Source organism: Pecten maximus, chromosome 3 (genome assembly GCF_902652985.1).
Source record: "Pecten maximus chromosome 3, xPecMax1.1, whole genome shotgun sequence".
In the NCBI taxonomy this organism is placed as follows: Eukaryota; Metazoa; Mollusca; class Bivalvia; order Pectinida; family Pectinidae; genus Pecten; species Pecten maximus.
Window position 1 is genome coordinate 7,197,143 of NC_047017.1, and position 144,179 is coordinate 7,341,321.

At 35.1% G+C, this 144,179-nt stretch overlaps 8 protein-coding genes and 1 pseudogene across 8 annotated transcripts; 1 reads left to right on the forward strand and 8 right to left on the reverse strand.

Moving 5' to 3' along the window:
• Positions 1-234: 234 nt before the first annotated feature.
• LOC117324661 (neo-calmodulin-like) lies at positions 235-17,292 on the reverse strand. Its single transcript, XM_033880596.1, has 5 exons — positions 17,093-17,292; positions 8,586-8,622; positions 4,493-4,636; positions 2,811-3,050; positions 235-1,629 (listed from the first exon to the last, which is right to left on the reverse strand). The coding sequence occupies exons 1-5, from the start codon at positions 17,093-17,095 to the stop codon at positions 1,601-1,603; spliced, it is 453 nt and encodes a 150-aa protein (XP_033736487.1). The 5' UTR covers positions 17,096-17,292; the 3' UTR covers positions 235-1,600.
• Positions 17,293-24,504: 7,212 nt separating this feature from the next.
• Positions 24,505-32,097, reverse strand: LOC117324644 (calmodulin-like). Its single transcript, XM_033880569.1, has 5 exons — positions 31,918-32,097; positions 31,625-31,655; positions 27,418-27,561; positions 27,063-27,308; positions 24,505-26,475 (listed from the first exon to the last, which is right to left on the reverse strand). Exons 1-5 carry the CDS (start codon positions 32,080-32,082, stop codon positions 26,444-26,446), a joined length of 618 nt encoding a protein of 205 aa, XP_033736460.1. The 5' UTR covers positions 32,083-32,097; the 3' UTR covers positions 24,505-26,443.
• A 170-nt stretch (positions 32,098-32,267) lies between these two features.
• On the reverse strand, positions 32,268-37,014 carry LOC117324670 (calmodulin-like). The gene is made up of 5 exons (XM_033880607.1): positions 36,958-37,014; positions 36,570-36,597; positions 34,871-35,005; positions 34,082-34,306; positions 32,268-33,666 (listed from the first exon to the last, which is right to left on the reverse strand). The coding sequence occupies exons 1-5, from the start codon at positions 36,958-36,960 to the stop codon at positions 33,623-33,625; spliced, it is 435 nt and encodes a 144-aa protein (XP_033736498.1). The 5' UTR covers positions 36,961-37,014; the 3' UTR covers positions 32,268-33,622.
• A 3,428-nt stretch (positions 37,015-40,442) lies between these two features.
• Positions 40,443-62,404, reverse strand: LOC117324588 (calmodulin-like protein 12). Its single transcript, XM_033880508.1, has 12 exons — positions 62,255-62,404; positions 60,333-60,363; positions 59,833-59,976; positions 58,922-59,164; positions 58,261-58,280; positions 52,845-52,986; positions 51,828-52,067; positions 51,269-51,290; positions 47,828-47,868; positions 47,229-47,372; positions 43,926-44,165; positions 40,443-41,565 (listed from the first exon to the last, which is right to left on the reverse strand). The coding sequence occupies exons 1-12, from the start codon at positions 62,255-62,257 to the stop codon at positions 41,537-41,539; spliced, it is 1,299 nt and encodes a 432-aa protein (XP_033736399.1). The 5' UTR covers positions 62,258-62,404; the 3' UTR covers positions 40,443-41,536.
• A 3,618-nt stretch (positions 62,405-66,022) lies between these two features.
• On the reverse strand, positions 66,023-75,772 carry LOC117324649 (neo-calmodulin-like). The gene is made up of 5 exons (XM_033880580.1): positions 75,530-75,772; positions 73,713-73,779; positions 72,700-72,843; positions 71,579-71,830; positions 66,023-69,826 (listed from the first exon to the last, which is right to left on the reverse strand). The coding sequence occupies exons 1-5, from the start codon at positions 75,533-75,535 to the stop codon at positions 69,801-69,803; spliced, it is 495 nt and encodes a 164-aa protein (XP_033736471.1). The 5' UTR covers positions 75,536-75,772; the 3' UTR covers positions 66,023-69,800.
• A 1,380-nt stretch (positions 75,773-77,152) lies between these two features.
• Positions 77,153-93,459, forward strand: LOC117324589 (annotated as a pseudogene).
• Positions 93,460-99,594: 6,135 nt separating this feature from the next.
• Positions 99,595-104,554, reverse strand: LOC117324663 (calmodulin-A-like). Its single transcript, XM_033880598.1, has 5 exons — positions 104,418-104,554; positions 101,422-101,452; positions 101,034-101,177; positions 100,122-100,364; positions 99,595-99,898 (listed from the first exon to the last, which is right to left on the reverse strand). Exons 1-5 carry the CDS (start codon positions 104,418-104,420, stop codon positions 99,870-99,872), a joined length of 450 nt encoding a protein of 149 aa, XP_033736489.1. The 5' UTR covers positions 104,421-104,554; the 3' UTR covers positions 99,595-99,869.
• A 4,775-nt stretch (positions 104,555-109,329) lies between these two features.
• LOC117324668 (calmodulin-alpha-like) lies at positions 109,330-113,708 on the reverse strand. The gene is made up of 5 exons (XM_033880605.1): positions 113,561-113,708; positions 112,515-112,545; positions 111,741-111,884; positions 110,573-110,815; positions 109,330-109,763 (listed from the first exon to the last, which is right to left on the reverse strand). The coding sequence occupies exons 1-5, from the start codon at positions 113,561-113,563 to the stop codon at positions 109,738-109,740; spliced, it is 447 nt and encodes a 148-aa protein (XP_033736496.1). The 5' UTR covers positions 113,564-113,708; the 3' UTR covers positions 109,330-109,737.
• A 14,776-nt stretch (positions 113,709-128,484) lies between these two features.
• On the reverse strand, positions 128,485-143,064 carry LOC117324640 (zinc finger protein 709-like). The gene is given in 6 exon segments (XM_033880565.1): positions 128,485-128,865; positions 128,867-129,064; positions 129,066-129,197; positions 129,199-129,543; positions 129,545-130,374; positions 142,998-143,064. Coding segments are annotated over 5 exon segments (1,584 nt in total). The 5' UTR covers positions 130,319-130,374; positions 142,998-143,064; the 3' UTR covers positions 128,485-128,730.
• Positions 143,065-144,179: the final 1,115 nt, after the last annotated feature.

Sequence of the window (144,179 nt, forward strand, 5' to 3'; positions counted from 1 at the left end):
GCAAATTCCGCCAAAGGTCATATTGATTCCGAGCATAGACGGAACTGACCGAGATGTTGCGAGTGAGTGAGCTATGGAAACGAGGCATGGATTAAGTGTTATGGTCTTGGCTTACCGTAATTGTATAATTATAGATTAGAAAAGTATCCACATCCAATCACGGAGAGATTAAAGTTCAGTTGTATTTGAATATTTGTGAGTTAACCGTTCGGTAAATAGTAAAAACAATATTCATAGTGGACAAATAATTTATTCATGTAAAAAATTGACGTCTGGATCCTTTTGAGATTGGGGAAAGGGTACAGGGTGTAGATTTCCACTTTCTGGATGAAACATTTATGACTTTATAGCAGTCTGTTCTTCGGCTTGCGAGATTGGCATCAAGTCAGTGATCATTGACATTCGGATATCCAAGACTTTACTAGTAAACTACCGTCACTGTACATTTCGAATAATCCTTTGGTGAGGCCACAAACACTTGTAAATACAGAAATTACGAATACAGACATGTATCAGCAGCAGTGTTCGCCATTTTATAATGTCGAAACCATCAGGTGATTGGTTGTGCTTTTGGACTGAAGGATATTAAGAACATGTTTTTGGAGCAAAACTTCTCTTTAAATTTTGACAGTGATCTTGCGAGATTGAGCTTTTTAGAGCGATCTCATTACCAATTAGTGGGGATCTATACAAATAATAAAAAACAGCTGCCTGAAAGGTACACATGGTGTGTTCACATGGATTCACATTCGGAACATCTCGTAAAAAGGACGAAATGAGCCAAATCAACACTTCGGAATCGCTCCAGGATTTCGTAAACAGGCATTTATATGCAATTCTTCAAAACTTCGAAACACAATTGACGAAAATGACGATAAAAACAACAAGGATTCATAAACAGAAAAAAATGTTCAGGAATATTATGGACAGGTAATATATGTATAAGGATGATACAGAAAGAAATGATATGTATGTAACAGAGTAACATAATAATATATATTATTTAGGAATAAATCACAGGTGCTTGAATCTACATTCACCTCCACACAGCCATACAAACTTGTAAAAGACTCGGACGACTCCACCAACATGTACCTTTACACCAGATTCAGGCTATGTGGGAAGGATAATGAAAGTGAGATTCATAGTTTTATAATACACATCACGTGATCTATGAATAAATGCAGCTTCACGTGGTTCACGCTTTAAAAAGGTCACGTTGTTGCACGTGCTAAGCATTCTCAATGAATCTTTTAGAGACGGAATATAACAGAAGTAGAACAGGAATCAGGGCAAATATTTAGTTCAAACGATATCCCTTATTTAAAAGTACCACGTGACGCGCAGAGGCTGTTGATTGGCTGTTTGGTACCATGACCTACCCTCCGGTAAACAGAAAGAAAATAATAGTAGGAAATTATAAAAATACACCTTCGTGGTAACTGAAACGCAAATATTGCCCTATCCACCGTGACAAAAGCAATTTGGGCCAGTTCTCAGAAACTAACGGCGATGTTGACTCTGCCTGGAGGAATTCCTGGTTACGTTTTCCATGAAGGGATGCTTCTAATGAATCTAAATATCCCTTCTCGTTCCGTTGTCATTTTGATACCATCACCATTTTGAATTCTAAAAGAAAGAAAGAATAACATAGTAAGGGAGGTAACTAATCTTTTACTAAATGCTGTGAAGAAGGAAAAACGGACATAGTTTATTTTCCCTTTTTCGAAAATAATTTCTCACTATTAACAAAATTAATCAAGATTTAGTTTGCAACTACAATATGATAAATGTATGGATCTTTCTTTTATCATAAAAATTCCTCAATTTTTTTTCAGAAAGGACTCGTTATGTCGATGATAGTTTCAGTTTCCATACTTTTTAACAGTCATTTCTGTTGTACGTTTCCATTACTGTTTTAATGATAAAATACCAGTTTTTCATTGATTTTGTTAGCATATATATTATTTATCTTTACTCTATGGGTACGAGTTTAAATTTACAAAATGTATATTAACTTCAATAATATTTTATTTAGATACTGGTTTATTTTGTTTAACGTCCTATTTACAGCCAGGGTCATTTAAGGACGTGCCAGGTTTTGGAGGTGGAGGAAAGCCGGAGTACCCGGAGAAAAACCACCAGCCTACGGTCAGTACCTGGCAACTGCCCCATATACATTATGTAGGTTTCGAGCTCGCGACCCAGAGGTGGAGGACTAGTGACAAAGTGTCGGGACACCTTAACCACTCAGGCCACTACGACCCTTTTATTAAGATAAATAGTTTGTGTTTGGTCTTGGTTTATAGAATTTATGAGCATAACAAAAACAGTATCGTTATAAAATAAGGGTTTAAGACAATCATACAGTTGTGGGATCGCACAACGCACCAATAACATAACATACACACATCGTGTAGATATTGTGGACACATCGCCGACACATTATGCGCGAAGTGCAATTGTATTGTAGAACTGTGCGGCTGAATCGTACAATTGAGCAGGTTCGTAAGATCAGGCAATAATATTGCAAAATGTAGGAAGTGTATTCAATTTTACTTGGACATGGCGAGTTCCAGTCCTGGAGTAAAGGGAAGTAACCCTCGTTAAATTTATTATCACATGTGAACTCAGAAAACCTTGCTACTTGTAACTATGGTGGCGTTAAGTTACTTTTGCAAGTCTCAAAAATTTAATGAAAAGCAGCATTATCTAATATCTTCGCCCCATTCTTTCTCCGTCCTTCAATGTGTCATGACAAAAACGTAATGACCCCAGCCCGATAATTTCCCACTCTTTTACATTCTTACCGTGGTAATTAATTAGACCGTCACCATTAAGGTCGGCCTCTATAATCATCTCTTTAATCTGTGTGTCCGTCAGTCTTTCCCCGAGAGCTGTCATCACCTCCCTCAATTCGTGTTCGTCTATCATCCCATCGCTGTTTTTGTCGAACATTCGGAATGCCTCCCGGAACTCCTCTTCCGTGTCCTCCTTTGAACTGTTATGCATCATTGTTATGAATTCGTCAAAATCTATCGTTCCATTTTCTGTAAAAAAATTATGAAAAAAGATAATTAAATGCAATTAATTCAGTAAGTTACTTTCTGATCCCAATTCGCCTTCAGTCGACGTAATTATTTGATAATGAACTACATGTGATATGACGACAACATGCAGCTAAATTATTTTTCTGGCTAAAAGTATAACCGTTTCGTTGTTTGCTAAGCTGCTTTTGATTGGCTAGTGGAACTGTGTTATGATATCTCACAGAACAAAACAAAATCTTTGAAGTAAGTTGGTTTATGTATGGCGAAAAGTTACAGTACATTCTCCTACTGAGAATTGGCTAAAATCAGTGTTACTATTTATAAACATGCCACAATAAAGATAGAGTTATTAATTTGTTTTGCTCATTTAAACGTTCCTTCCCCATACCCGACTAACTTTTTGATGGTTCTTAGGTTAACACACATACGTAGGTAAAATCTGTGTCCAATTAACAAGTTACTTATATATAGTAAGACCACCATTTCATTGATCATCAAAAGAAAAATGAATTTCCTTTAATGAGCAAATGATAATTATGATCTCGGTGAAAGTGACTAAAGAGATATGGCTCTACCACATGTCCGCGAGAAACTCAAAGGGAGATAACCCGTATAGCCATATGCTTTTCATTAGTACATACATCGTAGACGTAGCACCATTAACAAGCGTAAATTCTGTGTAATAGGCTTTGTTAACGAGATACCCATTAGTGCCCAGACGACCATACCAATGGACATGTATTTATCTCACACTAATGTCGAGATAGTTATACCATAACCTGCTTGATTATGTACACTTGTATCAATTCCATACCTCTTGGGAATAATAAAGTAAATTGTATTATGGTTAAAAACAACAGCTAGGACATACCGGTATGAAAACGAAACCATAACTCAAACTCTAAAACCGAATAAACAAGGGGAAAATATAAACAAAAATATTATATTTGCATGGAAACTCCTGATAAAGTACAAGAATAATAGGACCAGGTCGAATCTGGGTTATGTCATAATCTCAAATGAGAGTTAGGATGTTGACAATGAGGTCAACTTGATTAATACATTTAAGGTGAAGGACATTGCTTGGTCATAACTTTCAGGTGTTACTTCCATTTCGGTATTGGAGTAAAATTGTTTATTTGTATTGACTTTTCTGAAACCAAATTCGTAATTTGTAAGAACTGTACTGTTTGCATTCTTTCCTTTTCTATTGTTATCAATATTCATGATGAGTAACAATAATAGAAAGGGGTCATGATTGCAAAAAAGTATGCCCAATCCCTTTGATGAACGTATTGTCCATAAATATGTTTGAATGAACATTTCTTATAAAAATCTAGGATCCTTAGCGGCATTTAAGATTAAACTAGAAGGTATGATGCAGTGTGGGCCCGTAAAACTCTCAATCTTACAAAAAAAAAAAAAAAAAAATCTTTGATTACCGTCTAGGTCAATCTCGTTGATCATATCTCTAATCTCGTCGTCCGTGGGATCTTGACGCAGTTTGGTCATCACATTTTTAAGTTCTTCTCGAGTTATCTTCCCGTCTTTATTCTCGTCAAACAAGTCGAATGTCTCTTTATAGTCTGCGAAGAGAAAGACAACAAATGAAATTACAACAATGAGGTTTCCTTAATATTACAAGTAATCACAAGGATACATATATAGATCTACACACTAATATGATAGAAAGAAAAAAAGAAGAAAGAAAGAAAGAAAGGAAATCTGTTTTCGGTACAAATACTATGGATACACTTAAAGGTAAACTTTAAGAAAGAAAGAAAGAAAGAAAGAAAGAAAGAAAGAAAAGAAAGAAATAAGAGAGAGAAAGAAAGGAAAGAAATAAAGGAACGAAAGAAAGAAAGAGAGAAAGAAAAAAACATACAGCAAGAATTATTTGAAATGTTAAGGACACATATAAAGAGGAAAACTTTTAGAAAGAAAGATAAAAAGAAAGACAGAATGAATGAGCAGTACAACCAGGCTCTTGGTTTATGCTATCATAGCGTGCAATGCATGTTTCATTACGTCATTAAATTGACATGAGGAATTTTAAAGTACACGCGTCGAGTTATTATCAACATAAGTGTATAACGATCGAGTGCGGGGGAAGTACGTGTGGGTCGCTGGTGTTGGATACGGTAGATAAGTTATACGATACGTTTGTATATATATGTTAACCCCGAGGAGTCACCGTATTTACTGTTTATCTGTTTACTCTCGATACCCTAATCCGTGGTTGGATATAAACATCATTGTTTACTATATTAACATGTTGCCGAAATCAAAAGAAGCATTTATTAATCATTGATAATTTTATGGACTTGGAATGAAAATGCCGGATTTTTATTAAAACTCCGTGCTATCTAATTTAAAAATTCCATTTACGTTTTGGAATTTATTATTTACATATATAGTGCTATTTTGTTACTTGATTTTAATCGTAGTTTATAACATTGACAGACAGTCATTTAAATATCCACTAACTTTGTATCCCGCCGATCAGAGAGACATTTATTTTGGTTTAAAAAGCGAGAACCTCTCACCCGGGGTAAAACATGTAATGGTAAGCAGGCTTCTGTATTTCATAGGTACACTTTGACAAAAACGGAATTTCAATTAATGTCCATACAAGAGAAAAATTCTAAAATAACTCAAATCCCGATAAGAAGTGGATTAGCTTTAATTAGATTAAAATGCAACATTATATTAGAATAAAATATAAATGATGTTACGAATGTGAATAAATTGCACATCGTCAACAATAAAACATGAATATATTTTGATACGTTTTAGAAATAGTGTATGTGCTCAATTCTGACAATATTCTAAGCACTAAGATAACTTAATTTAAGATACATTTTTCGAAAGGGTCCCGAAACATCAACTATGCATATTGCAGCATCACTCCCCCCCCCCCCCCCCCCCCCCCCCCACCCAACTCCTCCCTCCCACCCAAACCCCCAACCCCCATCTACTCCCTATTTATCATACATACATGTATGTACATAATTGATATGCGTCTTCACCAATCTAACCTTTCCTGAGGGTAGTAGATTTTTACCTGCTTGCATGTTTCGTAAGAGGCGACTTTATTTACTCTACGCAGCAGGCTAGTCGGCAATTGAAGTATTTGTGTCGGTGATAATTAAGGAAGTAGATAGAGGAGTTTTATCTACCGGCTGCATCATTGCATTATTCGTAAGAGGCGACTAAATTATTGATCTTGTCTTTTCCTCTTCTTTCTCAACAACTTTTCTTTTCTCCCTTACATCTTCCTTAACACTGCCTCTCCTTTGACTTTAGCTTTCGCCCACATGAGAAAGGCTTTTAGTTCTATCCTCTATCAGAGACATGCTGTTCCTGTTTAACGCTCGTGTTTTAAACAATACGCTTCAGTGAGATAGCACTATAAAGTCGTTATTACATGTAGTTCCTCGCTTAGGTACAAACAACCTCAGCCTCCAAAAACACACACTCACCACACACTTGCATCTCGCATACCGAGGAGAATTTCCATCAACTACAATAGCTTTTGATAGGGACGTTAAACAATACTAAGTCTGGCCCTCAGTCTAACTAATACTCTACAGTAAATTCCATCTACATGTATATAATATACATGTGATTACATGTATACCAGTATATAATTATGCATGTATATTAGTATAATAAAAGCGGATTTGTCTCATTTTGAGATATTGTTTTCAGAGGAATGCCGCATTAGATATATTTACATTGCATGTAGTGTGCCAAATGTCACCATATTGCATTTCATAACAAACCGTAAACAATTTCTGATTAACAGTATTGAATGTTATAGCATAGCTGTGTTTGTGGCAGCTATGACCCTGCTATGAACTGGTGCTGTCTGACAGTAAATAACGTTAGTAAGCTTTTACCTCTCAACCGTCACAATATGTATGGTAAACACGTAGAAAAATAAACGTTTTGGTCTTGTGGGGTTTTAGCGAAAAAAAAATAAATTAACACTTAAATGATATCATCGACTTATATATCGACTTAAACTGCAAAGTTGGGTATTCAAAGTTCGCTTATCTATAAAATTACCAAGGCAGTCAAAAGTGAAAACACTTCTTAGAATGCATGCAGTTATCAAGGAAGTATTTTAATGGAAGAAAAAAAGATAGTTATTCAAATTTCACTCTGTTTTTAGATTTCAATTTTAAGAAAATGCTTGTCAAATTTAAAAGCGTCGACGTCACACATCAAGTACTGCCTATGACTCCGTTGACATGATGATGGTGACGATGAGAATTAAAATCTCGCATCCTTTATGCGTGGTCTGTGGTTTTGAAAAGTCAATAATCTTAAGAAAACATCTTTTAAAACCTTTGCTTGAAATGTCAAAAAAAAAAAAAAAAAAAAAAAAAAAAAAACAAACAAACAAAACAACAAGAATTGCCTTCAATGTCAAATTTCTAGGTATTCAAATATCAACAAGGCGGGATACCTTTATTTAAGATAAGTATAATGTCTTTTACTTTCTGGCTAGACACTTTCGTTTTTTTTTCAATTTTATAACGATAAACATATTCAAACCTAGATTCGATGTTCCTTAATATAGGATTTTTCGATATCTAAAATATATGTATACAGATAACAAAAGTATACTTTCAAATAAATTACCACAATGTTTCACTCGAATCGTCATGTATTTCGAAACAGAAATAGAATTCTATGAAATATCAAAACCATTTCAATAAACGTATCTGCACACACATTAAAATGCAATTCATGTTCCTAGCTTGTCATGTGATCGTGTATTGCTGACGAAATTTGTGTTTTTCCTGCAACGCTTCAGCGATGACCTGAATGAGATCTACATGTAAGATTTAAACCAGATTCGGTTTAATACGTTTACAGGGTTGTACTATGCTAGGATGCCGGGAAAAATTGCATTCATACAGCTATACGGCGATTGTATCAGAGATAATGTCACAAAATGACCCCGCCTCTTAAAACATGGCGTTATCGTAGGAAACTGGTCATTTGTAAATGGAGTTAGGATGTTCCTAGACTGGTCACCACTTTATCATTTTTTTGTAAAAAAAAAAAAAAAAAAAAAAAAAAAAAGAAAAACAATGCTCAGCTGAATTTCAATACTGCATTGAATCCTATTACAACAGTATCTCCCCCTGGTTTGAAACTTAAAAATAAGATATATCCCAGAGACCAAATCTATCAAGCACAATTTTAATTTCTATTTTTTTATTCTAAATACAGAGGCCAGTCTAGACAGGATATTTGAGTATTACTAATAATAAAATGAAGATTAATAATTATAATAACTATTCAAGTTGGTAACGACACAAATTAGTCTCATACATATTCAATGGTCCAAAAGATCTGACTCGCATTCCTCTGACACTGAAAAACGTTATATGAAATATCTGCACATATCTGAATATATATTTCCTCACAGTAACGTTAAAGCGATCACCCTATACAGTATATGATACGCATAGCTCTACATTATATACAGATGAAATATAAAAAAAAATTCAATCTTACCTGCCATTCGTTCCGGGGTTATATTGTCTAGACAAGCCTGCAAAATAAAAAAACAAAAATGATTACACAAAAATAATTATGTGCATGATACATATGTATGTGAAAAGAAAAAAAAATGCCGCAATTCCGAAAAGTGATTTATCACAGAACTTCGCAAATGTCTGCATTTCGTTCTATCTCTATTGACAGACATCTTTAGAATGAGCATATCATCGTTAGTGACGATTTTCATGATTGTTGACGCAATATAGGTCCGAATCTAGCTTTACTTTAAAGCATATTAGCCTTGATCATGGTGAAAGTTAGACTTTAGTTTAGGGGATGCACACTGGTCTCGTTCTGCCTGCCATTACAGCCATATTTAGAATGGACACAATCTTTGTTAGTAATTAGTTTTAGGCTTATTTCGGGTGTCAGCTATTTACTATAGTCAGGCTATTCCATCTAATGTGATTACATATGTGTATAAACAACAACCAATCACTGCCGTGCTTCTATAATTGGTGACGCATGCGCAAACAAAGTCTAGTTGCTATAGTCAGACCAAGTGGTTGAGCAAAGTCAACTAGACATGCACTTTGTAACTTCTTGTTTCTCTACACATGCGCATTACATGTTACCAAAGTGAGCCGTTTCTACAACAGTTAGATTACAACCACTGTAGCATACGCTCGAAGTAGGCTTTATTCTAATTCGCCATTTGAGGTCCTAATCAAGCTCAAAACCATCTAAACCGTGAACATTGAATGTTAGACTGTAGTTGAGGGGGTATCACTGGATCTTTTTTCGCCTTGTCTATATGCTGAGTCTGACCTTGCGTTCCTCTATCGGGTTCGTACAAGTTTTACCAAATAGGTACGGTATCATATAATGGAATGCAATTTAACTACAAGTGGGTTTCAAAGATGGCGGCAGTCACTCACTTCCAATATAACAAGAGGCCCATGGGCCTTAACGGTCACCTGAGTTATGATATATTTTAACATATTTGGAATACTTGAATAAAGGTCAAGGTCATCCATTTGAACAAAACTTGGTAGACCTTCATCCCAGCATGCTACAGACCTAATATTGGGTATCTGCGCCTTTTGGTTATCGAGAGGAAAGTATTTAAAGATTTAAGCATATTTGTCCCCTGTGACCTTGAATAAAGGTCAAGGTCATCCATTTGAATTAACTCAATAGCCCTTCATCCAAGCATGCTACAGACCTAATATTGGGTATTTGGGCCTTTCGGTTACCAAGAAGAAGTCATTTAAAGATGTAGGCATATTTGACACATGTGACCTTGAATGAAAGTCAAGGTCATCCATTTGAACAAACTTGGAAGCCCTTTATCCCAGCATGCTACAGACCTAATATTGGGTATTTGGGCCTTTTGGTTATCGAGAAGTAAGTATTTAAAGATTTAACCATATTTGGCCCCTGTGACCTTGAATGAAGGTCAAGGTCATCCACTTGAATCAACTTTGTAGCCATTTATCTAAGCATGCTACATACCTAATATTGGGTCTCTGGGCCTTTTGGTTATCAAGAAGAAGTTGTTTAAAGATTTTAGCATATTTGACCCCTGTGACCTTGAATGTAAGTCAAGGTCATCTATTTGAGGTATTTGGGCCTTTCGGTTACCAAGAAGAAGTCATTTAAAGATGTAGGCATATTTGACACATGTGACCTTGAATGAAAGTCAAGGTCATCCATTTGAACAAACTTGGAAGCCCTTTATCCCAGCATGCTACAGACCTAATATTGGGTATTTGGGCCTTTTGGTTATCGAGAAGTAAGTATTTAAATATTTAAACATATTTGGTCCCTGTGACCTTGAATGAAGGTCAAGGTCATCCACTTGAATCAACTTTGTAGCCATTTATCCCGGCATGCTACATACCTAATATTGGGTCTCTGGGCCTTTTGGTTATCAATAAGAAGTTGCTTTAAGATTTTAGCATATTTGACCCCTGTGACCTTGAATAAAGGCCAAGGTCATTCACTTGAACAAACTTTGTAGCCATTTATCTAAGCATGCTACATACCTAATATTGGGTCTCTGGGCCTTTTGGTTATCAAGAAGAAGTTGTTTAAAGATTTTAGCATATTTGACCCCTGTGACCTTGAATGTAAGTCAAGGTCATCCATTTGAGGTATTTGGGCCTTTCGGTTACCAAGAAGAAGTCATTTAAAGATGTAGGCATATTTGACACATGTGACCTTGAATGAAAGTCAAGGTCATCCATTTGAACAAACTTGGAAGCCCTTTATCCCAGCATGCTACAGACCTAATATTGGGTATTTGGGCCTTTTGGTTATCGAGAAGTAAGTATTTAAATATTTAACCATATTTGGCCCTTGTGACCTTGAATGAAGGTCAAGGTCATCCACTTGAATCAACTTTGTAGCCATTTATCCCGGCATGCTGCATACCTAATATTGGGTCTCTGGGCCTTTTGGTTATCAATAAGAAGTTGCTTTAAGATTTTAGCATATTTGACCCCTGTGACCTTGAATAAAGGCCAAGGTCATTCACTTGAACAAACTTTGTAGCCATTTATCTAAGCATGCTACATACCTAATATTGGGTCTCTGGGCCTTTTGGTTATCAAGAAGAAGTTGTTTAAAGATTTTAGCATATTTGACCCCTGTGACCTTGAATGTAAGTCAAGGTCATCCATTTGAGGTATTTGGGCCTTTCGGTTACCAAGAAGAAGTCATTTAAAGATGTAGGCATATTTGACACATGTGACCTTGAATGAAAGTCAAGGTCATCCATTTGAACAAACTTGGAAGCCCTTTATCCCAGCATGCTACAGACCTAATATTGGGTATTTGGGCCTTTTGGTTATCGAGAAGTAAGTATTTAAATATTTAACCATATTTGGCCCTTGTGACCTTGAATGAAGGTCAAGGTCATCCACTTGAATCAACTTTGTAGCCATTTATCCCGGCATGCTGCATACCTAATATTGGGTCTCTGGGCCTTTTGGTTATCAAGAAGAAGTTGCTTTAAGATTTTAGCATATTTGACCCCTGTGACATTGAATGAAGGCCAAGGTCATTCACTTGAACAAACTTTGTTGCCATTTATCCCAGCATGCTATACGCCCAATATCAGGTCTCTGGGCCTGTTAGTTATTGAGAAGAAGTTGAAAATGTAAATTGTTGTCGACAGACGACGCACGACGCACGACGCCGGACAAAAGGCGATCGCAATAGTCAACTGAGGCTTTGTCTTAAGTGACCTAAAAAGCGAATGTTTTTTAAAAGTTCCTCGCAAAGAGAAATTCCTCGTCTCGTTTTCAACAAGAAATACATTTACATGACAAATGAAGAATGGCAGTTCCACCATTCAGGATCCATGTGGTACGTTTGAAAAACGATCCACTAGTATAGCGCGTTCCATAATGATTATGAGTTTAGCGGATTCATACCGGTACATCATACTAATATATAAAAGAAATATTTGTCTTAATAACAATCGTTATAGAACAATAGAACAGAAGGTATGTCGATTTCTGCTAAGCACTAGATGTCTGGCAATTAGGAAAAACCATATGTCATCATTAAGCAATTAATGTGGAATATGAATGTAAATAGAATGATTGAACAAGAGACAAAGAATATGAATGTATAGAATGATTGAACGATTGAACAAAGGACACAAGGAATATGAACACATTTCAATATAAAATGAGAGGAAGATACAGAAGAGGTAATATTAATTAAATGTGCACCATGCAGCTGTTTCGCCCTTAAAGAACTCGTCACTGATGCCAAGGGCCTTAAGTGTTGATCAATGGAGGCGAACAAAAATGCGAAACATGTCGAAAGAATTGTCAACATCTGAAAAGGGAATGGTGCTAAAGACACTAATGTAATTCAGAAGATGTACTTGGTAAGTGAAGATTTTATTAGCATGCGTCATGTCGCATGTACGACGTGCGGAGAACAAGATGAGCTGTGGTTTGGGTCTGGCAGAAAACAAAAAAAAAACAAAAAAAAAAAAAAAAAAACCCAACCTAAAAAACCCCCAAAATAGAAACAAAAACAAAAAACAAAACAAAAACAAAAAACAAAAACAAACAAACAAACGAACATAAAAAAATGTTCGTCTCCGGACATTGAGGAAGTCATGATATAATATGGATGTATATATTTTGCAACTGTAAACTTATACATGTACAAGTACAGCTCTCTTTAGACATTAGTTGTCTCTTACTCCCAGCTAACGTTACGTCTGAGCACCACACATGCACATACCTACTGACAAGGTTCCAAATATTATGACAGATTGCGGGGGAAATGAATTGTTCAGTTATAAACAATTTGAACAACTGACTGCTCTGTGGTTTACAAAACTGATTTAAACAACCTGTGTTTGTAAACCCTTTGACATTTTGAAGATTTTTTTGATAAACATTAAGTTTCATTTTATTAATCACAGGCATGTTCTGAAATATGTAGATACCTAAGAATGACGTATCTAAAGGGAAAATGGAAAAATGAAATTCAACAGATACAGTCTCTAAATTGGCGTCATATAGTGTATCTTATGCCGTAAAATGACGTTTGACGAGACTTTCTAGACGACATTTTTGTATTAGTGCAAGTTACGTGTTTAGCGAGATTCGTGGCTTAAATGACCCTGGCTGTTAATAGGACGTTAAACAAAAACAAACCAAACCAAATCGTGGCTATAAAAATGGCTTGCATGTATATACTCTTAATGTAAAAAAACAAGGGAGAAATAGAAAAGGTGACAAAAAGTCGATGACATGCTATTACTCTGATAATTGAATCAGATATTCCAGAAGACGTTGTATATAAAGTTGATTATAAATGTCAAACCTTGTTCCAACACTTTCGTTTTGCTATAGTTTTAAGTAAGCACTGCACATTGACCGGGTAAAAGAGAAGCAGATAATTATATATTAAAGTTGGACCTATTAGTTGGTTTGGTTTGGTTTGGTTTATTTTGTTTAACGTCATATTAACAGCTAAGGTCATTTAAGGACGGCCTCCCGTGCGTGCGACATGCATGCGTGTAGTGAATGCGCATGTGTGTTTTGGGAGGCTGCGGTATGTTCGTGTTAAGTCTCCTTGTGATAGGCCGGAACTTTTGCCGATTTATAGTAGTTGAGCTATTAACTCATGGTTTACCGTCAATAGCTATTTTTCAGTTCACTGCGACCACATTATGTATGAATTAAAGCTGTTGTATATTATAATGAACGCTTTATACACAGATGTAACATTCGTTCAATAGTTTATATTAGGACGTGTGAGCACACGCTTAACTCTCCGAAACACCTGGTCCTGCTATCTTTGTACTCTTCAGTGGTTTGCCTGCAAATCTATATATTTTCCCTTCGTTTTATGAAATAGTGAGCATTGCTACATTTGTACATTCACTATACCAAAGGTATATTAACGTTAACTACAACGCCATGGACGAGTTCTAGCGTATCCAATAGACACTCCAAGTTCTTTGTGAGAGTCTAAATCTGACGAAAATAACAACACAAGATTTTGAGAGATGCAGCTTGATGAAAACCAATGTTGATTTTTATGGCTAAAAACCACGATCTCATTTGGTAACATGTTGTTTCCTAAAGCGATATGATATTACGTCAGACATGTCAGATGTTTTGTTGATAAGCCAGTGGTTCTGTTTGTCTCCCCTCTATCTCACATTTGATATTGTAACTTATGAGTCATCTAAATACCAAATCTAGTGATATTTTACATGCCTATATATCACTATAATGGTGGCATTAGAAGTAACTTAATTGATCAATTTCCAGTATGTATTGTGGCTGTATGGGCCATGCTGTTGACATGCAGCTTGTAAATTTAGACAAAGTATGAGAAAAATGCATGTTTCAGGGAGACAGGATTGCCTCATGTGTATACATATATTGCACGAAATCGCCATGCCGTTATGATCACAAGTATTTATAACACACAGAACAGCATTAGTTTAACCGGATTTAATTTTATATATGTCCATCTTCTTAAACATTAATTCTAGTTTGACATTGAACTGAAAACGGCTGTTGTGAATAATATCGATCACACAAACATGGCATATAGCGAGGCATTTCAAACATAAAACAATGCTTTTATTAGATACTATTATCAACTCTTAACACGGCAAGAAGTAGGCTGTTTTTATTTCGGAAAATATTGTTCATCTGCTGAAGTCGAGGTAAAAGATCCAATTTCTGAAAAAAATGCTCCAAACCCCGAAGTTTAACTATACTTGCATTTGTCTAGAAAACATCATTCTTACAATTACTGTGATCAACTGTCTTGAAACTATCCAATAGGGGGTATATTTATCAAGTGAAATGCCTCCCTAAATAACATATTTGTGAAATATTATTCGCAACCGCCATTTGCATTCTCGAAGAATGAGTGTTTATTCACACATTAAGTCAAATCCTCCCGAACAAATGCTAGCCTTGGGTGCTACAGCTATTAGCACTTGTGAACATATATTGTAACATGATGGTTATTTTTCACGTTTGATTATTTGTCTGACTTACAATTTTTCCCTACTTCATCTTACCACAAAGTAACTACAGAAGAAACTGTCAGAATCTACATAAAATTATTGATGATTTAGAGAAGCAACATGTCCATAAACAGTTTTGTATTTTACATGACTTGTTTTTGTGCAAATATGTGGATATCATTCGTTTTGAAATCTATATTGTTTTCCTATAAAGATGACCCAGAAATCGGATTTGACCTAGATTTTCATGGTGGAGGCCGTCGATTTGACCAAGATTTCAATAGAGGGTGTCGTCGATTTGACCTAGATTTCAATAGAGGGTGTCGTCGATTTGACCTATATTTCTATGACAGGTGTCGCCGATTTGACCTATATTTCAATAGCGGGTGTCGCCGATTTCACCTGGATTTATATTGGGTGTCGCCGATTTGACCTATATTTCTATAGCGGGTGTCGCCGATTTGACCTAGATTTAGACATCGGATGTCGCCAATTTGACCGAGATTTAGACATCGGGTGTCACCGATTTGACCCAGATTTAGACATCGGGTGTGGCCGATTTGATCTATATTTCTATGGCAGGTGTCGCCATTTTGACCTATAATTCAATGGCGGGTGTCGCCGTTTTGACCTATATTTCTATGTCGGCTGCCATAATTCTCCCTGATCTTCTACATTTGTATTAAGGGTTTATATACAAACCTACCTTTTTGTTTATATTTTACCTTCGTTATTCGATATTGAGTTAAGGTTCGTCATTATGACGATTGTTGTTTGTTCCCCTTTTCCTGATCTGATCAAATAAGATTTATATTTAGATATAAACCACATGCCCCAGGACTCAGCTTTCTACACTATGACAGCCTACGTATCGACTCGTTACTCCTATGATTTTCACATATGTATTAACCGAGATATGTCAACGCACATTTAGGAATTTAGCAGATTTTATGCATCAGTAGTCACGTTTTACTTCGTCTTTTTATTTATTCATTTTTTTTTTTTTTACTTAAAGTGTATTTCGATACCGAAAGAATGCGGATTTCGTGTACATGTATATTCATATGTTGGGTGATGGGTACATGTGTTTACATGTTCGTCCAGACTTACAAACAAACTCTGTAAATAGATGCAATATTTTGTCACGTAACGTGATGTAAACAAAGATATCTCGTCTGGTACGGCTGTTCCACGGAGTAGATTATGTAAGCCCATCAAGCAACTCCACTGTCATAATGATACACCTCTCAACACATGTTCAGGTTAATACTGTACTGAACGGTTCATACAATATATACGTCTCCCTCATAGGCCGTGCACATATTTTTGTATTGACATATCATTAGATATATACAATGTACAACTTATCGATTTCATGCGTGTATGTACAAGTGCACGTGTAATGCACGAGAGTGATGGTAGTGGGCCTTAATCTCGCCCTACTTTACTTAAAAGCTGAGACCTAGATTACCGAAAACGAGATAGGTTAAAGAGAGGTACCCACGTGAGCAAAACAAACAAACAAACCGTAGTTTAGTGTGAAAGATATCGGCTCAACACGAAAGCAAAGGTGAAAGTGTTATAGATAGGAAGATAACTAGAGATAGTACGGTATACACATCAAGCACATGTTGGCACGCTCAGGCGGATTCCAGGGAAACTCTCTCCCCCGCTCTTGTTTCGTATTAAACTCACATGCTCACAAGCTTAGCGAGTTAGAAGTGCCTAATTTCCTGCACTTGAAAATAATCATTTTATTATAAAGTACACATTTTGTGATAAAATCGTGTCTAAAGTCATTATATATACTACTAAGTAAGCATGGATATGTCCGCCCCCTCCAATACACACCATAACATTACATGTCGACATATTGTCATTAAAACTACAAAATATCTATGGCGAAATGCTCCCAATCTCATCACTCCACATGTACGTCATCAGCATAAAAAATGTGTGTGCGCGTGTTTCATGGGTCATGTGTCATAAGACTTACCATTGCGCGTGCCCCGTTACAGCCTCAGCATCAACTGTGTCCCTTGTCTTGCCTTGGATGTTGACTCCGGTTGCGACGTTTCAGTATATACGCCCGACTGTCCATAAAGTGTATACCGCATTATCGACACACTATACACACATACACACCCTCATACTACACATACTGCTCGCCTGTCCATTGTATGCCCTAATCATTGTCATACAGGCCTAACATTTTGTTTATAATATACACAAATAAAACTTTTGAAAAAACAACAACAAAAAAAAAACAAAAACAAAAAAAAAACATTGTTACATAAACATAATGTCTGGGGTATCATATTTCAGAATTGATTGAAAATATTGACAATGCATATTTTACTTTGTCGGGAGTATCTACCGCCCGTTTGTGTATTGAGGGGTGACGTAATGATACACACAAGATCTGTCATCTGCGCGTGTATTGTCAATGACCCCGTCCTCCTTGTCATTGATCATGACCACCGGTCCATCGGTTTCTCTGAAAACCACATAAAACGGAAGTACACAGAGAAGATACTTATAACTTGTGAAAACGTCTGTACATGTTTAACTCTACTTCTTCTACACGTAGTTTAAATTGCTTTCCCTGAATTCTGTAGATATTTACCTATATATATATATGTGTGTGTGTGACGATGTTTACATTGAACAGCCAGTGACACTACCCCACCTGTACCTTATAGATTTCATTATCGGGCGTTATCGCGAAATGTCTACAACATGTCGTCATTAAATTTAAATGGCAATAATAAATTCGACTCCATATACACACAAATAGTGAAGATATCTGATAAAATCACGTTCTTTCCCTTCTAACTTGAACAGATTTTCCATTAAAGATATCTGATTTTACTTTCTGCATCGCCTACCTTTCAATTTCAAATCGTACACGGCAACAGGTATATATATAGTATATATACGTAGATATGACTTTGTTGTCAAAATAAGGAAAGCATGTCGCTATATTGCAAGCCTTGTTTATTCAACTATTTAAAAGGTTTAATTGATATTACAGTAATAAATATCTTTTATGCAAATATTATTAATTATTTAAACACACAATAGCATGTATAGTAATATGCATTACATATTCAGATATAATATTTCGTAATTAAAGGATGGCCAGTTACCCGGAAGAACATAATTTCATATTTTCCTGATCAAGATAATATTCGGTTTGTCGGAGTCAGAGAATTTCCGGTTTGCCGGAGTAAGAGAGTTTCCGGTATGCCGGAGCAAGAGAAATTCCAGTTTGTCAGAATATGAGAATTTCCGGTTGGTCGGAGTTAAACTTTCCGGTTTTCCGGAGTAAGAGAGTTTACGGTATGCCGGACAAGAGAAATTCCAGTTTGTCAGAATATGAGAATTTCCGGTTGGTCGGAGTTAAACTTTCCGGTTTTCCGGAGTAAGAGAGTTTCCGGTATGCCGGACAAGAGAAATTCCAGTTTGTCAGAATATGACAATTTCCGGTCGGTCGGAGTTAAACTTTCCGGTCTTCCGGATATATATTTTATGAGTAAGATAATTTCTATACACAAAAACACCGGCTTGGGGACCAGAATAGAAACACATCCTCCTTAATTCTTGCAGGACAACCGGCTCAAATGACAATATGCCATTGTTAATTTGGTATGCTGTTGAACTACTCTTTGAATTTAAATTACGTGTTTTCGTTCATATCAAACTCGTATTTAAGCCAAACATTTAACTATAATCTTAAAGTTATTTTTAATAATCCTTGAACCCTTGGATTGTGAAAGTATGTGAATGCAATGTCAAAAGTTTCCTTCACAGTATGTATACATGTACAATAATTCTAATAACACCGCATACAGTTGTACATGTACATCTCAAGAATGCTAAAATTATAAATACGTTAGAGCATTACGGTATTGGTCTATAGGATAAATAGAGGTTACACAACGAGTGGTTGTTGGATATGGAATTTATTTCACACGAGTAAGTTATTTTTTTAAAGTTACAAAAGACACGAGCTTTAGCGAGTGTTTTTTGCAACTTTAAAAAAATAACTTACGAGTGTGAAATAAATTCCATATCCAACAATTTCGAGTCGTGTGACCTGTTTCTACCACAATAATATCGGCTTGAATCAAAGGGAAACGTGGCCAAGTATAATTTCGCGTATGCAAATAAAGTGTACCGGTGACGTCCGGGACTCGGTGATGTGACGTCATTAGATTATTGATGACGTCATTAACAATTACAGCTTGGGTCAAAGTTCACCGTGTTAGCCAATCAAAATGCGTACAGAGTTTATACCACGTGTGGTATAAACAGATTGTTAATCAACAGCTGTGATGATAAACTGATGGTCTGAGAGTTGAATAACATGGCGTATTGTGGTAGAAATCTAATTCAAGCATAAATTTAAACTAGGGGGATATAATCTTGTATCAAAATTTAGCATTGCAATTTTTTACAGTAACAAAAACTTCAGGGCTGGTGGCCAGTCAACTGTAAAACAACCGTGTCCTATTTATTAAAGTGCAATACTTGTGTAAGTAATAATAACATCCTGTTCTCCCATATGTGTTAAATTTCCCGTAGTCTACTTGGGATAGGAATTTCTATAGACGATTACAGAGCAGATCTCCTCGCCCTATTTATCGCCGAGTAAGTTTGTCCTTTAACGTGAAAGACGACACCAATACGTAGACTAGAAGGCCACGTAATGTAACTTGAAGGAAACTTTTTTTAGTTGATGAGCTTTTATATAAAGGAGACATTTTACTCAACAATGTATCCTGTAGTCTTACGATTTTATTGAGCGTAATGAAGTGGGTATTAGAGACAAACCAACCAATTGTTTTCCCATAGACTTTAGTGTTAACGTTTTGGAGTATTTCATTCAAATTCTTGAATTCAATAAGACAATTATGGTTTATAACAAAAGTTTAGGGTCTGATATAATACCTAATTAAAAAAAAAAGTTGGGTCCTTCAGCTCAAATTTTCTCCAGGGTAGCCATTTTGAAAATGGGTGAATTTCGCAGTAAAAATTCTCAAAAATCTTAAATGTTTACCTGTTTACTATTATTACGTGAACTTTTGGGAAAAAAATCAATCGGACTTATGAAATTAATATCAACATTTCTTATTGATAGTTACCTATCAGGCTACATATCTATTTTCTCGCTTCATAACATACTGGCCAATCAGTGGCTGCCAGACATTTTATCCTTGGCTCAACGTTCTATACACGGGGGCTGTTTCAAAAACTATATTTTTTCAATTGGTTGGTTGTTCCCTATAGACATTCTGCAAGGTGTGATGACAGGACAATATGAATTGCAGTTATTCTTAATATTAAGAAATGTAAAATTGTTACGAAAAGATTAAAGAAAACAATCCTAAAATGTATTTGATTATACTTGGCTATGGAAACTGTATTGTCATTTTTCAATGAGATATATATACATTTATATATGTATATATGATTTGTCATGTAGTGATAACGACAGTACAGACAAGTAAATTGTCGAATTTTCGAGGCAGTCTGACTCTTTATCAAGACACAGGTAAATTATAAAATATATTTATATATACACATAATACATTATTAAATTATAAAATATATTTATATATACACATAGTACATTATTAAATAAGTTTAGGATGTCCATATAACACATTTGAACGCTATATAATTATATTACCGTGGACCCAACCTCAAATATCTTTAGATATATGTGTAAGGGTTTATTCAGAAATAGATTGTGATAGTAACACCTATTCATGATAGAAACCTGCCTGTTTTCATTGCATCAATAGTCGTTCGTCCATATGTAAATGTTTATATGGAAAAGTCCTAGATATATTGCTATAGCTTGTGCCTAATCCTTTTTCATAAGTAATGTTAAAATGAAATGTAAAATTTTAACTATAATCAGTTTTGAAACAAGTCACACTGTTTGAATTTAACTTATATCAATAACTCTGGTTGGCCCGGACGGAAGCACGTGAGCGGTCTTTTTATTGAAGGAAACCGGAATACTCGGAGATTACATGATCGGGAAGGTGAACCCCATACCTTTCTACGTCCGTTCGGAAAACCGAACTCACCCTAACCAACCAAAGCAGTGCAGGAGTCGGAATCCTATATGAACCGTACGTACAGCATGCAGGATTCGAGTTTTAGGATACATGAACAAATGCCGGAGGGCTACTTAGAACGGTTGACATCCATGTCCCACATATGGCCCAAGGTGAAATGACGAAAGCCCTATTATCCAATGTTGTGTACTGTTAAATGAGACATCACAGTAAAAGTTTTCTCGATATTTATCTTTATGTTCCGATCAATTTTCTAATAGGCTAAATTGGCGATCAATTTTCGATACACAATGCGAAAGCTTGAAAAAGAATTTATCAAGACCTTGAGCCCATTGATTGGTCAATAAATTTCCTTTGATGGTCATTCTCAATATCCTTAAATGGGTGGCGTTTTAACAAATTCTGTGTGAGGAAATAGAAATATTCAAGTGTTTACAAACCGTGACACCGGATATTTACATGTATATGACCGTCGTCCTCAAAAACATGAGAATCAGGGTCAGAGCGGTCAACCTTGACTTTCCCCGGCGGAGAAACGAAAAGTGATTACTCTGTACAGGAAAACACTTTTACACATGCACACACACCCCAAGCCTGAAGCTTTGACATGATTCGCCAATCGACAGAGAAATCATTCTGATTTATGGTAATTACATATTTAATGGTCATTATCTGTATGTATTTAGCTGGTTTGATCCCGAAGGTAAAGATGTTTTATGAACAAAAAAACGGATGGTATTGGTGTCAAAGCTCTAGTTAAGTTGTTCTGGGTATATTTGTTTATGAATATATTGGACTTTATTAATTTGAAATTTCTCGCGTTTAAACCTGAACCAATCTAATATTATGACAAATATATTGATTTTTTTTTTTTCAATTGATCATACATGTACATTGATTCAATATTTCTACTTTGAACTTTGAACTGTAAATACAAATCAATTACATGTAATTGCCAACTATTTCCATACATATGACATATTGATTAATTTGACACAGAAACAGCTGTTTTTCACGATATTATTGATTCAATTTATCTGTTCCGAGAAATAGGTTATTTTGAATGTTTACATGAATGCCAATTAACGCTATGGAAATATGCATAATTTTGTATCCCTCCGGGTGTCCCACGCTTTATCCGGGAACATCTTCCTCTACTTAGCCACCCGAGGATCACACCCTCCAGATCCAGTACCTGTACCGTGTAGCAGGACTGGACTGGGTCGAGAATCGGTGACCAGGTAGGTCAATTGGTATAGCATCCGGCTAGTGTTCGGAGGTTCCGGGTTCAAACCCCGGTCTGGCCGCTACATTTTCTCGTCTCCTGTTACAAAGTTATCTTTCGCTTTTGATATAATTATAGCATGATGTCGACCTCTAGTGAGTGCTCGACTTGGCCAACGATACATATCTCGAGTTAGCTCTCGCGAAATCTTTCTGAGTCGTATAAGAATATCCTCCAATTTAGCTCTATTCTAACCCCTCCATTAAACATAGTTGGGCCGCTGCTTCATTTTTGTTCCATCCATACAAAGATGTAGCATGAGTAAGCCAATATGCGCATGCAACATGAACATATTAAGATACAATTTGATAGCGTTTCTAAATATAGATAACAATTGTTTGGAAATTTCTCTTCACTTGTCATTACAATAGCAATCCTGAGGCACCTGAGCCGATGTGTTTGTAAAGGTGCGTAAACCTAAAGATGAAGGGCTCGCTAATGAAAGCCAAATGCTACTGGCCCGTTTGTTCCTAGTTCCTGGATCGAGATTGATATTGTGTACAGCAAAATGCTTTAATTACGAACCCAATAAAACCCATGTCATATTACAACTCAATTCGAAGTCTCTATAAGAGTTGTCGAACTTGAATTTCAACGGCCATACACCAATCGGGAACCGTCGGAAGTTTCCGTAAACGACCGTATTTTCTCGTTTACGGAAACTTCCGACGGTTCCCGATTCGGATGCAATAGATAAGATTCGGTTTTACACTCAAAGTCAGAAAGAGTTATCTCCCTTTATATTCAAAGTGATTAGTTTTCAACCGTCACATATACAATTGTTGCAGGTTATGTGCACGTACAAGTAATGTACAGTAATAAAAATTGTAATTATTAATAATAATTTCCATCTGGAATTTTACTAATATGTATACCTGGACTATGAAGTATTTCTAAATTTCACGTATGTAAACACCCTGGTAATTACTTTCACTTTCATTTTCGCTCTCACACAGAGCCGGGTTATTAGGTGTTCTGCTGGGTGCTTCAGTGAGGTAGGCATAGCAATAAAAGTCGGAATCAGTTCCGCGAATACCGCATTTTCCAAACACACATACCCACGCATGTATCTCGCACACAAGGGAGGCAGTCCAAAAATGCATAAATATGTATTTCTAACACGTAGTACTACTAGATTGTCATAACTGTATATACATACGGATATCTGGATCTAGCCCGAGTTTCCTCTGGCCCTGACACCATACCTGTATGTCTGGTGTCAGGGCCAGACGAAACTCGGGCTAATCTGGGTCTAGGTCTGCTACATCACTCCAGCAAGACAACTGGGGATGTCATAAGATCCCCAGGAAACTAAGAATGCTAATTATTTATATATTACATACTACCAGTGGCAATTATGCTATGATATTAGATTTACCACGACTAGTATGAAACATAAGGAACGGTGATTGATGAAGTACATTGTAGGAGTTATCTCCCTTGTACCATGATCCGTGAATTATTGGGGTGAATTTGTCAGTTGTATCTAGACTGGCCGCCAGCCTCTAAGTGTTCTGTTTGAATTGCCCCTTTAAATTCTAATACTAGATTATCTCCCCCTAGTTTGAAAATTGAGTATCAAATTACAAACTTTATCCGCATATACTCGAGACCAAAATCATGAACCTCAATTTAATTTATAATTTTAATATTCTAGAGACAGGTGGCCTGTCTAGTTCACAGGCACTTGAGCATTTTTTCACAGTCTACATGTATTTTGACCTTCCCTAATGTGTATAGCACATTTTTTTATTATTTGTTTTTTTGTTTTTTTTTGGGGGGGGGGTGGGGGGGGTGGGGGGAGGGTTGAAATTCGGTAAAAATGACAACCCCGGTGTTCGGAAGGTCCAAATACACGTAAACTGTAACGAATTCTCAAATCCCCGTGGTCTAGTTTACCATTAAGTAATTGTAAATTTCAGGACTTCGAATTTACAATGTCTATATGCAGTATGAATTTACTATATATTCACGTTGTTTGCACTTAAAACAAACACAAGGCACAACGGGATAAACAACACTGATACATTGTAGTAGTAAAGTCTTTTGTAATGAAGTCTTTAATAAGGAACAAAAATACAATTATCAAAATAGAAATAGCGTCGTGTGCCGTTGATACCTAAATATTGTACATTTCACAATCCAATTGTCATCTTATAAGGTCTCTAGAATGGCACAGATCAAGGATTATGCAAACTACTGGGTTCCACGGATATGGTGTATGGTCATAGGGACGTGGACCCACTTCTCAACCCTATGGTTCGACATTATGAACGGATTCTGGCGTTAGGAAATAGTGCAAAGCCCCGTGGTAACAAATCATTATACACCAACATAATTAATCTTTACAATGTTCACTAATTACTAAATTACTAATTAAAAATTTTGAAATAAAAAAAAAAAAAAAAAATGTTTTAGGTTACAATTTCATGAAAACATGTACTTGTACAAGAATGCATATGATTTTCCATAAATTCCCAAACTAAGGTTCAGATTTATTTCCGCCATATCTCGTACAATTCTGTTCATGCTCTCTTTGATTAAGACATATTGCGATTGCTATATACACTGTACCACCATGGAATGGAATGCAGAATTATTTTTAATTTCAACACAAATCACAGTTGACATTCAATCACACTTACATTGATATTGTATATTGGAAGATAATGCTTATTTACAAATTGATTTGATGTTTGATTGATAACTAGTACCTACGTTATTCTAACGTACATGTATGTAGTTGTATTAGATATTATATCAAATATTCCCGTCTTCGCTAATATTGATGATAAAATAAATTCGCGAGAGTTAGACTTATGAAAAATTTTGAAAAGAGAAAATGATTGTCCATTTAAAATGCTCCAAAATGGTGTTTTGCTTTTTGCTTCCTTTTTTTTTTTTTTTTTTTGTAAAAACATGAAAAATTGAGCTGTTAAAGCCAACTTTACAACACATGAGATATGAAAGGACCGATGCAAGTCAGTCTACTTAATGTAAATTAATGAAATCCAAAATCAAACACACCGAATTTGATCTGAATTAAATCCGGCTAGTTCTACAAAGATGTGAATCGGTCCAACATAATATTTTTGTCACATGATTGTGACATCATGCTTAAAACTATTATCACTGTTGTTTTAACTTGGCTTAGTGCAGAGTTACCACACTAACTGATATTATATTGTCAAGATTCGTTGATTCGAGGACACCCCCTCGCAAAAAGTGGATTTAAAATAAGGACCGGTGCAACATGCACCGATTTAAAATTATAAACGGTAATTGATGTACAATGTACCGGATTTTCGACCAAAATAAGACGGGTTTGATTCCTACTGACGACACCTAGGGATAAAAGGTGAGAAATAACTATCCATATCAAGCTTGGATACCACTACACAATAATTATATTTTTTTCACGTGACTTTCATGTGAATTTCACCTTTTTTGCCCCTTTGAAGTGAAATTCACATGACTTTTTTATGTGAATTTCATTTGAGTTTCATATGCAATTCAATTTTTTGGACTTTTCAAGTGAAATTCACATGATTTTGTTTTTCATGTGAATTTCATGTGAATTTCATGTGAATATCACTTTTTTGCCCCATTCAAGTGAAATTCACATGATTTTGTTTTTCATGTGAATTTCATGTGAATATCACTTTTTTGCCCCATTCAAGTGAAATTCACATGATTTTGTTTTTCATGTGAATTTAATGTGAACGAGTTTTGCCTGAGTACACCTATCAATAAAAAATTGTGTCACCTGGCAGAACGAGACGTGAATCAATTAAACAAGGGATGACTTGACCTAAATTAGCCACATGTTATACACTTATTTCCAACAGGCGAAAGTGTGTATTTGAGGTATCTTGTTAGGTTTTGTAAATGGCGGGGATAATTCACCTAATAATTTGATAAAGTTGTATTAATACGATGATATGAATATGATATGGAGCTGCTCCTCTCACTAATGGGACCGCAGAATCATCTTTACAAATTCTGAAAAATAAAATAGAATAAATTATTAAAAGCTTTGTTTTTTAAGATGCTGTGTTTTCCATGTACTATCAAACAGAATACTCACTTTTGTGATTGCAATTAAATGTATGTGAATGCAAGCAAACATTTTAACAATGCGATATAATTCTAATTTACAATACCAATTTATAGTACGAATGAGCTTGTCAGTTTCCCTGTAAATTTTATATGTAGTACACCTTTATGTTAGCTGTTTTACTTACATATACTGATATTATTAATATTTAATAAACTAGAAATTTACATTTGCACATATGTAATCTGCCTTTTTACACGATGCTACATTGCAAATTCATGTACCGCCAAACTTCGTTATCTCGAAATCCGTTACCTGAAGAATATGCTTATCTCGAAGTAAATGTTAAGCTTCGACAGCGAAAATTAATACTATCAACAATAAAATAATCGTTCCCTAGAATAATCGTGATATCTTCAATGTTTTATACGGCCCATGACTTCGAGATAACGACTCTTGACTGTATTTTAGATTACAGCTACACACATAATTAAGAGGGTTATACTGTTCATCGTGTGACACGTAATTTTACCTTTGTAGTCTATCTTTCCGTCCCCATTTCTGTCCGCCTCACCAATCATTTCATTAACTTCGTCATCACTCAGAGTTTCACCAAGACTTGTCATCACTTGACAAAGTTCGTCTCCGGTGATAAAACCGTTACCATCTTTGTCGAACACGGCGAAGGCCTGGCGCATTTCGTCTTCATACGTTGAAGAGTTCTGGTTCCTGTTTATCATCATAGTGAGGAATTCTGGGAAATCTATTTTTCCGTTACCTTCAAACGGAATCAGATGGTTATATAAGCAGGAAATGTAAATTAATTAATATTTAGATACTTGAAAATTAAAATAAACTAGGAGGTAAATAAGATAATAAAGCGTTACCATCGGCGTCGATGAGTTTGATCATATCAGTCAGTTCTTTTTCAGTTGGGGTCTGTCCCAGGGCTCTCACCACCGTCCCTAGTTCTTTAGAGGAAATCGTTCCATCCCCGTCTTTGTCTATCAGGCCAAACGCCTCCCTATATTCTGTGGGGAAGATAAAGCAAAGTGACTTTTATTTTGTGTCATAGTATTGTATTTACATGTATTTTAAAACTTTTCATGCATTACGTCGAACATATGCAGTCATCTACAACAACGCAACGATTTAACAGTTATTCCAATTTAAAGTCAACACACTATACAATGAACAATTAAAAAAAAAACATGATTTGAAAATGTACAAGGAAAAAACAACCAAACTTATTTGTGATTTTTATGAAAATTTCAGAATACATGTATACTTAATTCTACATTGGACAATAAAAGCAAAAACAAAAAAACAAGACAAAACAAAAAGCAAAAAAAAAAAAAATACATAATGTACTAAAGTAAATAAATAAATAAATAAATAAATACAAAAACAAATGAAATAAAATAAATAAAATCATTTGTAATGATATTACACTGCACGTGCTTAACATTGATTGGTTTGTGTCACTTGATTATAACGGTATTTATGTGATAAATAACACGTTTTATGGGTCGTTTGCCGAATAATTGACCCCAGACAGTGAGCATGCACTTAATAGGTCAACTTGCACTTGCATTGATTATTAGCAACATGGTATGGACTCTTATTAGTTTGCTTGGCAATCAACCACCCGGTATATCTGGACTGTATAGCATCCATGAATGTTTTCAAGAGTCTACGTGTTCAGTTCATATTTAGGCATTTATTTATTTGTACTGAACTAAAATAACGTATGAACTTATATACCTTGTACTTTTCACGTTGTTATTTATTCAAGTCTTTATTTTTTGTTCTATTTTTCTCTCGTTTGATCGATTTCTAGTTAGAAATAGGGTTAAGTTTATATGACGATATTCCACTGTTTTATGATGGGTTAATTAGACAGGATAATTAGATTTAACGTGACCTTGGTTTTAATATGTGTCAGAATACTTTATATCGCTATTAGGAGTGTTTTACATGTTTAATCACTTATATCATAATAAGCGTTATCTTAAACAGAAATAACTTTGTGTTAACGTTGTCATGAACATGTGCTATATTTCATAGCGTTGTCCTGTGTGATTACACTGGCAATGCAGTGTAACTATAGTCGGTGGTCGCTTTGTCGCCTCCATTTTGCAATCTTTGTATTAGACGTGAATAATTTTTCGACATTTACCCATCCAACCTAAATATAATTATTAAGATGCTTGGATTTCAGGTTATTAAGATGATCGTAGGTACATGGACGTTAGAGTTCAACCTGTGTGATACTTTTTATAGCATCCATATTGTATCTTCTAAATAGGATTGGAGGAGATTGGGCTCACAAATGCCATATAGATCAGAAAAGTTCACTGGATTCATCATTATCTCCCAATGTTTCTTAACACAGAAAGTCTCTTAATACGAATGTCTCTTAACATTGACAATCACTTAATACGGATGTCTCTTAACATTGACAATCACTTAATACGGATGTCTCTTAACATTGACAATCACTTAATACGGATGTCTCTTAACATTGACAATCACTTAATACGGATGTCTCTTAACATTGACAATCACTTAATACGGATGTCTCTTAACATTGACAATCACTTAATACGGATGTCTCTTAACAGTGGAAGTCTCTCAATACGGATGTCTCTTAACATAATTGGTCTCTTAATACAGTTATGTCTCTTCACATAGTTCTTATGGATAATTCTTAACATAACTGATTGTCTCTTAACCGGATTGATATAATACAGATATGTCTTAACAGAGTTGGTCTGTTTATACGGGTTGTCACTAATAACAGGTTCACATTGAAATGGCTACTATGGGAACAACTGGCAGTTGTGTTTAACTGTAGCTCAGATGGGCAGGTTTGACTACTGTAATAGCTCCACTCCCGTGTACACATCGCACTGAGTTTGTCTTTAAACCCGCATAATAAATTACGGTTATACTACAACAAGATTATATATAGAACGGCAAAGACCGGTAAAAACGTATAATGAAGTCCACGGGGAGGAAGGCTTTAAAGGAGTCGTAATAACAAAGCGATTACGTAGACATCCAAACATAAAATACTGTCAGCTCATCTTCTGGCAGAGGGTTGTAATGTGTTTCTACCATGGCTAATGCTGTGACAAGTATTGATCGTCAAACAATATTATCACATACAACTTATTAGCAATTACATATATTTAATACGCCGCGATATACAGCAATCTCCTACATCATTAATACATCACCATGTTCCTTGCCACATTTTCTAGACGTACCGCATATGTGTGTTTTATGGCATGCTTGTGACCGTATCTTATTGATCGTCAAAGGTAAACTGCTGATGACGATTCTGTTATAGGGAAGCTATATATGATACTTCGTTTTGCATACTTTAATCTTACAGATATTTTAGCAGTATATTTCCCAACTGGAAGTTCTAAAGTTCTAATCATTATTGCACTAATTACCCTTTTTATACACTATTTTGTATAAAGAAAAATAATATTGATGCACTAATTCGATTGCTCAAACCAGTTAAGATTTGGTAAGGTGCTTAAATCTAAATGCATCTGATTTAGTACTTTTATAGTTATAAACAAATGGTAAACAATGTAATTTTCCCAATGACTCAGAATTTTCCTTGAACATGTAATTATAGATACTCTATATATAAGGCCCTAACATGCTTCATGCTTATGGATGTACAAGTTGCACTTGTTTCGTCGCACTTTCCCGCTTTACATGATTGACATAACATATAAGGTATATAATTCGGAAGACGTTTGCTATTCAGAATCCTCAGGCTCCAGATTCATCAATATTTCTTAACTAAAGAAATATCTTAAGCTTAGTTTTTTCCCGATAGGAAACCCTTACAAAATTTAAGTTCCTTAGCTAAGATTTTCTCCTGAAATCAAATCATGTTTTCAAATTGAAATTTTAAGTAAACGTATTCCTTTAATTTAAGTAACGTTGGTGAATCAGAGCCAAACGTGCATAATTCCCTTCAGGAGTCTAAGTAGAAACTTATATTTTGATCAATTGTTGCTATAGCTACATGTGTATATGTTTTTTACTCGAATTCAGTATTCGGTTGTACATCTATATTATCTTGTGGTCCTTGTACATGTCCGTCTTACACCACAACCTCACGGTTATCTCGTCAGTTAAGAGGAAAACTATCGGAAATGCCTGTGCTGTCACCTGTAGTCGATACATAAACGTCATGTCTGACCGATTACGATACAAGACGTTAAGCTTAAATAATAATGCATTTTACTAAATAAAACCACACGTGACTAACAATAGTATTGATAAACCGGACGTAGATGTTAGAATATGTTATATAGACTAGCCAAATACTTGGCATATTATCCGTACAGCACTCATACTGTAGTCATGTTTTGAAACTGACATCATTGTTGTTGTATTTCAAACTTAACACAAGTGTGTAACTAAAATCAATAAATTCTTCCTCGTTTCAAGCTTCATATATGTATGAATGAATGTTTCACTAATATGAATAAATTTGCCTGCTTATTTCAAATATATTGCATGCATGTGCAATTAGTATATATTTATTTACATCCATACTGACAACTCTATCTCATCCTTTAGGAATTACATGCCAAAATATGTGTCAGTTTTGTCAATCGGTTTGTACCGAGATATATATCGTATGCTTTAGGGCATTGCACACTTACATGTGTCAATTGTATCAGTCTTTCTGCCCTTAATAACACGCAAGTCTTATCCAAACGCATAACCTGCATGCATGTGTGATAATAGTTATTAAGTGCGGGCTGTTTACTTCTATGCCTTAGTAGCACTTCCCCATATGTGTTACGATAATATCAACTACAAGCAATGCTAAGAATGTTCTAAATACTTCCTCAGTTACGCATTTATAAAGGTTTAGTTGAAATGTGCCTACATCATAGGCAGGCATATGTATTACTTGCACCGACGTACATAGACATTTATCAACTGTCAAATCCACACTAACACACTATAGATGGTAATTGACACATGGTGTTATACACATACATTACACATATACAATGTAACTGTAACTATTATGAATTGTAGATTGATTACCTGATATCTGTTCCTCTGAAAGCCTGTCAACCTGGAATAAAGTTAAATATTATCAGTGAGTTACGCGATATGAGAATCATTTAGTCATTATAGACATGTACACACATTGAATATGTGGCCGAACAAGTCAGAGGCGTTTCCCTTTACCGGTACACATCGACATCAAAAATAGTATATGTGATTTATAGACACATCTACTCTCGTTAGTGGACTTAGATAAAGATGTATACATTGGCGAAATATTTACCTGTATGTAGGCCACATTTATCAGATAGAGAATGAAAATAACTCACCATGATGTCTCGCTCAACAAGGTTTTGTTTCACCGGGTTGTTCTTCCTAAAACGCCTACACACAGACAAACTACGATGAACTTTACATCCGGTGGTTTTGGAGAGGAGTAATTGAAGCGAAGTCGTGTTGTAAACATATGTGTCACAAGTGACATATATACACATATACTTAGAGCGATACCTCAGTTGCCACAGGTATATCTGTCACATGTTTGTTTAGCGTGGGTGTGTCTACCTGTCCAATATAACATCCCTTGGCCAGAATGTTGGTCAAATGGTTTTATCCCGAGGCGAACGCACACTATCATAGATAATATGGTGTCTCCTCTTATGTATTCAGAAGACAATGATAATGTTTTGTTACTATGTTTTTATTGTTATAACAATACATACAGTACGATAAATACATATATGACGATTTCTCAGTGTCATAACCGAGATATTATAACTAATTACAAACATCATGCATAAGAAGGGCAGTTACAAATAACATTACAGTATGCAAATTAATAATTATTCATCACACTTAAAACACTTAAATTAATTCTCGCTCCAATCAATTATTATGCGGCATACAGTTTGATAAATCGCAATTAATTATCATACATAATTAATCAGATTTGTCTATTGCATACGGTAGGATGGATAATAGTACCGTTGTTACGGTATCGTAATTACGTAAACCAGGTATTTTGATGAATAATAACATTGATTTTATAAATACACTGATTGTTGAAATAATTACATGTAATATTAACTCATTTCCACACTAATCCTTTATAGATTTTCTTTTCCAATATAAATTGATTTCGCGATTACATCCTTTCTTTGGATATTTCTGGAAAACACACACACTCGAAAGTAACAACATTTAGAGTAACAAGAGGAAAGGATAACATATCGTTAAAAAGTTTGGAGGTAATGTTTGAGAGAAGTAACGTAAATAAATTATACCCCACAACATGAATGAACATTGAATATAAACTAATAACATGGATCTAGTGTGTTGCACAACGACAAGCAACCACAAACATTGGTGTAAGGAATACTGTAAATAGACACGAGATAGTGAATCAAATATGACATGGAACACTGGATAAGAAACGGGATACGAGATAAAACGTTGCAAAATGGCATTTTGACAACTTGGGCCATCTTTTGTCAGAATCTTATCAAAGGGAGAGGAGATAGTTAGCACGATGCTCATATCTATCTTGCTTATAATAAGTTTTTTTCTTCTTATGTCTATTCCTTTTAATAATGTCTTTATTTCCATCCACCATTTTATGGCGTTTGTATCGTAGCGCCAATTAATAAGAACAATTACTGTACCGCTGTTATATACATTTGTATATAACAATGGATCATTATTCGATTGTTTTTTGTTTTTTTGTTTGTTGCATTCTGTCTCCCAATGTCGTCTATATTAATGCGAGGATGTTCAGGATGTTTATCTTTCTGGCTTATATTGTTTTGAATTCCTTGTATTGTATTGTCATTTACGTTGACCAATGTGTTGACCTCTCTCATACTGTATATCTAAATCCATTGCATATGGCCCGGTGATTTGATATTAAACTATTTGTATTTTCCCCCTGAGTGATTTGTCTTATTATATATGCATTATAGATGAATTTAGATTAAGTTATATTCAATTTACAATTGTTCGACAATATATATGTCCGTTAACAACAGCCATGTTTTATTAGGCGAACATGTTCCCTTTTCCTGTCAGCATAGTGATAAATTCTGCAATGTAAAATGAATTTACATTAGTTGCAAATGAAAACTTGTTTGCTATATTTATGGAGGTGTTCAAATGAATGGATATGCCACATGGACTGTTTTATAAACACGAATGTAAGATTCTGTTTATCAAATTACTCCAATTTACAAGAAGAGAAGTGAAAGCTCTCAAATTGAGTATTTCCTGTATATTAGACAGTAGAATGATGATTCGAATGGTATGACAGTTGTGTGACGTCAAATATATAATGCAATTGTGATTGATGACGTCACAATAATGCTATTACACATTTGTTTTACGAGATTTATGACATAGCGGTATCACATGGTACAATGGACTATTCATGTATTAAATATGAAATTCAAAAAGCAAATACTCTTTGTTTTTATGTTACTAATGAATGAATAATAATCTTACCCTCAAAGTCGATAAAGCCATCTTTGTCTAAGTCGGCTTCGCTGATAATATCTTTAGCTTCCTCAGAGGTGAATCCGAGTCGTTTTTGTAGTTCTTCCGAAGAGATGCGTTGGTCCCCGTTGATATCAAAGTGATTAAATGCGTCCCGAAGTTCTTTATTACAGTCAACCTTTTCCAGTTCTTTCATAAGTTTGGCGAATTCCGGAAATTCAATTTTACCACTACCTGGAAGAATAAGAATAATCAATAATTACATTACTTTAAGAAATAACATATAATTGTATCTATGATCGACTGTTACGGTTTTGTTTTGTTTTTTGTTTGTCCTGAAATAATTCGTGAGTAATGCTAGGAGCTCAAAGTGTGGACATGGTTGATATCGCTGCTGTTTCACTTCTGTGATCTTCAATCGATTCAGACAGTTTAGCTCGAAGTACGATTGTACTTCTGGATTATTTTCTTAAACTATCTATCAAGTTGACCATCACGTCGCCTGAGAAAGAATACATGCTATTCAACTACGATTGATACTTGATACATAACCATCTGTATCCCCCCTCCTCCCTTTTGAAATGATTGGACATAGCCTAAACTTTATTTCAGCTATGCTGTGTCATTCTCATTATGTATTGCAAGGTGCAAATATCTTGTGTATCCTTTGTATTATCCTCTGTGTATTAACAAACATGAAATACAAACAAGCAATTTATGAACAACACATAATTATATTTCTTCAATATGGAGACAACACACAATAGTCTTAAGTACAAAAGGACATCGGTGTCGTACCATCTTTATCTGCTTCCTTAATAAGGGTTTCTATTTCCGTTTCTGTCGGGTTCATCCCGGCTAGTCTCAAAGCGTCCCCTAGTTCCGAGTCTGTTATCGATCCACTTTTGTCCTTGTCGAAATATTCAAAGGCCTCTGTAATAAAACGCAGTTAGACTGGTTATGTCCATTGATCAATTATGTCCGGTTTATGCCGCAGGTTCTCATTGCTCACAATTTAGCACGCCGTTTATGTGAAAGACATATTACCGTTAGCTTTCAGCGAGCTGTTATGGGAAAGGGTATCAAGGCGATAGTCATGGGGAATGTGCTGCAAAACCAGTTTCCTTGGATCGATCCCACCATTATTTTTTTTTCTTTTCTTTTCTTTCTTTTCTTTTTTTTCTTTTTTTCTTTCTTTTTCTTTTCTTTCCTTTTTTTCTTTTTTTTCTTTTCTTTTTCTTTTTCCTTTTCTTTTTTCTCTTTTTTCTTTTTCTTTTTTCTTCCTTTTTTTTTCTTTTTCTTTTCTTTTTCTTCTCTTCCCACCATTATATCTTATGTTAACTACGTACAATTGTCACAATCTAAAGAATGCTATTTACACCTTTTTATAATCTGCAACAGGTTTTTTTGCATAGTATCTAGTGGTGGTGTATTCGAGTATTATCAAATTTTGACAATGTGACCGTTTAAAGAGGTAGAGTGTAATTCAATATGTTTAAAGATGATGCGTCTGCGCAATGATGATCGACTGCACGCAAAACTGTTAGAATATATATAGGTATATATTTACTACAGGATCAATTACAATATGTAATATTTTTATATATATTTATTTAAATATACATTTGCACATACACCTTGCATGTTCATATTCGTTTTGTTGTGCGTTTGTATAAATCTGAGACAATTCATTGTCACTCGTGTCATCTCAACATGTTTGAAATCACCGGTTTGGCTAATGTGACAAGGTACATCGCAAACGCGGCATTATTATTGGATTCAGCTGGCATTACGAAACAATCATATACAAAATGTACGTATTAGGTGTATACTTTAGATCGAAGAAGAGAACCTATAAATCATTCTGAGGCACAGCCAGGTCACGTGGTAAAGGACTGACCAAGGTAATATAAATCATATCAAATAGTAAACGTATTTCAAAACGATTTGATTTGATGCCAATTAAATTGAAATCTTGTGAAAACATCAGTGATCCGGAGTAAATAGGAACTGTGTACATTATCGAATATCATTTACCAGCACTGACATGTATATATGGTACAGCTCCAACCTTAACGGAAATCAATATTTGTTTGGGGATTTAAACAGTCCGTAGTAGAAGCAAATCGGGAAACCCTAATCGTTTGAGACAATATAATTTTCATTCTACTTCGAATCTTTAAATAGTCGTTAAAAATGTTTAAAATATCTTTGAATTTTGTCATTTACATGGAATTTCGCGATTTTGATGATTTTTACGAAGCAGTATTAGATCATTAGTGACTGACTAAATTACATGTATGTCCAATGCTATTGATTTTTGACTTCCGTTCTATGCCAAACATACATTATGGTCATTTATAAGGTTAGATATGTTATTGCGAATGTCATTAACATATATAATTTTGCAATTTTGATTAACTTGTCAACAAGGAAACCGATCATTAGAGACTAATTAAAGCTTTCTCATTATTATTGGTAATTAATCTATACTCACGCATGACCTCCTGTTCGCTAAGATTCGCCTGTAAATAAAATATGACATATTACGAACTAACAGATGTCAAATGACATGCTACCACACGCATTAGAACCTTACTCAAATATGAAGGAATATAGTAAGCAATATTTTAAAACTTAATTTTATTTAATTATGTGTGCATATTTTAAATAAGACACCATTGCAAAAAGTGTAGAAGCCATTGCTATATAGATTAGCAGATTTACATTTTTTTCCAACAGTTTAAAGTTTCATTTATTATTAATCAAACTATCGAAAAATCAATTTATATATGATTTTACATTATTATATTGAAAACGCATTAAGGTTGATTAATTCATGAAGTTAGCTTTAATATTATACTACTGTTTGGCAAAAAACTCACCATTTCCCCCTTAGTCGTATCCTCTTACATGCGTGTATATAGAAAGCAAAAAGGTGTGAGGGGAAAATATGCCCCCGCAAAAATAAACACGAAACTTTATCGAACAGATTAAAATTAAAGAATTAGATAAGATATTGGTAATGAACGTTTAATCCAAATTAGGAAATTATATTTTGATTTTGCATATTTTGTATCTGTCTATAATTATGTTTATATTTCCTCGTGCTTTCATTTCCTGTAAGTTCTTTTTTTTTCTTCTTTTTTTTCATGCAAATGTACAATTTGCTATAATCAGGTAACAATAACCTTGCAATGTCGTTCAATTTCTTTTTTAACTAAATTGACGGTCTGTTGCATTCATATAAACATATTGATCATGTATATCACATGTTGACTTGGGAACTTAAAATCAAGGACGTGCTTGGTCTTGATAATATATTAAGTTAAGATTAAGCTGTACGATTAATTTGTCGATCACAATTTCTCTATTGTTCATTTTATTATTTCAGATAGAAAAAACAAAGTTTCAGCTAATCAAGGGTTTGTTCGTTGACTGCTGATAGTTTTTTTTCTTTCTTAATTTTTGTTTGCTTTTTGTTTTGTTTTTTTATTTTTATTTTTATTTATATTTTATTTATTTATTTATTTTTGGACTGCCGTTCGTAATAAAGGTGTACTACATACACAGGGGCCGCGATAGCTCAGTCGGATCCAGCGCCGGCAATGTAGCCTCAGGTGAAGATCCGAGGTGCTCTTTACCTGTGTCGGTTTGTGTTTCTCGGGAAGCTCAGAAACAGGCCGGTTTGTGTTGTCGTGGTTGTGTCTTTGGGCAAGACACTTGAACCTAATTGCTCTAGATGGCATGCAACGAGCGTTCAGTATGTTGTTCAGTGAGCTAGGCACCAACTACTACAAGGAGACCCCGCCTCAAAATGACCCCTGATGTCATGGGGTTATATCACCAGCAAACAAACAGACAAATAAATCACAAACTGCTTATAGACAGTATTTCGTTATTTCAGAACAGTATAGGCGGTATTTATGTCCGTATACTTTTTCTCAGTCAGCACCGCCGGATGTTTAAAGCTAAGTTTTGTATTCACAACGAGGGCGACTCTAGCGGAAAGCTTTTGACCTCGGGCTAGGTATTTAAAGGTAGATTCTATAGTTATCTAGTCTAAACAGAAAAGGTGTACACATTTACCTGAGAACTTTCCCCTTTTACTGACCAACAGATTAATTACTAAGGGCGTAAGGTTACGATGAGATCGATAGCAGCCGAGTTTGTCGGCCTATATACATTATCGACGGGTTAACGTATCTGAGTATGTGTATTATTATTTCAAACAGTTTGCTTATTTTCGACATCAATGACTTTGAGCGTTTACATATCTCAATCGATTCAATGAAGTTTTGTTATCAATATATCGATTCCTGTGATAGATATTGGCTGCTGAAACGAAAAGATTTACGGCGGCTATTGGAAAGTTTTCTGGACGACATCATGTCGCATTTGAAATATATTTTTTTTTTTTTTTTTTAAATATTCGATATTCATCAATACCATTGCATGGATACTGTTTCTGTTAAGTTACCTCGGTTTTCATTTTTTAAAATTTGACATGACATAGGTATGATGTAGATTTCTGTACTATATATCGTAAACAGATGACTTTTCCGTACAGAACACATGATACGACCTCGATATGGTAATGTGCTCCAATATGATAAAATTAGCCACATGTACATTGCATTGACGAAATCTCATAGTGCTCTAGTATGCCTATGTCACAAAAACTGGTGTACATGTTAATAACGAAGTCCCAATGTGATGTGGTATGAATGTATCACAATAAACTGGCCACTAGTGTACTATAGTCTGAGGAAGCTACATGTAACCGGTTTGACTATGTTATTGGTGTGAGGAGGCTGCAATCTACCCGGTATGACGAGGTCACATCGATCTCTGGCATGGTGAGGTCACAATATATACTTTGGTATAATTAAGTCCGACTGAAGTTCTTTTCCACAAATCTTTGAAGTAAGACACTGAAAAATTCAACAATCGTGTGTATGTATGACATTGTGTATGTATGATATTGTGCATGTATGATATTGTGTATTCATGGCATTGTGTTTGTATGATATTGTGTATGTATGACATTGTGTATGTATGACATTGTGTATGTATGACATTGTGTATGTATGACACTGTGACATCTGTCGCTAAATGATGAAGAATTATTCCGGAAAGTGGGTGATCAGAATGAAGGAAGACAACGATTTTTGATGACGTATATTAATATGTATAATATAGTATTGTCAGTTTATCGTTGAGCATGGAACAACTCCATACCTATTTCTATTTAATCTAAACAAATCGTACTCGTTAATGATTAATGAGTGGTATGCATCATCTCTTCACAGCGTTTAAATGCGTCAATATATTCACCGTTGTACGCATTCCTGCCTCGAGTCACCACTTATCTGTTCCCTTGCAGGAAACAAATACTTAGTAATTGACGTCGGACGATTTTCCTCATTTCTGATATAATTGTAATGAACAGTGATGTTAATTGTCAAAAGTAGTCAGTCGACAGAACACAACACGCTATATAACAAGACAATTATAATCTGACATGTTTCTCTTAGACAGGTAATATAACTTCTGTATGTTCTGTTTATGTTTGTGAAGTCCACAGCTAGACGTCACTTACCTGTGTTCTACACCATTGTTTGTAGATGTGAGGGTAAAATATAAAACTAGCCTTAAACAGTTCGCTCTAATATCCGGATAACAAGTTTGCTGATAGAACAAAGGTCACATGTAAAATAATTACATTTCATGCATGATGTATTATCAGAAGGTAAAAAAGCCGAGTCTGACGATAGTGAATCTATTTAATTGAGTGAGCTCAATATATGTACTGTGTATAAGCCTATTTTTTATAAGAGCAAAAACTTATGTTCTAAACGACAGAGTTAACTAAAAAAAGAATTAAAAAAAGACATAAATAAACGGAACTTATCATTATGAGTAAGGACACTTTCCATATTTTACTCGGAAGTTATGAGCTGATGAATGTTAACTCGGAAGTTACGGTTGGAAGCATTTCAATGCGTAACAAGATGTGTCCGTCCTCTAGTAGTGTACTATTTACTGGGACACGTGATTATAGTGTTATCTACAACTTATTGTCACAAATTTGATACGTAAGCAGTAACAGTTTTACCTAATTAAAATTAACTATTTTTTCGCCGTAGACTTGTCATCACAACGGTAGCTGTAACTTTACTGAAAAATATTTAATCTGGTTATATATCCATTCATATTATGACTGAGTATTCCTTTGTGTCTACATGTATTTTTAAGCAGGCATGAACTAAATCAAGAAAATCAGCATACAAATAAATATATAGGTTTTAATTCAAATAATCACATACATGTAATATACAATATCAATAATTATAAACAAGATATATCGTAATTTAAAATCTCCATTTAATTGAACGTCCTGCTTAAGATACAAATACATATAATTTTTTTGATACATTTTACCATGTGGTATATTATTGCATTCACACAATTATCAAATAAGTTAATCATAAGTATTTTTCTGTTTTACAGAATCTGTATTTGTGACAGGAATCTCTTGACTTCTGTTAAAAAGATTCAAATCCGCATACATACACGAACCCCCATTTTTACATGTTATAACACATCAATATGTACACCCCACACTCTCTGAGATGAAAACGTGGTATAAAGGGAGATAACTCAATCATCTGACTTTCACCAATTCGCACCTTACAGTAAATCTACGACATTGTTTATTTCTAGGCAAGATCGTAATCACTGTTGAATTTGGCTGATTACCAAAGACAATGCACAATGTCAACAAAAACAAATATAACTAATATGACTATGTACATCACAAGATTATCTATTGTAGCAAACATAAGCTGCATGACACGTCCCACGACAAACATTGTAAATAAATACAAATGTATGCATAAATATACACCAGCTCTACCCTATGCTCGCCTTTTGCTAAGATAAAACTTAGCGGTTTTCCTATTAGGAAATAATTTGCAAGCATGGGATTTCTCGTAACAACATGCAGATAAAACGTTAGATCATTCTCAAAATATATTTTCTATATATAGATTTGTATGATGCGTACTTTATAGCATTAGCTTAACATAAGCAGTCCGAAATCGTGCATGCATGATTTACTATGATAAACATAGGACACTCTTATTTACAGCAAGTATTATAATTACTTTCGTATGTCTCCTAACTACAGTGTACCAAAATGATGCATGGTTGTTCATGTACGACGAGTCGGCCATCTGTTTAGTTGCGCATTATCGATGAGCTTCACGTGCGTTGAAGTCGATTCAAAACAGTAGGAATGACGGGTAATATAAGTAGAAACCAAACCGCCTAAGTAACTTTATATCCAACCTTTGTAACATCCGCCCTGCATGTCTAACCGTTGAACTGCAACTGCAATATTGTATTTCATCTCACTCCGCAAAGACAATTGATGAAAAAAAAAACCATCTGTTATCGCCTCTATTTCATCGTCACGATCCGTACAAATTCTGAAATGGTATAAAATGCAATGTTATCAGATTATAGATCACAGTGAATGTCAACTAAAATAAAGAAAGAATAAATGCAAATATCTTCAACAATGAAGGAGAAATGTCAGATGGATACAAGGAGAAAGAGATTATGGTATTGCACTTACATTTCTTTAGTATTTGATATATCAATAAAGTAAGCATCGAGTATCCCCCCACCCAAGTCCACCGACGTGACGAAGTACATGTAACTACCAGGTACGGTAAGAGGGCTGATAGATAAGTTGTGAGCCTCGTATTAAAGCATTTGAATTTTGCCGGATATATTTTATCTTTTTTCAACATAATCCCCTTAAGTATCAGGGCCTCAATGACCACTTCTAAAGAACTCCTTTTATTCGCTGTTCTGAAAGTCAACCACTGCATGTTAGGGTTAGGGTAAGGGTTAGGGTGCATGAAATAGCTGCTTTCAATATTTGAAATATATGAAAGCTTGATGGAGCGAGATCAGGTAAGTAAGGCGGATGCTCAATAAACTTAAAGCCATACCCTAATCTTAACCTATATTGACCAATTTACAAAAGGCTCTTGTGTTGTTTACTTTTAGAGTGCTACCTCGTCGATATCAACTGCATGTAAAATGTAGTACAGTTATGTGATCGCACAACGTTCCACGCTGTGCGATGTGCGCATGCACGATGTGCGATGTGCGCACGATGTGCGATCTGTGTGATACGGATCGTGCAGGAAAATGTGCGCACGATGGGCGATTGGAACGGTACATGTGCGGTATGTATCGTGGTCGATATAAAATGAGGAACGCGTCATCTATTTATTCAAACGTGTTGAACGATTGTAAAAGCTAATTACCATATTTTTGGTGAAAGATATGCAATAATTATTAGGAATGAAACTAAACACCGATGTATAGTTAAATAAGTTATCTAAATGATTATTAAAGAACTTTATATAATTTGCTCGGACGTCGTCGAGGACACCACTAGGCCTTGGCGAGTCGAAGACATGTGTATTCAGCGAGATTATACAATGTATACAGGCTATTTAATACATGTAGAACTAATCAACAGATAAAACAACTTGTTATGAATAGAAACATTTCTCTTGTGTTTAAAAATATATAATATATGTTATTTATGTATTAAGTAAGATAAATAATCATAGTGATGTCCGTCTACCATTCTGGTACATGTACATGTACATTTGTAGATGTATCACCAGGCCGTCGAAAACATCACGAATACTTGCGAGACAAAATGACGGTACTTAAAAGGCAAAAATTAACAGGTCATGCATGTTCCATGAATGAAAACAATTGTTATGCAGCACGTATATATAAAAGCGACCATCTTATATCATAATTTTAATTTTTTCGTATATCTTTTCGTATAACTAGTTATTTCGTAATATTTATAACCCTATCGTTAGCTGTGCGGTTTATATCGCACAGTTGTGCGGTTTGTATCGCACATCGCACATATGTGCGCACGATGTGCGCACGATGTCTGCACGGTGTGCGCACGATGTTTTTGGAACGTTGTGCGATCACACAACTGTACCTTTGGCAAATTTCACGTTGATCTGAGCTCTCCCCGATCGTACATTTGTGGCTGAGTTGGACAGAAAGATAAAGGAACTAGTATAAGCTTTTAGCTTTGTTTTCCAATCCTATATGTACACTGTATATAAGATTTGTATGGTGATGTGTGTACGTGAATGTTGATAAAAATATTGTTTAAACTAAAGATAAGGTGTATACCGGACCCTCCAATCAACGTCGCTAAATTTATCAGGAATTGAACCGTAAACCAATGAGGAAGTTCAATACCCTGATCAATTCTAAGCACAAAAGAGTTCGTGCAATCTCATGGGAGGCGTACACTATATTGATGGACCCAGAACGCTATTCATTTTGAGAAGGATACCTCTGGATCAACCTGAAATTTGACGAAGGTCTTTAACTCACATGGATGAAGTTTTCACAGACGATAGAGTGGTTTCCTGTCTTTCAATAACTCCATTATTACATTCTATAAAAGAATTCCCGTAAACTGGGCAATCTATAATTGTGTTTCGCCTTCCTTTCAGCGTATATTTACAGTAAAACTTGTCAACATAGGCAACACGCTAGAGGGAAAATATCTCAAACAGAAAGACAAACATTTTGCAATGTAGATAGGTCGGTATGATAGTCAATAGAAACAATTCGGGAAATTCTTTTTCTAGACAAGTTGAATCTCAGACTAATATGAGCAATTTCGGTACTAGAGGGTACAAAAATAATATTTTCTTAATCAGAGAATCTGACAAATCTACTCCTTGCTCTCATCTAATGAATCGTATAATTCGTTATTACTCACCCTTAAAATCCACTCGACCGTCGCCATTGACATCAGCTTCTTTCATAAGAAATTTGATATCGTCTTCAGTAAGCTTTTCTCCTAGTTTATTCATGACATGGCGTAGTGATGCCGCGCTAATGTAGCCGTCACCATCCTTGTCAAACACCTCAAACGCACACCTTAACTCGGCCTCTTCATTCCAGGCCTCCGACGGTTTCATCATTCGTAGAAAGTCTGTGTAGTTGATCTTTCCCTGCCCTGTAGTGACAACAGGAATGTTAGGATGGTTAGAACAGACGGATTTTATATCACAACGTCATACGTGAAAAACAGCAACAAAAGGGACGTCACAACATATTATAGCACCGTATTCGATTCATAAGGCAGAAAAACACAAAGAAATCGAAAATGTGTAAGCATATTGGCATCACAAACTTGTAGCGTAAGGGCATGGACCAATGAAAGACAGGACGAACTGCAGTCATGTCACCAAATATAACCTTATAAGACAAAGAATCTCATTGCATTAGTATCACGTCAACAGAAAACGTTAAGCCCTACACGAACATTGTTATTTCTGATAGGAAATATGAATATGCAATAAATCTTGTCAAAACGTCATCAGGGGTATTATCTTTCCCTGTAAGATATAAATTAGTTTTTGGTACTGGTTGATATGCATCCACTGTCACTACCAGGTCCGCATTTTGAGAACATGTCATTACATATAATTGACCTATTGGCCTTTACCGTCGTTGAAGCCTAAAGCGCTTATCGTCGTAGAAGATAATATATAGAGGATATCTAACAGTGTCTTCAGTAATACCAAATATATTTCACGAGTGGCGCGCACTCGTGAAAAATATCAAAATATTAGCCACACGAGTGAAATATATTTGATATTACTGAAGACACTGTTAGATATTATGTTTATTACATTTTTTATCAACGAAAAACCTACCCCGTATGCTAACTAGGCCTACAGCGAAAGTTTGCATACAAAAAAAGTTGTTCCCCCTGTCCAGGTGCTGACATATATGTCGGGCTTTCTGATTGGTCAATTATTTTGGTATTTTCTAATCATTAATTTGATTGGTCAAATCAGCAAAAGTGATATTTTTCTGATATTTTTCACTAGTGGAAAAATATCACTTTTATAGAATGAATAATTTTTGATATTTCACTGGTAAAAATGTAATAAATTGTCTTCATAATAACCAGTGAAATAAGTGGTGTTCATTTTTTGTTCTTATTGTATCAATTTTTGTGATGGAATTTTCTTAGTTTTATTTGTATCAGCCATATACAATATACCGGGATAGTGGACGAACCAAAATGTTTGCTACTTTGAAATTTAAGAAATTAAATCATTTATGAGTCTTTTCACCTCTCAGACAAAATTGTGACATTTCTGTTGAGTGTTGACTTATTTCGAGCCTTTGGTCGTCTTTAATGACCAATTTAGGCCCTTAACACCACTGAGGAGCCCTATTGGCTCTGCACTCAAATTTTCTTTTGAAATATGCTAATATCATGTACTGTATGTCTTTTATACAATCCTTTTACGCTTACACAATAGGTTAGGTAGGTATTATAAATAAGACAATAGCTGATGACAAAGTAACATTAATACAATAATACAATACAGTTTCGGTGGTAATATGTATAATACATTCATTTGTAACATATCCGTTTGGTGCTAATACTGCATTGGGACGTCAATATAACTGTGTTTCCCTAACATGTTTCTTACAAAGTGGCTCGACAATAAATCAGGAATCAAATTTATTACGTTCTAAGTAGCTATAACAGCGATGTATAAATCTGTCCCTTTCAATACTTTTCGAGCTAAAGGCGTTTTCACATCTTAGGTACTTTATAACGAAGCACTTTGAAGTCGTAATTTATTATTCTGAAACATGTATTGGCAAGCTATACCATTGAAAGCTATTTATGAGTCTCTGAAACTTCTGTATATCTGATCTCAAAGATCACCTGGCAAATACGATGTTCATACGTACGATACTTCCTCGATCGGTTAAAAAGTGTTAGCAGGTATCGATCCAGGCCTACTTTGGTGAAAAACAAGACAACGCATTGTACGTTGCCAGTGTTCTCAATATTAAACTATAATGCATGTTTATAGTTTGTTTACAATAACATTTAGTTAGTAAACCTTCTAGGTCATACCCGTCTCGACTCAAATTTTATCAAAATAATAACTTTACTTCATTTCTTAATATTCCCAAGTGAATGATAAAGGTTAATTTTAGACCAACATCTTGTATGAAAAAAAACCCATTTCAGAATGGGTAAATTTTTCATCGCAGTTTAAACACTTCCATAAGCCTGTCTTTTATTAATGAAACATATAAATAAATTCGAACGAGAAAAATAAAGTGCTAATGTAGTTACTGTAAAGTTGTTCGATTCTCGTTCATGGTAGTACTGGTCAGAACTTGCTCTCGGGTATCAAATTTCGATCAACACCGCCTAACCAAAGTTTGCAAATATATATCTCTGTGTGCACAAGCATATACAAAGCATCAAGATATCACATTCCACAGCACACAAAAATATTGCTAGTTATTTATCTTCAGGCTACGTTCAATGACCGCAAATAAAGCGCAGTTGAATCCCGCGCGAATAAAACCAACTATACAATATCTTATGGCACAAAAGTAAAACAAAATCATATAATCGGGTGGCAGAGTGGAAGCACCAGCCCGACCACATGGGTTTTCCCCGGATAATCCGGTTTCCTCCCATAGTAAGACCCCCGCGCGCTTCAATCCGGGCAAACAAGCATGATTAATATAAGTTGATATAACTTGTTTCGCAATTGTTGTAAAATATATGAAGTTTATCAACAAAATTAAACAATGGGGGGGGGGGGGGGGGGGGGGGGGGGGGGGGTTGCATGTGTATAGAATTAGAAGCTCCATAATCGTTTAAATGCAGCTTAATATATCAAACATTGATACTTTATATCTAAAGTAGAAGCAGCAACAACGAGGATATCAGAGTTTGATTAACACATAAGAGCTTCTTCCACTTTATCAAACCACATTATAAGTATGACTCAAATTATACCGAAAATACAGGGAAAACAGCTCTGCTATTCTCCCTTTCACAAATACTGATGTCTATTAATGTTATCTTACATAAAATCTATATTAAGAAGCATACATCACGCCGACTTACATATTTTTGTTCACTGAACAAGTTTCTTTTTAATAAGAACATTTAATGAAGATTTTCTGTAAATCAATACATACTGTATATAACAAATCCTTTGTGATGATTACATATCTTGCCTACCTGAAGTATCCACCTCATTGACCATGTCGTCCAGCTCCTGGTCAGTTGGATTGTGTCCTAACGTCCTCATCAGTGTCCCTAGTTCTTTGGTGGAAATGATCCCGTCGTTGTCTCGATCAAACAGGTTGAAAGCTTCCCTGTACTCTTTAGAGTAAGGTTTAGACATTTCTGTCAGTTAAAAACTCCAAATATTTCTGTCAAATTTCTGATATATAGATCTACGCTACACATTTCAAAAATGCTAGTACAATGTATATTCATGTTCTTCACCTCGAATGGAATTCTACGGCGATGTCAGATAGATGAATTCATCCTTTAAATTTACATGTTGGCCATATCAGAGGTAAAAATACCATTCACAATACATACAGATTAAATTGACGACAAGATTTATCTCGCATAAAAATTGTTCAGAAAAAAATTAATCATTGAACGCTTTACGCATACGACAAATCCCTTTATACCCACGATTTGTGTATTCTGAGCAACAGTATTCTGAATGTTCTATGGTTTAATGGATCTTAATACAACAAGTATCGACCTTGTGTAGTTTCTATAATACAGAAATGTAAAAGTTTTACAGATTTGAAATTAATTACCTTTCTTAAAGTCCATGGTGGAACGCGGCTTAGGATTAGCTCACCTATCACCTCACACTGTGTTGGAACGCACACAACCATATAAATAAATTTTGAGGTTCAATTTGAAAGTTCAGTTATATTTTACATATCCTTCCGTCTGACTGGACTTGTATGCTTCTGGCTCCTCTGCCATTTTATGATAATATTATGTAGTGTCCCAGTGTGTAGCAGAGTTGTTGAAACGCTCATTTGTATCCGGGAATACCACTAACCTTCCTATATGTCGCCTCGACTACTCGGGAAACGTGTAAGAGCTTTGGACTTGAAACTATTGAACGCATTGTCAGCTTACCATTCATTTTCTTAGATTTTCAAAGCAGGTACATGTAAATGTTTGCTTTGAATATAAACTGATTTTTGGTAATGTCTACATTTTATAAGATAATGTAACCACGTTTTAAGATAAATATGATTTTATTGCATTCGTTGTAAGTAAATAAACAGTACTGTATTTTAGTAAGGTCATTCTGAGCGTGAAAGCTGAATATGATTTCACTTTTGCCTGTGGTCTTCTCGTGCTATTTATTGTCATAAACCTTAAGCATGTGTACATTAAAAATAATCGGTCTTGAAGAGGAAGTACGACTTGCTATAATAGCCCAATTTTACTATATATGTAAACATGTTTCTTTCTATAAAAGTCATTCTTTTATTCTAGCATTTGTTTAAAAGTAAAGTAATTGCTGTTTTGATTCAGATCTGATGGCTATTGCCCGTTTTGTGGTCCTATGTTAACATGTATACAGGTATCGAATGCCATTTAAGTGATCAATCTTCAGTCATTATTTGTGAGCGTAACCTTGTCTCAGGTTATAACGGATTTGGCAAATGTAAATATGCTATTGGATATCTGCAATAAATATTTATACTATGCCCTGGAAAAATATGGCCAGATTCAAAAACAGAAAAAAAGTTGTTATAACTGAAAATGGTTTACCCCATACGTCTTTTAGCATGGCTTTGATATCAGTATGTTGATATGGATCCTTTGTCTGTAGAACCATTGTGTGCACACTTATTTATGTCAATATGTTTGAACTATGAATTTACTTTGTCATTACTTTTCAGTGTACACAAATATTTATATAGATTGAACTAATCCGTCAGCTTGTAAACATTAGCAAATATCACAACATCACCGCGGCCTATTGAAATAACAAAAGTAGTCCATGCTGAATATATATACATTGCAATAGTGAAATGGCCAAACACTTTAATATGATAATATAACTCCAATGATCGCTATAACCATGAGTACTTGTGTCCTAAGTATATCAATAAACAATTGTAATTCAATTGCTATTTAAAAGGCTTTTAAAGCATATACGCTAACATGTATTATCTTGTGTAGTTTATTCTTACTTGACAAAATTTATTCTGATTTCATAAAATATGAATTTATGTTCAAACAATATTTGATTTGGTTAATGGTTACTTTAACATTATTAAATCAATGAGGAAAATAAATTATGTCCAAACTACTAAAGGTTATAAAAACATTATTTAGGTGGTTGAACAATCAGAAATTAAAAAAATAATAAATAAACAAAAAAGTGTCAATTTAACCCGTTTACAGTTAGTTTGAGGAAATATCCTTCGGGATGCTATCTCCTTTATGCCTTTTATCTTGTGGTACTGTAAGCGGGGTTTATCCGTACCTATCGAGACATATGCTTGTTGGAATGTCCTGTGATAATTGTTCGCATTTTTTATAAGTCAATTTAATAACTATGCTGAAGCTGTTAAGTCGCAGCTATGCAAGACGAAACATTGACGGGAATAAATGAATTTGTGAAAAAAGTAGAATAAAAAAGGTGGTGGTTAAGACGTTAACCTGCTAAGAAGAAGATATTGCTTATAACAATAGAAACCTGTGATTCATTGTCAAAGATAAAAAAAAAAATAATCGAAAATAAATTCAATTATTTAATGAACTAATTATACTTCAGCAAATATAAAGTACTTGTGATGCTCTATTTTTGTCTGTTTTATCTTTGTATAATTTCTTTAATTTGATCAGTTAATATAAATCGCGAGTTTAACATCTACTGCTGTAAGTCAAATCAAGGTTATCTCAAAACTATTCCAAACTTACTTTGCTTGGATTTAGCTTTGATTAATTGTTCTTGTACTGTTTCAAGGGTCGGTATGTCAATCAAGTTTACATTAATTTCTGATATTTTTGTTTGTTTGTTCGATTGTCTTATATATTCATATATAGATACATGAAATGAAGTTCTTTGAATAAATCAGTCTGAAGAATCGCCAAGATGCGACGAAAGCACTAAAACTTGTCGAGTTTAAAAAAAAATTTACAACTTTATCGCATGTTAACTCTGATTATCACCTCAGCATGCACATGAACTAAACCAGAACAATAGCTGAGAGTATTCCTATTGAAATTATACTTTTATAACGTGAGTATTTGAAATCAAGTCCAATAATTGATATAATAATGCTTGGATATTATGTTTAGACAAATATAAACCTGCCAGAAATAACAATTTGTTAAATTCAAACATTGACGCTTTCTGTTAATTTGAAGGCCAGGAGTACAACCAGTAAAATAAATAGAATATACATGTATGAGTTTTTCGAAACCCTGCATCAAATTGAGCATCAAATTCCAAAAGAGGTAATTTACTGTAAATTGTTTGTGTTAAATACGCATAAATTGTGTATTCATACATGTTGATTGTGACGTTCGTGCTTAATGATAACAAAAATAAGAATAAAAAACATATTTGTAATAGAAAACAATATACCACTTATAGAAAGTATCACCTTGTAATTAATATTTTAATGTTATAATTGAAAGACAGGTAACACTACACACTGTTGATATTAAATAAATGTATATATATATATGTATCCAATTTAGCAGCTTTATTGTGTTGTCGATGTTTACACACTTGTAGATCACAGAATCCTTGATATTTCTAAGCAATAACCGGATAAAAGTATTTATCCTTCTTAGGTCACCATGATATCATACCGATACATTGATTTGTCGAATTTTATGAGCTGCCTGTTCCTTTATGAGACAGCGCCCGTAAATACTGCCAGCATAAAACAACACTATAATAAACCACCGTAATATATAGTTCCTCGTCAATTTGAGACAATACAGTTTTTGTCGATTCATGTTTTTGCCAGTTACGGTAACGGTTCATAGGTTAAATTTAATATAAATGATGCGGTCTGATTGAGGTTCACTCTGGTCTCGTGGTAGCTTGACTTTAAGCGTAATTTCATAATCGTCACAACAGAAAATCACGATCTAATTTTTCTTGTTTAAAGTTTTAACACACTGTCATAGATGCACCTCTGGAAGTCCGTTTGAAACATATACTTTGCAATACATAGTTTTAATAATATAAAATGAGGACAGCTCATCGCTCAGTCATCATCTTGGCAAATTCTGAAAGAAAAAAAACAAATTTCAAATCAAGTGGTTTTATTTAACCAAATACATACTTTTTATATATGATAAATATCTGCATACAAATAAATCATTTCAATGGTAAATTTTCTAACTCTGTTTTGCAAATACATTCTTACTAACAGATGCATTTTTACATTTATTTTCTGAAATTACTTTCAAAATACATCCATCAGCAATGGCACCACAAATAACCTTAAATTGGAGAAATATGTTACAAGCTTTCCAGAAATAGAGAAAAAATACATATGTTGCATCTATACTTCGACATGTTCCTTTTGAATTATTTCCCAATCATTATTTTCAATGAAAACTTAACTATATTCATATTGTGACTCCATGTAAAATTTATAGATATTAACGAATATACTCATTTATATGACTTATGAGCAAATTGACAGTGAAAGTAGGATATGAAGAAATAAAGTAAGCTATACATTTACATAAAAATCCATTAGCGAAAAAAGATATAATTTATAACTAAATGAATGTCAATGGTATCAAAAGAGGACCCACCTTCGTAATTCACCTGACCATCACCATCGGTGTCTGCTTCTTTCATCATGTCATCGACCTCGTCATCTGTTAACTTCTCCCCTAAGCTTGTCATTATGGTTCGTAGTTCCGATGCACTTATAAATCCATTTCCGTCTAGGTCAAACACCCGGAACGCCTCTTTTAGTTCCTCTACCGTATCCAGTTCGCCCCTACAGGACACCATTGCCAAAAATTCCTGGAACTCAATGGTTCCATTACCTGATAATTACGAATTTGTTTGTCATTAATTCGTTAAGTAAAGAATATTTACACTAAACAAATGTAAGTACTATCAGTGTATACATAAATTAAAATATGAAATACCTCAAAATAATGCATTGGTTATGTATATTTATATCAAGCTATAAATCTGTCTAACAGTATATACACTGAAATATACAAAATTGCATACAGTGTCGATAAGAAAAGGAAAACAAAACGCCCATTTCACGAACGTTTGCTTGAAGTATATCAATTTACCTTAAAATTATCATTAATTGAAACACCATATTACCTCAAGAACTCATGTTTGTGCGTTAAGTCGAATTCAGAATGTCCCTTGTCTGATTTAATATTCCCACAAATCATTTTTGAAAATAAAAACTGCTGTGTAGATCTACCAAAACAATTTTTTTTCTTGGCTAGATATCAGAATACAATGGTTTGCGCGTTGTAAGAAAATTGTACAATCTTTAAGAACATGTTGTCTTAGCATCAATAATGAATTCTTTCAATAACCGTCTAGATAAGCATTGGGAAGATCAATAACTATCAGTATAAAATTATATTGAAACTAGAACTGTTGTCAACATTTATTGATTGTTTATTGCTTCCACTGTATTTTGGAGTCCAGTATAGAGGACAAAAGATCATATAGTGGTATTACTTGTTAGCTTAACTTAAAACGACACATGCGAGAGTAATAAGGAAATAATTAGAATTTTGCGATGAATGAACTAAACAGAATGGTATAGAAATGTGATCATTTTATGTTACCGTTCTCGTCCACTTCGTTGATCAGGTCGCGAAGTTCCTGCTCTGTCGGGTTCTGTCCTAAGGATCTCATCACTGATCCTAATTCATCTGCTGTAATGACACCGTCCCCATCTCGGTCAAACAAGTCAAACGCGTCCCTGCACTCTGATATTAAAAAATGAGCGAATAATGAATTGGGGGTAGCTAGTGACTACCTAAAGCATGATATCCTACGCAATGGGGCTAGAGTCTTGTTCAATGACACTTCAACATCATACGACGGTTCGTAATTTCAGCGCTTTCCAAGAAGCGCTAACCGCACCGGATAGGGATCGAACAACACTCTTCTGATTTTCTTATGGGGCATATGTGCGTAGCACGGGTGAACAATATCAAAATATTAGCCACACGAGTGAAATCCATTTGGTATTACTGAAGATACTTTTAGATATTTTGTTGATTATTTTTCATAGCAAAATATACCTAGGCAGCTCAATTTCTCCCAGAATGCAATGCGGTCCTCTGTCAACGTTCAGAATTGTACGCCGAATCGTGACGTTAACGTTATATCTTCTATCTTGCAATATGACGTAATATAACATGACGGAGAGCTATATGCAAATCTTAATTTTACCCATTGTCATTTGTAAGCAGTATTCTGGTTGTTCAAATCACTAGTGAAAAACTGAAAAATATCACTTTCATAGAAAGAACTTTTTCCAATATTTCATTGGTAAAACGAGATGGAGAACATCAACAGTAGAAAAGACAATCCTAACAACAAAACATAGTAAAACGAAAGGAAGAGCTTGACAGGATTGCGTCATCAAAACGAAATAAAACAACAACATCAACAAAAACTTGCATAAAGACGAAAAGAACACGTCATCACAAAGAGATAACAATATGAATGAGGACATTACACACAATAGGACAAATGTGGAAGAAAGACAATAGTTGGAGTAAAGACAAAAACTGAAATGAAAGACAACAACAGTAGTGGGGACTTCAAACGGAAGTCATGCATGCCGGAAACAGAAGAAAATGGGAACATATTTAACGCAATAAGAGGTAAGAAAAGCAACAAGTTTCCACACCAAACTGAATGGGAAAACAGCTGATAATGGACTAATTACCAACAAAAAACTGTACTATATTGTGAATCAATATCTATGGTCGAATCCTAAGTTATTTCTGTTGTATATCCAAATATATATCAGTTACGTACATGAAAATCCAGTAACTGTAGTCACTATATTTTGTCACGTGGTTGCTCAAAACCAAAACATAAATGTAATTAAATCGATGAAACATACCTGCCACTTTTTCCGGCTGCATTGAGATAGACATCTGTGTCTGGAGGGAATAAACTTAAATTTAAACCTCCGTCACGGTGAATTAATAGTATACAGGTGTTAATTGGATTCGTACCTTTAAACATATTAAAAATCAATGATGAATGTTAAACCAAGTTAGTGTAGGTTCATGAACTCACTACCTGCTATAATATATACATAGGGCAAATAGGTAAATACGATAAATTGTATTACGGCGTCATATACAGTTTCATATAACCAGAATGATGAGATATTCTAATGAAAGGAATACACCAACTTTTATTCCACAAATACTATAGCAATATATTTTATTTAGTTTTTATTCATTCCATTGACAATTTCAATTTATGAAATTTACATTATCCGAAAGACAACATTTAACGCCCTCTGAATGAAGTTCGATTCATTGTAAATTCTCATTGATCAAGTACTGAAATTTACTTCTGCTAACTAGACACAATTCAGCTGATACAGATTTTCCACGACATTTGTCTATGAATTATCCACATTTGAATGAGAATAGTGGTATAAAAAACATACTTACCATTTTTCTTCGTTTATTACCAGGATTCCATGACCCTATGCTCGACTCAGACTCACGTTTGCGTACGTACATGTATTTGTTAAATAAATAAAGTCAAGCATCATTAACACCGAGACCATCCTGTTTAATCTGATAATCTTAATGGAAAGAACCATGTACCCCTAATAACCTGCCATGCGCCAAGTTCAGATTTAAATACCCACACAGCCGCTAGCTATATTAACATCGATCATCGATTATTTCTGTCATTAATTTGTTTTTGTCATCATATTATTCAACGTTTGGATAAGTTTCAATAAAATCTCTGATATATGACACGTGATATGTAAATATATTTTTCCTGTTATATCACAATCTGTGCATTAGCTTATGGATATGCTAATTTACATACATATTAACAGAATTTTTAATAACAGCTATTCTTTAATTAGATTTCAAACATCCCTAACTACATTTACATGCATGAGCATAGACTATCACAGCATAAAAATATATTAATTCATTAAAAGAATAACTTAAATAATATGTCGTCTACCTGTTAATCGAGAAACCAACACGGGCCTAGAATATGTATCATATTCTATTATGATAAATTATAACTTCACTAGAGCTTCCCAGGGTTCCATTTTCTCGGATAAAGATATGTGAAGTTAGTTAGCAAGTTAAAACATACAATAGTAATGTAAGACACACGAAAATAGTTATCTTTTGACTAATTTATTGATTACATAATATTGTTTTACAATTGGAAGAAATTATCACATGACACTCTTTTGGCTAATTGTTGACTGTTTAAGGATACACAAAATCTTGACTCACATGACACTGCTGTACAGGACGTAATCGCAAGTAGGGGTGTACGATTCTAAGGTATGATAAGTATATTTGTTAATATAGTTCAATGATGGATTCTATCCTAATATTAGAATAGATATATATTAATCTGTATTGATGGTGGCAACTGCAAATGCATTTGAGATACGCGTTCTTATATATATTTAAGAGTCCATATCACATAACAATAATAGATACTATCATATTATCATATTATCATATTATCATATTTTCTACAAATTCTGATTGACTGAAATAAGATTACATGACTCGCCGTTTAAAGCAATACCGACATATCATGCTAAAAAGGTGATGAAACAACTATTTGACAGGGTGCTCCAAAAATAGATTCCGGAGTATGAATTACTTCCCCTTGGTGTCGTCAGACAATATGTAATGTCTTGCGCATAAATACAACAAAGACAATTTTTGGAAAAGATATCAATATATTTTTTTGCAGGTCGTAAAAGCCTTGTATTGACGTTATCAAAAGGATTTTACATAGTTAGTGGTCAGATTAGATAGGTATAATTTTTTGCAATATAGTTGTTATGACATTTTACCAAATTTCATATATTTTCATTTATTATTTGTTACGAAGAATTTCCGTAGTGAATTTGCATGAGTGTGTGAAACGCAATGAAACCAAATATAAACAATATCCGTTGATGTTTCGGGTTGAAATCAACAGCATAGTAATTTTATATTCTTCAGTATCATTTATTAATTATTGTAGAGCCTAATTAACTACACGGAAAAAAACCGGGGCTACTCTTGATAATGTACGTTAAAGTATATATGGAATCAGGAATGCACACGATGTATTTAGTATAACCGCTGATTCCCATATACTTTTCGAGTTCAATAGAAAGAAGGATAAATAACTATATTTACGAGAAAGACTTGTTGGTTTACATTTCAGTAAATATTTAGAAAATAAAGCTATCTTCACAACATAAGGAATGTTCCAAAGCTACATTTAGCAGATTTGCGCAGTTCTACTTTTGCCCATTTCGTATATTATACAAAGAGATATATATAGCGGATAGGATTCTTTGTCAACTATTAACGTATTATGTCTTCATTCAAAGACTAATTGATGATGAGCGAGAATTGTCATGGAAATTTAAAAAATACTAATAATGGACATGTGAAATATTAGCTTGATGGGGACAATTACAATTATTTGTTAACACTGTGTATAGTTCATCTCTTCCTGGAACCCATATGTGATTTAAATTAGCTCATTTGTAGAATATATGTCAACAGTTATTCTAAACAGGCAGGTGCTGCGAAATTTCCATCGTGTCAAAATCCATCCGCCTGAAAAAATATGTAGAAAGAGTATAATTAAGTATATGATAATATATAAGAAAAATGTTATTTGATACAAATTTGAATATTTATTTGTTTATTGCATATCGTAAAAATGAACTCATGTTAACTATTTCATGATACTCTTATAGATGTAAATATGACGACATGGTTTATTAGATATTTATTCTTACAAAAAAAGATATAATAAACAAACTGATGAACATTTCTAAAAAGAGCATTAAGCAGAATCAGGTAAAATATTCTTCTGGTAAAACAAAAACTTAGTTAAAATACAAGAGAGGATGTTTTTTTAGAATTAAGTTTACAATGTGTATGCCTTTATTAAGGAAAATTGTTTTCTTCATTTAAGTAACTTATTTTTGCATATATATAGCTGTATATTAAGATATGTGATTATCATTCAAAGTAGATACATTGAATTATTTTTCGTCTATATATATAGTATATAAGAAATTGAAATCTGACCTTGCGAAGGTGAATGTATAAAAAATAACAAAAAACAGACTTTGTATATATTGAGAGAGAGAGAGAGAGAGAGAGAGAGAGAGAGAGAGAGAGAGAGAGAGCATGCAAAGTAACTTAAGAATATCCTGCTTTTGCATGCATTTGTATCAGCATAGATTATGTTTTGGAATTCGTATGCTTAATTAACAATACATATTGAATACATTTAACATACATGAAGTCAGTATGTAGATGCATATGTACATAAACACTATTTTGAAATGTTGGTATGATTTTTGAAATATGGAATTTATATATGGTCTCACTTCGGGCTGGGGCTCGATCTCAACATCCAACCCGGGAGTTTGTGTAACTCCAGGAGTATGAGGACTAGTTGGGGTTGACGGTTTTTCCACCTCCATATACTATAGTCAAATTTAAGACAATGTCTATCAGGTTAAAGACATTCTTTTGTAAAAGAATATAAATCTTTATTGCTGTTAATTCATATTTTTTAAAATTTGAATAATATTAAAAAGTTAACGTTATTTTCGAGACCTTTTCATTTATTTTATTTTACTATTTACCTTATATTTACTTTATCATTATTTCTTTACTTTCTTTTACCTAATTGAGCGTGTAACAGCGTTAACAAGATGATTAATTAGTATGAATTTTATTTTAGTTGAAAGAAATAATTCATTTGATCATAATATGCAATGCATTAGCTTACCGTGTTTGACTGACATGAAAAAGGAGAAACATATACAATTAATTAATTGTGAACGTGATTAAGAAAAGGGTACTTAAAAATATTTACGATAATATCAGAGATTTATTACTCAAAGATACGGTCCCATTGCGTTGTAAAAATAGAATCGTCTGACCGTTATTAGATACGAAAATATATAAATAGTATAAGTTTATAGGTCGTACATACCGTCATCATCTTAACAAATTCTGGAAGAAAAAAGAGAAAAAAACATAAGACCTCACATATAAGGTTTCATTAATGTCTTTAATATTGAACTAGAGATTGCTTGTTTTAACAGATACAACTTTAAGAATATATGATTAATATATCAAGATTGATGTAATTATGTGCAAATTTGCATGAAAAGGACAACTGAAGAATAAGCTTTTCAGATGAATATTTATGATCATATGATAAAGGCAGTATATGATTAATCTAATGTTAACAAAAAATATGGAAACCAAGAAATAAAACAGAAAAAAAAATGAAACAGGGAAACCAAAGCATAAAGTTGCCAATTTTATCCATTTCAGTAAAGGATAATGTTTTTGCTGATAATATTTTAAATGCATCTGCACACTCTAGATCGGGACACGATTCATCAGCAAATATAAACTAATATCTGAAAATTGCTTAATTCTGAATTCCCAGACACACTAGATAATTGCAAAAAGATTGATACAAGAAAAAATGGCAATAAAAAGGAAATGATACAGATTTCCCTTCCTATCGTAAAGACATCATACTGGCGCCTATGGAGCAAACCAGAACAGACCATGCGACAAGTTTTAGGAATTATCCAGAGACAAGAACAAACAGATCGATAAATGATTTCATGAAAACCTACCATCGTAGTTGACTTGTCCATCACCATCAATATCAGCCTCCCGAATCATTTCGTCAACTTCGTCATCTGTAAGTTTTTCGCCTAAATTTGTCATTACGTGTCGTAATTCAGCTGCACTGATAAAGCCATTTCCATCTTTATCAAATACACGGAATGCCTCACGGATTTCTTCCTCACTGTCGGCGTCCTTCATTTTCCGTGCCATCATTGTGAGGAATTCTGGGAAGTCTATTGTGCCGTTTCCTGTAAACAAAAATCTCATATCGGATCAGAATGAAAATATATGATAACGTTACACAGGTGACAATGTCACATGGAATTTATGAAACGAGTTCATTAATTTGATATGCCACAAGCCTCTGGGCGAGTGGTATATCTAGTTATCTTACGAGATAAATAAATTCCATTTAACATATTCCCGAGTGAAAGATCCTGTATATCACATATCTTTGATGTTATGGGCGAAAACTATCAAACTAATATTTGTATACGGGATGCAAATTTCAACTCGGAGGGTATATTTTCCCAACAAAGACAATAGTTTGACGTCATATATTTATTGTGACGTCATCCTGATTGATGACGTTACAATAGTGATCTTTATGGTATAATATTATGACATGGTATAACGATCCCTTAATATAACGTTATGTGATTAATATGTACATGTAATAAATTCTTATTTTGAAAAGTCAAAGTCACCATGTACATAAATCTTGTGTTGTTGTCGCAAGAATGAGAACAGGTCCTTTGTTGATGAATTATTGAACATTAAATCAGCCAACGAAATATGGAGAAATGGAAAGTTAAATGTAGGAAAATCACAAAGGGGGGTACCATGATATCCCAGGAGACTCTAATTAACTACATAATCATCTCGATTTCATATACATGTATAATGAATCATATACCGTCTGCATCCACCTCGTTGATCATGTCCTGTAACTCAGCCTCCGTCGGGTTTTGACCTAGTGACCTCATCACTGTCCCCAACTCTTTGGTTGTTATGGTACCATCGTTATCTTTGTCAAAGAGACTGAACGCCTCTTTGAATTCTGGTGAAAGAACATAAAAACTCCAAGTAGTTATAGTAGGGGAGGTTCGATCAAACATAAATATGTCAACAGATTGCATTGCATTTTCCCCCATTTTAAGTAAATTATTATATAAAAGATTAACATGATTAAAATCCAGACAACAACATAATCAATTAATGATCTATACCTACACCTGTTAATTGACACGTTTCGAAAATGAGTAGCCTCCCTTCTAACATAAATGACTGCTTGTAATGTTAGAATTAACTGCCTCTGTTATTTCAGAAAATATGGAATGATAAATCAGTCAATGAACAAATAGAAAACAAATGCCAAGCCGATATATACATAAAAATAACCTCAGAACTACAAACCTGCAATTTGTTCTTCTGTTAGTTTGTCTGCCTATAAAAGAAAACGAGATGTGTTACGTACATTGCATACCGAACTATCATCAGTAGTAAATGTAAATAATTATGATTAATGAAGATCGTGGGGGAATGCATTGTCGTCATGGTGATCTAATTAGGAGATATTATGTTTCGTTGTATGACATAAAGTGAGCGATTGGTGTAGAGGTGTATTAATATTCTCGATATGAAACCACTTTGGGTATATCCGATGGGAGTGGTTTATGAATTTGTGTTATTAAAATCTGGCGCATTAACAATGAAATATATATTATGTAAAAATGTAATTAAAGAACTGACCGAAGTTTCTTATTACGTTTAATGAAAAATATTGCGATGTATTTCACCTGATGTTTAAATTTCCATATTTATCGTGCTATATTACTAGGAAATCAAATATACGAACAATATGTATCGTAAAATACACTTTTGTATTGATTCATAAATATTGATCGGATAATTTTGTGAAACATTTGGTCTGTTATATCACGTTACGTGATTAACATTTTTAGTCAGATTATTTTGTTCATTGTAAAGATGTCTACTTATCTTTTTGCTTGTTTGTGGTAAAGCAGATCATTTTAGTTGTGACAGAAAAAACTGAGATTAACGTTATGAAAGTAAACAATAAAGCAAGCATTGTACACAAAAAAGAAGTTACACGATGTAAAGCCGAATAAAACCGTCAAATACATCAAATACATCAAACACATCAAATATATCAAATACATCATGTACATCAATTAAATCAAACTGCATGTTGCACAGTACATTCATATTGGGATCATCCACAACAATGAGGTAAATACGATTGACTATAAGCAGTTTCAGATAATTCAATTAAACCTAATAAAAGACTTATTCATTTATGTTGAATGTGTATGTCACTATTAAGCTTGCATATTCCTTTATGCTACATACATGCACTTAATGCACATGAAATAAGTCAAATCCTTAATTTGATATATAATTAATGGATTGATCAATATCAGCTGTGAATTGTCAGTCATTAAATTGATAAGTTAAGTCCTCAACTCTTCATTAAAACTGATAACCTTTCACCGCCATTGTGTTGTCTATCATTCCGCATGGCAGTGACAATCATAGTGCCGTTTAACGTACGCATATAGTAAGTTCAAACTGTCATAAAAGTGTCTTCGTAAAAACATTGAGTATACACATGGACAGAAACTTCCTTTATCAGAGGAACAGTTTCCGTCGGAAACCCAACACACATCTTTTGTTTAAGTAGATTCATATCTCATATAAAATATTCATCCGTGCATCAACTTGCTGATTCATTTTTATAAATCAAGAAACATAAACTAAATAATGCGGATATGTTTGTCTAGAGAACGTTGTATCCGGAAATGTGTTATGGAAATTAGCTCATATATATTCAACTATTCAACGTGTTGTGGTTGGAGTGATGACCTAGCGTCCGACATATTTAAATCATTTATTGATTTAGCACACCTTTCAGTGATGTTATGATGAGGAGTGACTTATCGGTTTTAAGATGTCGGAATATATTCATAATTAGCATATAAATCATCTCCGCCAATGTCATATTTGCTGTGTATCAATATATGTAACAAAAAAGTACAGTTTGGCTCAGAAAATGAATCTTGTATTATATTGACATACCATAGATGATAATGCGCTTTAATATGTGTAATTAAAGCGTCTTTCTAATTTATTAGGTTCCGCTTTGTCGCGGCGTGCGACGAATCTAAATCCAGACAATACACATATGTGTGCATGTCGGTTATTGTTTTAAGAGCTGTTCACCCAGACCAACTTCTTTTTATATTACAGAATTGCGAAAGCGAGAGCTACCAACTCAACCAAAGACATAAAATCTTAATATGACGAGAAATACTTACCATATCTTGGATATATCTGTGAAGCCGGGCTAGGTCAATGAGTCGGAAGATGCTTACAACTCCACTGTATATAACTAGTGAGAATATTTACCTATAAGGACTCACTGATCCGTGAAGTTCAACTCGTGTGATGGCTATATACACTCTGAAGTGAGAGTATTAATTACAGTGTGTATATATATATATATAGTATATGAAGTCAGATGGTTTGTATTGATATCACGCTGAAATACGACGGTATGTTATAGACGATCAATGTTATAAATGATAAAAAAATTATATTGTTGTAATTCAATCTGTATCAAAGTAGGGCAAAATTAACATAAAGAAAAACTTTATAACAGTGCAAAATCTAAACTTGAAATTCGATCTTAACAAAAATCAATAAAGTTTGGATATCAAATCAAGATGATACCTATCGAGAACTAAAATTCGCAGCAAACAAGCACAACTTCATCGACATATGTGGCGCCCATTGAATGTTAACAAATAAATGCACTCATATTAAAGATAATGTATATGTTCTTTTGATTAAGGACCAAAAGGGAGTATTTTGAGGCTGCGATATCATTAAACTTAGTATTTGCAAACAATACGCAATTATCATTTAACGTATATAGAAATCCAGGATATACAAATGTAGTTTTAAATTAGTATTCCATTTTAAGTAGATAAAAGAATACATTTTCTCTGAAAAAAAGCCGCTCATTCAAGCATAATATATCAGTTTTAAAGGAATTATATTCAAAGTAAATCATTCGTACAGTATATATAAATCTTTCAACCTGTAACCTAATCAAGCATTTTTGTTGAGCTATATGATAATGTGTACATTATGCAACATGCAGCAAGCTTTTAGGCGTTCAATATCGCAAATATAGTAAAAATTAACATTTTCGATACTTTTATAATCTAAACGTAAATGTTGCATCGATGTCACTTTTGTCACTAAGATAAGAACTATTTGCGTGATATTCTAGAAGAAAACGTAATTATGTTGTTTTTTTATTAAGTAAAACTTCGTAAATTTACTCTGATATCTTTAATCCTCTGGATACCTTGGGGAAAAACTTCGAAAACACAAGGTTCCAGTGTATTTAAATATTGAAATATTGGATTATGCTTGCTCGACAAAATCATTTTATCAAGCACTATGTTGCACACATATTTCTGATTTATTGCGTTGAATGACAGGGACATATACTGCTTCAGACATATATAACCTTAACCTTTCATATGATATAGAAAGTTTACCACAAATCGGTACCCTGTAGGTCGGGCGTAAGAATTGTATCTCCTGCCCCCACAGTGGTAACACACTTGCCTTTCACATAGGCGGCCGGGGTTTGATTCCCGATTGGACACTTTATCACCTGTCCTCAAACTCTGGCCCCGGAATTCGAATCCATCGTGGGGCAGTTGCCTGGTACCGACCGTAGGCCGGTGGTTTTTCTCCGGATACTCCGGCTTTCCTCAACCTCCAAAACCAGGCATCATTAAAAGACCTTGGCTGTTCATAGGACGTTAAACAAAATAAATCAAACAAAATTCTTCCAACAGTCAAACACTGAGACCCGCGAAACCAACCTATACAAAAATCATAACAAATACTGCTTCGCTACATGATCGTAAGTGGCGACTAAATCTGGGATATTTTCTTTTCTAAACAACTTTCTTCTTAATCTTGCCCTTGACGCTTCATTACTTCTGGCCTTTATATAAATAATCGTCTCCATGAGGAAGGCTTTTTGTTCGTTTCCCTGGTCAAGAAACATCAGACTCTATAAAACATGGTGGTTGATCCTCCTGCTTAATACACGACATTCTAAGGAGTGGAACGGCTGGTTCGACCGTTGTCAGTATAATGTGACCAAGTAGGTGTCCTGCTGGATGTCTTCCATCGTATCCTTCAGGGATATAACACTATCAATTCGACATCAGGTTCGCGCTATCACAAGGAGACAAACACGAACTTATCGCAGCCTCCAAAAGCACACATACACACATACTCCACGCATACATCTCGCACACATGGGAGACCGTGCTTAAATTACTAGAACTGTTGATAGAACGTTTAGCTATGCAAAACAAAATCAAATTGACTGTAAATCGCCCGTTTCTATTATCGATATACCGAGATGACGGATAATTATGAACTTGCATCCGAAACACTCATATAGTATAAGGCCTGGAAAACATCTGCTGGTGGACTTTTCAGCCCCCGAGTTTTATTACAACCTGCTTTTAATTGATTTGAATAGTGCCTAAGTTCAAAATGTACACGTGTGTTTAACATTTTTTCTGAAATCCAGTTTTATAAATTGCGAAATGATATTGAAATGTGGGTTTTTGCACCTCCCATTCCAGCTTGTGGCATCTCTTTCGTCCTATTTTGCATTTTTGGTCACCTCCCTTAACGAGCTCGAGTCCGTAGAAGGACGGAACGGCTGTATAATGTAGTTTAATTCAGTTTTTCTCTTTTGTATCTAACTCTTAATTTGATTGAAGAAGTGCTTTTGAATTATATTTATTTTGTAAAGAGTTTCGTATTTTTACAAATGGTAAGTTTTAAACACGTCAGACATATCACACGTGAAATCCTGTTATAGCATTGATAAAATGCATTAACATATGACACGGGCAAATGTCTGGAGAATCACATGTAGAAAATGTGCTGTGAACCACAGTAGAAAACTCTGGTGTTTAGTTGTATATTGGAGTAGATATATGTTAACCTATATTGACCCAATTGCCTGATTCAAGGTATATGTATTAGAAATATTTGTATTCCAAATTTAACTTCGGGTATTTAAACCAACAGCGTAACTCTACGTCAACAACGTACAGTTTATCTCAAACTCTCAGAAGACTCTGCTAAGCACGAATCTATTCGATAAACACTGTCTTTCAAAATCGGGAGCGGGTATTAATCCTTTTGAACGAAATATAATTATGTGTTTATGCGCAATATCGACAAATGAATAAACTTTGGCGTAGCGTAAAAATACTTTTGGAAGTGTGTATACATTAGCTTTCAATACTACCTGTATCTGGCTATATTGTACGTGTATTTGTCAACTTACATTATGTCTTCAAGGTTACCGTCTCATATCTTTTAAATATAGAGTCGATATCAAGGACGGTTTGTTTGTTTTTGTTTAACGTCCTATTAGCAGCCAGGGTCATTTAAGGACGTGCCAGGTTTTGAAGGCAGAGGAAAGCCGGAGTACCCGGAGAAAAACCATCGGCCTACGGTCAGTACCTGGTAACTGCCCCACGTAGATTTCGAACTCGCAACCTCGAGGTGAAGGGCTAGTGATAAAGTGTCGTGACACCTTAACCACTCGACCACCGCGGCCCCCATCCTAGGATGGTGTCATTGAACTACAAAGACGGGTGGGTATATATCGGAAAAAAGTTGAGGCATACAATTTTGATTTGTTTTTCCAGGCATAATAAAAAGTCTCCAAAACCGTACCATACTGGATATGCATATGATGTTAGTATGTATGTGGGCTCAGAAACGTTTTTAATTTAAGACAACAGATTTTCCAAACACAACTAATTTATCCCATTCATTCATAACTTTGTTTCCGTGCCTAACTTGACATAGACGAAGAATACATTATGAATGTAAATGTTTGATTTTCGACACGAACAATTCCAGAAAGATAGGAAATCAAGTTTATTTGTACTAATCAAATTCGTTACTACAGCATATTGATGAACATACACATATAAATAAATGAATTTTAAATAAAACAGACGAATATGTTTAGTAACATTTAATAACTTTCTACAATCTCACATTCACATATACATTCACTAATTTGATAGTTTAGTACAATCTTCTAGTTACATAAAGTATTACAACCATGGATTGAGTATGTTTCAATAAATTAATGGTTAAGAATATATTTTTTCTGACCTTCGACTCGGATGTACTATTCAACTGAGTCATCAGTACATTTCAAGACCGACAATTCATAAGGCTTAAGGGAAGGAACACCTCCAATCCCACCAATAAGAACAAAGAACTAAATTTATTCTTGACATTGGTGACAGAACAAAAAGTCGCTGCCTTATTGTGATGACTACAGAGACAATACACAGTAATCTTGATATTATTTTTTCAACTGGAGGTGTATTAAGAAATATTGGTGCTAAACTGTGCTTGTTTCATATCATCAAAAAAAATGGAAATTTGGTAAAGCATTATCACAAGAAAATTAACCATAATATCAATTTGGTTGTATAACTTTACTAAAAGGAGTAAATATAAAAACACTACCATTAAAATAATGTATCTATATTAATGGATAAAGGAAAAGCACATAAAATAATGTACCACATGAAAAGGTATATGTGGTATGTATAGTACATACAAATATGGACACCTTAGTCTTGAACAAACATGGTACAAAAGAGCAAATTATTTCTATCTAAAGAGTACACAGAAATTTAGTACAGAATTGTCCTTTATTTTTTACTTATTCATTTATTTTTTTCAGTTATATAACATTTCTGATCTTCAAAGAACGCATGAAGGGTATCTATGATGTTTTGATACCGATTATGTAAATATTCATAGTTTGCTTTGGAACAACTTATTATTCTTAATACCAGACAAAAATGAACCAAAAGTTGTAATTTCAAATACTTCACGTTTTGTATATTGGTGGAAATTGCAATCGATATATACTTGACATAGTTTTTAATCAGTTCTCACGAAAAGAAATCCATGCGGAAGTATGCATATATCAAAATAGGTGTGTCCATATCCGAAGCGTTTCTTCTCATTGTTCTCAACAATATAAATACATATTCTAATTATGCTGAAAAATATTACAAATAACAAAACGAAACAATCGCGGTAAGCCACAATATCAATACGTTGTAAACATAAAAGATGGATTTTAAATATCTTACTAATTTACATATAGGTGGCATATAAGAGAGTTAGCATACATGTACTATATCAGTATATAATATCAGGAATAAAGTTTTAATATATGCATTTGTTGGTCAATTATATCATGTATTTTTAGTACAATAAATACATTATAAACGAGACAACGAAAACACTGCCCTTTTGTGTAAGTTATTAAGCTTACATAAAATTTGAATTTTGAAGTCAATATTTTGATATATGAAATACCTGAAATACTGTATCAAAGAACTGTAAATGAGTGAGAATAAACAAAATAAAGAAAATATGTAGAATGCAAAAAGCAACTCATGCCCCCTTCCGCCGCCTATGACAGATTACTTGTAGAATGATTAAATTAATTGTAGTCTTGTAACACAGGGTCGGGGTCAAGTTACCTTTCCAAATCGAGAAGGTAACTTCTACTTCTTATAGATTAAACACATCTACAATGTAAAAGGATTATTACTAGTAAGTTTATTCAAAATCCGATTGCATTTATACATTCATGACAAGGAGTAATAGTAGTAAATCTTTAAAATCCATAGCAAATGTATGCAGTATATTTCAGTTATTTTTTTACTGCCTTTAATCCGATTTATATTGATTACTGTAATTTCCATTAAGAAAATTGCAAATTCATGTACATCCGAAAACGATATCGTGATATTTTTCTTAATTTTCCGTTTAAAGGTTTACAATGATATTGATATCCTGTTGCAGTTATCCTCTTAGAGAAAACAAGGTCTCTTTACAGCTTTCGTTAATGTTTGGTTCAAAGTTGTTGATCCTGCCTAATATTTTAGTAGAGGTATCCCTGAGCTTACGGAGTTAAATACAAATACAAATAGGGTAGTTGTAAAATGGAACTTACTGTGACAAATATACCATCGACATGTTCTTAGTGCACCAGTTACAATATAGAAAAACAATACAGCGTAGAAACAACACATTGCAATCAATAATTGCGAAGCTCCTCTGCAGCAGTAAATACACTATGCACTCATGTTTAACTCATTTTTGGACTCAAAGCTTTCCAAAAACATACCCCAAAAACCTTAAAGTGAATTTTGGTGGCAAAATGGTAAAATACAAAAAAAACACAATTTGTTTTCCTTCATGATTTTGCCACAACATCACCCCTAGACATCTAATAAACGTATAAACCAAATTACAAGGGCGTAGAGTGTGTACTTTTGAACTTACAAGCTTTCCAAAAAACTTACCCGAAAACTTTAAAGTCTTTGGGTGGGACGCCGACGCCGATGCCAACACCGACGCCGACACCGATGCTAACACCGACGCCGATGCCCACGCCGACGCCGACGCCAGGGATAACCGGTGAGCTAATACATTAAACGAAATACCACGTTTAGTTTTGCAGAGAAATGTGTGGGTTTTCGTTTACAGAAAGACGCGCATGCACAATTAGGAATTTCCTTACATTCCAAATGAGACAACATACCTAATAAAACATTTTGATACATAACAAATACTTAAATGTTTGTTTACATATAGACATGTCTACATATTACTATTGTACATAATATGTGTTTATATATATAGACATATTTACATATTATTATTGTATATAAAATTTGTTTACATATACAATTGTCATATCAATATTGTACATAATATTTATTTTTATATATAGACATATTTACATAATATTTTTTGTATATGAAATTTGTTCACATATACAATTGCCATATCAATATTGTACATAATATTTATTTAAACATAAACATTCCTCGATTACGTGCATTTAAAGACTTTTTTTCTTTTTACCACAGAAATAAATTGTTGGTAACTTGTTTAGATACATTTATAGAAATATTGATACATATTTTGAAAGAGAGATATTGATAAAGATTTATTGAGGAGAATGGTTTATGTACAATGTAAATTTGGCACCTATATAAATGTTTGTGTTAATAGCAACTCAATGCGCAGTTTAGCAATACTACGACGGATTATCTCAGCAAATAAGTATTCCATTGAGATAAAGAGGCGATCACAAATAAAAGTAACAATGTCAGAATGAAAGTACGCTCTAGGAAAATGTCCAGGAACATATCTTCTGGATGATTGGAGTTTTTATTAATTAGCTATTTAATTTATCTTATCGAGTTAGTAAATTTCAAATTAAAGCAAACTAGATAAGGAGTATTGTTTGTTTGTTTGTTTGTTTGTTTGTTTTTTTTGTTTTTTGTTTTGTTTTTGTTTTGTTTTTTGTGTTGTTGTTTTCTATTATCAAACTTGAGCTAGAGAAGTACGCTTATCGCATATCATTAGGTGGATAATTAGTTAAGACTTTACTTACCATTACAATACATTCTATATTTTCAAATTGGTTTTGTTCAAATGTACTCAAATACGGAGATAAACACGCCTAAAGGTAAATATCTTCCAAGGGTTTTCGAGTGAAATATTACCAAGTCCACTGAAGGAGGGCACCATTTATCAGAATAACATTCCTGATTTCCCAGTCGGATGAAAAGTCAGCATTGTCATACCATCTCTGCTATGTATTCTGTTTGGTATGTGGAGAAGCTATTTCACAAGGTAATGTTAAGATGTTATCAACTCATTACTTCGCGTACTTTGTCCAGGGTATCAGGACGCCAATATCTTCGCAAATTCTGTCAAAACAATAGAAATAAAATTAAGAATAGGTAGAAGGATTACATGACATGTCTAAGTGATGTACTCGAAGGATGGTGAAAGAGACATAACAGGTGAGTTTAAGTGATGGACTCGAATGGGTGGTAAAACAGAAAACAGTGGTTACAGATCACATCTACATGTAAGTGACGTACTCGGGGGGGGGGGGGGGTGTGTGTGTGTGTGTGTGTGTGTGTGTGTGTGTGTGTGTGTGTGTGTGTGTGTTAAAACCGCGGTTACAGGTCAAGTCTAAGTCAATACTCAGAGGGGTGGTAAAACAGAGGTTATAGGTCAAGTCTAAGTGAATAATCAGAGGGTTGGTAAAACAGTGGTAACAGGTTAATTCTAAGTGAATAATCAGAGGGTTGGTAAAACAGTGGTTACAGGTTAAGTCTAAGTGAATAATCAGAGGGGTGGTAAAACAGGCGCAACAAGACAAGTCTATGTGATGTACTTAGAGGGGTGGTAAAACAGACATAACAGGCGAGTCTAAATGATTTATTCAGGGGGTGGTGAAACAGAGGTTACAAGACAAGTCTAAGTGATGTACTCAGGGGGGGGGGGGGGGGGGTAAAATAGAGGTTATAGGTCAAGTCTAAGTGATGTTCTCAGAGAGGTGGTGAAAGAGTAGTTATAGGTTTAAGGGATTTATTCCAAGGGTGTGACAGGTAAAAGAGCGCCTACAGGACAAGTCTAGGTGATTTATTCCAATGGTGGTTAACAGAGCGTCAACAGGACAAGTTGACGTTATTCTTTTTCCAATGGTAGGAAAAGAGCGCGCCCACAGGTCAAGCAAAAGTGGTTCACTCAAATGGTTGATGAAACATTGCCTTACACGACATGTCTAAATGATTACTCAGAGGTTTGGTGAAATCAACGCCTAGAGGACAAATCTTAGTGATCAAATCAGAGGTGTGGTGAAATCAACGCCTAGACGAGTCTAAGTGATCTACTCAGAGGGGTGGAGAAATCAACGCCTAGAGGACAAGTCTAAGTGATCTACTCAGAGGGGTGGAGAAATCAACGCCTAAAGGACAAGTCTAAGTTATCTACTCAGAGGGGTGGTGAAATCAACGCCTAAAGGACAAGTCTAAGTTATCTACTGAGAGGGGTGGTTGACCAAACGCCTAGAGGACACTTCTAAGTGATCTACTCAGAGGGGTGGATAATCAACGCCTATAGGACAAGTCTAAGTGATCTTATCAGAGGGGTGGAGAAATCAACGTCTAGAGGACAAGTCTAAGTGATCTACTCAGAGGGGTGGTGAAATCAACGCCTAGGGGACAAGTCTAAGTGATCTACTCAGAGGGGTGGTTGACCAAACGCCTAGAGGACACTTTTAAGTGATCTACTCAGAGGGGTGGAGAAATCAACGCCTAGAGGACAAGTCTAAGTGATCTAATCAGAGGGGTGGAGAAATCAACGCCTATAGGAAAAGTTTAAGTGATCTTATCAGAGGGGTGGAGAAATCAACGCCTAGAGGACAAGTCTAAGTGATCTTATCAGAGGGGTGGAGAAATCAACGCATAGGGGACAAGCCTAAGTGATCTACTTAGAGGGGTGGAGAAATCAACGCCTAGAGGACAAGTCTAATTTATTTACTGAGAGGGGTGATGAAATCAACTCCTAGAGGACACTTCTAAGTGATTAACATAGAGTGTAGATAAAACAGCGGCTTATATACAAATCTAAGTTGTTAAATTAGATGTACGATCGTGTTAAATGTTTACCGGCATAACTGATTTTTTCATCTTTATCTATATCAGCAACATCAAGCATCTCTTTTATTTCCTCATCGGTTAGTCTCTCGCCAACGCTCTTCACCAGTGTTTTAAACTCTTTTAAACTGATATATCCACTGTTATTTTTGTCGATGATTTCAAATGCCCTCCGCAAGTCGGCTTCTCTGTCATCTTGCGTCTGTGCACCTTGATACTTCTCCACAAACTTCCGGAATTCCTCAAAATTCAAAATGCCATTGTCTGTGAAGGTATCAAATGTAAGTATTAGTGAATATATATATAAACATATATAGTTGCATGGAAACTCATGAGAATCAGACCAGGCGTTATCAATCAAGCTTGAAGTCTGGTTAAATCACGTAACATTTTGATAAATGATAAGGCAGCTGCAAAGATTACCAAGATTGCTACTAATGACTACTGGAATACTGTAGTCGTACCTTTATTAGCAGTGATTCTATTTTAGCACTTTTTGCGTAGAAGTAATTCGGTAAAATTAGAATTGCACGAAATACAGTTATATATATATATATCAATTGTTATTGTTTATGGCAAGAAATTAAGAGCGCACGAATTAATCATTCGCTAATCTGGTTAGATTCTCTTGTGCGCTAAAATTTTAGTACGCCAAAATAAGCACGGTTACAGTACGTATTGTAGGAATATCTGTGAAGCATCACAGGAGTTGTCGGGTAAGTACAATCGATAGAGTAATGACACAGAGTGGGACCTAGCGGCAAAGTCTTGTTGTTTTATTTTTGTTTTTGGTTTTGTTTTGTTTGTTTTTTGTTTTTTGTTCTGTTTTGTTTGTTTTGTTTGTTAGATTTTGTTTGTTATTTTTATACATTTATCTTCGCAATGACAGACTCCTTTTTCTTACATGCTATATAGATATATTGGTATTAATATTGTATATGCTATATAGATATATTGGTATTAATATTGTATATGCTATATAGATATATCGGTATTAATATTGTATATGCTATATAGATATATCGGTATTAATATTGTATATGTTATAAAGATATATCGGTATTAATATTGTATATGCTATATAGATATATTGGTATCTATATTTTCAGTATCTATACTGTTGGGGTACTTACTATCGGCGTCCACCACGCTAATCATTTGCCTTATTTGTTCGTTGGTCGGATTTTGCCCGAGGGACTGGAACACTTTACCGAGCTCACTCACTGATACTGTTCCATCTTTGTTCTTGTCAAAATAATTGAAAGTCACCCGAAGTACTGAAAAAAAATATGTTTACAAAATAAATTCAGATTCAACGGCAAGAACGAAGTGAAAAATATAAGACCGGTGTACATTTCAAACTAAAAAGAATACGAACAAATCAAAATTTATATGGCGTCTCCTGAACAAATATTTGAGTTATTTTATAAGTCAACTGTACATGTACAATATCATAATTACATTTCTGGTGTATCTTTTTATAACATTAATAACGAAAACATCAGTAATAAGTGTATACACATCAAATTTGAAGCAAAGAACTATATTGTTTATAGCCGGACCGGTGCACACATGCGCAATTAGTATGAATACGCTTCAACATTTTTCGTTCCTGGATGGAATATGGTCGAATTAACCAAAACATAACCATAAGAAATAAAATGTTTGAAATATCCTACAAGATTCGAATAGAATGAACGATATTAATGTGGAACTATATTTTGTTTTTTGTGTAGTTTACAACCTTTCCCGCCAAATTGGAATCATCAATTAATTGTCCGTCTGTTACGTCTATTCATATAAAGCCGAAAAAAAAAGAATGCCAATTTATTTTTTGTTAGCATTAAATAAAACACACTTATTTTATTGGCTTGCGTCATTTAAGATATTTGTAATAAATGCAGTGTACACACCAGCAAACTGTTAAAGCAAGAAGTATTCCTTAATTAAAACAATGTTAATTTCTTCGGCGTCGCAAACAGGTAAATTGTTACAGATCCAGACATTTTGAAATAAACATTTACTTCAGGAGCTGACAGGGACATGTATCAATTCATTGCATTTCTGTAAAGCTAGCTTTTCGTTCGAGTTTTTCATTACATTCAACATATTCAAACTCGATTCAAACAAATACAGATGCATTTACTTTCTGTTTTCTCGTCGACCTCCCCCTCCACTTGCTGCTGCTGCTGTTGTTTCTGCTGCTGCTGCTCCTGTAAGATAAAAGGCACAATGGCTAAATCCTCGTTCAGACCAGATTCGTGTGTTTATGAATTAAGTGTACTTGGGGTGGGGTGGGGGGAGGGGTCACTTTATTGTAAGCAAACGTAAGAATGAGTGGACAGTTTCATGATAAAATTATCATAATCTGAAAAATATGTCGAAATTTCGCATCGGATATGGAAGAGATGCCATATATCAACTTATGTACAATCTATCAATACTTTATAAATATCGTTATAACAATGATTAAGTTGATACATATTTATAACAATATGAAAAAATAGATATACAAAAGATAATGTGATTTGTATAACATTAAATTAAGATTTGCTTAGATATAATATAGAATTATTGATAATATAGATTTGTTTCCTAGAAACATATATTTGTTTCTTGAAATTTGAGTTTTGATGTTTTATCACGAAGTGCTATTTTATCTTGATTACTTTATAAATTAAAACTCATTATCAAAATACAATATATAGATTATTACCGCATATACCAACGTACAAATGTATATAATAATTATGTTATGTACGGTCACAGAACGATATCAATTTAATATCGCTGTAAACATTCATTGTCATAATATATGTATATGGAGTCTTTATGACGCTAAAAACCACCCCGTCTCTACCTTTGGGACACAACTAAATAACATCATTAGCAAAGTGAATGGGTGAGGACGGTATCTAATTGTACAGGAACAGCTAGGCGTTACAGGACAAGTTCAAAAGGCTAGTCTCAAATGTGCGTGCTGACGTGTTACGTTTCGAAAATTTAAGGAGTCTAAATATTTCATAATTTCAATAACAGTCTTAGCTTACTCGTGCTTTATTTCCTGAAATAAAAAAACAACAAAACAACAACAACAACAACAACAACAAAAAACAGACAAACAAAAACAAAACAAAACAACAAAATAAAAAAAAAATAAAAAAAATAAACAGACAAACAAAAACAAAACAAAACAACAAAATAAAACAAACAAAAATCAGTCTTCGAAGTAAGTTGTATCAACAGAGGAAGTTGTTCCTACTGGTTTTCAAAACTTCCTTCATTAGTTAAATACGTGTTAACTCGGTGATATACATTCAATATCGACCCGCCGTTCTATACAAGTACCTTTAACATGAACTGCATTGAGCTACCGTAGAACACAAGCCGCGAGCTAGTTGAGACATGAATCGGGTACAAAACGTCTAGTCATACAAATAGTTAATAATCGATATCTGTGCAATTACACAATACTGACTAGTATAGCTACCCTATTTACTTATTAATGACCCATGTATATATTATTATGTACGGCATCCATATTGAAATCTAACTAATCTACAATGGTCAAAGATATATATTCATGTTCATGAACCAATAGTCAAGGGGGTAAAGAGAAACACGGGTCTGTATAAGTACGATCTATAGTAAGTAGGACTTCCCCAATGACAGGAAATTCATATTGGTAAATTATGGGAAAGAGCGTTGATGTATTGCTGTATATCTACCCAAATTCCTTATACAAATGTATATACATAAACAATATATGTCACTCTATGTACAAACCGTTGCTCCGGTATTTGTGTGTAATAATGTTATGCTATATAGAATTATTATCAATGTAAATCTTAACCTGATATCATATTGGTGAGACGAGTCCTTTGTTTATCGTGTTGACGAACTATTGTAGTAACTTCCATTGTTTACACAACAATGTATAAAGATTGTAGTATCCACACTTACCGACATGTTGTTGTTGTTATTGTTGTAGAAGTAGCAGTTGTGTAGATACCACACGTCCCGTTTACACTCGCAATATAATGTCCAAATTAATCACTATAAGTTCACACATTCACGACACCACAAATGTGGTTGGAATTCCAACAAATCAAGATACCGTGGAACGGAAAAACCGTGGTATGTTGTGGCACTACTGTCAATGTTGGTATGGCCTTGACACAAACCAGGCAGCCATTTTTAAAATGCCAGGATGAAACAAGTCGACTATCGTACTCAACTTTTATATATTGAATGCGCTGAGATCGATTGAAATTACCTGTGAACACAATCTTGCAAAGCCTAGTTAGCTTACACCTGACTCGCACCGATATAATGTAACGTATTTTGCGACGAAAAAAAAAAGCTGTAGAATTTTATTAAATTGTATGCATGCACTGTGTCCAATCTATACATTTGATATAAATACGAACGTTTTTATAGGTCACGTAACTGATACATTTGTTTATGTTGTTCTCGATAAGAGTGTTATACTTTGCTAGAGTAGAAGGTTTTGTTGGGGTGTCCCGGGTGAGATTATACTGATATTTATCGTTATAAGATTATTGATAACCTGTATTAGAGTGTCTGATGTTAAGTGTAATTCATGATCAGTTATAGCTATGTATACAGTAATTGTATTTGTTCCGGGTGTGCGTGTTCAAATCACGCGAATCATTAGCATATTAGTTTATAATTAAGCATTTCATTATAACAACTCTGCTGTAAAAGGTCCTTATCGACATGTCGCCTGTTTTCGTCGCCGGTTTATATGTGACGTCACGCTCATACACAACATATAATCATGTATAGCACAATTTATCTTTACTAGAATTAGTTGAATTTTTAGCCTCTTGAAGATGTAATCGGTTTCAGATTATTCGCGTTTTACAAACTTGCATATAGATGAGTATTTCTTATGGTAGAAACCACATCACCAGATTCATGAAAATATTTACATTAAGACACTCGGTTTGTTTGTTGTTCTTTTTTTCCCTCTTTTTCTATCTGTCTTTAAGCGATCGATTTTAGTTACCTAAAATAGATAAGATATATTTTTATACAGTGTGTGTCATTTCATTCATTTTTGTGAAATGTAATGCATATAATTATAATCAAATGCAAAAGTATGACCAAAGGGAGGTAACCTTCATTTTACGGTTCACACAGGTAGGAAAAATACTTCCGGGAACCTATATCTATCTTCGCAGGACATATTTAATAGGGACTGCCTCCAATACAATTAACCCTTAATTTGTTATATATATATTTATAAAAACATGTATATAACATAACTCTACATGTATAATATTTACGTGTATACATAGTGTATTTATACTCAAAGTTTTATTCATGTTTGTTATTTAACTTGTAGTGTATCTGAACATACACATATGTAGGGTATCTACCTTTCTGTAGACTTTACAAAAGAAATACATGTACTGTATATCAGTCTAGCGGGTCTTCCACTTATCTCAACAAATAGAGCCCAAAATTGGTCTTGACGATATGCCGCAATGCGACATTCTGGTATATACGTTTTCACCAAATTCCCTTTAAATAATACGTGTATATTAAGTAACGCTATTCAAAACCATATAGGTCTTCAATAGCCATTTTTCTAAACTACAGACGCGCGACACACAACCAAATCGTTATTGTGTTCATAACTTCTCGAGTGTTGTAGATTTATCCCTTACGACGATATGGTATGTATATATTTAATGTGATTCCATGACGTAGCACTTTTATATATATGTTTTATAGTTATTTACATAATGAGGTGATTGCATATCTGGATAATCCATTTGATATATTTGTATTTTATGTGGATTAACATTTATTTTTCCATTCTAATTCATCATGTATTTTCGTACACAGTTTTGTTAAGGCTTTGTTTTGAATGACACATTTTCAAACGAAATCCACCTATGACATTATTCCTACATTTTTATTTATCTTTTTAACTTCCAAGATTAAGAAATATTTTAAGTAACTGATAAATATACATGTATTCAGAATTGTCGGCGGTAGGGTTATCGAATAACTGTTTCATAACGCATTAGCCGAAAATCAATTAATGCCCCGTTCATATAAAAAAAAAAAAAAAGAGATCAATATACTAAACGATATAATAGAAATGAATAAATAAATACAGGGTACCGAACGTTGACGATTTCTGGGTTAGATAATTTTTACCTGTGTGTGTGTGGGTTTTTTTTTTTTTTTTTTTTTTCAATTCAATTTAGTTCACTCAGGCACGCTTTTAATTGTGTATGACAAGAGGCCAATATCAAGTACAGTACTACAGTGATATAATTGACAGTAAAGCACACATCTTATTATTCAAGCGTACAATAATATAAACAGAATTACACTTCTCATACAATGATAGAAACGACACTTCTTTATTCATACGTCCTATCATACCATACACTGTTCATAGTATAACACTTGTCCTACAGTGACTGTATAGCCAATCTAATTAAAATCTAGGTGATCATTGTCACTACGTAACATGAACATCTAACAACATCCCATAAGGTGTCACGTCAGGGTGAACTTTTGTATTAGTAAATCAAATGACTACTTCCAGAATCTTGGTAGTGAATATTATATGTCCGAATTAGAATGACTAGAGTACATAGCTTGTATCATCTGTCAATTTGTTTCAAGTCATTTCGTCCCAGAAAGCATAAAGCTACATGTACACACATACTGTGATGAAATGGTTTGCTTCGGTGATATCGACAAATTGATAATTCGCCCCGAAAGTGTAAAACATATCTCAAAAGTCATCCCGACATGACCTGACCCCTTATGGGAGGTTGTTAGATGTTCATGTTACTTGGTGAGAATGACCATCTTGATTTTAATTAGATTGCTGTATAGCTACTGTATTACATTTTTTACACTATTATGACATTGGTATGACACACAGCAATATATTCACACACCCGGCACTATTGCGCCCATCCTACAGTACATTCATAAAAAGATATCTTTAGAATATTACACATATATCACTCGTTCAACGTGATGCATGCATTTTATGACCGTGGTTTTTCTCCTGATACTCCGTCTTTCCTTCATCTGCAAAACCTGGCACGTCCTTAAATAGGCTTGCCCGCAGAGAGATCAGAAAAATTGGCTAATAGAAAAAGATTTTTTACACATGACAGATTGTTGGAATTGTTGAGTTTTTCATTTTATTTTCCTTATAAAACGCTGAAAAGTGATATTTAAAAAACCTCATTTTTTAAATATTATTTATTTAATCGCAACCCGCAATAAGTCCCCGCTATAAAGTGGAGTCTAATTTGATTGACACATCAAAGAAACAAGCATGTGCACAGTACCGCACAGTGATAACTTCAAAGGCAGCGGCGATTTACAGAGAAGATTTGCCGTTATATTTCATACATTTCCCTCTCAGGTTGAGTTTTAAAACGTCTTTTAAATACATATTCTGTATTTGTTTTCAAGAAATGAAGTCGGAAAGCCTCTAATTTTGTCACATAGAAACGTGTACTGAAGTTTATTTAGTGATCGGAGATGTGCCGTTTACCGGTCCGTCTGCGGTTAACCTCTTTAAATGACCCTGGCTGCTAATAGGAAGTTAAACAAAACAAACATAAAACCAAATGCTATTACAATATTACAATATTAAAGTGCTATTATACAATACTAACGGTTGACATTCTATCTATTTGTCACCCAAATTGTATTCATATCGACTGTATACTACCATTTGGTTACAGTTCAATGCATAAGCATACATCGATTATCATACTCAACAGATACTATACTAAATTACAATATTACAATATTACAGTGCAATACAATACTGTAACATAACAACTAATGAACAAATACCTTCATTATGGGATATAACACTCAAACCATGATATACAATAAAATCATATAAGGTTTAACAAACAAGAGGCCCAATGGGCCTGTATCGCTCACCTGGCTCTACAGCAACTTTGAAGTTGATTGAAGTCATTTCTAAAGATACTATGTTGATTACCTCTTTATTCAAATATCATTGTAAGCTAGTTTTATTCATATTAAAAATTTTCTAGTCCTTCATTCCAGCATTCTATTGGCCTAATATCAGGTCTTGGAGGCTCTTGGCTATCGCAAAATTATTGTTTACAGATTTGAGCCGATTTCACCCCTGTGACCTTGAATGTAGGTCAAGGTCATTTATTTGAACAAAATTGGTAGTGCTTCACCCCAGCATGCTACAGGCCTAATATCAAGTCCCTGGGCCTCTTGGTTATTGAGAAGAAGTCGTATGAAGATTATAGCCTATTTGACCCATGTGACCTTGAATGAAGGTCAAGGTCATTTATTTGAACAAACTTTGTAGCCCTTCACCCCAGCATGCTACAGGCCCAATATCAAGTCCCTGGGCCTCTTGGTTATTGAGAAGAAGTCGTTTGAAGATTACAGCCTATTTGACCCATGTGACCTTGAATGAAGGTCAAGGTCATTTATTTGAACAAACTTTGTAGCCCTTCACCCCAGCATGCTACAGGCCCAATATCAAGTCGCTGGGCCTCTTGGTTATTGAGAAGAAGTCGTTTGAAGATTACAGCCTATTTGACCCATGTGACCTTGAATGAAGGTCAAGGTCAATTATTTGAACAAACTTTGTAGCCCTTCACCCCAGCATGCTACAGGCCCAATATCAAGTCCCTGGGCCTCTTGGTTATTGAGAAGAAGTCGTTTGAAGATTATAGCCTATTTGACCCATGTGACCTTGAATGAAGGTCAAGGTCATTTATTTGAACAAACTTTGTAGCCCTTCACCCCAGCATGCTACAGGCCCAATATCAAGTCCCTGGGCCTCTTGGTTATTGAGAAGAAGTCGTTTGAAGATTATAGCCTATTTGACTCATATGACCTTGAATGAAGGTCAAGGTCATTTATTTGAACAAACTTTGTAGCCCTTCACCCCAGCATGCTACAGGCCAAATATCAAGTCCATGGGCCTTCTTGGTTATTGAGAAGAAGTCGTTTGAAGATTATAGCCTATTTGACCCATTTGACCTTGAATGAAGGTCAAGGTCATTTATTTGAACAAACTTTTTAGCCCTTCACCCCAGCATGCTACAGGCCCAATATCAAGTCCCTGGGCCTGTTGGTTATTGAGAAGAAGTCGTTTGAAGATTATAGCCTATTTGACTCATATGACCTTGAATGAAGGTCAAGGTCATTTATTTGAACAAACTTTGTAGCCCTTCACCCCAGCATGCTACAGGCCAAATATCAAGTCCATGGGCCTCTTGGTTATTGAGAAGAAGTCGTTTGAAGATTATAGCCTATTTGACCCATTTGACCTTGAATGAAGGTCAAGGTCATTTATTTGAACAAACTTTGTAGCCCTTCACCCCAGCATGCTACAGGCCCAATATCAAGTCCCTGGGCCTCTTGGTTATTGAGAAGAAGTCGTTTGAAGATTACAGCCTATTTGACCCATGTGACCTTGAATGAAGGTCAAGGTCATTTATTTGAACAAACTTTGTAGCCCTTCACCCCAGCATGCTACAGGCCCAATATCAAGTCGCTGGGCCTCTTGGTTATTGAGAAGAAGTCGTTTGAAGATTACAGCCTATTTGACCCATGTGACCTTGAATGAAGGTCAAGGTCAATTATTTGAACAAACTTTGTAGCCCTTCACCCCAGCATGCTACAGGCCCAATATCAAGTCCCTGGGCCTCTTGGTTATTGAGAAGAAGTCGTTTGAAGATTATAGCCTATTTGACCCATGTGACCTTGAATGAAGGTCAAGGTCATTTATTTGAACAAACTTTGTAGCCCTTCACCCCAGCATGCTACAGGCCCAATATCAAGTCCCTGGGCCTCTTGGTTATTGAGAAGAAGTCGTTTGAAGATTATAGCCTATTTGACTCATATGACCTTGAATGAAGGTCAAGGTCATTTATTTGAACAAACTTTGTAGCCCTTCACCCCAGCATGCTACAGGCCCAATATCAAGTCCCTGGGCCTCTTGGTTATTGAGAAGAAGTCGTTTGAAGATTATAGCCTATTTGACTCATATGACCTTGAATGAAGGTCAAGGTCATTTATTTGAACAAACTTTGTAGCCCTTCACCCCAGCATGCTACAGGCCCAATATCAAGTCCATGGGCCTCTTGGTTATTGAGAAGAAGTCGTTTGAAGATTATAGCCTATTTGACCCATTTGACCTTGAATGAAGGTCAAGGTCATTTATTTGAACAAACTTTGTAGCCCTTCACCCCAGCATGCTACAGGCCCAATATCAAGTCCCTGGGCCTGTTGGTTATTGAGAAGAAGTCGTTTGAAGATTATAGCCTATTTGACTCATATGACCTTGAATGAAGGTCAAGGTCATTTATTTGAACAAACTTTGTAGCCCTTCACCCCAGCATGCTACAGGCCCAATATCAAGTCCATGGGCCTCTTGGTTATTGAGAAGAAGTCGTTTGAAGATTATAGCCTATTTGACCCATTTGACCTTGAATGAAGGTCAAGGTCATTTATTTGAACAAACTTTGTAGCCCTTCACCCCAGCATGCTACAGGCCCAATATCAAGTCCCTGGGCCTCTTGGTTATTGAGAAGAAGTCGTTTGAAGATTACAGCCTATTTGACCCATGTGACCTTGAATGAAGGTCAAGGTCATTTATTTGAACAAACTTTGTAGCCCTTCACCCCAGCATGCTACAGGCCCAATATCAAGTCGCTGGGCCTCTTGGTTATTGAGAAGAAGTCGTTTGAAGATTACAGCCTATTTGACCCATGTGACCTTGAATGAAGGTCAAGGTCAATTATTTGAACAAACTTTGTAGCCCTTCACCCCAGCATGCTACAGGCCCAATATCAAGTCCCTGGGCCTCTTGGTTATTGAGAAGAAGTCGTTTGAAGATTATAGCCTATTTGACCCATGTGACCTTGAATGAAGGTCAAGGTCATTTATTTGAACAAACTTTGTAGCCCTTCACCCCAGCATGCTACAGGCCCAATATCAAGTCCCTGGGCCTCTTGGTTATTGAGAAGAAGTCGTTTGAAGATTATAGCCTATTTGACTCATATGACCTTGAATGAAGGTCAAGGTCATTTATTTGAACAAACTTTGTAGCCCTTCACCCCAGCATGCTACAGGCCAAATATCAAGTCCATGGGCCTTCTTGGTTATTGAGAAGAAGTCGTTTGAAGATTATAGCCTATTTGACCCATTTGACCTTGAATGAAGGTCAAGGTCATTTATTTGAACAAACTTTTTAGCCCTTCACCCCAGCATGCTACAGGCCCAATATCAAGTCCCTGGGCCTGTTGGTTATTGAGAAGAAGTCGTTTGAAGATTATAGCCTATTTGACTCATATGACCTTGAATGAAGGTCAAGGTCATTTATTTGAACAAACTTTGTAGCCCTTCACCCCAGCATGCTACAGGCCAAATATCAAGTCCATGGGCCTCTTGGTTATTGAGAAGAAGTCGTTTGAAGATTATAGCCTATTTGACCCATTTGACCTTGAATGAAGGTCAAGGTCATTTATTTGAACAAACTTTTTAGCCCTTCACCCCAGCATGCTACAGGCCCAATATCAAGTCCCTGGGCCTCTTGGTTATTGAGAAGAAGTCGTTTGAAGATTATAGCCTATTTGACTCATATGACCTTGAATGAAGGTCAAGGTCATTTATTTGAACAAACTTTGTAGCCCTTCACCCCAGCATGCTACAAACCCAATATCAAGTCCATGGGCCTCTTGGTTATTGAGAAGAAGTCGTTTGAAGATTATAGCCTATTTGACCCATGTGACCTTGAATGAAGGTCAAGGCCATTTATTTGAACAAACTTTGTAGCCCTTCACCCCAGCATGCTACAGGCCCAATATCAAGTCCCTGGGCCTCTTGGTTATTGAGAAGAAGTTGTTTGAATGAAAAAGTTGACGCCGGACGGCCGGACGGCCGGACGGACGGACGACGGACGCCGCACCACGGCATAAGCTCACTTGCCCTTCGGGCAGGTGAGCTAAAAATATAAGTTAAATATGTATGTTTACAGAAATTAACAATTTAATGAATGAATTCACATATTGTCTTTCAAATGTCCTTCAAGTAGTTGTATAAACAGCGATAGATTCGATATTTTAACATTGCATATTGATATCAATCCTTTCATTTTGTGAACAAATGGATTTGAGGTATAATACTTATATGTACATATTTTCTTCGGACTTGAATTACATACAGTAAGCATTCAAACTCCTGTTAAACAAAGCCGATTCTTTTTAAGAGGCACCCAAAACTCACAAATATGATCCATTGTTTATTAGTGCTGCCTATTCCATCTAGCTCTACAATGAGTTTGACCTGGTGTCGGTTGTAAACAGAAACGACTGGTATGGTCTTAAGTGTAGCGTGTAACGGCCGCAATAGTGGACGGGTAAACCCCCTTAACAATGATAATAATTCAAATATTTAACAAATAATATTTTTCCCATGACAAGGGACAAATCTTCAAAAGATTAAACAAATAGAACATCCGAGAAACAAATGCCTCAGACATGACATATTTCAAAATTGAGTATTAATCACTTGTGTATTTTTTTTATGAAATTAAAAATGACAATTTCTTTATGGTGAAGAATAATGCTTGAGCTACACGTATGAACTTTTAATAATATTTTAAACGGTTCACGCAGAAAATCCGTGTTGGATTGTTGTCAGGAAGATTGTCATGAATGTGTTTCAAACCAACGCACGCTGTCTAGACATACAGCTGCCAAAGTTAAAGAATAACGGTCCTTGTGTGAAATAAATATGATGTAAATTAGAATATGCATAATTAATAACATCATGAATTCCATTAAAAAATGTGTTTATGCTTTAAACTCCAAAGAAATTTTACTATGTATGGGACGCATTGAAAAACACATTTGACACATAGACCATATACAATGTATATCACTTCAAAAAGCAGAAAGGTTCAAGATTAGTAAGCCTCAAAAATATTTTAGAAATACACTGTATATTTTATCACATACTGTATAAACAGAAATTACTACAATGAATCCTTATTTAATCAAATATTTGTAATGTATTTGGATGAAAGTTGTGAGGAAGAATATGTAAGATAAAACTGTATTATGTAATATCCAAATGCAAGAATTTTGAATGAAAAAAAAAAGAAAAAAAAAGGTAAAAAAAAAAATCATATTTTTTGTTCATGGTAACTGCCTGAAAGTAGTGTACGTAGGTATGGTGTTGATAGTCGTTCTATCTTCAACTATATTCTGTTTCACTACATAGGCTGATCAGCTGGCCGACTCACAGATGAACGGTAAGTTGAATTGTAATATAACTATTTACGGTAATCATGAGGTATACATTACATATCAAAAGGTATTACACCGCAAAAAGCGTCAAACAATGTTAAACTAATTATTAAAAGCTTCGTGAAAGAGTCTCAATAGCTGTATTGTAGGATGATATTTTTATGATAATGACCATACCTTTTATTCTTTAACTGGGCTGACGCTTGTAGCGTGCTTCTAGTGGTGAGTTTTTCAATATCACAAAACATATTTTGCGTTTTCGGCAATGGAGTGTCTAATATGTGAAACAAGAGTTACCTCTCTTGAACCTTATATCTATATTACTAATCGATGGGTTTGTAATAAATAGGAGAATTTTCCAGTTATTAATTGTTAACAAAACATATATTCTACATCATTTTCATGTATTTGAGTGAATTGTAGATTTTTTTTTATGTAACTGTAGAGTTAAAAGAGGCGTTCAGTCTGTTCGACAAAGATGGCGACGGTACCATAACAACCAAAGAGTTGGGGACAGTGATGAGGTCACTAGGTCAGAACCCGACGGAAGCTGAGTTACAGGACATGATCAACGAGGTGGACGCTGATGGTAAGGTTCTCCTGGGGAATTTTGTACGAAAATGTTTACATTTTACGAGTACATGAACATAAATATCCTACCTCTGTCTTAACTCTAAGTATTGCCGATAGAAGTCGAAGACTAACATTGATGTCAACAACTGTGAGCTATCCTTTGTGATATCTCGTAATCCCTCATACATCATATTCACATCTACATTATTTAAAGCATATTACGCTGGGTAAGCAGTATACCGAATAACTTGAAAACATTTTTGTTTATTTTGAAGAATGCAGGCATTGTTTTATTTGTATCGGATGGTCGCGTATCATTTGGAATGGTTAAGTTCGGTTTGGTTTGGCTTGTTTAACGTTCTGTTAACAGCCACGGTCATTTAAGGACGTGCCAGATTTAGAGGCGGAGGAAAGTCGGAGTACCCGGGAAAAAAAGCAATATAATGCTCATTTTAAAATACCTAGACGGTGTACACATGGATTAATGTACCAATAAACTGATAATGCACCAGTCTTCTTAAAAACCACTGTTTATCATTGTGTTTACAGGAAATGGCACCATTGATTTTCCTGAATTCACCTCAATGATGGCCAAAAAAATGAACGATTCCGATTCCGAGACTGAATTGAGGGACTCGTTTAAAGTGTTTGATAAAGACGGAAATGGCTTTATCAGTGCAGCTGAATTACGAATGGTGATGACAAATTTAGGAGAAAAACTAAAAGACGAGGAAGTTGATGAAATGATCCGAGAAGCTGACATTGATGGTGATGGACAAATCAATTATGAAGGTAGAGTATTATGTTGACATTGCTAACACAATTATAGGAAATTGCCATCAATTCAATTTGTAAATATCAATAAAAACACATGTTTTTAAATTCTTGCTCACTACCTAGTTTATCATTTCAGCAAGTTCTATATATATATATATAAAAAAAAAAACAAAAAAAAACGCATCAAATATATTGCAATTTTACACTACCCAACCATGAATGTCTATTGTTGACATGGTGGATTTTTTAAATATTGCATTTTACTTTGACCTATACGCAGTACTTGGTCTTTCTTTTTCCAAGTGAAATTTTTCTATCTCCACATATTTATCTTGATGTTGAATACTTTATGCTAGATATGAATTCAATGCTGAAAACATCTTTTAAGTAAACATCAAGAAAAATAAATGGCATCAAGAAATATTCGAACCCTGATCCTTTCTGGCAATTCTACTATAAGAGCTATGCGGATTAATTGAAAAAGAAAAAATATGTTATTGGTCATAGTCAATCCTGTTATTGCTAAATTGAAATACTTCATCATCCAATTTGTTTAATTCTGAGACCAGATCATCGGAGGACCACATTTTAAGAAGATAATTTTAGTTGTCTGTTGGCACATAGAATAGAATGAGACGTTGGAAAGTGTGATCTTTCAAATGCGCTCTATGCCAGATAATGATTTGAATGATGGAAAGTCCTCACGGAGGTTGGAAATAGTCCCATGGTGCTAGTTAACGGTCATTTAATGAAATATCCATAGAAACTAACACATTTTTTTGCAATAAGAGTATTTATAAGTTATAGATTTAAGGTTTAACAAAAAATAAGAAAAAAAAAGACAGAATTAAACATTTATTTTTGATTTTGAAAAAAAAGTTACCGTTAGGTCGAAACAAGCCTGTATGCGCAATATCTATTTCAATCGGAAATTAATTTCTTTTGATTTTGACTATCGGATTCGAACAATTTTATGGGTAAAGCAAACGCTTCGGCTGTTTATTTATATATTCAAGTTTTTTTGTTTTTTGGGTTTTTTTTTGCTAATTTCCTGAATGACCAATTCTATATTATGTATAGTTTTCATTTTCAATAGATAATACGTATAAATGTAACTGGAGAGGAAAAAATATTTATAAATATATATAAATCTGTGTTTAAACGTTATTCTTTTGACGTGGGTCACTATGACATGTTAACTGAATAAAACAATATTTCTTTTCTCATGATATTAAACATTCTGATGTACAATTTGAATGCTATAGTCTCAAAGTTATACTTATACTTGTACATGTGTATGTTTTTTTCTTTTCTTCAGAATATGTGAAAATGATGATGGCGAAGTAAACTTCTCGCGTAATCGTCGTTCGTATAAACCTCTCACGGATGTCCCAACTACAGTGTTCTTCCAGTGGACTATAGCTGAAATGTCACGGGAAACATAAACACGGAAATCTTCTTTACAGCCGTGAAAAATCAAAACATTGAACATTTCCTATGTTTATACATTGTGCATTATTCATATTTGAGCAACAATACACACACCGTCACACACACATATATATAAAATGATTAAATTTTAACTATTTTTACAATATTTCATGTTTGTATTTTTTTAATCACTTTATCAGTTTGCATTGTAAGTATATCACTACATGCCCTATGACCGACATGCCACATACTTATTTCATTTCGTTATATCGAAATATAAATTCGTTCTAACGAAATATAATTTCGTTTAATCGAAATATCATTCTGTTGTATCGAAATAATAATTCGTTTTAATAATTTCGTTTGTACTCGTGTGGACAGATGTACCTACCACCAAAAAATACCTTACTTCTGACATAGAAAAGTAAAAGCGTTTAAACAGATGCTAGCTGATACAGATAGTCTTATAACACCTTCCATTGGGCCCCATTGTCATTTTATCTATGCGCACGCATGTGTCACAGATCGCGAGAGCGCCATATTATGTCTTTTAGCTTTCGGCAGCCTCGCATGAAAACAAGAACATGCTCGCCAACAGAGGGACATAGTTTATTACCTTGGGTATGTCAATAGTCTGCGGGAAATCCTATCACAAACTCGCCAAAGATATTGTCGGTCACAAATGAACTCTTTCCAGAATGTTTTGATATGAACACAGTTGGGAAATGGAATGCCAGGCAGTTTGAAATAGAATTAAATTGCATATATTTCGGCAAGTAAACATCGTCATTGTACCCGTGGGATCAGATAATCTAATTTGGTAATTAAAAACCTTAATGTTGGCAGTTAAGAACCTCTTGAATCTAAGAACAATGGCGTCACGTAATTAATAAGATTTCGCTTTCTTCCATTGATTTTAACTGCGATCGAGGATATTGCACTTGTTTACATGAATGCTATCATATAAGACACATCTGAGATCCGAGTTTTTAAAGTTGTCACATCAACACGAGGAATCCATTTAGATATTCCGCTACTAAAATTATATTCATCTTCTTCAAATCAAATTCGCGCAAATAACTTCATGTCAGAGTTTTATATCTGTTGAAAAATAATTCTTGAATCCAAATTCGTTTGGCATGATATTGAAAACGCACAATGACTGGCAACTGTTCATCGTTCAAAATCAGTATTAAATACGTGTATTTCACCATTCCACTGGTAAAATCAACATTTCTTGGATGAAAACGACACACATGAATACAATTGATTAATTAGTTCTCTCACAATTTCTATACATAAATAGTTCTTTAAGGTAAGAATTTTCTTCATTCTTCTCCGTCATATGGGTAGTGTGTACAGGAAATATAGTGGAAGTGAAGAACCGCCCCACCATGGCCTTTTGATCACAGCCATGACGAGATGATTTCCATAGCCATAGCGTAGAAATGCATTGATACAGTATATTTCATGTGCATGAATTATGGTTCAAATGCGTATGATCTATTAAAAAACAAAAGTTAAAGGATTTGAATACAAATTTTAAAAAAAAGTTATTGACAAATATAATTACCCTTATCACAAACACTTACATATCAAATATTTATCAGATATCCCATTAATACGAAAGTCATACATTGTATGTGAATGTACAGCACGTATTTGTTGATATAGTACTTTTGTAATTTTGATGATGAAAACATATTTTACATTGCATATGTATATGCATGTGAACAGTACTGTTTTATGTAATATATCAGTAAAAAATAAACTAATATAACACTAACACTTTAATGAAATATGTAACAACTTATGTGAAAGTCCCATATTAAAATTGCTCCGATGTTTGAGAAATTGTTTTCATAGTGCCTTTAATCTATGTATACTATAAATCTGTTATGTTTATAGTGTATTAACAGAAAGTTCTATCAGCGTTTCAAAAAATATTCTTTAGACTTTTTCAAACAGTGTTTGAAAAGTTCCCTCCCTTTATCCACTCACTTTATCCACTCATTTTGGTAATTTAGACACAATTTAAAATATGACCTTTTTAATTTTCTGATGGAATACATCAAACGACAATAATTCAAAACAATGTAGAATAGTATCTTTCCTCTATCTTCCAACAACGATGACTAGAGCAACGGATAGCATGGGGTATTCTGCCCTAAATGAAAACTTTCTATATGTTCTGACCTTTTTGCACTCTTTCAAATGAATTTTAAAACTATTGTCAGCATCAGAAGATCTCTCCTGTGGTTAGTTTGAACAAAGGCAATATGGTGATATTACATTGACCATCGTAGAATCCGGTACTGAATGCTCACTGGATCACAGTTTTAAATGAAGCCTTTGGTAAGTACACAAGTATCTCGATGTTCACCTATAAATTTGGCTAGGATAGCGATTTCTTTGCCACGTTTGTCGATTCTGAAAAGGTGACAGACATTTCGCACTGTTCGGCTAATAAACGTTTTGTGCCAAATCAGGGCCGTACGAACGTTAGAAAAATCGATCTAGTTTGATTTATGTATAATTTCTACAAATTAAATTTCTTTAATATAATGAATTACGGCGTGCGCTTTCTTTATAAATAAAGGTAGATGCTTGTTGATGTATGTTTTATCCAAAGAATCTAAAATGAAATACTAACTTGTCGGAGTACTTTCCATACAGGACATCAACTGATTATGCATACATTTCTTTTTATTATTAAGATAATAACATATTTGATAGAAGTTGCAAGGGTTCATCACCCCCCCCCCCCCCCCCCCCATCCCCCTCCCCAAAAAAAAATCCACCAAAAAAACCCCAAAGAAACACACAATTAAATGTGTATTGTGTCCACAAGCAGGGCATTCACATTTCCAAAGAAGTTAATAGTGGCTTAATCTATATACATGATATATGTATGTAACATTACAGAGTTGTATGTTTACCTATTTAAGGGGACTCCTGCTGATCTCGTCAAATAGAGCATTCAATTTGTCGCGGTGATGTATGCCGCAATGCGACAGTCTGGTACACATATTTTCACCACATTCTCTTTATACATGAATGGTATGTATGTAAATTGAATAGGAAAGTGCGTGTTACCGTGACGGTAACGAGTGTATGAAGTTGTCTCTACTCACTTCAGCGACATAACACAGACCCTATATGATATAGTGGCTTCCACCCCGCGGGTATACCAGAAAATTCTCTCACCACAATATGGTATGTATTTAGTCTGGTTATATAACATTATCATTAGACAGTCTGTTTTACATATGTTATCGTTATTGAAGTGTAGTCATACGCCTATCACGACAAACCATGGGGATGTTCAGAGGTAAGGGGGATGTTAGGTGGCATGAATGTAAAGGTGTCTATGTGTCGTTTTTCATTTTCTGTGTAATCTTTTATTCTCGTTTGTAATAATGCTATGTTTTGTAATCCATGGACCAACTCTAAAAATTACAAAAAATGAACTATTGTTGGGAAACATTTAAATCATGTTGAAACCAGCCATTATCAAATTACGTAATTTTTGACGATAACATCTTAACATCGTAAGCTTACATCCTGCTAAATGAAATTAGTCTATGACATTACAGAACTCGTTAATGAACAATTAAATATGTAAATTTATAAATGTTAAAGCGGCATGTCTTACAACATGTATCTGATTATGATTTATGTACTAAGATGAATCAAAACACCTGTTCACTTTATTGTATTATTCTAATTAACCCACAGGCGGATCAACTAACGGAGGAACAGATCGCTGGTAGGTTACCATCTTATTAACCGGGAGTACGTCAGACAATATGTTAGAAAGATTGTATTAGTAAAAAAGAACCAGGAAGTCCATATAGGACAGAAGGAATGATTAAGAGGTAGGATAGAGGAAGGGAGAATGACAGGAAAAGGAAATAAAAATAGCTGGTAGCTGGAGAGGGTCAGAAATTGGACAGATATACAGATATTGGACGTAGGACAGATTAAGACAAAGATATCGGATAGGCAATATTCTATTTCTAGAGTTATAGTTCAAAACAGAGCTGGTAATATTTCAAGTTAAGAAAATCTGTTATGATAATTGAGATATTGTTTTTCCATTGTTTGGTAACCATTTTTCATAATAAATAAAAGACGGATGTCATAGTGTTGTGAACTCATAATTCATCGGGATATTGGTATATATATATATATGTGTGTGTGTGTGTGTAACTTATCTACAGAATTCAAAGAGGCATTCAGCCTTTTCGACAAAGATGGCGACGGTACTATAACAACCAAAGAGTTGGGGACAGTGATGAGGTCACTAGGTCAGAACCCGACGGAAGCTGAGTTACAGGACATGATCAACGAGGTGGACGCAGATGGTAAAGCATGTTTACAAAACAAGCAATTATGTTATAATTAATTCAGAAACAAGCAGAATGAAATAATGTCAAAATTAAAAATGTCTTATTATTTAAATATGTACAATGCATCTGCACATTGAATAAACTTATGTATATCAAATCTATACCTGTCTCATATTTTTCTGTGTGTAAATGATTATGTCGAATTAGTTTTAAATCCATTTCAACGAATTACGATCAACTCCGAAATAAACATGTAATTGTTGCAATTATTCCAGTTGTATTCAATGTTTTATACATATTTTCATATAAGCACCTAACAAGTTAAACGCCTTGACATCGACACTTACTCAGACACATGATTGGAGTCTTTGAAATGCTATTATATGCAATTGAATTGTTACGGTAATAATTTTATTGTTATCAATATTGCAGGAAACGGTACAATTGATTTTCCCGAATTCCTGACAATGATGGCAAGAAAGATGAGGGACACCGACAGTGAAGAAGAAATAAAAGAAGCATTCCGTGTATTTGATAAAGATGGAAATGGCTTTATCAGTGCAGCTGAATTACGACACGTAATGACAAATTTAGGAGAAAAACTAACAGACGAGGAAGTTGATGAAATGATCCGAGAAGCTGACATCGACGGTGATGGACAGGTCAACTACGAGGGTGAGTTACTTTCTTTTTCGCTGAATAAATAAACTAAGTATTATTACAAAGTACAATTTGAGATATCGATAAATAGGTTTGCTGGTATAGATTATCTGTCGCCATTATAAGCATGCATGAATAATTCATGGATCTTTGATTAATGTCAATGTTTGAAACAATCAGAGTTAAGGATACTGTCCTCAGCGTATTTTTAATGTTTCTTTTTAGTTGTAATACTGACTAAGGTGTGCTCTATGATTTAAGTTTTGAAAAATACAAATTTTGAACAATATTTGATTCTATTCTTATTTTTGTTTGTTTTAGAATTCGTGAAAATGATGATGTCAAAATAGACTCAGTTGCAATCTCATCGCACGATCATTGTCAATTGTCATGGACATTCTAACGACATCAATATGACCATTAACTACCGTGTCCATGGAAACAGGAAATCAAATCATAGTCCTTGGATCTGCCTCCGGACAATTACAAAACAAGCAATAACATATATATTTTTATTCATATTTTAACGAAAATGTTTGTATTTTTATTTGTTATTTTTCTACGCTGGTGTTGGATTGTGATCATCAATCATATGACAATTTTGCGATTTTTATACATGACAATATACATATATTGTATGAAGAAGAAACAGTTACCTTGTTGGCATATTCCATATGCTGTGTTTAAAGTGTTTGTCTGTTTCTAGTTTGCATTCATAAAAAGTATGTTTTGTCTGGAAAGAATAAAATGAGGCTATCTCAATGTTGATTGATTTTCTGCATTTTATAATTTGATCTATACCACCTTCTTTTCCCTACCAAGGCAAGTGGAACTCAATATCAAATTTGTTTTCTGTTTATGCAGAATACTATAAAAATATTCAACATTTAAAATCATATTTATATATATGAAGTCTTTGATGCACACCAATGCATAGAAGCAAGGAGATAACAAAAATGGCAAAACATCATCAATCAACCCCAATTCAAACTCACAAATGGCTTCCTGAGTGGTTTATATTTGAAAAAGTCAATGCACCAGGAAAGAATAAGCTTTTTTTTTCTGTAACATTTCGTATTTTGCTACTTTTAGATCTTTAAATCCAAAACCCAGTTTTTTTTATTTCAACTTTGTATAGTTCTCAAGTGAACTCCCGATAATACATCCTCCGATTACAATTTCTGATATTTTACAAATACCACAAACAAATAGCTTAAGTCTCACATAAAACACAATGTAAAAGCCTTTACACAAATGCTAACCGATGCAGAAACCCCTATAACAACACCGTCCATCGCACCCTATTATTATTTCATTCGTGCATTTGTAACTAAAGATCGAGAGAACGCAATTTCTGATGTCTGATAGCCTTCGACAGTCTCGTATGAAAACAAAAATAAGTCGGCCAACATAGGGACACAGTTTATTATCTTGGGTATGCTAATAGTCTGCCGAAAATCTGGTCACCAAATTCAACAAAGATATTATCGACCACAAATGAAGTCTTTCCAGGATGCTTGAAATATTATACGATTAAGGTAATAAATGTAATTGGAATTTACGATATTTTCAACATTTATTGCAAAATATAAATTTTAATTAACTTTCAATTAAAAAAAATCTGTAAAAGACAAAAGATGCTTGATATCGTCAGAAAAACCGGTTTTGCTTTTAATGTGCATTATGGCTCCACAACGCTGATCTTAAGTAGAATACATATATGACATTCGAAAATATTGCCCTAATGCGCCCCTTAGATATTCTGTGCTTCTATAATTAATTAATCTAAGTATTTTTCAAATGTGTGAATAGCAATATGATAATAAATTATTCGGAGACCTTCACACCACAGCAATCCATCTCTAATACCTTCTTAATTTCTGTTAGACCCAGATTACCCAATTTAAACCCTTTAAGCCCCTTTAAACCTTATTTAGCCCTTTATACCCTCTTAAGCCCCTTTAAACTATCTTAAGTCCCTTTAGACTATCTTCGTATGTCCCTTTACCTTGCTCAGGCCCTTTAAACCATGCTAAGTCTTTCTACACCATGTAAAGCGATGGTAGACCATGCTAAGCCCTTTAGACCATCTTAAACCCGTTCAGACACTCTTTAATCCATTAGATCCTCAAGAGCCCCTTTTTACCCCATTTGGCTCCTTTAGAACCTTTTAAGTCCCATTGGACGCTTCATATCCTCTTAAACCCTTCAGACCATCATAAGCCCCCTTATACAGCCCCTTTATCCTCTTAAGACCATTAAGACCCGATTAAGCCCTTTTAGACCTTAAGAGTCTTTAAATTCCTTAGGATGTTCAAAGGCCATTTAGAGCCTCTTAAACCCTTTAGACTCTCACAAGCCCCTTTTGACCCTCTGACGTCCCTTTACCCTACGACCCTTAAAACTTCATTAACACTTTCAGACCTTTAGACTCACTTAAGTACATTTGGACCCTATTAAGCCCCTGTTGATCCTCTTAATTAAGCCCTTATAACGCTTGTAAGCCCCTTTAGACCCTTTTAGTCCCTTTGGGCCCTATCAAGTCCTCTCAGACGCTCTTGGTGCACCAATCCTTTACCCATCTGCATGAAACAAATACATATCTGGACTCACAAATTTAAGCCTTACAGTACTACTTTTACTGTCTCAGTCATCGAGAAAGAGCGTGTGCCAATATTTACTTTGTGTACCCGTCTGACATAATGTCCTGGGGGAACTGCCAATGCAAAGTACGTCAATGGGAAGTTAATAAGTGTAATAAAGAAACAAAATGACAAGCATGGCCGTCAGATATCGGTGATATATGGTCAGTGACATCTGTTGTTATCAAGAGAAATGAACGAAATCTATTAACATTGAATAGAAATAGAAAGTACAAGATACATTAGGTAAGGAGTTTTGATAAATCCTACATGCTTATTCACAGAAAGAAATAAAGCATTTAGGTTGTCATTACATTGTATCTAAATATCTTATATGAGGCAAAATATAGTCATATAAGTGATACTGGTGCTCTATCTTAATAATACAGATTCAATTGTAGTTGATTGAAATTCATAGCGTCATACAGGTATAGCAACCGGGTTAAGATAATATGTACTAGCTGTATTACTAAACCTGATATGCCTTTAATCTTAATGCTATCTGTGGTATTGTTCTTACATCGTATTTATTATCATTGTATCAGGGAGGCCGTTTATTTTAATTACACGAAATACCAATTCAAGTCTCTGGTCGGGGGTCTCAATGTAATACCTTCAATCGTCGTATATGTATAGGTAATCCTATACAAACATCATAAGTATTCATAGATTCTATATAAAGATACAATCAGATATTTTAATTCACCAAGCTCAAACTTAAATTTACAAGTCAATAGAGTGTTTAATGTTTTAAAGTATCTCGTTGGCATTCATAAATAGGCACACCATACCAATTTGAAATTTAAACTAAAGTTGGTTTTTTGTTGGGTTTTTTTCGACAAAATATCAACACTCAACTGATATTGAAATAAGTGTTTATGGTGTAAGCTGTGTTGACCTTTCTTCACTACTGAGATTAATTTTAATGCATTATATGCTATGAATATACCTACAGGGTGGTGTTAATATTTTCATTGAAATGAATATTGATATTCCCCCATCCATTGTCAATATCTTAAGGTGTATGTCAAGCTGCAGTGTTTCCGGTCCAAAGCTCAGGTGAGCTCAGTAAACCCCTCTAAACATTATTAGAAAACGAGTTTCAATACCGAGATTATGAATTGGTGACGTTATATGTGTGTTCATGTTGAATGATTGACTTTGTATGTTTCAATCCAGATTTCGCCCTGATGTTAACCGTTAAGTTGTGTAATGTGGACCTATATCAATCTCCAAAATTATGACACACGTCCCTCGAGATCCTCAACATATCTTTTTTCCGGAATGATTCTTTCTAGTTTTGTCAAACAAAATATCACTTTTCTCCTGAATGTGTAATCTCCTAATAGACATGCTGTGATATAACTTTCATTCTCTACTAAATAGTTAAATATTTATGTTCCGAAAATATCAAGCGTTTTTTTTGGGTTTTTTTTTCTTTCTTATTTTTTTTTTTTTTCAAATGTATCTATCAAATTATAAGAGTCGTAAAATGTCCTTAAGTGTGCCTGATCCATGGCTTTGGTTTCGCTTCACCCTAACCGTTTTCTTCTTGAGTCAACTTAGAGGTTATTCTGTTGTCGCATTGCTGTCCCAGGGCCCTGATACCAGATGGGGCTTGTTCTTCCATAAGTCTTTAATGTGTTCTTCATTTCGCTGTAGCTAACAATTCCGCCAAATTCAAGAAAAGTGGTGTTACAAAATTCTAATTGTAGGAGGGCATTTCAACTATAAACTACTGATGTGCAGTTTTTCAGATCAGATGCTGTCAACAATAATGTATTATAATTAATGAACGACCTATTGTTGTTCCGGTAACCCTCTGAACACGTGACTGTTTAGGACAATATTCCTATATATCAAATCATGCATCAGGTATAAGCAAGCGTCTTTCCTGACCACGCGAAATCCTAAATCATTTTCTTGATGATGAGCACTTTTTCTGCACCATTTCAAGAGCAACAGCAGTTGGCCATTTGACTGGTCAAAGCGATGTATTTAATGACGGATTATATTCTGGTCAGATCAGTAATGTCTCATTCTGAATAGTCAAGTAGTGAGCATGATATTAGTTGTCCATTCTTTTGTGTTTTAAGACAAAACTTATCTCACGACGTTTCGAGAGCACAGCTCTCCTATTCAAGCGTATAATGATTATGCTAATCTTACTTGGGAAGCTTCACTGTAGATGTATTTGTATTTACATATTTGCTAGCGGTTATTAGACATGGTTAAAAGTTGAACGCAGTGTGATTTGTTGTCGCTTTACATTATTTAATTAGAAAGCATTTTAACTTTCACATACTTGTTTATAGTATTTTGTATTGTCAATGACTCCGAAAGCTTAAGTTGGCATGACAATTTGTTATGTATATTATACGTGTTCAACAGTTGCTGTTCAAGTTGACTATATTTGGCTACATCTGCCAAACCACTGAAGCGGAGAAGTGAAAACACCACATGATCTCCGTGTTATTGTTACAGTGTGTAAACACAAAGAGTAGACCCTTTGTATTCGTCAGAAATTTACTTGGACTGCATACAAAATGCATCCCTGCATAGAAAAGATACTTAAAGATTGAATAAACATCATATTGGTCTCCATAGACAGCATAGTATTATAAAGTTATTTGCATTTACTGGTTGTAATGTTTTTTTAATAAAGCAAATGTTTAGTATGTTTCTTCTCTTTGCCCCTTCCCTCCCTATTTTATCTGTTGGCCTCTTTGCCAATACATTTTCTCTGTTTCGGTTTCATTGAAACATTCAAAGACAACGTGGTGTTGCGGGGGGTTTAAAAATTGCTAACGAGTTAAGACTTGGACAAGGGCGAAATATTAGCCTCTTGAAATTGAACAACTTTACAACATCATAATCAAATCAAACATGTAGATTCAATTATAATGGTTACTTTCATGCTCGAGTATTTAAATTTAAAGTCCCCATACCATATGTTCTCTGATCTTTCACAGCACAATGAAGAGTAGCTACGCTATCTCTTATGACGCGGTCTGATAGCAAACTACTTGATTTTCGATAACGAACTACTTTGTTTAAATTAAAATATTATGAAACCTTGACAGCATATTACTTTATTTCTACTATTTTTAATTCTAGAAGACTTTTTTTCATCTTTTTTTATTTATTCATATATTCATTTTTAATATTTGAAAATTTCGATGACTAATCAATTGATCGCTTTTGTGATTGACGTTAATTGCCGATAAATTACTGGACTCAATATTTTGATTTAGCTTTTGCCTCAGCTCTGTGTCATATTAAGGATGCTACATCTCAAACAAAGAGAAATAATTTAGATTAAAACCAGAACAGGATTTTGTTTACTTTCAAACATTACGATAATTTACATATTTTAAGCTATTATTGCCTAACAAAAGTTTAAGTTTCTTAAATGTATGTATATTTCGGTCGTATAAGGCAAATTTATTACGACGCTAACATTATTTTCATTTAATCGATTTTGAGAAGCAGTGTATATGATGTCGGTGATGGAATATCATTAACAAGCTCCTTAGAAAAAATCGTTTTTGTATCAAATATATCTGCTCGTTAGATGCAATTGCAATGTCCATATATCCAAGCAAAAAATAAGATAATCGCCTCTTTTTTTAAATAAACAAATATCATTTTCAAACAAAATCACTAAATTCATATAGAAAATGTATGATTTACTGTCACACACATTTGGTATATAATATGTATTCTGTTTCAAAAATAGTTCTGCTTCCAACAAAAAATAGGCAATTTATTATTCTCCCTACATTGTTGACGATTCATTGAACCTTAAACATAGTTATTATTACATTGATATTGGTGTGTGCAAATCAACAGAAGCTCGAACCACGGGCCTTCCCTCTTTAAACACGGTTCAGAAATCTGGTTAAACGACATCATAAAAGTAAAAAGTATGCCCAACTGTTAACATCTTATACCAAAATATACCTGATGGCAGAGTTTATAATTAATTGTTTGTTTTTGTTTAACGTCCTACTAACAGCCAGGGTCATTTAAGGACGTGCCAGGTTTGGAGGTGGAGGAAAGCCGGAGTACCCGGAGAAAAACCACCGACCTACGGTCAGTACCTGGCAACTGCCCCACGTAGGTTTCGAACTCGCAACCCAGAGGTGGAGGGCTAGTGTTAAAGTGTCGGGACACCTTAACCACTCGGCCACCGCGGCCCCTTAATTTATAATTGAACATGCATATTTAACTGATTTGATTAATAAAGAAAACCGACAGACAAGTCTGAAAAATTAACATAATTTAATATAAATAATTGCTATTGTTGAATACAGTAATAAACGTCATATAAAAAAAACTAGTCAACGTCATTGTCCGTGTGGGTGTTCTCACGAGGAAGACTCACATTGAAATTAAATGTCCACCAATGAATGGTTTGCTGAATGTTTCCTTTGACAATTTATTTCATGATTTGATGGAAGTAGGTTGGTGTTCCTTCAGAAGATGACGGCGACAATATAGACAATGAAACGATGATAAAGGGTAGGCGCGACACAGTCTACTTGGAAGTCATCATCTGGACGAACTCTGCAAAAAGAAAACCGATAAATGTACTAAAACAACTGCAGAGACACGGCGTTTATGTTTCCAAGGTTTTTGAGCTAAGTTAAATGTTTTGAAATCACTTACATGAGATGCCGTGTACTTTATAATGGAATTTTGTTATATTAAATTTTATAATTGTTCATCTGTGATAAGCAAAATCTTTATGATAGTGGATGTCAATTGATCTATTTTTCAAGTATCTCACCTTCGTAGTTGACTTGTCCATCACCATCAATGTCAGCTTCCCGGATCATTTCATCAACTTCCTCGTCTGTTAGTTTTTCTCCTAAATTTGTCATTACGTGTCGTAATTCAGCTGCACTGATAAAGCCATTGCCATCTTTATCAAATACACGGAATGCCTCACGGATTTCTTCTTCACTGTCGGTGTCCTTCATTTTCCGTGCCATCATTGTGAGGAATTCTGGGAAGTCTATTGTGCCATTTCCTGAAAGCAAATGCCAAATTAACATCCATTGTTTTTCTGTTGGGGCTCAGGATGAACGAGGGACATAGGAAAGAACCAAAATTTGATATGTTGTGAACATTGTATATTGAATACAATTTTGTTCATCTGACCTCACTACTTTCTGTCGTTTCATCTATTATGATGTGACCATAACCGGTCCTTTTTTTGTAAATTAGATCAGATTACATGTTGAACAAACATATCTATCGAAGTAGAGTCCTGTAAGCGGAACATCAGGAAGGAATACATGCCGAGAAAGGAGAGATACACTTATAACGGTTTATCGGGGTGCCATACACTTTTACGACTGCCAAACAATTAGCACCTGTGCTATATTTGGATACCACAACTATATTCAAGTGAACAGTGGCTACCACATAAAGAACGACTTGGCATGTTTTCATTGAAAACGGATCACTCTAAAGGATTTACGATAAAGAATTATTTATAGTTATATAGCTACCTTGCTCAGGTAAACCTGAGACTTTTAACTTGCTATGGGGCATGGATTATTATGTTCGGAAAACCTCTGTCATTTAAATTATTTGAATGTATTTGTGCATAATGACCGTGTACGGTGGGTATCGCATAGACGAAAATTGGCAGAGGGAATAAATCGAGGTATATGTATTGTTTCGGCAAACATACCATCCGCGTCCACCTCGTTGATCATGTCCTGTAACTCAGCCTCCGTCGGGTTCTGACCTAGTGACCTCATCACTGTCCCCAACTCTTTGGTTGTCACGGTACCGTCGCCATCTTTGTCGAATAGGCTGAACGCCTCTTTGAATTCTAGTGAGAAATGAATAAGTAATTTAAAATGGATGAATGAGAATTTCGAGTGAATGAATGTCTGTATTACTATTGGAGGTATTTCATTTGATGCATGAGAGAACATACAAAGGTTAAGCTGATACCTGGTGAAAAGTAGTCAGACGTAGTCGCGCCTGTGCTTTTTAACATAGGCGTTATCAAGGTGAATCTCATATCAACATACCTGTATTGTTCATTCAGTTTTTATATTTCAAATACTTACCAGCGATTTGTTCTTCTGAGAGTTGTTCTGCCTGTTAAATACAAGAAATTATAAATAATATCAGATATATTTAATTATATATAAAACTAAATGTATTAAGTTACATATGAAACATATGGTATACAATACATATGTAACTCAACGTATATAATTACATATGTAGCATATGTATACAATTACATATGTAACTCAACGTATACAATTACATATGTAGCATATGTATACAATTACATATGTAACTCAACGTATTCAATTACATATGTAGCATATGTATACAATTACATATGTAACTCAACGTATACAATTACATATGTAGCATATGTATACAATTACATATGTAGCATATGTATACAATTACATATGTAACTCAACGTATACAATTACATATGTAACATATGTATACAATTACATATGTAACTCAACGTATACAATTACATATGTAGCATATGTAAACAATTACATATGTAACTCAACGTATACAATTACATATGTAGCATATGTATACAATTACATATGTAACTCAACGTATACAATTACATATGTAGCATATGTATACAATTACATATGTAGCATATGTATACAATTACATATGTAACTCAACGTATACAATTACATATGTAACATATGTATACAATTACATATGTAACTCAACGTATACAATTACATATGTAGCATATGTATACAATTACATATGTAACTCAACGTATTCAATTACATATGTAGCATATGTATACAATTACATATGTAACTCAACGTATACAATTACATATGTAGCATATGTATACAATTACATATGTAGCATATGTATACAATTACATATGTAACTCAACGTATACAATTACATATGTAACATATGTATACAATTACATATGTAACTCAACGTATACAATTACATATGTAACATATGTATACAATTACATATGTAACTCAACGTATACAATTACATATGTAGCATATGGTATACAATAACATGTATAACTCGTCGTATACAATTACACATGTAACTCAACGTAAACAATTACATATGTAGCATATGTAAACAATTACATATGTAACTCAACGTGTACAGTTATATATGTAAACAACGTTTACAACCAATCACCATTCAACCTGTCTATATCTATCACCTATCAACTATCATCGGTATAAAGCAAGCAACAACGTTTATAACTGTCACCTATCTAAAACAAACACCTGATTATGACTTCCTATCACTGTTTATAAAAACTACATGTTCATTACTACTACGTGTCTATAACAACGACCTGTATATAACTACCACGTGTCTGTAACATTGACCTGTATATAACCACATGTCTGTAACATCGACTTTTATATAACAACAACAAGTCTGTAACATATACCTGTATATAACTACCACATGTCTGTAACATCAACCTGTCTATAACAACCACATGTCTGTTAAATAAACCTGTCTATAACAACCACATGTCTGTAACATCGACCTTTATATAACAACCACATGTCTGTAACATCGACATTTATATAACAACCACATGTCTGTAACATCGACCTGTCTATAACAACCACATGTCTGTAACATCGACCTGTATATAACAACCACATGTCTGTAACAACGACCTGTATATAACTACCACGTGTCTGTAACATCGACCTGTATATAACAACCACATGTCTGTAACAACGACCTGTATATAACAACCACATGTCTGTAACAACGACCTGTATATAACAACCACATGTCTGTAACAACGACCTTTATATAACTACCACATGTCTGTAACATCGACCTGTCTATAAAGACAACATGTCTGTAACATCGACCTGTCTATAAAAACCAAATGTCTGTAACATCGACCTGTCTATAACTACCACATGTCTGTTACATTGACCTTTATATAACAACCACATGTCTGTAACATCGACCTTTATATAACAACCACATGTCTGTAACATCGACCTGTATATAACTACCACATGTATGTAACATCGACCGGTATATAACAACCACATGTCTGTTACATCGACCTGTATATAACAATCACATGTCTGTTACATCGACCTGTATATAACAACCACGTGTCTGTTACATTGACCTTTATATAACAACCACGTGTCTGTAACATCGACCTGTATATAACAACCACATATCTGTAACATTGACCTGTATGTAACTACCATAAGTCTGTAACATCGACCTTTATATAACAACCACATGTCTGTAACATCGACCTTTATATAACAACCACATGTCTGTAACATCGACCTGTCTATAACAACCACATGTCTGTAACATCGACCTTTATATAACAACCACATGTCTGTAACATCGACCTGTCTATAACAACCACATGTCTGTAACATCGACCTTTATATAACAACCACATGTCTGTAACATCGACCTGTCTATAACAACCACATGTCTGTAACATTGACCTGTATGTAACAACCACATGTCTGTAACATCGACCTGTCTATAACTACCACATGTCTGTAACATTGACCTGTATATAACCACATGTCTGTAACATTGACCTGTATATAACCACATGTCTGTAACATATACCTGTATATGACTACCACATGTCTGTAACATTGACCTGTATATAACCACGTGTCTGTAACATTGACCTGTATATAACAACCACATGTCTGTAACATTGACCTGTATATAACCACATATCTGTAACATTGACCTGTATATAACCACATGTCTGTAACATCGACCTGTCTATAACTACCATATGTCTGTTACATCGACCTGTCTATAACTACCACATGTCTGTAACAACGACCTGCCTTTACGGAAACTTGAAGCAGATATCGCAATTAGAATAAGTTCTGATATACCAAATATTTATATATATTTTAACAAATCAACTTCCAAGCTACAAATTCAGCAACACATCAAAACAAACTAAACGCTTATTGCTTAAAAAATTGATAATGAAATTTCATTTACCCAATTATAAAAATGTCAAGAGAAAAATGTAAAACAAATGTTTGTTACTCACCATGGCTCTCGGTAAACTGTCCTTGTCAACTGTCCCGCGCGAAATGAAAGCTTTCTCTTTCAAACACTCTTAAGATTGTGTTACCAGAGCGAAAACGCGACTAAACCGGCACAGAAGAATGAAACGTCAATTGTTGTAAGGCCGGGTATGGGTTATGGGCTAAGGTTCAGTGCAGACGGGTTCAGCGAATAATAAAGCATTCAATATCGGATGTGTCTCTACCTGTATATGTATATATATTTACCTTGTAATTTGATACACCTATTGACAATAGAAGGCAAAACTCTTACTTATAATCGATAATACGTACTCCACACTAACTCGATTTCTTAGTTAAATACCCTCTTACTTACTAGTACAAAACGATATGGGTAATAGATATAATACAAGTGCTTGATTTATAAATCTGAACAAGGTCCAACAATAGTTTATTACGCAACTAATGAGCTTAACAACGAAACCTTGTTTAGGAAGGGACTTTGCATATAATTATGTACAGTATATATATACCTAGTGTGCGGTTTAGGGTGTATGACTAGCTGATCGTTAGATATATACGTGTGGGGGGTTATTATACCTCATTGTAAAACTTGTAAATCAACTTCCTTTATGGACGACGCAATGCGACAAATTCCCTTGGCAACGACCTCAAAAGAAAGTCCCGAATATTTAGTAGGTCTCTGGCTACAGGTAAATAACGCTGTCATGCCCGCCTACACATGTGACACACCGGTGTATGTACGAAGTATAGGTGTGTTGTCTACCTGTGGTTAACACTGCCTCTCACACGGTAAATGGGATGAGACATCAATAGATAGCTACAGGTATATGACGCAGAGACACATATACAAGTTTATTAGCGATAATAACTGCACTACATGTACCTGTAGGTAGATTTGTTTTACAACAGGATTCGGGAAAAAGATTTATCATGTAACTGTTTACCCCATTCTAATTGAACATATGTTTTATGTCCTTAAAGTTAATAGCTGATGTCCCTGCTTTTCCAGATGTTGGTTTATGTGACCAAAACGAAAGTCGAATGTACAAGATGATAAGTTGTGCGTTAGAGATAGTAAGTTTTTCTGTATACTATGAAGTTTTATGTCCAATATAAAAAAGTTGCATGGACAAAATAATAAGTTGCATGTCCCTGCTAATAAGGTGTATGTTCAAGATAATAAGTTGTACGTAAAAAATACAGGTTTTACGTATAAGATGATAAGTTGTATGTAGAAGATATTAAGTTGTATGTACAAGATAATAAGTCGTATGTACAAGATATTAAGTTGTATGTACAAGATAATAAGTTGTATGTAGAAGATATTAAGTTGTATGTACAAGATAATAAGTCGTATGTAGAAGATATTAAGTTGTATGTACAAGATAATAAGTTGTATGTACAAGATATTAAGTTGTATGTACAAGATAATAAGTCGTATGTAGAAGATATTAGGTTGTATGTACAAGATAATAAGTTGAATGTTCCAGATATTCAGGTGTTCGTGCGAGATGATAAATTGTAGATCTAAAAGATAATAAGTTGTACGTACATGATAAGTAGTTGTATGTACAGGATAATAACATATATCTTTGCTCCTAGCATACCAATGAGAAAGCGTATTCCTCAGAGATGCAAACATTATATAATAAATACATACCGCAATCCTGAATCTCTTATCGTACAAGCATGTATCATATATTGCACTAAAATGACCTGATCATTATAATATTTGAAATATTGTTTTTAATTAAGAACCGCTCATTTTACTAACGTTTTTGAAGACTGACGTCATGAATAGTGTTAATATATAATGATAAGAGAGGGCTCGAGCTTATATACAATGCATTTACACATAATATCAGATTAACTATCAATTATTCACTTATCGTAAATAAGCAGTCAGATGCACATTAAAAAATACACACGTTATTTTGATATCGCACCATAGCTATACGCGTCAATGAGCTAATGAAATCTGACATACTTTGTATCATATGACTTTGATATTGTATATGCATTTCTCCATAATATTCATGTTAAGGAAATTGGGATATCTTCTGAAATCTACAGTAGTGGATTTTAAGTCATAAGTCACGTAAAAATGCAAAAATAAATTAATCTATGTCTACAATAAAAATATACCTAATAGAGATTTACGTCTGTATTACAGTCATTAACTTTTCAGTGACGTAACATACTTAGGCGAAAACGTAATAAATACAATTAACATAACTATTAATCTCATATTTATACACCATATCGCTAACTAGGTCATAACACTTGCACTTCAATACACAGCTTAATTGAGAATAAATCACAGAGGCAAACATTTACCTAACCATACAAATATCAAATCGCCCCATTGTTGTTTGGTAAATAGTGACATATTATACTCAATACACAATTTTTCACTGACACAATCAATACACCTATCGCCGGACTCCACGTAATACAATGGGGTATTGTGTGGTGGCTGGATGTGTGGCCATTTGTGCCAACTCGTTTTGACTCCGAAAAAAAACACACATTTCTGGCCACTGACTAGAGAGTTACTTAAGTCTCTTTCTCCTTCCATTTTTTCAAGTACATGGAGTATCATTTCGCTTTCTTGTGTCGAACAAACAAATCAAATTTTACTTAGCGTTTTTATCTTCTTCATCTGACAAAGAGATAGAGAGATGGCACAACATTCAACGTTCGAATATTGTCATATATCGTATATTGAATGTTGATTTAACTTCACACAGGCAGCACAAATGCCAGGGACCCTTTGTAAAACTTTGACAAAAATAGTCATTAGAATTTACCACATGATTGTGTTTAACGAAGGATATGAAGCATTATGTGCACGTTTTAAATAATTAAGCGATACTTATTGTTGGGGATACAGTATATTATTTATTACTTATGTTACCTGTAATTTTGGAACAGAGTAAACTGCGGCATATTTTTAACATTTAAATAGTTTTAGCAAGTTGCTTCAAATTGTTTTGATTATCCAAATATCTCCTTTATTGCTATGCTCATTATGATCACTTTCGTTTGAGTTTAAAATCTGTACTGGGATTAATACCAAACCTTACAATCTGATTTTTTCATTCCTCTATAGTACGTCACCTGTACTTGTGCGACTTTTCCTTTGACATTGCTATCTCTATTTTACCTGCAGTTGTCTTTTTTCTTTCTTTCTTTCTTTTTTCTTTTTTCTTTTTGTTATTTATCTGTTCCGGCTCACGTTTCCTTAGTTTTTGTAGTTTTTTTTCTCATTTTTCATATCCCCTTCGTCTATAGTATTGTACTATTGTCTTTCTCTTTTCCAATTTAAATCGGGCCTCTAACATTGCATACTCAGTATTTTTTTCTGTTTTTCATATATTTAATGATATCGCTAGTTCAATAAATCATACCAGTTTATCATTAAATCGATTAGGTCTTATTACTCAATCGGGATAAAATAAATGATAAAACGTCACCCCCGTAACTACTACATCAGCCAGCGCTTCCCGATAACACTGTCCAATCTTACACCAAGCCTTCTACGAGGGCAACTTGTACATTTCGAAGAGAATTTAGTCGTTTACGGTTCTACTCAATAAAATCATCTAAATTATTATGAAACGTTTACATTTTTTTTAAATGTTTAAACGGCTCTCACGATCAATTCTTTGTGAACTATGCGTGCATTCACTTCCTTTTAAGCTGCTTGTCACGTGAATAGTGACATAGTTTGAAATATACACAGGTACTGAATGTCAAATGTCAATGTAATTTTGAAATTTAATACAATGTAGTAAAAATATGAATGAATTTCCAATATAGTTTCATTTAAAAGCAAATTTTGTTAAATGTGCATCATTAAGATTAATACATGTAGAAATAATAGTTGATATTATAATAATATTTACATCGTTAAGGTGATACATTCATTTTGGTATTATTGTATTATGAAGTTAACATAAACATAATCTGTGTTGTTCGCCTATAAACAGATTTAGGCTATACAAGGTGGGGTATGAATAATTATGTATACATAGTTGCTGGTAGCATTATACCAGAGGTTACACAAGCAAAAAACACCAAAATACAGCACATAAAGCTGTTCCTTCAATTTAGATTTCCTCAGTAATGCCAGGACCAAAGTGTGTGAAAATTAGGAATGAAATAGCGGAAAATTGAAAATTAAGCAATCACTTATTTACATGTACATATTTTATTTATTTGTCGGTGTTAATATAGGAGAAACATTTTTAAAAAAATTAAATAAAAATGATAATTTAAACGACGTTTTGAAGTGTAACGACAAACTTGGACAGATTTACGCCCACCTGCTTAGTTTGTCACCCAGCAATAACAAAGGATATACACAAGACAGGGTAATATATCTAGGATTGTACTTAACATACAATATAGAACACAAGTACCGAACGAAGACAATTTTACGACTCGTCCTTTAACTGGTCCTCGAATTCACGATCCATGGCAACTAATCATCTAGCCAGACGTACCTACAGCTTACAATTCTACACCACTCCTTTGTACTATGAATACACAGGGAAAATTTCTTCACGTGAAATTCACGTGATTTTTTTCGAAATCCACGTGAAATTCGCGTAATTTTTTTTCTGGTCATTTCAGGTGAATCTTTTGTGAATCTTATGTGAATTTCATGTGAAGAAACTTTGTCCGTGTATAGATCTATAAAATATAATATATATAAGGTATATATATAATATACGGATCATTGATAACATATAAGCTATATCAGATTAGGAATAATATATCTCATTCAATTAAACGTAATAAAAGATATTTACGATAATTGCGTTTCTGATAAATATTTACACATTCGGACAACCTGTGGGGGATGATAATTAAACAGAATGTATATAATAGTAGGTGTTAATTTTGTCCTTCTTTCATTTCTATTAATTCTTGCTAAATAAAGTCATCTATGTTGTATATTATCTATAAGAAATTAGGATGCCAACCAGGTTACGTATTTATAAAGATTAGAAAAGGGCGACAATTAACATAATTTATCAGATAAAACCAGTCAAACTAAAACAAAATGTTTAATACAAAAACAAACATCGATTAACATTTCGTCAAATAATATATCTATATATCAAATATGCATTGTATGATTCGAATGTTGTTGTCAATTCGAGATACAAAGACCCTGAAGTATTTTTTTGCCTGAACCCCCTAGCTGATGGGAATGTGAAAGAAATTGGATTCACAAGTATGAGATGACGGCAGAGAAAGTAACAATGGTCATACGGTGAGATGGCAGTGTACAAGCGGTAGGCGAGGTTGTTACGTCTTCATCATTTTCGCGAATTCTGGAAAAAAAATCATTTATGATTATACATCAAGATAACATATATACGTCACGTAGATAGTAAACAGATAAAAACGTACAATTAAGCATTGAACGGCTTTCAGTTGGCATTCATAGTCAATATGAATGCCAACTAGACAGAGGCAAATTCAACATGAAGCGCGCTAAATGCCAACTGAAAGCCGTTCAATGCTTATATTTACCATCTGCGATTTTTTATTTGTCGTGCGATTTTTTTTTTTTTGAAATTTTCAAATTCAAATTTCAGTTGGCAGTTCATAAGCTGGTGAACTCGCAACTGAATTGGTAGGGTTATATAGTGGCAGTGCCATACAATGGTAAATATATGACTATGAATACATCAGATTTTAGAATGGACAACAGTCGAGACAGAAAGATGAACAACTATACATGAACAACTAAACACGGGGTAATATTAACAAAGAATGTCGCATGAATATAAACACAATATGCTGTTGAACTTTTTTTTGTAAACAAATATTAACTGTCAAATTTTGTTAGCGGTTCTTTCTTTGTTATTTTGAAAATAGAATCAAATGGCCAAAAAGTAATATGAAATTTCAAAATTAGGTCTGTTTCAAAATAACTTCAAACTTCAAATATTTCCTAAAACCGCTTAAACTTGAATCATCTCTGGTAAAAGTGATCTTTGGATTGATGAATTATCAGGAATTATCTTTACGTAACGTATGCATGATACATATTTCACTCAAGAAAAACAATAAACAATAAACAGATACACGATTTTTTTTTACATTGTTTTTTTATTGTGCATAAAGAAACCCTCACCCTCATAATTGACTTGTCCATCACCATCGATGTCAGCTTCTCGGATCATTTCATCAATTTCCTCGTCTGTCAGTTTTTCTCCTAAATTTGTCATTACATGTCGTAATTCAGCTGCACTGATCAAGCCATTTCCATCTTTATCGAATACTTTGAATGCTTCTCTCAATTCCTCCTCGCTATCGGAGTCCTTTATCTTTCGTGCCATCATTGAAAGGAATTCCGGAAAATCAATTATACCGTTTCCTGCAATTTATCCTGTAAATCTTTAAATGTCTGTAGTATTATTTAAAATGATACATAATGGAAGCAGGCTCTAGGAGTATCAACCCGTATCATTACATACGACAAATACCGTAAACAATAATACAAACAACCGAAACGTACTTCCAAATAATAGTCAATAAACCAGGGCAAATTAAGAAGAAAATGGATTTGGAAATATATCTCTAAAAATAACTAGGAGATTTAGACCACGTGATCTAGACTAGTAAGCGTCTTCTTAGCCATCGACGGCACTCTCCAAAGGTCCAAAACTTTATTAAAATCCAAAATTAATAAGGGTTCAAAACTTAATTAAGGTCCAAAAAATAATTCACAATATAAGGTACTCCATGTGTCAATGACCATTACATGTATCTAAAACGAAACCTTGGAAATATTTTGTTTGAAATGATCTTGTGCACTTCAACTAGTCACTCATGAGTTTAATTATTTGAAATATTGCTGCATAAGTATGTATATTATATAATAGCTTGCATTAACCTCCCTCACATCAGTACCATCAAATTATTTCTAGTGTTTGTGATTCATTGAAAACCGTGTCGAATGAACACAGGTTTATTATGCAAATGATAATATTGTGAAGAACGATAATGTGAGTACTGATTTCATTTCTAGATTAAAAGTCCATGTCAATTTCAAGGAAATGTTTTAGGAATGATTCATAATTTTGAAAAATGGTACTGAAAACTAAATTCGATTTTTTTTATTTGACTATCTAAAGAGCGGGGATGTTTAGTCTAGAATGTACTTCGGTGAATCTAGCATACAAATGTGTTGTCAGTTATTAGGACCATATCGCTATATTCAGCGTTAATTTGACTTGATTCCAATCATAACGAAAGTTGGGTTGTAACACCTATATATCGCTTTTGTAAACATGCTTTACCATCAGCGTCTACCTCGTTGATCATGTCCTGTAACTCAGCCTCCGTCGGGTTCTGACCTAGTGACCTCATCACTGTCCCCAACTCTTTGGTTGTTATGGTACCATCGCCATCTTTGTCGAACAGACTGAACGCCTCTTTGAATTCTACAATAGAAGAGATGAATGGTGCAAGCATTAGGAAGTAAGCGTTTACAACACAAATGATATATTCGTGTTTTTAAACAATAACGAAACCTAGGTACATCATGCAACATGTTGTCTTTTCTTTTTTCTTTTTTTTTTTGTGGGGGGGGGGGGGGGGGGGGGGGTGGTCTGTTATCTTTGGGGGCTCTGTTATCTGGGGGGGGGGGGGGGGGGGGGGGGGGTCTGTTAAATACTGGTATCCATGAAATATAGCATAATGTTAAACTATGTTCAAAATCTATCGAGAAACGGTTGACATACCTTTCGATACAACCTGTACTGCGATTTTCTTGGCTATCTTTTTTTTTATTTCATAAGGAGCTGATTTCGTAGTAGGGCTAAGGTTTATCGAAACATGTAATAAAGACTTCGCTTAGTCGTTTATTTAGATCTCAAGATAATTATATAAATGTTTGGTCTTCAGATAAGAAAATTACTGACAATGTCAATCTGACATACTCTACACGAAGCCTTTACATATCCTTTATATACATTGTCGATTGATATACGTATATATTTTGGTATGAGTAACTCAAATTGAATCTGATGAGTTATACCCAGCTAACCTTCGGGATATATCTCATTACTTACCGGCGATATGTTCCTCTGTCAGCTGATCTGCCTGAGGAGTAAACGAGGACGCATATTACAGTGAGTAGATTCTTCAACCGCCTATTAATCCTGAACACGAATTGCTTTTGTATTTTACAATATTGACTTATTTGCACCATTTTAAGCATTACACATATTAAAATTGTGTTGATATCATGATCGATTCATCTCATCTATTTCCCTGCGGTCTGAGCGTGTCATCGTCAAACATGCGTCGATACCAAAGTGATGATAACATCAAATATCAGAGGTGAATGAAATATTTTGTGATGATATTTCATTTAAGTATTCTTTAAAGTCATTTTGCTTTACATAGCGCGAGAAAAACAGCAAATAAATACCGACATAATAACGAAATCGTACTTCAAACTCAAAATTGATTAAAAGAGAGCAAAATATTAACAATTATATAGATTTGTATGGAGACTCCTGATAAGGTGCAAGAAGAATAAGACCAGGTGTTTCTGAAGAATAAGAGTCCCCTGCTTCAACGACAACACCCGCCATACAAATATAGGTTAAATCGAGGACACTCACCATACAAATATAGGTTAAATCGAGAACACCCACCATACAAATATAGGTTAAATCGAGGACACCCGCCAAAACAAATATAGGTTAAATCGAGGACACCCACCATACAAATATAGGTTAAATCGAGGACACCCACCATACAAATATAGGTTAAATCGAGGACACCCACCATACAAATATAGGTTAAATCGAGGACACCCGCCATACAATTATAGGTTAAATCGACAACACCCACCATACAAATATAGGTTTAATGAGAGTTAGGGTGATGACAACGGAACCATTAGGTATATCGTGAGTACAGCTAATGAATATCACAAAAAAAATAAACAAAACTCATAAATGTATTAGCATATTAATGCCAAAGGTACTCTGAAAGGCCTAAATGTATCGAACCTGCCGTGATGTGTATTATAGCTTAATATATGGATCTCAGGTGTAAACAGTTAGAAAAGTGTTCAGATGATGTAATAATAGGATGTTATACATACCATATCGTGGATATAATTAATAGTATAATCGAGGGAAGGCGATTACTATCTCACGTTGATCCGGTGTTACGTCACTGAGATGATGGGAGATACAACTTTTAGCTTTAACGTCCTGGGAATGCACTTTCCTATCCTCCCAATACACACACGTATCAATCATATTTAAAAGGGAATGTGGTGAAAGCATGTGTACCAGAATGTCTCATTGTGGCAAATCGCCAAGACAATTTCAGGCTCTATTTGACGAGATAAACGTTAGACTCTCAAATTATACAGTTCCGCAAACGTTTATTTTAAAGGGCAAGTCTATAGACAATAACTGAAACTTTATATGGGACAGTTAGTTTACCATTACTTTCTTCGTTCGTTAAGATATATAGCCCGTTGATTCTGATTTCGTTATCTAATTATCTAAATTATTTGTACATTTTCAGTTTAAACATTTGTTTCATACACCTTGGTCTCATGAGTTTTGGTATCGCAAATTAAAAGTATACGATACAATGGAATTGTCATATGACGTTTTTACTTATATGAAATTCTGAATCTGAACAGCTGATATTTACTTAAACATTTTCCTCCATATATCTAGACTATGTATTCAATATTGATATATTTTTGGGAGCATTCTGTGTCCATTACGTCCATTCACCGTATCGTTTTGTTTTGTTTTTGTTTTTGTTTTGTTTTTTCTGTTTTTTTTTTTTTATTTGTTTTTTTTTTTGTCTTTTGGTTTTTTGTTTGATTTTAGTTTTTTTGTGTATTTGTATTTTGTCTTGTCTTGTTTTGTATTTCTTTTTTTCTTTTATTTTTGTAGTCATTTATTTTATTTTATTTTTTTTTTTTTGGGAAGGGGGGGGGGGGGGGGGGGGGGGGGGATTTTTTTGCGACTTTATACTATACGCTTATGTACTGAACTTCTCTGTGGTGAACGGTAATAAAAAATGCCATCAGGGATTCGACAGTTACGACAATACAACTATATTCTTCGTAAATTAAGCGCATTTAGGGAAGTGTACAGACATTTTTTTTTTAATAATTTGCCCTAATCAAGAAAACTGTTTTGCATACGGATACCAATGTGCCGTGTTTATGGGATTTTCCGTAAACTTGAGCAAAATAGAAAATTTTTAGATTTTTTTTTTTTTTTTTGAGAAACTGCAAACGATTATTTTAGTATAATATATTATACATATTTATGAAAAGAAGTTAATTGTTCAAAGTAGCATTATTCATTTGAAATTGCTACCTCTCCGACAATGAGTAATCATAATTGAGTGAAAAATTTGAATAGACCATGGTTTATTTTAAACAATACGTTATTACCCACCTCCAAAACGTTTATGCTTCTTTTTTAATCGTTTTCGAAGAAATTCTATCGCGTCTAGATTTGTAACATAAATTTCGTTCCTCTAAGCAATCGTGTAAGAATACTTAATTGTTAATTAGATGAATTTCTATTCTGTGGGTGTCATCTTGTACATGTTGGTGAGAAGCGTATACCATCTTTAGATAATGGTAACACTTGCGTTAGATAAACAAAAATAATACAATTTATCATTTAGATATACATATTACTTATACGATAATATATTATAATTATAGCACTCCAAAGCACTGATAATAAAACCGTATTAAAAGGTACACGAAGAACTTATCTTATTTTTCACCGACAGGTAATATAACTACAATGTACTATAAACAAATAACGATTGATAGTTGTTAATGAAATTAACAAACACAAGCAAAGTACTGTAATTCTAATGAATTACTCCAACGTAATTAACAGGTATTATCAATAAATCAATATCAATACACGACAAAAAAGATGAATCATTTTTCGGTGAGATTTTGTCGGGGAATAGATCCGCTTCAGAAGGCAATGACCATGGAGTAGTGTCCGGCTTGCTTGGATTCCATTCTGTAGTTCAATGTACATGTTCAGATAAAAAAATCACCTGAAGATAATTATATAGAGACAATGAACCTTTGATGATTTTAGGTAGCCTAGTCTGTGTTACAGTTGCGCCTATTTTGCCATCATTACTTTCACGAATTCTAAAATTAGAAATATCAACATTAACAAGCTTTTCCATTGGCTTAAAAAGTATGGTATCAGACCATATCATATAAGCTGTTACTTTTGATTGGCTTATACGGCGGCATAATACTGCCTAGGAGAATAGATAACAAAAATAAAATCGGATTTTCAAAAATAATTTGTACAGTGAATTGCAAAATCTTTAATTGGTTTATTTTGTTTAACGTCCTATTAACAGCCATGGTCATTTAATATAAGGACGTGCCAGGTTTTGGAGGTGGAGGAAAGCCGGGGTACCCGGAGAAAACACCACCGGCCTACGGTCAGTACCAGGCAACTGCTCTACGTGGGCGAGCTCGCAACCCAGAGGTGGAGGGATAGTGATTTAAATCGAACGTCAGTCCTACGTTTGAGTACAGTTCATAAGAGTTATCTCCCCTATGATGATTGGTGCATATGGCCTCAGACCACAATTATACTTCCGGGTCGTTGTACACGAATGTAGTACATATTGAAATTTCAGGACTGTTGCTAAATATTTTTTCCTGACTTAGCTGTTACAGATATGGACATAATTTTCTAAATATTTTTTCTTGACTTAGCTGTTACAGATATAGACATAATTTTAGCATAGATTTATAGTGCAATATTTAATCTAGTGGCAGAATTTTGTTTTGACACCATTTCCATGTTTGTTTGTGAGGCAGGACACGGGGAGTTATAAGGCTTGAGTAGTAATATTTTGTGATTTTCCGGATTTTCCTACAATATAATAGGGTGGTTACACTTAAATATTAATAACTTTGTTAAATGCCGGTCATGGGGTACTTTCCAGCTCACTGTATGTTCAGCTTGAATAGTTCTACACGTGATGTAATAGCCAGATTTTTTGCAAACTTCTGGAATATTTTAATTTCGATTTTTCTTTGGTAGAACAAAGAGGGAAATTAATTGTGGTCTGAGGCCATATGGTTTGTTCTGCGGGATTATACAATCGCAACATCTCAGGGAAATTTCCGGCAACACTCGGAGATTTCCGAGTTTTGCCGGAAATTTCCCCGAGATGTTGCGATTGCGGTTATATAGTCAACTCAACTCTGATAGGTTCGTAATGAAGTTCTGCTCGAAGTTACACTTGTTACTATGATGACAAATCACAGGCACTATATCTAAAATATATTACCTCATCGAACCACAATAAATGATATCACAAGTATATTGATAATTGTGCCCTGTGTTGCTCATTTGTATGTGACATTGTGCAGGAGTAAGACAATATGTTTGTGCGTAATATATAAATATTTTTGATATTCTTAAAGGGACATTCCTTCGTTCGAACATGAGAAACATGCACAATTTCCATTGATGGAATATATGTTCGAACGATGAATATATGAGTTTTTTGTGCCCACATGCAATGAAATCAACAGGAAAAAATGCGTATTGTATACAAATAACGTATGTCTTTGCGGTAATTAGTTATAATTCGGGTCGAATTAAGAATTTTCAAGACTTGATTCTCAAAGAACGTTGGTCTATCTAAAGAGTAAAACTGACTTATTAATGTAAAGATTATAACTTTTACTACTCAGAAAAATACATAATTATTTTCCAGTGAGTTTTAATTTTTAGTTTTACCTAAACTTTACTCAAACGAAGAAATGCCCTTTTAATTTTTCAGTTTTGATTTTTAGGTCATGTGATTTGGGTCAGGATGACCTTTAGTCATGGTGCTTCGTCCTTCATCGTGCGCCGTCCTTAAACTTTTATTTTTCAAACTTCTTCTCAAGTTCTACAAGTGGGACTGAGCTCTAACTTGCCCGAGATGGTCCTGACCAAGTGTTGTTATTTTTGGGTTGGTCCAAAATCCAAGATGGCCGCCATCTTGGAAAACATTTTTAAAACTTCTTTTCCAGTTCCACTGATAGAATAGAACCGAACATTGGTAGAAATTTTAAGGGAGAGGAGCCAACAGAGTGTTTTTCATATTTTGTCCTCAAAAGATAGGCCTACTTCGGGTGTAAACTATTTACTATTGTTAGGCTATTCCGTCTAATGAGTAGAATCCTTCTTTCTACAGCTTGAACATTTTACGAAACTGCGGAGTACTTTTTTTACTTTCATTTTCAATGTGCGCATGTTACTTATACCGGATGCAGCACGGTATATTAATTTGACCGCGCATTTTTTTTAACGTTGTCAGCTACTTCAAATTACTTGTATCCTTGCTACAGTATAGTAGACGTGGACATGCACATTTTGCTGAATGCAGTGGTATAGTAATGCTATTACATTATTCTGATTTACATAGCAAGATACTCAGAAAATCCGGACTAGTTTTATTCAGGCTATACACAGATGTACATACATGCTGGGATTTAACTGTTAAATAGCTGATATAAGCACATGTGCAAGTCATACTCGCATTAACCAGGGATATATATGCCTACAGCCCCGCTTTATAATCCACTATCAAGAAAATTAGAGTACAAATTCTGCAACAGTTTATAAAGTTGGGATATCAATTATCGACACGTTAAAAGTCAACCCCTGTAATATTTTAACTATCCGCTATAGGCCTGTCGAGCATGGAATTGATTGTGATTATAATGCACCCGCTTCTCAGCTAAGCATGGTGCTTATGATGATGCCCTGTGTGATGACGATGAAGCATTCTTATGCCTCGGTAATCATTAAGCATTGTTTTACATATTTATCATCACTAAGTAATGAAAAACTGGTCTGTAAAAGGCAATATTTTAGATAACCATACAAATATACACAACTGTGAAAGAGTATTATCCATATAAACTATATATATAAGCGAGGAGGAAGATGATACTTTACTTTTGTATTCATACATAAAAAATGCATCTAATTTTGTTCCAAGATTTTGACTTTGTGGCTGGCAATAACTTTGATTGGAGCTTGGTGCTATGTCAGACTTTTGGTTTTCTTGTATTTAAGTGTGTACGTATTAGGCACATACTCATCGGATTGTCTAACGTGTGTGATTTTCTGATTATTGAGCCTGTGTTTTAGATTGTTGGTCTTGTTCCTTTATTCTGACATACATGGTAATCTGTAGTTAGGGATACCCAGTCCTTAGTCGGACACTCTGACGTACATGGTTATCTGTAACTAGGGATACCCAGCCCTTAGTCGGATACTCTGACGTGCATGGTTATCTGTAGTTAGGGATACCCAGCCCTTAGTCGGATACTCTGACGTACATGGTAATCTGTAACTAGGGATACCCAGCCCTTAGTCGGACACTCTGACGTACATGGTTATCTGTAGTTAGGGATACCCAGCCCTTAGTCGGATACTCTGACGTACATGGTTATCTGTAACTAGGGATACCCAGCCCTTAGTCGGATACTCTGACGTACATGGTAATCTGTAGTTAGGGATACCCAGTCCTTAGTCGGATACTCTGACGTACATGGTTATCTGTAACTAGGGATACCCAGCCCTTAGTCAGATACACTGACGTACATGGTTATCTGTAGTTAGGGATACCCAGTCCTTAGTCGGACACTTTGACGTACATGGTTATCTGTAGTTAGGGATACCCAGTCCTTAGTCGGATACTCTGACGTACATGGTTATCTGTAGCTAGGGATACCCAGCCCTTAGTCTGATACTATGACGTACATGGTTATCTGTAGTTAGGGATACCCAGTCCTTAGTCGGATACTCTGACGTACATGGTTATCTGTAGCTAGGGATACCCAGCCCTTAGTCTGATACTATGACGTACATGGTAATCTGTAACTTGGGATACCCAGCCCTTAGTCGGATACTCTGACGTACATGGTTATCTGTAACTAGGGATACCCAGCCTTTAGTCGGATACTCTGACATATCTGTATCTAGTTGCTCAGCATTTTGTTGACCTACCTAACTTCTCAGCTTTATGTTGACCTACCTAATTACTCAGCCTTCTGTTGACCTACCTAACTTCTCAGCTTTATGTTGATCTTCCTAATTACTCAGCTTTATGTTGGTCTACCTAATTACTCAGCTTTATGTTGGTCTACCTAATTACTCAGCCTTCTGTTGACCTACCTAATTACTCAGCCTTATGTTGGTCTACCTAATTACTCAGCCTTATGTTGGTCTACCTAATTACTCAGCCTTATGTTGGTCTACCTAATTACTCAGCCTTATGTTGGTCTACCTAATTACTCAGCCTTATGTTGGTCTACCTAATTACTCAGCCTTATGTTGGTCTACCTAATTACTCAGCTTTATGTTGGTCTACCTAATTACTCAGCTTTATGTTGGTCTACCTAATTACTCAGCCTTATGTTGGTCTACCTAATTACTCAGCTTTATGTTGGTCTACCTAATTACTCAGCTTTATGTTGGTCTACCTAATTACTCAGCTTTATGTTGGTCTACCTAATTACTCAGCCTTATGTTGGTCTACCTAATTACTCAGCTTTATGTTGGTCTACCTAATTACTCAGCTTTATGTTGGTCTACCTAATTACTCAGCCTTATGTTGGTCTACCTAATTACTCAGCTTTATGTTGGTCTACCTAATTACTCAGCTTTATGTTGGTCTACCTAATTACTCAGCTTTATGTTGGTCTACCTAATTACTCAGCTTTATGTTGGTCTACCTAATTACTCAGCTTTATGTTGGTCTACCTAATTACTCAGCCTTATGTTGGTCTACCTAATTACTCAGCTTTATGTTGGTCTACCTAATTACTCAGCTTTATGTTGGTCTACCTAATTACTCAGCTCTATGTTGGTCTACCTAATTACTCAGCTCTATGTTGGTCTACCTAATTACTCAGCTTTATGTTGGTCTACCTAATTACTCAGCTTTATGTTGGTCTACCTAATTACTCAGCTTTATGTTGGTCTACCTAATTACTCAGCCTTATGTTGGTCTACCTAATTACTCAGCTTTATGTTGGTCTACCTAATTACTCAGCTTTATGTTGGTCTACCTAATTACTCAGCTTTATGTTGGTCTACCTAATTACTCAGCTTTATGTTGGTCTACCTAATTACTCAGCTTTATGTTGGTCTACCTAATTACTCAGCTTTATGTTGGTCTACCTAATTACTCAGCCTTATGTTGGTCTACCTAATTACTCAGCTTTATGTTGGTCTACCTAATTACTCAGCCGTATGTTGGTCTACCTAATTACTCAGCCTGATGTTGGCCTACCTAATTACTCAGCCTGATGTTGGTCTACCTAATTACTCAGCCTGATGTTGGTCTACCTAATTACTCAGTCTTATGTTGGTCTACCTAATTACTCAGCCTTATGTTGGTCTACCTAATTACTCAGCTTTATGTTGGTCTACCTAATTACTCAGCCTGATGTTGGTCTACCTAATTACTCAGTCTTATGTTCGCCTACCTAATTACTCAGCCTGATGTTGGTCTACCTAATTACTCAGCCTGATGTTGGTCTACCTAATTACTCAGCTTTATGTTGGTCTACCTAACTACTCAGCTTTATGTTCGCCTACCTAATTACCTCAATGAAAGATCTTTAGTTCATTACGTTTTAATCATCAAATGTCTAGCATCCATGACTAAATTTTGCTATAGGATGATGTAGGAGGAAGTATCAGCTATATAACATATATGCCCCTAGTTTGTCACGTGTTCAAAGTTATTCATTTCAAACAAAAGACATCGAAAACATCGAAGACCTCACTGGTTCAGCAACATGCACAGTTGTACATGTACAGTTCAACTTAATTCCATTCCATACGTAGCTTGATATAGATCCTCGCATTGAATGATTATACATTTTGTACAGTTCAAAGCAATTTCTTTTCATGTGATATACATGAAGAATTACAATTAAACTAACGCTATTATATAAATAACTATAAAATTCAATACACTATCCAAATATACTTCCATTCAATAACTTTACCATTTAACACAGATTCATTCAATACAAGATGCAATAAAACACGTTTTTAATTCAACATAATTCAATTCATTATATCAACACATATCTGTTCAACACCATGTGCAATTAAAAAGAATTCCGTTTAACACAACATCCAATTCAACACAACTTCCATTTAACAATTCAAAATACTCAACAGAGCTCCATTCAAAGCAAAACAATCTATATGAAACACAATTCAATCATTTGCGGTTTATAACATTTTTTGCGCATATAATTAACAGTTTTGGTTGACCTTCAGCGGTTTTGAAGAAAAAGTCGAAATGTATGTATGTTCTATTAGTGTGGGAGAATATGTATGATCTATTGGTATACAAGAATATGTATGTTCTATTGGTATACAAGAATATGTATGTTCTATTGGTATACAAGAATATGTATGTTCTATTGGTATACAAGAATATGTATGTTCTATGGTTTGGTGTGTAATCATTATGTATATAATGGTGTTTTGCGTACAATGATCTCTTTGCATGTCTGAAGTATTGTTATACCATATATACCGGTAATAATCACTGCATAATTGGAGTGTGTGTGTGATAACCATTATACAGAATTTCCTGTATGTGTGCGCGTATGTACCAATATGTTTGAGCAGGTGTACAGTGGTGTTATGTAGTTGTGTAATAATCATTATACAGAATTTCTTCTTTGTGTGCGTATGGTGTACCAATGTTTGAGCAGATGTACGAGTGTTATGTAGATGTGTGCAGGAACATTGATGTTGTGAAAATGTTACAAAGTGCTCTGTTTATCATGTACATGTATCATTGCATAATGAATAAAAAAATATATGTTACAAAAATATCATTATTACTGCCATCACATTTTATGGCCTCTCTCCAGTATGTCTCCAGATGTGTGTCCGTAGGTTATATGTCGGACTAAACCCCTTACCACAGATGTCACATATAAAATGCGCAGGGCATAATACCATAATACGACTCGTCCTAGACGGGCGTATAATAAAAATCACTTGATATAAAGAACACTACCATGTAATTAATACTTTCAAACACTTAAGAACATCACTAATACTTATGGAGCTAAATATTATCTTTGAAACTAAGAAAGTCATTGTACAATATTGATTCCCCATCTCATAGCATTACAATGGCCTAATTGGCCCGAATCGCTCACCTGCTATCCACTTCAGTGGTCCTTTTCATACCTAAACATAATTAAGAACATGTGTATCAATAATATCTCAGGGCCTCGCAGTTATTTGAAAAGATGTCTTTTAAATAAAAGGCCGATTTAACTCTTTCAAACTTACAATTACGATCGAGGTCATTAATTTGAACAAACTTTCAGCCTTCATCGAAGAACGCTACAAGCCTGACAGAAGGTCTCTGAAAATAAGTCATTGAAATATTTCAGCCTATTTGAGCCCTGTGACCTTGAATGAGGATCAATGCCATTCATTTGGACAAACTTGGAAACCCTTAACCCCAGCATGCCACAGACCCGATATCAACTCCCTGGGACTCTTGGTTATTAAAGTGAAGAAGTTGTTTAGATGTTAAAGTTGAAGCCGGACGGACGGTCGGACGCCGCACAGCGGCATAAGCACACTTGCCCTTCAGGCAGGTGAGCTAATACATACATGCTTTCAGACAAATATGATAGATACCAATATTTACAGACAAATATGAGAGATATCAATTGCTTAGTTACAGAGAAGAAGTCGTTTTTATCAATTTAGCCAAATCAACATCTTGGGCCTCACCCCTCAGGCCCCCGTGAGGTCAGCTCCGCCATTTTGGATAATATTGAATTCCTGCCCCAAAGGGATGCAACCAGTCAATTATGAGCACTATTTATTGCTTAGAAGAAGCCGTTCATTTCAATATAACCCTTTTGGTCAAGCCTCTTAGGCCCCTGGGGAGTCAACCAAACCATTTGTACAATTTTGAAATGTCAACCACCTAGAGATGCTTCCAGTCAAATTTTGTTTAATTCCAGCCAGCTGTTATGAAGAAGTCAATTGTTGACAGACGGACGGACTCAACGGTATGGCACAAGTCCTTCGAACCAGGTGAGCTAGTAAACTGAACATTTCTCATCTATGAATTAAAGGCTATTACACGTAAGTAAGCTATGAATCGTGCATAATCAAAGTGGCAAGCCCCTCATAGAGCTGTGTATAAGGGAATGAAACACAGGAGAAAAAACAAGTAGTATATTAATACAAATATCCTATATGTCATTTTAAGGAATTTTCTTTATTTTTTGAAAGGATCTCTACCATGATTAGATATTTAACAATTTTTCTCTAGAAGAAATTCGTTTCGGAAATTTAAATTGTTCCTGGTCAATGGGCCTTCCTGATCTGTTCCGGTGACTTGTTAAATCGTTCACGTTCATGTGAAGCATTTCACTATCGCCCTGATTTAAAGCATACGACCACTTTATTGTTATTAGAATATCTGTTGTTGAAACAAGCTTACGTTAGGTTTCCTCCCTTGATCATTTCAACCAGCTCAACGATTTTTCTGTGGCCTATTGGAAATGAAGAACCAATCAGAATAATTCTACTTTCATTTTAAGTATCAAATGTAAAACCAATCGATTTCACTTATTGATTTCAAATTGGAAACTTTGATACTAAAAACAGTAGTCTACGGGCGAAGGCAATTTTGATCAACTTAAGAGCTCCCGGTGCCTTTCCGATGTTGCATCAACTAGAGTGTATACGAGTTACCTCTCCTAGCACAAATAAACCAGAGACTATATACCTGATATACAAGTCTCTGCACAAACCAGGACCAAGAGTTATAATTTGCACAGAAATGACTTCAAACATATATACATACATACTTAATCATAAAGATATACTTCGCGGAAGGAGATATCATTGTCTAGCGTTTTGGGGGAATTATTTCCGATCCCATCCTGAACTCATCTGGATTTATCATAGAAATAAACGACATTTTGATTTCCTTAAAAGTTCCGAACGAATTTGTTCGAGCGAAATGTGGCGATGAGTTTTTAGGCGCTGTGAAACAGCCACCTTAGGTGGTGGTTGTTTCACAGCGCCTAAAAACTATTTACCTGATTTACCTAATCTTTGGTCTGTATCAGCTATGAGCTTCTAGACCACCTTTATTCTTCTAGACATATTAAACAATGTTAATAGTAATTGGCACGCTATAATGGTCTTGAAACAATGTGACATTTATGAATTGCTTAGCTGATTTATTACATTTGTGTAAAAGCTGTAATTATTGCATATTCACAATAAAATTGTTTATTAGCTAAACAAGATTTAAATATCATATCTCAATCTATTGTGTCAGACTACCCCTGTAAAGGGAAAGATGTTAAGATGTTGAAATTGAAAAATATATAGGGTGTGATTCAGTGTGTATGAAAAACTAAAAGATGTAAAACAAAAAAAACAAAAACAAAAAATTAAGAATATTAGAAAACTAGAATAGTGACAGGTCAGCATCGTGTGTGCTACACATCCAATAATAATAATATTATATGTAAAGTTTGATATGTTTGATCAAATCCAGTGCCTTTGTCAGAGATCAAATTTGTCCTTGAATTTGGGAACCGAATGGCCTTGAACTTTGACCCATTTACCATCACAATCTCTGGTCAATTGATATCCCACGCAGCTCTTCTTCAATAATCAAAGATAACAAAGATCACTTGCCAGGAGCGAATGAGCCTTCCAAACGATGACTGTGGGCACAATATAAGCAACAAAGAGATCCCCTAAGGGATATTGGCGCCCACCATTAACATCTTCGCTAGCCAAGGCTTCTGATTACGTTACACTCCACGAACCCTTGGCGGATATAGTCGTGTTCAAACCGTCGCGCCCTGGAATCCCAGGGCACCCAATCAAATCGCGTTTTACATTCTGGCTTGGTTTCGCAGTAAACAAAAAATGCGGCACCCAGTACAGAGCTACATTGCCGACTATGTCATGGCATTTTACATAAATACAAAAATCACAATCTTTTGGGGAACATTCGCAGTGTTTGATCAATTCATATAAGTCATTGATCACATATCTCATCGAAATGACACCAAACCTCGATGTGTGTTTGTAAACATCACCGATGAAGTAAATCGGTAACGCTTGTTTTGATTGGTCGAAAATTTCATGCGTGAAGGGTGGTTATTTCGAATCACCGGTAGAGGGCCAGAACTGACGCCTATATCTGCCAAGGGTTCGTGGAGTGTAACGTAATCAGAAGCCTTGGCTAGCGAAGATGACCATTAAATGATCTATTTCAGTCAAATGAAAGACTGATCTTTTCTCTTCCTTATCCTTCCTTCACTCTTCACTCAAAACATTTACTTACCTGATAAAGTAAAACAAAACAGGAGCAACCTGCAATAGTCAAAATCGAAGGAGGTCACCTGTCAGCCATGTTGTTTTCTGATTGGTTCCAAAATGAATTATACAAAACATGTACATTTGTATATCTAAGTCTGCTTTGATACGAGAATGGGAATCTGTTTCTATAAAAGCGCGCATGCATGCGAGACCAACTATCATTATGTCAGCGAAACGCAACACAACCCTACACTATAACAAGAGATCCCAGAGGGATCTTGGCGCCCACCATTGAATGATCTTTATAGGTTCCATGTCAGATTGATCTTTTCTCTATTTTTCCCTTCGTCTTACTTTAATTTAAAAACATCCCTCCAGTACTTTTCAATCAAGGGGAACTTATATATGAAATTTGAGATTTAGCGAATCCGATAATGGCTGTCTGTCGACAACGTTTTCAGATTGGTCCAAAAATGCAATACGATGGACCAACAGGAACCTACATATGAAATTTGAGAAAGATCCCTTCAGCACCTTCTGTAAAATAGCGATAACAAAGTTCAATTGTCAAAATCCAAGATGGCTGTCTGTTGGCCATGCTGTTATCCAACTGGTCCCAAAATACAATATGCATAACTAGGGACCAAGGACAACCTATATATCAAATTTGAGAAAGATCCCTTCAGTTCTTACTGCGAAATGGCGATAACAAACTTCAATTGTCAAAATCTTCCATATTGCTTTCAGATCGGTCCCAGAATGCAATATGCAAAACTACATACCAAGGGTAACCTACATATGAAATTTGAGAAAGATCCCTTCAGCACCTTCTGCAAAATAGCGATAACAAAGTTCAGTTGTCAAAATCCAAGATGGCTGTCTGTTGGCCATGCTGTTATCCAACTGGTCCCAAAATGGAATATGCATAACTAGGGACCAAGGACAACCTATATATCAAATTTGAGAAAGATCCCTTCAGTTCTTACTGCGAAATGGCGATAACAAACTTCAATTGTCAAAATCTTCCATATTGCTTTCAGATCGGTCCCAGAATGCAATATGCAAAACTACATACCAAGGGTAACCTACATATGAAATGTGAGAAAGATCCCTTCAGTACTTTCTCAGAAATAGCGATAACAAACTTCAATTGTCAAAATCCAAGATGGCTGCCTGTCAGCCATGTTGTTTTCCAATCTGTCCCAAAATGCAATATGCATAACTAGGGACCAAGGGCAAGGTACATATGAAATTTGAGAAAGATCCCTTCAGCACTTTCTCAGAAATAGCGATAACAAAGTTCAGTTGTCAAAATCCAAGATGGCTGCCTGTCGGCCATGTTGTTTTCTGATCGGTCCGAAAATGCAATATGCATAACTAGGGACCAATGGCAAACTACATATGAAATTTCAGAAAGATCCCTTCAGTACTTTCTCAGAAATAGCGATAACAAACTTCAATTGTCAAAATCCAAGATGGCTGCCTGTCGGCCATGTTGTTATTCGATCGGTCCCAAAATGCAATATGCATAACTAGGAACCAAGGGTAACCTACATATGAAATTTGAGAAAGATCACTTCTGTACTTTCTCAGAAATAGCGATAACAAAGTTCAATTGTCAAAATCCAAGATGGCTGCCTGTCGAATAATGTAACCAAGTGCACATTGAAAAAAAGGGTACCGCGAACGGTACATAATACGCCCGCCATGAAAATCGATGCACAGTTTATTTGAAGGAAATAATTAACTATAAGCATGGACAATTGTTTGTGAAAAAGGAACATTAGTGGCGAAAGGTTAGAACGTGATTATAACATGCAGGTATAAGAGTATACAGGCAGATGTGCAATGAAATTATTGTTTGTGCAAGCTGAAATGGAATAAAATCAATTGTTATTGGATAGTGTGGTTACCTTTATTTACCGAGTGATATCCAAATGGCTGTGTGTGGGCCGTGGGGTGTCGTAAATTTCAAGAATGATTCGCTAACCACGACTTTGAAATTTGACTTGTCTCCAGAACTTGTTGCAAGGAACAACTGTATGAAGTTTCATCCAAATCCATTCAGTACTTTGACAGGAAACATCCGGACAATAAAAGTTATAAAATCTTTCTAAAAACAGTAACAGTGACCTAGATTCGTAAACCACGACCTTGAAATTCGACTCCTTTCCAGAACTTCTTGCAAGGAACAATTGAATGAAGTTTCATCGAAATCCATTCTGTACTTTGACGGGAAACCTAGGCCTCCGGAAAATGAAAGTTATAAAATCTTTCTAAAAATAGTAACAGTGACCTAGATTCACAAACCACGACTTTGAAATCGACTCGTCCCAAGAACGTGTTGCAAGGAACACCTGTATGAACTTTCATTGAAATTCATTCAGTACTTTGACGGGAAACCTCCAGAAAATGTAAATGTTGACGTACGAACAGACGGAGCGACGGACGGACGGTTGACGGACCACGGACACAGGGCGATTTGAAAGTCCACCATCTAATGATGGTGGGCTGAAATGTCCATTATTTTGTCCTACCCTCAGACCCAAGGCAGACGACACCAATTTAAACCAAATTACGTCTCGTTCACAAAAGTCTGATACTTACCAAATTAAATTAATTCAAGAAAACAGATTACGGAATTTTTTTTTATTTAGCCATCCCAATGGGCACAGAGTTTCTCAGACCAATCTTTAAAACAGACCTAGTTTCCCTGTATATCTGAGGTGTCCCCTATATGTAATTTTTCTAACTAAATATCCTACCACAGAAATATGTTATTATGTTTGGTTTAATTCTCTCCAGTATGTCTCCTGAGGTTTTTCTTTAGGAAACATGCCAAAAAAAATTCCTTGCTACTGACACTACATTTGTTTGACTACTCTCCAGTATGTGTCCCGAGGTGTGACCGTAGGTTCCCTACTTGAATGGACGTCTTCCTACAGATATCACATTTGTATGGCTTCTCTCAAGTATGTGTCCTGAGGTGTGTCTGTAGACTAATTTGCTTGTCTGAACGCCTTACAACATATATCACATTTGTATGGCTTCTCTCCAGTATGTGTCCTGATGTGTCTCCGTAAGCTTCCTGCTTGACTGAACGCCTTACAACAGATATCACATTTGTATGGCTTCTCTCCAGTATGTGTCCTGAGGTGTGTCTGTAGATTATCTGCTTGACTGAACGCCTTATAACACATATCACATTTGTAATGGCTTCTCTCCAGTATGTGTCCTTAGGTGTGACGGTAGGCTTCCTGAACGACTGAATGCCTTACAACAGATATCACATTTGTATGGCTTCTCTCCAGTATGTGTCCTGAGGTGTGTCTGTAGGCTTAAGTGAACGACTGAATGCCTTACAACAGATATTACATTTGTATGGCTTCTCTCCAGTATGTGTCCTGAGGTGTGTCTGTAGGCTTTCTGAACGACTGAATGCCTTACAACAGATATCACATTTGTATGGCTTCTCTCCAGTATGTGTCCTGAGGTGTGTCTGTAGGCTTCCTGCTTGACTGAACGCCTTACGACAGATATCACATTTGTATGGCTTCTCTCCAGTATGTGTCCTGAGGTGTGTCTGTAGATTAAGTGCTTGACTGAACGCCTTATGACAGATATCACATTTGTATGGCTTCTCTCCAGTATGTGTCCTTAGGTGTGACCGTAGGCTTCCTGAACAACTGAAATGCCTTACAACAGATATCACATTTGTATGGCTTCTCTCCAGTATGTGTCCTGAGGTGTGTCTGTAGGCTTCCTGAATGACTGAACGCCTTATAACAAATATCACATTTGTATGGCTTCTCTCCAGTATGTGTCCTTAGGTGTGACCGTAGGCTTCCTGAACGACTGAATGCCTTACAACAGATATCACATTTGTATGACTTCTCTCCAGTATGTGTCCTGAGGTGTGTCTGTAGGCTTCCTGAATGACTGAACGCCTTACAACAGATATCACATTTGTAAGGCTTCTCTCCAGTATGTGTTCTGAGGTGTGTCTGTAGGCTTTCTGAATGACTGAACGCCTTACAACAGATATCACATTTGTATGGCTTCTCTCCAGTATGTGTTCTGATGTGTCTCTGTAGACTAGCTGCAGGACTGAATGCCTTATGACAGATATCACATTTGTAAGGCTTCTCTCCAGTATGTATTCTGAGGTGTGTCTGTAGGCTTTCTGAATGACTGAACCCCTTGCCACAGATATCACATTGATAGGGCTTCACTCCAGTATGTGTTCTGATGTGTCTCTGTAGACTAGCTGCAGGACTGAACGCCTTATGACAGATATCACATTTGTAAGGCTTCTCTCCAGTATGTATTCTGATGTGTATCTGTAGGCTTTCTGAATGACTGAACCCCTTGCCACAGATATCACATTGATAGGGCTTCACTCCTGAACGAGTTCGGAGATGACTCTGTAGTCGACATGTCTGACTAAAAGGCCTTTCCACAGACATCACACTTTGGCTTTTCTCTGTGTCCTGTTATGAGGTGAGCAGGTTTTATCTCTCACCTGAAACCAAAAAATAAACCTTTATTTCTTTACTTTTTAACAGGAGACTTTGAAAGTTCACGCTTATGTAATCTTCTTTATTAGCATAAATTATGGTAAAAAAAGAATCGTTGAACGATACGTTGAATTATGTACTTATAAAATTGCCCCAATTGGTTCATTAAATTGCCATTTGGAGTTTTGACCCAAAGAACTCCAAACTCCAAATATTCTTTCGAATGGTATTGAAGACAATTTTTGCTAACTAGAGTCCCAGATGGCCTGTATACTATCACTCACCTGGATATTGCAATGGTAATAAATAGCAAATTACCCTATATTTCTACTGAAGGATTTCAAAGAATTTGCTATGTTTCCCCTTTTAGGGCCTAAACTGAGACACCTTGGGAGATGGGACACATCATTTGAATAAAATTGGTTCCCTTTCAGATATAGAACAAAACCTTTCATTCCTGAAGAAGATGAGTTTTGAATATTTACTAAATTTTGAAACCCCTATTAATGCTTTTCATTAAATACATGTTAATCTTTCAATTTCATCTGAAACATATATTTAATTAAATAGCATATCGACAATGTGTTCTATCGCTTTTCATCGAAGCATATCTCCTTCATCTATACATTTTTTTTTTCCATACCCTGTTCGTAAGATGGAAACTCGGTAAGGCATATGACAAAGAGTGAGACTTTTATATCAACAAGAGGCTCAGAGGGCCTGAATCACTCACATGGTCAGCAACAAATAATGGCAAAATTACTTTTTCCAGATTCCATGTTAATATATGTTAGTGTATGATTAGATGACCCATCGAGGTCTCCTTTGCCTGTTGTGATTGACCCTATACGTACTCTAATTATGCATAGTTTCCTTACTTCAATCACCCTGCATATTTTCAGGTATATCCAGGAATTAAGAATATCACCAATGTGTAACCTCACCAGCTGTGTGTTGTTGATCTTCTGTAGTAACAAGAGGCCCAGAGGGCCTGTATTGCTCACCTGGTTGATTTAACCAAACATCAAAACACTATTCATGTTCTATTTAATAGCTTTATTTGTTGATATCTGTCTAACAATTCTATGTATGGTTACTGGTTGAATGTGGGGATCTAAAATGCTTCAAAGATTTAACACAGAAACACAATCCAGACTCAACATGAAGGTGTTAAAAGAAACTACCAGGTAATTAGTCCCTTGGGGTGGGGAAAGACCCCTGGACCTATATATTTACATCAGGATTGTGCTCATATAGTTAAAGGGTGGGGATCTGACCAGTTTCAAATATATAACAAACAAAGTCCCAAAGGTGTGAGGAAAGATCCCAGGTCCCTTTTTTTCAAAACGTACCATCTTTGTACCTGTAGTGATAATATAGATACTCAATGTCGGTAAACAAACTTAGGTAACAACTGAACAAGCCCATCGATCCACCTTCCTGCATCAGACACTGCAAGCTCATCATCATCTCTGTTGATAAAAGTAATTAATTACTCTGTAAGTCATGTGCAAATATCTGCAGTGAGCTTGAAATCAAGTGGTACACTAAAGAAGGACGAAAGTTTTGACCAGGCACATCCATGACTAATTGATAACCTGCCCTAGGCCTCCGAAAATGACAAAATAAGTCAGCTGAGTTGTCTCCTGACAAAAAACAAGTCATTGTGGATTTAAAACGGGAAGGACATCAAGTAAGTGAAATTGCCAGATTGTTAGATATACCCGAGTCTACATGCAGATCAATTTTAAAGAATTTTAATGCAAGGGAAGCACTGAAAACGATTGTCGATCAGGAAGACAAAAAAAAAAAAACTTTCAATGCGTGTCGAATTACGACTTCTGTGGGCGTAAAAAAATAGCCGTTAAAAATTTCAAAAGATATTACCCATCAATATAACATTGGAAATACTCCAGAAATATGAGTAAGTGAACTGTTCAACATGCTCTTCATAAAAATAAGATTTCCTGTCGCGTTGTGCGATATGCATGGTCATAAAAGAGGTAAACAGAAGGGAGTTCGAGCGACTGAACTGGTGTTTAGAAAAACGTCGATGGACTGTAAATGAAGAATGGAAAAATGTTATATTCAGTGATGAATCCCAGGTGGTAATTGGATTAATAACCGGGTTTATGTGTGGAGATTGGCAACTGAAGCGTACCCTCCTGAGTGAGAAGAATTCATTAATATCAATATTGCCAAATGGACCCCTTTTGGCCCTGCCCCTCAAGGCCCCCAAAAAGGTCAACCCACCATTTGTACAATTTTGAATCCCTACCCCATACGATGCTACCAGTCAAATAGGAGTGACATTGATTGCTTAGTTCCATAGAAGTTGTTTACATCAATTTGGCTTACTGACCCCTTTTGGCCCCACACCTCAGGCCCCAGGGGGGTCAGCTCCATCATTTGAACGTTTTTTAATCCCTATCTCATAACGAGCTACCAAACAAATTTGACCGATATCAATTGCTCAGTTCCAGAGAAGAAGTTGTTTACGTCAATTTAGTCAGATATCGATTGACCCCTTTTGGCCCTGTCCCTCAGGCCCCAGGGGGTAAGCCCCACCATTTGTACAATTTTGTATCCCTACCCAATAATTATATGGATGCCACCAGTCAAATATGAGTGATACTGATATCCACTGCTTAGTTCCAGAGAAGAAGTCGTTTATATGAATTAAGCCAAATTGACCCTTTATCGCTCCGCCCCCAGGGGGGTCAGCGTCACCATTTGTACAATTTCTAATCCCCGCCCCACAATGATGCTACCAGACAAATTTTGTTCAATTCCGATGAGCAGATATGAAGAAGTTGATTGTTGACAGACGGACATCAGACGGACGCCACAGTATGGCATAATACAAAATTGTATATAAGCTCACCTTGGTCCTTTGGACCAGGTGAGCTAACAAGAGGCCCATGGGCCTTAACGGTCATCTGAGACAAACACAGCAGGGACACACCCCTCAATCCAGCATCATTACCATAAATTATATATACGCAGCCAGTTATGTTTGAGATCAAATTGGTTTTTATCCATTTTGGCTTTAAAAAGGAGGAGCAACATCTTAAAGCAAAATTTCAGTGATTTAAGTTCCCATTTTTGGGGCATGTCCCTCTGTCCATCCACATGGTTCAAACCAGCCTCATTTAAATCAATTAGAATTGCCGTTCACAATGATATATATATAAATGATTATAATTATGATGTTTCAATCCAAATTTTGTAATCAATTAAGGCATGAAGGAGTAATATTTTAAAGCAAAATGTTGGCTAAGTTACCCATTTGGGGCCTCGCTCCTCTGTCCCCAGGGGTCCCACAAGCCTCATTTATATAAGCTATAATTGCTGTCCCCTTATGATGTCTCACACCAAATTTGTTTGTAATCCACTGAAAAGTTCAAGAGGAGTAGCATTTTAAAGCAAAATTTTGAGGCCTATACCACTCGGGTGCCATGGGTCACACTAGCCTCATTTATTAACAACAAATTTGGATGTAATCCACCCTAGGGTTAAGGAGGAGTAGGGCATTTAAACAATAATTCACCAAATTTCCCTTTTTAGGGCCCTGCCACTGGGCCCCTTGGGTCATACCAGCTCCATTTATATACAAGAGGCCCATGGGCCTTAACTTTCTTCTGCCAAACAATTGTCTATATATGCAGCCAGTTATGTTTCATGTCAAATTTGGTTTTTATCTCTTTTGGTTTTTTTTTTTAAGTTTTTTTTTAAAGGAACGCGTGATCGAGGATTGGCATCTTAAAAGCAAAATTTCCCATGGGTGGGAGACAAGCCTCATTTATATCAATTAGGACTGCCCTTCCCCAATGATGTTTCTTACTAAATCTGGTCGTAATAAATGCAATTAAGGCATTAAGGAGGAGAAGCATTTTTACGCAAAATTTTGGCTAAGTTCCCCTATTGGGACCCGATTCCTCTTTCCCAAGGGGCCTAACAAGCCTCATTTATAATTTTGGCTAAGTTCCCCTTTTCCCCAGGGGTCACATACACTAGCCTCATTCATATAAAATATGATTACCCTCCCCTAATTATGTTTCAAACCTTTGGATGTAATCCAGCTAAGGGTTTAACAAGGGCCCATTGGAGGGCCACAACATACGCCCCCCGCAATATTTGACACTTGGAAGGGGGTAGTTTCACAGGTTGTAATGCTTTAAAATGAAGTATCATTGCTGGAAAGTTGGAAGGAGATATTGATACACATAATGTTGTGTAGTTGAAACCGAAGGGCAATTGTTTGTTTTTGTTTAACGTCCTATTAACAGCCAGGGTAATTTAAGGACGTGCCAGGTTTTGGGGGTGGAGGAAAGCCGGAGTACCCGGAGAAAAACCACCGGCCTACGGTCAGTACCTGGCAACTGCCCCACGTAGGTTTCGAACTCGCAACCCAGAGGTGGAGGGCTAGTGTTAACCACTCGGGCACCGCGGCCTCAAAGGGCAACTTTAAATGATGAGATGTATATGTTGCAAATATGGGAAACCTTGGTTTAGACACAACAACACAAAAATGAGTTCACATGTTTATATATAGAATATACAGAGCCTGGGTTGGGTAGTATTGAAGTTATCGTCCGGATAAGTAAAATCATCAAAGGGCAATAACTCCGCTAATAAGGGGTAAGGGGCATAATTTTGGTATGTGACCAGTGATTTTTCAGCCTATATAAATAGAGTCGGGTACCGATCCCATTCCCAATGAGATTTCATTAAAAAAAATCCCAATTGTCCAGCTGAAATTCCCAAATAATTACCGATTTCAATTCCGGATATTTTGACCCGGTCGCTGTTTTTGCCATTAGTATACAAGTAATATGCAAACGCTTGGGTGATCACGAATCGCCGTAAAATGGCGGCCTCACATAATGGCAAGTACTAAGCAAAGAAAATACGATTATCTGACAGCAAGGGCTCCAAAACCCTGACTGAACTATCTAAACCCAAAACACCAACACAGACGGCATTATCAGAACCCATAGTACATGCCATCCATTCCACTTTCGATTGTTGAGACAAAGCCTGCTATGTCGGTATCTTCGCCACCTTCAGTCGCCGAGCTGGACACCGACTGTCAAGTCAACATGGGTCTACTTAAAGGAAAACCAAAATCAGGTTGACGCCTTTTGATGAGAATTAATTTTGAGGGACCAGAACACTTATCCGCAGAGGACCTCGGATCTCTGATCCTCTTGTTCAAAAACAAAAAAGACAAGCAAATACCCTTGTGAACACTGGCACAACAAAATAGAAAAAATAAAACCAAAGTGATCTCCATTAAAATTTTAATTGTTCTTTTATTGTTTTAATGTATATAATAATCTATTTGTAATTCAAATTTACAATTTTTCCCAAAAATATAATTTTCCGCGTTAGATTTTCCCAATTTCCAGGAAAATTATTTTTCCCAAAACAGGCTGAAAAATCACTGGTGACACTCCGGCTCATCTAGATGTATATTTGTGTTAAGTATAGAGAGCTCAACACCATATGTGCCCGAAGTAAAATCATCCAAGGGCAATAACTCCGCTAATAAGGGGTAAGGGGCATAATTTTGGTATGTGACACTCCGGCTCATCTAGATGTATATTTGTGTCAAGTATGGAGAGCCTGGGTTGAGTAGTATTGGAGTTATGGTCCGGACAAGTAAAATCATCAAAGGGGAATAACTCCGCAAATACGGGGGTAAGGGGAATGATTTTGGTATGCGACACTCCGGCTCATCAAGATGTATATATTTGTGTCAAGTATGGAGAGCCTGGGTTGAGTAGTATTGGAGTTATGTTCCGGACAAGTAAAATCATCAAAGGGGAATAACTCCACAAATACGGGGGTAAGGGGCATGATTTTGGTATGCGACACTCCGGCTCATCAAGATGTATATTTGTGTCAAGTATGGAGAGCCCGGTTCGAGTAGTACTGGAGATATGGTCCGGACTCCATATGTGCCTGAAGTAAATTCATCAAAGGGGAATAACTCCGCAAATAAGGGGGTAAGGGGCATGATTTTGGAATGCGACACTCCAGCTCATCATTATGTATATTTGTGTCAAGTATGGGGAGCCTGGGTCGAGTAGTACTGGAGTTATGATCCGGACAAGTAAAATCATCAAAGGGGAATAACTCCACAAATATGGGGGTAAAGGGCATGATTTTGGTATGTGACAGTCCGCCTCACCAAGAGGTATATTTGTGTCAAGTATGGAGAGCCTGGGTCGAGTTGTATTGGAGTTCTGGCCTGGACACCATATGTGCCCACCCACCTACCTGCCTTTCGTCGGGTGTATAAAAAGGAGTAGGGTTGACGTTTTGAAGCAACAATTCACCAAATTTCCACCTTTGGGGCCCACCACTCGGTCCTCTAGGGGTCATATCAACTTCCTTTACATAAAATATGATTGCCCTTCCCTGATGATGTTTCACACCAAATTTGGAGAAATATTTAATCCACCCAAGGGTTAAGGAGGAGTAGAATTTTAAAGCACAATTTCATCAAAATTCCCCTTTTTGGGCCCCTCTGGCCCTAGGCTCTCCCCCAATGATGTTTCACATCAAATTTGGTTGTAATCCACCCAAGGGTTTTTAAGATGGAGTAGAGTTTTAAGCAAGAATTCATCATATTCCCCATTTTGGGGCCCAGCCCCTCAGGCCCCAGGGGTCAGACCAGCCTCATTTATATAAAATATGATTGTCCTACCCCAATGAGGTTTCATACCAGATTTGGATGTAATCCAACCAAGGATTAAGGAGGAGTAGGGTTTTAAAGCAAAATTATAGCAAAGTTCCCCTTTTTGGATCCTGCCCGGGCCATGGCCTATATCCTTAGGGGACACACCAGCCTCATTTATATAAAATAAGATTGCCTTAAGCTTCCCCCAATGATGTTTCACAGCAAAGGATGTAATACACCTAATGGTTCAGAAGTAGGGTTTTAAAACAATAAATCACCAAATTTCCCCATTTGGGGCCCCGCCACTCGGGCCCTAGGGGTCGGATCAACCTCATTTATATAAAATATGTTTGCCCTTCCCTAATGATATATGCTTCACACGAAATTTGGTAGTAAACCGTTTTGAGAGAAAAAGTCAGAGCACACATGTACAGCAAACAGGAACGAGATCATCCTGACCCAGAGGGACCTTGGCGCCCACCATTGAATGATCTTTATAGGTTCCATGTTAGATTGATCTTCTCTATATTTTCCTTCCTCTTACTAATCTGTGTAAATTGGGAAACATCCCTCCAGTACTTTTCAAACAAGGGGAACTTATATATGAAATTTTAGATTTAGCGATAATGGCTGTCTGCTGACCATGTTATTGTTGTTTTCAGATTGGTCCCAAAATGCAATACGACGAACCAAGGGGAACCTACATATGAAATATGAGAAAGAGCCATTCAGTACCTTCTGTAAAATAGCGATAACAAACTTCAATTGTCAAAATCCAAGATGGATGCCTCTCGACCATGTTGTTTTTCGGTCAGTCCCAAAATGCAATATGCATAACTACAGACCAAGGGGAAGCTACATAGGAAATTTGAGAAAGAACTCTTCAGTACTTTCTGAGAAATAGAGATAACAAACTTCAATTGTCAAAATCCAAGATGGCTGCCTGTCGGCCATGTTGTTTTTCGGTCATTCCTAAAATGCAATATGCATAACTTCAGACCAAGGGGAACCTACATATGTAATTTGAGAAAGAACTCTTCAGTACTTTCTGAGAAATAGAGATTCATACTTCAATTGTCAAAATCTAAGATGGTTGCCTGTCGGCCATGTTGTTTTCTGATCGGTCCCAAAATGCAATATGCGTAACAACAGACCAAGGGAAACCTGCATATGAAATTTGAGAAAGATCCTCTCTGTACTTTTTTCAGAAATAGCGATAACAAGATGAATGGACGACGGACCACGGATCCCCCGGATGCAATGCCATTTGAATAGCCCATCATCTGATGATGGTGGGCTAAAAATGAATGTTTTTAAAAAATGTGCTTAGTCATGCTTGATTAAGCTTTATTTTCATTCATTATTGTTCAAAAATACATACAAACCAATTTAAAATTTCTTTAACACCTAACTTGTCATATTAGACGGATCAAGGGAGGTAACTCACAAATCTGCCCATTTTCAGAGTAGTGTGTATATAAGCATGGTGTTAATGAATCAGTGTTAAATGAAAAATTATCAGGGCTAGAACTTTATTTTCGAAACCACTAGTCAGTCGGGCTAGCCATTCAAAATTTCACTAGTCCAAATGTAAATTTCACTAGCCCAGTCGGGCTAGTAAAATTGAAAGTTGCTAGCCCGAAAAATATTGGAAATATAACAATGAATATCTATGTTAAATTGTGACATATTTATTATCATGTTTCTCATGATATTGTACATGTATGTCAGGGGTCGACATTAACGCTTGTCCGATTGTCCGGTACCAGACGAAATTGATGTCGGACAAGTGAAATCATTAAAGTACTTGTCCGACGGGACAAGTAACAAATCTGTCTTTGTGTTTTATTTATGTTATATTCTGAAGTCAAAACTGATTCAATACTCACTGTAAAATGAGTAAAAACTCCTTTAAATTGTGTTAACCATCGAACGGAAGTGAGTTGATCATGCTTATTAAAGCTTCATTTGGAACTACATAGAAATGATGGTAGACTTCCGAGGGCTGTCGAAAACATGTAATCGGTATCACTAGTATGTTTGAACGCATGCGAATGCTGTACATGTGAGAGCATTGATACTACGACAGATACCGTCTGCTGGAATCGTAATAAAAATGAATCAGTTTTGATATAATTAAGGAGGCTACAGATGAAGCAGACTGCCGTGCCCTAGAAAACGGTGACATGTTTTAATGTTTTCACAGTAGCAAGTTTGTTTATAGTTTAGTCGAACAGTTCTTCATGAAAGTTAATTATTTTAAAGTACTTCATTCATCTGCTTTTAGGTAAAAAAAGGATGGTTTAGTAAAACTTAAATAACTTGTAATAATACTTTCTTGCTGTTTTATTGTTGTTAGTAATTATTATGAGTCGAAATTATGGCTTGCAGTGCTTACCTCTACTTTATAATAAATCATCTCGCTGTTTACACATAACAGAAGGAAAGTAGAAACACATGTAGGACAAGTGATTATTTCATTCGGACAAGTGAATTTATCTTATCACTTGTAGGGACAAGTGCAGAAAAAAGTTAATGTCGACCCCTGTATGTGTCCTCATGTGTAACAGATCAGCAGTAAATACTTAACTAATATGTTGTGATAATAATCAGAATATAAGCTGTAATATTAATAACATCATGACTTAAATTAATAAAGTAAATAAATGAGTTTTGGAATTTGGAGAAACGACAGAAAATGGTCGACCAAGCTTTGCAACATAGAATGCACTTAAATAATGCACCGACTCTCTTTTGTACAGTAGGATTAACTTTTGACCACATTTGTCTGACATTGAACTGTCAATGCATGAACAGTTAATGTGTCTTTTCTCCATTGTTAAAACAACCCTTAACAAAGGCACCCTTACGATCACTTATCTTTGGATAGGCCTTGCATACCATATACATGGACTGTCCTGTGGTGTCTATTTCGACTCACGGACATTCTTGTTGTCACTGTTCTCTGAACATTCGTTCACGTTTGTGATCTTTTTCTCTTTCTTATTGCTTTCATCCTCATTATCATCAGAATTACGATCACCCACTTTCCGTTTCCTAAAATGTTGAATGTAGCGGTCCATATTCAGTTACTACGAACGCTTTTACAATGTGTCAAAAAATGGGCTGTCAAAAACGAACCTGAATGAGCTGCTAATAATTCTTTCGATACAAACGCGAACATGACCAAGACTTACCATCTGCTCAACATCGGAATCCTCCGACTTCATTATGATTTTAATGCTTTCGGAACTCTCACACGTTTACTAATGTATATATACACACGGCAACATGTCGAGTGAAAACGGAAAGTGGAGGATCGTTTTTCAGCGAACATACGAATAAATAACACTGTGATTTTTACTAGCCCGACATTTTGATCAAATAAAGTTATACAAGATTTCCACTAGTCAGTCGGGCTACCAGAATTTCAAACCACTAGCCCGGGTAGAAAACCTACTAGTCTCAGACTATCGGGCTACCTTTAAGTTCGAGCCCTGATTATTTTATGTTTTATATTTACAAACCCAAAATAACTTTTTGGGAATCTCGAAATTTTTGCTGAAATCTTTATTTTCTGTTAATATATACAAATATAATAAGCATGTATTTTAATGAATTGAGTGTACGGCTGATATGATGTTGTTGTAATTGTCAATTATTGTCATTTCCTTAAGTATAGCAACAAAAACAGCATTTTCAGCATAAAATGAGATCAGCGGACAGTTTCTTATGATCACTGGTACATATCTGAATTACCACGGTGGAAACATGATGTTATAGGCATTAAATTTTGAAATCTTGGATGTCATGTTACTATTTAGAATAGTTTGTGTGTTGCTAAGCGGAGATCTGGACAGTATTTGGGTTATTTTTTATGATGCCTCAGCATATTTATGACATCACAGATACCATCTGATGATGTCATAGTTAGTGATTACGCCATGGTAAATATGACGTCATATAACAAGGCTAAACTTGATATTGGTAATAGTATTTTTGCTTGACGACATGCACAGATCGAGACTTAATTAAGCAGTGATAAATCTACGTGCGCGTCCTGCGTCTGTGACGCATAAAAATCGGAAAGGACGCACATATTCTAATCACGGGCGTCCTAGGGACGCATACTAAATAGTAGATATGCATAAGTTGTTGCACAACCTCATATCAAACTGGTTAACAAATAAATCTGACCAAAATCGAAAGATGCTTTTCCGTGTCGTCAATAAAACTTTCATCATATGTGTCCGGAACACCTCTCGCTTTTTGTTTGGAGAAAACAGGAAAAGCCTGAAGAGTTCCAGATGCGGTCATACTGGGAAATTTTCTGTTCTAATTATAGCGAAATACGATAGCGACGCGCTGATTGGATATTTATTTCTGTAACCAGCCAATCGCGCATTACTTCAGTGCACTGGTCTCGAATGCCTCCCAAAAAAGTTGCACGACTGGGTAAGGGACATGAACGCTGTTTTCTCTCATAGAAAAGCGTCCTGCTGATAACATTGAGAGAGAAAAGGTAATAGATGAAGAGGGGGAGGGGGCGAAACCAGAAAAGCCATGGAAAACGCGAGTGTTTAACAAGAACTGGCTATCTCTGTTCTCATGGTTAGTGCACGATTCATGTACAGTACTTGTTACTGAATAAGAAAATAAATAATACTTGTTGCTATTTTAGTTTGTACTGTCTTTTATAATGAGTGTATGGTGTAACCAGGATGTTTTAGGCTGGGTAGGGATGAGGTGTAGAAGCCATACAGTATTAATTTTTGTGATGATATAATTAAAAAAAAGAACATTTCTGACAATGTCAAAAGTATGAATTGTTACTTGAAATATGCTCAGAATGCAGGATTTTGCATCTACATTCTCAAATTTTTCTGGGGGAGACCCCCCATACCCCCCTAGCAGGAGGGGGCCACTGCCCCCTCCCGCACCCTCCCCCTTAGAATGACCCTCAATTCTCTATCAAACAAGTGTTTATTTAAGGCCAAATAAAATTATAGTTGTTTCCCATTTCGGCTCTGAAAAAAATAGGGTAGGTAGGTGGGAAAACACTTTTTTTTCCACAAAAACATTTATGTTTTATTTGAAGGTAATCCATATCTTGATCTATGATATGATAATGACTATGTAGTATGTAGATAGCATCATTCAGTGTTCACAACTCTTTGTTTCATTCATAACTGTTACATTAAATTCCATCTGAAAAACACTTTTATATATATATATAGCTACTACTACTTAAGTCTACAAATATGTGAGCAAATCAATTCATTGACAGTTGTCATCAAGTGTTTTGGAGTGGTGTTCACAAAATGTATTGAATCCCTGAAGACTAGCCGCTCACTTCCATACTGTACAGTTTTGCCTAAGACATAAGCTTAAGCTGATTTTCCCGATGCTGACGATGGAATTTTCAAAGTTCGTATATATTGAAAAAATATAGCGTGTCAACTTACATTTAAATGATCAACAGGGTCAAATATATATTTCTTTCCATAATCCCATGATTAAATGAGAATAATTTCGTAGCAAACACACAAATTATGAAGTTTTCTTCTTCCGAAGCGAAGCAGAGCTCAAGCAGACAATACTGCCGGTAGTGATAGTAGAAATACCACGTGATTTGCCGGTTAATACAAAAGTGAATTACAACCTATGTCCTACAAGCGGAATACAACAAAGTCCGTATCATTTCGGTCCGTTTGAAATAACTAAAACTATTTTGTATTTTTAAAAACAACTAGAAAAGTGTTACAACGACATGGACATGGATCTTGTGTGCTCTACCCTACCAGATTATACAATATATTTGTGTCTGTGACATACATATGGGATATATATTACATACATGATGCGTAGACATCGTTGTAATGACCTGTCAACCAACAAAGATAAAGCACATGGTAGAATATGTTATGATCACAAACTTACCGCCAGTCGTTTCGAGCACACAGCATGGCTTCAGCATGGCTTGCCCATGAAGAATGAAACCAAAGGGAGGTAACTCAAAGGTTGCACACCACCACCCTGTCATACAATCGTAACCTTAAGATTTTCAACCCGAGATGTTGGAGCCTTTCCAAGCGGAACAGATCCAACACTCAATTGTTTGCTTCCCGTGAAATTATTTCCATTTTTACTAAGTTTTTACTAAGTTCTGCGTTGATGCACTTAGTGTTTCAGTCCAAAAAATATCTCGAATTTGATAGACTAGAAACCACTGGTGCCCGACTCGTTTTATAAAATAATAACATATAAGAGTACATATATCTCATTTATATGTAGTCTACTTTTATATGTTATTATTTTATAAAACGAGTCGGACAGACCTGTGGTCTCTGTATTAGCTACATCTTGTAGGTGTTTCTGGAGGACTTGACTACCGCACTTTTTGACACTGTGAATTTTCCGATGTTTTTAATTATTTGTTAGCGTCAAAATGCCAAAAGGTAATTGAAAGGTTTCCCGATGAATATCTTTCACTCGTATTACGGAATATTTAGATATTTTTTCATTCGTGTTTCGCATTCGTGTAAGTATCAATATTCTGTCATCCCCGTGAAATATGTCATATTCAACGGGAAATCCATCAATATCCTTTATATATATGTTGAAAAGGCTTTCTGGTTTTAATCATGTCAAGAGGGCTACAAATACTAATCAAAGTACTGGAAGTACTGTAAACGAACATTATTGTTTAATGCAAAATCAGTAATCTTCTAAGTTTAAAGTTGATAAATTTACTGATATTGGTTTAGGAATTAATTGCAAATAATTTGAAATGTTTGTAGCTGTTCTGATATGATTTAACACATGCATGTTTCTGTAAGGTCCTAATTAAAATTGGAAGTTTGTTGATCTATCTTGGGTGGATGAAAATAAAATATGTCTTCTTTCTTTCGGGAAGGCATCATCAGTTATAATACAGCCAGGACTCTGTGACCTTATTGATGCCAACTTCTAATATGCACTAAATTTAGGCTAGTTCCATCGTTAGTTTAGCATATTTCAACTTAATATGATGAAACACACATAAAGAACTACTGAAAACCAAAACCAGAGCTGCTAATCAAGGCCCGGATTAGGAATGTATCCTATTGAAACTGTACTCAA

What these genes read in the sequence shown, in the direction of transcription:
- LOC117324661 (XM_033880596.1), bottom strand. An exon ending in AACCCCGGAACGAATGGCAG is followed by an intron (nt 4,637 to 8,585) that starts GTAAGATTGAAT and finishes TTCTCTTCGCAG; the next exon opens with ACTATAAAGAGACATTCGAC. An exon ending in CAACGAGATTGACCTAGACG is followed by an intron (nt 3,051 to 4,492) that starts GTAATCAAAGAT and finishes ATTTTTTTACAG; the next exon opens with AAAATGGAACGATAGATTTT.
- LOC117324644 (XM_033880569.1), bottom strand. Translation starts at nt 32,082, where the DNA reads ATGTGTATATATGTCACTTGTGACACATATGTTTACAACACGACTTCG. An exon ending in TTCAGAGGAACAGATATCAG is followed by an intron (nt 27,562 to 31,624) that starts GTAATCAATCTA and finishes TCTTCCCCACAG; the next exon opens with AATATAGGGAGGCGTTTGGC. An exon ending in CAAACTCATCGACGCCGATG is followed by an intron (nt 27,309 to 27,417) that starts GTAACGCTTTAT and finishes TTCCGTTTGAAG; the next exon opens with GTAACGGAAAAATAGATTTC.
- LOC117324670 (XM_033880607.1), bottom strand. An exon ending in TAGCGAACAGGAGGTCATGC is followed by an intron (nt 35,006 to 36,569) that starts GTGAGTATAGAT and finishes GTTTTATTACAG; the next exon opens with AGGCCTTTGAATATTTCGAC. An exon ending in TAAGGAAGCAGATAAAGATG is followed by an intron (nt 34,307 to 34,870) that starts GTACGACACCGA and finishes TTATTCTTCCAG; the next exon opens with GTAGTGGTAAAATTGAATTT.
- LOC117324588 (XM_033880508.1), bottom strand. An exon ending in CACCATGGACTTTAAGAAAG is followed by an intron (nt 47,373 to 47,827) that starts GTAATTAATTTC and finishes CTTACTCTAAAG; the next exon opens with AGTACAGGGAAGCTTTCAAC. An exon ending in CGGTCGAGTGGATTTTAAGG is followed by an intron (nt 41,566 to 43,925) that starts GTGAGTAATAAC and finishes ATACCATTTCAG; the next exon opens with AATTTGTACGGATCGTGACG.
- LOC117324649 (XM_033880580.1), bottom strand. An exon ending in GGTCGACGAGAAAACAGAAA is followed by an intron (nt 72,844 to 73,712) that starts GTAAATGCATCT and finishes ATTTTTTTTCAG; the next exon opens with TACTTCGGGTGACTTTCAAT. An exon ending in TAGCGTGGTGGACGCCGATA is followed by an intron (nt 71,831 to 72,699) that starts GTAAGTACCCCA and finishes ATACCTTCACAG; the next exon opens with ACAATGGCATTTTGAATTTT.
- LOC117324663 (XM_033880598.1), bottom strand. An exon ending in CTCAGAAGAACAAATCGCTG is followed by an intron (nt 101,178 to 101,421) that starts GTAAGTATTTGA and finishes ATTTCTCACTAG; the next exon opens with AATTCAAAGAGGCGTTCAGC. An exon ending in CAACGAGGTGGACGCGGATG is followed by an intron (nt 100,365 to 101,033) that starts GTATGTTTGCCG and finishes ATTTGCTTTCAG; the next exon opens with GAAATGGCACAATAGACTTC.
- LOC117324668 (XM_033880605.1), bottom strand. An exon ending in GACAGAGGAACATATCGCCG is followed by an intron (nt 111,885 to 112,514) that starts GTAAGTAATGAG and finishes CTTCTATTGTAG; the next exon opens with AATTCAAAGAGGCGTTCAGT. An exon ending in CAACGAGGTAGACGCTGATG is followed by an intron (nt 110,816 to 111,740) that starts GTAAAGCATGTT and finishes GATAAATTGCAG; the next exon opens with GAAACGGTATAATTGATTTT.